This window comes from Arachis ipaensis, chromosome B6 (genome assembly GCF_059453495.1).
Source record: "Arachis ipaensis isolate K30076 ecotype BB chromosome B6, ASM5945349v1, whole genome shotgun sequence".
Taxonomy (NCBI): domain Eukaryota; kingdom Viridiplantae; phylum Streptophyta; class Magnoliopsida; order Fabales; family Fabaceae; genus Arachis; species Arachis ipaensis.
In genome coordinates, this window is record NC_142441.1 from 8,627,352 (window position 1) to 8,771,530 (window position 144,179).

At 34.4% G+C, this 144,179-nt stretch overlaps 14 protein-coding genes, 1 long non-coding RNA gene and 3 pseudogenes across 27 annotated transcripts; 6 read left to right on the forward strand and 12 right to left on the reverse strand.

The window, feature by feature from the left end:
- Positions 1 to 163: 163 nt before the first annotated feature.
- LOC148554545 (uncharacterized) lies at positions 164 to 3,985 on the reverse strand. Its single transcript, XM_088490366.1, has 3 exons — positions 3,948 to 3,985; positions 709 to 721; positions 164 to 631 (listed from the first exon to the last, which is right to left on the reverse strand). The coding sequence occupies exons 1-3, from the start codon at positions 3,983 to 3,985 to the stop codon at positions 164 to 166; spliced, it is 519 nt and encodes a 172-aa protein (XP_088346492.1).
- A 2,059-nt stretch (positions 3,986 to 6,044) lies between these two features.
- Positions 6,045 to 10,958, reverse strand: LOC107645639 (caffeoylshikimate esterase). The gene is made up of 7 exons (XM_016349717.3): positions 10,718 to 10,958; positions 10,524 to 10,614; positions 10,383 to 10,415; positions 7,956 to 8,102; positions 7,606 to 7,736; positions 6,895 to 7,032; positions 6,045 to 6,681 (listed from the first exon to the last, which is right to left on the reverse strand). The coding sequence occupies exons 1-7, from the start codon at positions 10,742 to 10,744 to the stop codon at positions 6,211 to 6,213; spliced, it is 1,038 nt and encodes a 345-aa protein (XP_016205203.1). The 5' UTR covers positions 10,745 to 10,958; the 3' UTR covers positions 6,045 to 6,210.
- Positions 10,959 to 14,389: 3,431 nt separating this feature from the next.
- On the reverse strand, positions 14,390 to 15,863 carry LOC148554546 (uncharacterized). The gene is made up of 2 exons (XR_015885807.1): positions 15,481 to 15,863; positions 14,390 to 15,013 (listed from the first exon to the last, which is right to left on the reverse strand). It is a non-coding gene; the product is annotated as an uncharacterized LOC148554546 (long non-coding RNA).
- A 496-nt stretch (positions 15,864 to 16,359) lies between these two features.
- LOC107645640 (U3 ribonucleoprotein (Utp) family protein) lies at positions 16,360 to 21,200 on the reverse strand. Its single transcript, XM_016349719.3, has 11 exons — positions 20,744 to 21,200; positions 20,307 to 20,469; positions 19,606 to 20,090; positions 19,305 to 19,526; positions 18,767 to 19,090; positions 18,199 to 18,552; positions 18,030 to 18,110; positions 17,833 to 17,910; positions 17,357 to 17,740; positions 16,957 to 17,088; positions 16,360 to 16,799 (listed from the first exon to the last, which is right to left on the reverse strand). The coding sequence occupies exons 1-11, from the start codon at positions 21,077 to 21,079 to the stop codon at positions 16,650 to 16,652; spliced, it is 2,709 nt and encodes a 902-aa protein (XP_016205205.1). The 5' UTR covers positions 21,080 to 21,200; the 3' UTR covers positions 16,360 to 16,649.
- Positions 21,201 to 25,462: 4,262 nt separating this feature from the next.
- U1A (spliceosomal protein U1A) lies at positions 25,463 to 28,556 on the reverse strand. The gene is made up of 5 exons (XM_016349720.3): positions 28,072 to 28,556; positions 27,799 to 27,971; positions 26,775 to 26,868; positions 26,348 to 26,436; positions 25,463 to 25,962 (listed from the first exon to the last, which is right to left on the reverse strand). Exons 1-5 carry the CDS (start codon positions 28,154 to 28,156, stop codon positions 25,678 to 25,680), a joined length of 726 nt encoding a protein of 241 aa, XP_016205206.1. The 5' UTR covers positions 28,157 to 28,556; the 3' UTR covers positions 25,463 to 25,677.
- Positions 28,557 to 30,259: 1,703 nt separating this feature from the next.
- Positions 30,260 to 30,802, forward strand: LOC107645642 (indole-3-acetic acid-induced protein ARG2). Its single transcript, XM_016349721.3, has one exon. The coding sequence runs from the start codon at positions 30,365 to 30,367 to the stop codon at positions 30,656 to 30,658; it is 294 nt and encodes a 97-aa protein (XP_016205207.1). The 5' UTR covers positions 30,260 to 30,364; the 3' UTR covers positions 30,659 to 30,802.
- A 4,082-nt stretch (positions 30,803 to 34,884) lies between these two features.
- Positions 34,885 to 37,077, reverse strand: LOC107645645 (uncharacterized). 3 transcript variants are annotated; one of them, XM_088489793.1, is made up of 2 exons: positions 36,410 to 37,077; positions 34,885 to 35,050 (listed from the first exon to the last, which is right to left on the reverse strand). In XM_088489793.1, the coding sequence occupies exons 1-2, from the start codon at positions 37,038 to 37,040 to the stop codon at positions 35,031 to 35,033; spliced, it is 651 nt and encodes a 216-aa protein (XP_088345919.1). In that variant the 5' UTR covers positions 37,041 to 37,077; the 3' UTR covers positions 34,885 to 35,030. The 3 variants fall into 3 exon arrangements, with proteins under 3 accessions (XP_088345919.1, XP_088345920.1, XP_016205209.1); XM_088489794.1 differs by lacking the exon at positions 34,885 to 35,050 and adding an exon at positions 35,809 to 35,913; XM_016349723.3 differs by lacking the exon at positions 34,885 to 35,050 and having other exon boundaries at positions 36,172 to 37,074.
- Positions 37,078 to 37,953: 876 nt separating this feature from the next.
- On the reverse strand, positions 37,954 to 42,584 carry SEC15B (exocyst complex component sec15B). 11 transcript variants are annotated; one of them, XR_015885802.1, is made up of 3 exons: positions 40,030 to 42,560; positions 38,959 to 39,127; positions 37,954 to 38,328 (listed from the first exon to the last, which is right to left on the reverse strand). XR_015885802.1 is itself a non-coding variant. In XM_088489790.1 (2 exons), the coding sequence occupies exon 1, from the start codon at positions 42,453 to 42,455 to the stop codon at positions 40,044 to 40,046; it is 2,412 nt and encodes an 803-aa protein (XP_088345916.1). In that variant the 5' UTR covers positions 42,456 to 42,560; the 3' UTR covers positions 37,954 to 38,328; positions 40,030 to 40,043. The 11 variants fall into 11 exon arrangements, 7 of the variants coding, with proteins under 7 accessions (XP_088345916.1, XP_088345915.1, XP_020959539.1 ...); XR_015885803.1 differs by having other exon boundaries at positions 40,026 to 42,560; XR_015885805.1 differs by having other exon boundaries at positions 38,954 to 39,127; positions 40,026 to 42,560.
- Positions 42,585 to 54,110: 11,526 nt separating this feature from the next.
- Positions 54,111 to 54,481, forward strand: LOC148554547 (uncharacterized). Its single transcript, XM_088489795.1, has 2 exons — positions 54,111 to 54,238; positions 54,340 to 54,481. The coding sequence occupies exons 1-2, from the start codon at positions 54,111 to 54,113 to the stop codon at positions 54,479 to 54,481; spliced, it is 270 nt and encodes an 89-aa protein (XP_088345921.1).
- Positions 54,482 to 56,152: 1,671 nt separating this feature from the next.
- On the reverse strand, positions 56,153 to 56,711 carry LOC148554548 (uncharacterized; annotated as a pseudogene).
- Positions 56,712 to 68,421: 11,710 nt separating this feature from the next.
- Positions 68,422 to 70,244, forward strand: LOC107645648 (large ribosomal subunit protein eL18). The gene is made up of 5 exons (XM_016349727.3): positions 68,422 to 68,553; positions 68,640 to 68,729; positions 68,804 to 68,932; positions 69,041 to 69,223; positions 69,859 to 70,244. Exons 1-5 carry the CDS (start codon positions 68,551 to 68,553, stop codon positions 70,015 to 70,017), a joined length of 564 nt encoding a protein of 187 aa, XP_016205213.1. The 5' UTR covers positions 68,422 to 68,550; the 3' UTR covers positions 70,018 to 70,244.
- A 52-nt stretch (positions 70,245 to 70,296) lies between these two features.
- LOC107645647 (alpha/beta-Hydrolases superfamily protein) lies at positions 70,297 to 72,591 on the reverse strand. Its single transcript, XM_016349725.3, has 3 exons — positions 71,962 to 72,591; positions 71,134 to 71,375; positions 70,297 to 70,816 (listed from the first exon to the last, which is right to left on the reverse strand). The coding sequence occupies exons 1-3, from the start codon at positions 72,424 to 72,426 to the stop codon at positions 70,570 to 70,572; spliced, it is 954 nt and encodes a 317-aa protein (XP_016205211.1). The 5' UTR covers positions 72,427 to 72,591; the 3' UTR covers positions 70,297 to 70,569.
- Positions 72,592 to 81,319: 8,728 nt separating this feature from the next.
- Positions 81,320 to 82,249, reverse strand: LOC148554549 (protein FAR-RED IMPAIRED RESPONSE 1-like; annotated as a pseudogene).
- Positions 82,250 to 90,795: 8,546 nt separating this feature from the next.
- Positions 90,796 to 92,289, forward strand: LOC107645649 (RING-H2 finger protein ATL5). The gene has a single exon (XM_016349728.3). It carries the CDS (start codon positions 91,052 to 91,054, stop codon positions 91,670 to 91,672), a length of 621 nt encoding a protein of 206 aa, XP_016205214.1. The 5' UTR covers positions 90,796 to 91,051; the 3' UTR covers positions 91,673 to 92,289.
- A 2,258-nt stretch (positions 92,290 to 94,547) lies between these two features.
- Positions 94,548 to 95,349, forward strand: LOC107647954 (uncharacterized). Its single transcript, XM_016351996.3, has one exon. It carries the CDS (start codon positions 94,640 to 94,642, stop codon positions 95,216 to 95,218), a length of 579 nt encoding a protein of 192 aa, XP_016207482.1. The 5' UTR covers positions 94,548 to 94,639; the 3' UTR covers positions 95,219 to 95,349.
- A 321-nt stretch (positions 95,350 to 95,670) lies between these two features.
- Positions 95,671 to 96,099, reverse strand: LOC148554550 (putative pectinesterase/pectinesterase inhibitor 7 pseudogene; annotated as a pseudogene).
- A 21,871-nt stretch (positions 96,100 to 117,970) lies between these two features.
- LOC107647955 (pectinesterase-like) lies at positions 117,971 to 119,813 on the forward strand. The gene is made up of 2 exons (XM_016351997.3): positions 117,971 to 118,984; positions 119,072 to 119,813. The coding sequence occupies exons 1-2, from the start codon at positions 118,030 to 118,032 to the stop codon at positions 119,758 to 119,760; spliced, it is 1,644 nt and encodes a 547-aa protein (XP_016207483.1). The 5' UTR covers positions 117,971 to 118,029; the 3' UTR covers positions 119,761 to 119,813.
- A 17,594-nt stretch (positions 119,814 to 137,407) lies between these two features.
- LOC107647957 (pectinesterase-like) lies at positions 137,408 to 139,951 on the reverse strand. Its single transcript, XM_016351998.3, has 2 exons — positions 138,907 to 139,951; positions 137,408 to 138,176 (listed from the first exon to the last, which is right to left on the reverse strand). The coding sequence occupies exons 1-2, from the start codon at positions 139,949 to 139,951 to the stop codon at positions 137,482 to 137,484; spliced, it is 1,740 nt and encodes a 579-aa protein (XP_016207484.2). The 3' UTR covers positions 137,408 to 137,481.
- Between the last annotated feature and the right edge of the window lie 4,228 nt (positions 139,952 to 144,179).

The following is a 144,179-nucleotide window of genomic DNA, read 5'->3' on the forward strand; positions in this document are numbered from 1 at the left end:
TTGACCTAACCTCGGTCAACATAAACAAAACTTAAGTTCGAAACAATACTAAATATTCATAAACTACTGTCAAGCCGACCACAACTCGGTCAACCAAAACAAAAAAGAGTTATCATTACAAACCAAAAGGACAAAACATGTCCAGAACAGAAATAAAAACAAATCAAGGAGGAGGAACGTTCTCGTCATGCTCCTCCACAGTTCCATCCACTACTAGCTTTTCGTCAATCACGATCTTAGTCACGTCGAGTCGGTCACAATCAAAATCAGAAGCTAACAACGCAATTTGGCTAACAACACGGTCGAAGCCAGAGGAGAACATCTCCATCCCATCTTTCTCCAACTCATGAATCCTTGAAGTTAGCTTCCCCTTAGAAATATCACTCTCTTTGACCTCAGCCTGCAACAGCCGAATTTGATCCCTCAAACGCGCCACCTCCTCTTCAGATTCCTTCATCGTAGCTGTAGCGTTGACAACAGCCTCATCTTTTTCTTTTGACGACTTCTCTAGCTCAGCGATCTTCACCTTGTATGACCTCTCCAGGTCTGAAATCTTATCCACGGTCGCCTGCTGCTCGGCTCCGATAAGCTCAATCGTACGACCGACACACATCAGACGAGAGGCGACAATCTACAAAATACATAATGAGTAAGAATAAAGCAGCAAAAGGGAACATAAAAGAAGAACCAAAATGAAAATAGAACAACCTGAACAAACTTTTCAAGCAGGGACGGATACATGGGGGGCAAGTAGAGGCCTGGGCCCCCCCAGCTTTTTTTTTAAAAAAAATAGTAGTATAAACTAAAAGGCCCAACTCAAATAAAATATAATGGTTTTTAAATTTTTTTAAACTCCTAAATAATAAACACTACGTGTGACCTTCTCTTTCTTTTATGCTTTTCCTTTTTGAAACGTTCGGTCTTCTCTTCCCTTGGAGTACGTTGCACGCCCTCACAGCCTGGCTTAGTGGCTTCGGTCTTCAGTCATAGGCTCATAGCAATTAGCAAAGGTATTCACTAATCACTACTCTACTCATTCTATTTTTTATTTTTTTATATAATTATATAAAATTATTAATTAATAAATCATATTTTTTTACTATAAAATAATATAATTTTATCTTTTTTGTGATCACATAAATTATAGATAAATAGCTTATTCATTGATAAGATTTATTCTCTTTTTTTATTTTTTATTTTTAGTGAAATTGATAATGACTTAGTAAAAAAATATTATTATTGATATTTAATTAATAAAAAATATTCAGACTTTGTTTATTCATTTTTTCAGGTAACAAAAAATTAGAACATTTTATGATGAGAAAGCAAAGTAAAATTGATGCAATTTTTAAGAGAAAAGTTACTGATGATGTTGGAGTTCAAACAAGTCAACCCTCTAATCTTGTTTCACAAGAAGTTCAAGTAAGTGAACTCTCTAATCTTACTCAAAATACACATCAACAAAAAGCCCAAGTTCCAAGATTAGAAAGAGATGTTGATATCTCTTTACTAGAAAGGGATCCAGGAAAGCGACGTCCAATTTGGCAGTATAATGTCAATGAACGTGATAAGATTCGTAGAGCATACATAATAGCTGGGCCATACCAACCAACAAATATTAGCTATCCAGCTTCTGGTAATAACAATCATCGTCGATATTTTCAATCTTCTTGGTTTAAAAAATTTCCAAGTTGGTTAGAATATTCACCAGAAAAAGATGCTGCTTATTGTTTGCCTTGCTACTTGTTTGGTAAACATTATGGTGCTTGCAATGATGGAAAAAATGCATTTTCAGAGTTAGGATTTAGTAATTGGAAGAAAGTAAACAATGGAGTGAATTGTGTATTTGTATGTCACGAGGGTTCTATTCCTAATTCTCCCCATAATTTATGTGTGAAATCTTGTGATGATTTAATGGCTCAATCTAAGCATATAGACAAAGTTCTTGATAGGCATAGTGATGAAACTATTGCAAATAACCGCTTAAGGTTGAAGACATCTATTGATGCTATTCGATGGCTTGCATTTCAAGCATGTGCATTTAGAGGCGATGATGAAAGTCCTGGATCTTTGAATAGGGGAAATTTTATTGAGTTAATTAAGCTTTTGGCTTCCTGTAATCAGAATGTTAATAATGTTGTTCTTGAAAATGCTCCTGGAAATGCTCAATATATATCTCCCGGTGTTCAAAAAGATATATTACATATCTTTGCTAGAAAAGTGCGTGCAACAATTCGAGAAGAAATTGGTGATTCTAAATTTTGTATAATTATTGATGAAGCAAGAGATGAGTCAAAGCGAGAACAAATGTCTGTGGTTTTGAGATTTGTAGACAAGCATGGTTGTGTTCAAGAAAGATTTTTTGATCTTATACATGTTTCTGATACGTGTTCTTTGACATTGAAAACAGAAATTTCATCAGTTCTTTCTCGTCATAATCTTGATGTTCAAAATCTTAGGGGACAAGGGTATGATGGAGCTAGTAATATGCGTGGTGAATGAAATGGATTGCAAGCTCTATTTTTGAAAGATTGCCCTTTTGCTTATTACATTCACTGTCTTGCTCATCGATTACAATTAGCACTTGTTTCTGCAGCTAAAGAAGTTTGCTATGTTCATCAATTCTTTTCAAAACTTACACTAATTGTGAATGTTGTGATTGTTTCTCCTAAACGTCATGATCAGTTAAGGGTTGCTCAAGCAAATAATGTTGCAAACTTAATTGCTGATGATCAACTTATGACAGGTAGTGGACTTAATCAAATTGGTACTTTGCAAAGAGCTGGAGATACTAGATGGGGGTCTCATTTGAATTCTGTACGTAGCTTGCTATGCATGTTTGATGCTACTTGTGAAGTTCTTGAAAAAAGCACTGAAGAAGGTAATTTCTCCACTTGTGGTGATGCTAGTGCTGCTTATGATGCTATCACATCCTTTGAATTTGTCTTTGTTTTGCATTTGATGAGAAATATTTTGGAAGTTAGTCATGATCTTTGCCAAGCTTTGCAACGAAAAAATCAAGACATATTGAATGCTCTAACTCTGGTTTCTACTACCAAGACTTTAATCCAACGAATGAGAGAATCAAGTTGGGAGGCTTTCATAAAAGAAGTTATATTGTTTTGTGAGAAACATGAAGTTGAAGTTCCTGATATGAATGCATTACATATTCCTAGAAGAGGCCGAACTCGCAAAATTGTTGACCAAATTTCAGTGGAGCATCATTACTGTGTTAATTTATTTCTGGCTGTAATTGATACACAGTTACAAGAGCTTAATGGAAGATTCAATGATAATATGGTGGAATTACTTACTTTAAGTTCAACTTTAGATCCCAGAGATAATTATAAGTTCTTCAGTGTCAACAAAGTATGTGAATTAGTAGAACGATTTTATCCAGGTGACTTCAGTGACCAAGAGAAATTTCACATTAGAATGCAAGCTCAACATTATGAACTTGATGTTCCTAATCATGTTGAGTTAACTAACTTGTGCACAATTTCGGAGTTATGTCAAGGATTAACGAAGACAGGAAAGTCTTTAACATATCCTTTGATTGATCGTTTGATTCGCTTGGTATTAACTCTCCCTGTTTCAACTGCTACAACTGAGAGATCTTTTTCAGCTATGAATATTGTGAAGAATAGACTCAGAAATAAAATGGAAGATGAATTTCTTGCTAATTGTCTTTTGATTTACATTGAGAAGAAGATTGCTGAAAGATTTGACACCGATTCTATTATCGATAAATTTTATGATATGAAGAATTGACGTGTACCACTTCGTTAGTAAAAGTATGCATATTTTGTTTGTACTTTAAATATATATTCTCTATCGGTATATTTTTGTAATGCATCTTACATTATAATTTATTTGCATATTTCTTTAATATTATATATGTTATTGTCCCCCCCCCCCCGATAACATTTCTGGATCCGTCCCTGTTTCCAAGTCCCTCCATACCAACCCGACGAGTCATGAGCATGTCACCAGGGTACTGAGACACTTTGTCAGAAAGCTCGGCAAAAGGTCGCTCCACAAGGAATGTGAACTAGTACCAGGGATGAAACCATAAAGCCTCTTCTGCCGATCAAATACCGGTTTACCGCTATCAACAGCCTCCTGACCGCCCTCCGATATAACCTCCAAAGAATTCTCAGTCTCATCTCTTTTCCTTTTGTGTGAAGAGGCTGGCTGAGCAGTAGATTGGGCAGCCTACCCACCCTCCTTCGGAGTCCCTGAACCGAGAAGGATCGAGATGGGGGACCCGTCCACCTGCAGACAACAAATATTAGAAAATACAACAACATCAACTCAATCAATAGCATACAAAACATTACCTATATATGTTTTCAAACCCTCCATATCACCCGAATCATGATAACGAAGAACCTCAGAGATAGACAAGCACTTCCCATCAGCAAAACTCTCTACCAAATAATCTAACAACCACTCCTCCTCCTCATTCTGCTCAACAGCCTCGAGAATCTGGCACAGCTCCGAACAACAATAATACAAGGAAAACCTTTCTATCAACTCATCGTCCAGATAGAAAGGATACTCAGCCTCTACCGACCGCACTTTTACAAACAAAGACTTGAAATTTTAAAAGAAGATTTATAAAGCAAAAAGAGGGAACGCCCAGGAAAACTACTCAAGCACACCCACAGCCCCTTCCCCCTTAGATTGAAATATAGAGAAAAACACAGCAAGAGAACAAGGAACAGAAAGGAAGCTCATCAAACACTGGAAAGCACGCAAAAACGCCCACGAGTTAGGATGTAATTGAGAAGGCGTGCAATTTAGCTGAGTCAGAATGTCGCACTCGAATGCAGAAAACGGAAACTTAACACGAAGCTCAATAAAACAAGGTGTATAAAAATAAAAGTATTGCCAATCTCCTCTCCTCTCGCAAACCCTATCCTCACCAGAACAAGGGAGAAGTTCAACCACCACACCCGAACCCTCTTTTACCAACCCCAAACCCCGAAGTTCACTCATTGAGTCAGCACTAACAAACGACGAGGAACGTGTCCTCACATCATCATGTACCCAGTAGTACAGATCATCCTTATTCTCCTCAACCGCTTTCTCTTTTTCTTTCTCCCTCGCCATTTCAAACAGGAAAACAGAAGAAAGGAGCAATGTTAAGCAAAAAAAAAGACAAACCTTTAAAAGTCATACTTGGAGTCAGCCGGTAGAAAAGAATTTGAAACAATAGAATGTAAGTCCCAAAACAGCAAAGAGATATTATTGCAAGCCCACTAACTTAGTAGGTAATTCAACTTATAACCACTCACATCGTGAAAAACCCAAACGGTAGGAAAACACATTTAACGCGGCACGTCTTGCAAGTAGTCAAAAAGAGAAGAAATATTCTAAATTTCCTTTAAAAATTTCTTCAAATCCTTGAAAGAGCCTAATATTAACAAAAAAGTATATTAAAAAAAAAAACACCTGTTTCATTAAAGCTCGGCTACCATTTCAATACAAAGCCAGCCGAACTTGGGGGCTATGACGTGTACCCCATAAACTCGGAGATAAGATTAGAACCGAAACTGATCATAAAGTCCGAAAACAAACAATCATATCTGAAGCAGCAACTTAACCGAAATCGTGCACAAGTCAAACACTACCTCCTAGTCGTTACCAACAGCAACGAAACTCACTATCTAAGCCATTAATATCGGAACAAACAGGCAGTAGATAGCCCTTCACTCATCTGTAAAACCAAACCCAATAGCCCAAGAAAACAGGTCACAAATACACTCTCGTTTCTACTTATTTATATTATTTTGAATACTCTTCTGACTTGAGCGTCGGAGTGCTTTTTGCAGGTGCTCCCGCCGCCGTGTTTCGCAACGCCAAGGTTAATCCCGAAGGCCATCTCCAAGGCGATGTACGGTTCACCCCCAAGACAAGCAGTCTCGCCTGGAGACATATACCTCGGCTGAAGCTGAACGGAACAATTATTATTATTATTATTATTATTACGCTTAATATATGAGATTTTCACCTTATTATGCTGTTGGGACTTGTAGTTAAGTCAAACATGAAACATTATGTTGTTAGGCACATACATAAGTTGTTTACACTCCCCATACAGCAGGAATAGCTAGCTACCTCAGCTTATTTACCCAATGTTATTAACATACAGATCACATATATTGAAAGGAAATTTTGATAAACAAGGTAGAACAAGGATTTAGTCTAAGTTGCAGAATGGTGCAGGGAATTGCGTCTTTTCAAGCCACAGAGATAGCTTCTCCTCCTCTTGATGTGTGTTTTATGGAGAACACTGCTAGTAGTAGTCGTCTTATTAGCGGTGGTGGCACAGGGTTGAAGAGTAGAATGGGACGATGCAAGATTATTGGTATTGTGTGTGTCTAACCACGTAATGATGTCATCAAAGACAATGTCGATGTTGTCATCAGGCTCACCAGAAGTCAAACCATGCCACATAGATGGGTAGAGTTTGATGGTCTTGTCTTTGCTACTTGCTCTCTCATACAATGCCCCACTCACATCAGGGTCTGTCACTGTGTCTGCTTCGCCATGCAACACAAAGAATGGCAGAGTCACTTTGTATAAACTCTCCTCAATACTCATGCTTGTTCTCAACATCTCTAGTGCTGTTTTCAGCCGAGGCCTCTCTTGGTATATCAGCTTGTTCTTCCTTATCTGCACCCACCTATCCCTTTAGATATATAGAAAATATCGGAGGCCATGAATTCAATACGTACGTGCAATTAACTTTATATGAAGTTAATAATTGATAGTCGTTAAATAATTTATTTGACAGATTTGACTAAATTATCATTTAACGACTTTCTAGTATTAACTTCACATGAAATTAACTGCACCTGAATCAACTGTGGACGAAGAATGTGTCACCCTTTCTCGTTTGGCAGGGTCTTTGAAGGCTGAGTTGATGACATCCTTAGTGGGGACGATCTTCCACTTTGGAATTATATCTTCTACTTTAGTCAGTATATTGATCACCACCTGGTGTGGTTTCACCTTCTCTGATATCTGCATTACTTATTTCTTTAACTACTTTCAATTTTCACACAATTACTCACCTACACATGTCTTACCTAGCCAAAACATCTTTAGATAAGTTGATTCCTATTATGTTAGGCAATTTAATAAAACGTCTCAATATTTAGACTTATTTTGTTTGAAGTGAAATAGAGAAAAAAAAAGGGATAAATTTTAAATTTTAACGTGCAATTTACAAAAAAAAAAAAATTAATTTCTCTTTTCTTTCCTCTATTTCTTTCTTATTTTACTCCAAACAAACAAAGTCTTAAATTATAAATATTTATAAAAAAAACATTTTCATACGAGCAGTTACTTTCAAACTAGCATAATTAATAAAAAAATGGACACAAAAAAGTCAATAAAAGAATAAATTTGACATAAGATATAAAAAGAAAATATTAAATAATTAGTATTTTTTATTTGTCTTAGTTAAATTTTTATTTTTCACTAAAATCATTAACTCCTTAATATTCTCCATACAAAAATACTATTTTATGCTAATAAATATTTTTATAGAAATAAAGAAAATAAGAAATATTATGGAGCAGCATACATTCATACCTTACACATGGGTGCAACAAGAACGGCACCGTCCCAAAAAGAATGGTGCTTCATATGCAAAAGTAGGGCAACAGCCCCTCCCATGGATTCCCCATACAAGAACCTGGGTTTTCCACGGTACTCTTCAAGCCCTGTCACCAGAGATAATGCATTCGCAAATGAATTAAACTATAAAATTTTTTTTGAAGTTATGATTGAGATTCGAATTCAAAATCTTTAAGTGAAGACAAATAAATTATGCTATTTGAATTATATCTCGTTGACAATGAATCAAACTAATTAACTGCATATGTAATTATTAATTTTATATATGGAATAAATAAAGTCAACGAGTTGGTTGAAGTCCATACCGGTGACTGAGCTGAAAAAGTCAAAGCAATCGTGAACAATATTATCAAATTTCTTGATGTAACAACGGGCACCTTGGGATTTTCCATGTCCTTCATAATCCACACCGTACACAGCGTACCTCGCACAAGCTAGCCTTACTCCACATTCTACACTCCAACCATATTCAATTCAACATCAAAATTAAAGTAGCGTAGGCAATTACTTTTGCAACCATGCTATTATATTAGGCAACTACTCAAATGAAGATGCTAAAAACATCTTTTTATGAAGATTCTTGTGTTAAAAGTGTACTTTGTTTGTTTAGCCACACTTTAAAAAAAATAACACTTTTGCAACACATCAAAATCAAACCATACATTTTATCATCTAATGGTAAAAAAGAAGTATCTTCATATGAAGACAATAGTAAAATCTTCATGGTAGTATCCACCATTATATTATATACATATTTAACAATAACATTAAAGATTGCACAATCATCAAAAGACGATTCACCTACTCGCAAGTTGCCGGCCATATTAGTTGTATTTGTCCACCTAATTAAAATCTCTCTTACTAATAGCTCTTGTTATTATTATTATTGACTCTCATGGTGGTTAGGTTTTGATTTTTAATTTCGGTCACTACTGGGTGGTTGGGTTTTTCGAAAGAGCTTTTACAGTTTCTATTCAATATAAATATATTAAAGGCTAATTTTATGGTATTTTTTGTTTGGTGTCTAATTTTTGTTTAAATTATTTTTTATAATAACTTTAAAGTATTTAAAATTTTTTAATCTTTATACTTTTAAATTTAAAATTAAATATGTAATTTATTTTAGTAATTAAACAATATTTTTTAGGTACCATAGCAAATACTTATATTAAAACCTCAAGAATTTTAGTTTAATAGTGAAGAAATTTTTCATAACTAAAACTTTACTTGTTACTCTACAAAAACCGGATGAATATTTATTTTCTTAAAACCTAAAATTACTTGATTTTTCAAAAAGGAGCTTTTCATAATTATATATCTTTAATGAGTAGAGACTAAGACACTTCAAGATGACTCTAAAGAAATTGATTGTTTCAAAATGAATTGGTACGGTCAAATGGTCAATACTAGATTACATACATAGACAAGACCACAAACCAAGTTCTGTGATTGAATACAGAAAAGAAAAGAAAAAAGTCTTAGGGACTAGCAGTGTATTTATCAATTAATTATCATCAGTATTTTTAATAATATAAAATGATATTTAATAATGTAAAATTATTTATTAATAATTAAATATTGACTAAATTTTAGTAAAAATACTAATTCTTTAAATTTTTTCAAAAAAAAAAAATTAGAAGACATCTCAACATTCAGCAGGATACTAGTGCAAATTAGGACAGAAGATCATATACATATTCAAAGTATTAAATGATTCTTTCTACAAATAATGTGACCACCGCCAACTCTACAAGTGATTTCATAACACCAATGCCTAGTAATATGGCTACAGCTAAAGTGGCGACAGTGCAATTAATGTTTTGATTGCAACAATTTTTGTGTGAATTAATATTGGTGGATCCACGCTTCTCAATTCTCATTTCTCAAAGTTATCTTCCTCCATTTTTTAAAATTTCTTTTATCCCATGGAAAGGCTTCTTTATAAATTTGAGTTAATTATGCTCACGCCAACGCTATAGCTATGTGCCACATGTTGCATATAAATCGTAACTATACCGTGGTTTAGTTGGTTCAACCGTAACATCACTTGGCAACGGTAGCTACACTAGATGGCACTATATAGTGTATCCAAACTTGGAAGGTAGCCTAACTAATTAAGTAGATGAGAGTCAAATTACTAATTTTAATAAACCCAAGTTAGGGGAACTAATTAAATTATTTTGAGAATATATGGCTATGTAGTTAATTATTTTTTATTATTTTGTTTTATGTTGGAGGTTCAACCACTGGCACCAGAAGGTGGAAATCTGATAGTGATACATGCATTAATCCTTATTAATATAGATAACTTTTTTATTTGTGAGTAAAAAAAAGACCATTTCTAAATTTATTAAAAATTAATTTTTTCAATTTTTTTTTCTCATTAGTGTTGTAAAATATGATCTCACATCTAACAATATTAATAGAAAAAAAATTAAAAAAACTATTTTTGTATTAATAAATATCAATTAAATATCAATATTGTAGATGTGAGAAGTACATAAAATTAATCTTAAACTAAAAAAATCATCAAAAAATAAAGAATTTATAAGATAAAAAACTCGTTAATGTGAGGCTTTAAGATTATAATCCTAAACCTTAATAAATATTATTTTCAGGATATATATATAGCATTAAAAAAAGAGGAAAAAATGGAGAGGAGAAAAGAGGTGAGTTAAAGTAGATGAGAGTTGAGAGTAGAAGAGTAATTGATGAAGAAGAACATTTATTACCTCTCATGAAGCGACTGCACTCCATGCCATACCCTGCAAATTAATGAAGAGGAGGAGGCAGAGTTAAATCAGTCACAACTCACACACATGATGCACCCACTAATTAATAACCAGAAATTAAAGAAAGTGAATGAATGATACCATGGCAAAGGAAGACAAGAGCCTTTGGAGAAGATAGAGGTAACCATTTGCATGTAAAAAGTTGCATTCCTCTTGAATTTCTCCAGTACTCCTGTTCGTTCCTACTTAATTATTAGTATATGAATATATATATATCACCATTTTTTTTTATCACTATCACTATAATAATATGAATTTACTTACTTACTTCTTACCTCTTGATATTCAAACTCTAAATCCATTAAACTAAATTATATTGTAGCTACAAGAGACCAAGGTGATGATGGATCTGAAAGTTAAGTTGATGAGTAGAAAAAGCATGCAGCAAAATCAGAGGAATAATGATGAAGATGGCATGAACGAGCTTAGCTTGAGAGAGAGACAGAGAGAGAAATATGTACAAGTGAAGTGAATAAGGAGAGCATGTTTCTTTCATATGTATATACGCTTACACACATGAATTTTGATGTAGGTCCCTTTCTTATATACATAGACGACGTTGAATTTACCAATTAATTTAGAATTTTTTTTATCAAAGATTTGTAGGCTGGAATCCGCAACCTCTTAGGTGATTTAATTTTAGGTAAGTACGGAAAGACTATGTCATTTGAGTTATAGCTTTTAAAATAATGTTTGGCAAACAATAATTTAAAATTATTTTATTTGATTTAATATTTATAATTATACAATTTTTTTATATTTGATATTATATATTTATTCTAATAATAATTAATAAATACAAATAAAAGAAAAAAAAAGAAATTATGACTACTTATAGTTTTTAAACAATGCCAAACATTTTTGTTATATTAAAAGTCCTTTTCTCCTCTTTTCTCATATATTAACAGAAATAGTAATAAACAATAACATAAAAAGCCAATTAAGTTGGTGCAAATTTAAGAAAAAATATTAAAAGGTCAATAGAATTTATTTTTTTAGTCAGTTGTTAGTTAATATTTAAAAATATGGGTTAAAAGTATTACTGAATTACTAGATTGATGATTAAAAGTACTGACAAAAAATAATATATTTTGTTGGTTTTTTAATTTTTTTTATTTTAAGTGTTTAAAAAATAGTCATTTTGTAAAGAAAATGATAAAGGACTAATATTTTTAGTAAGAACAAATAATAAAAAATTAATTAATATTAACTTAAAAATAAAATAAATAAAAATGTTAAGAGTAATTATCTAATATTTTTCTACGTCTCTGCCTCAAAGAGAGGGAGTTAATTTATTTTCTTGTTCTATCATTAACGCTCAAATTTAGGTGACTTAATTTGAAGGATGGAGCACCTACGCCTCCAACCCAATTAACCAAAGTATTCAACTATTCATAATGTAAAATAGAAACGTCCAGATATAAATGCCTTGATTGCATTGTATTTTAGTTCACACTGGTCTGGTCGGTGGTAACGTCTCCTCGTCATCACAATTCTCTAGTCCTAATTTCCAGTTTCAACATTTAATTTGCCGATACACATGCACATACATTAGCAATAATATTAATTGTCTTCTCTAGGATCAAATTATACATATATCGGAGATATATATGACATGATAAAGTTTCATTTTCGAAAAATAAATAATAATGAGCTTGATGAACTGTTTACTTTCCTTTGGATTTGGTACTCAATTCTAGTGACTTCTAGTAGTAGTTAGTTGCACAACATAATGGATTCGTAAATATGGTTCAGAAAAAGGATAGGTGTAAAATGGTGGTACGCATAATAAACACAGTGGTCTCTGCTCTGTACTACTCTGTAGACTGTAGGACGGATAGAGGTCACTTTTACTCTCGATAAAAACACATCAAATTTAGCCTACAAAATAACCTTTCTATAGAATTTTTTTTTTAATTTAGCATATTGAAAATTATGCTTATTGGAAAAAAAAAATACCTAAAAATAAATAGATGAAACATAATACTATTAAAGGTTGCCAGGCTGGGTTTACCTGCATGTAAACTTGAACAAAGCATTTGAGATTTATGCTAAGAAAACAAGTTCTCCACGAAATAAAACTTGAAAAGCATGAATAGTTTGGAAACTGCAAGCAAATTGGTCAAACCACACCGCCTTTGACGTATGCATCTTCTTCTCTTTAGGTGGTCCTGCTCCTTCTACCCACTTTTCTTGCATTGAGAGAATGATAACTATTAATTTTTGTAGGTCCTTATTGAATGTGGAAACCCCATAGTTGTCACTGTAGGTTTCTGTACTAGAAGCTCAAAGTGGCCGAAAATGGACAACCTTTTTCTCCTTTCTTGTCAAACCACCTTAACGCATTTGGTACAGGCATTATGATTTATGGGAGAAAAAAAAGCTACGGATTTCACATTTTCCGTTGTCTAGTTATATTATTACTTTCCCAATCTATCTTAACTCTCTTTGTTCTGGCAACGTAATCCTGTCAAAATAATCAGGAACACAACATTAAGTTACAAGATTAGAAAATTTGTTTCGTGAATGTGGCGTTAAAAGATACTTGTTAAATAAAAGAAACATTTTTAACGCATTCAGTATATTAAGATTTTGAGAAAGAGTAGTTAAACAAATTATTTTTGTAACCAAATTTAATCAAGTTTTTTTTTTCTTCTTAAGCATCTTTTCTATTTTTCTTCAACTAATTTTTATTGTATCAGAAAACTATTAGACTGACTAGACTAAAATAACTTTGTCATTGGTCATGTAACTCACCATAAAATTTTAACATGTTTAATTTGTTAGCAATTTTTTTTTTTTTTTTGACTCTATTGGCAATAAGAGTTTGACAAAATAAAAAGCCGAGTAAAATACTTCAGATTTTAGAAACTTCGATTCGTTGGTTTGACTTTGCTTTCTTTCTTAAATGAAGCTATAACCTACCCATCATCCAGCCCCATAATACTTGTTTGGATAGCAAATGTTTTTGTTGAATTAATCAACGAAGAACTAAATAAATATGTTTTCGTCGAGTCCAACTAAAAATCTATTTTTTAGCAACTACTTTCAACAAACTTTTTGTAATATTTTTTTATATTTATAGTTTCTCTTTTTTATCTTTTTCTTTCTTAATCCACCACCACCATATCTTACTACTATTAGAGATATAATCATTAATGTTATTTTCTATCAATTTAAAATTTTGGGATGAATAATTTCATGATATAATATCAAAATTCTATATCCAAAAGATCTTAAATTCAATCCTTAAAATACCCCAAAAATAAAAAAAAATTAGTATAAAACAAATAAAAAGTGAAAAGAAAGTTGATGCAAAAAACAAACAAATCCAAAAAAAACTCTTGCTTAAAGACATTATTAAAAATATTATTAATATTACCTTCTCCTATCAGTTTAAGTTTAAGTTTTTAAAAGGTTTAATTACTCTGCAGGTCCCTATAGTTTCATCGAATTTTCAATTAGGTCCCTATACTTTTTTTTTTTTCAATTGGGTCCCTATACATTATTTTTTTTTTCAATTTAGTCCTTGTTAACGTTAAACGTTAAAAAAATGTTAGTGAATTGTGAAATTACTTGTATACCCCTAAGGACCTAATTGAAAGGAAAAAAAATATAGGGACCTAATTGAAAATTTAGAGAAATTATAAATATTCAATGAAAGATATTCTTATAATCCCTATTTAATGATTCGACGACATAAAAAATATTCCTATAATCCCTTTTATTTTATCACTGTCATTTTTTTCTTATTTATATACAAATTATACCAAAAATATCTTCTCTTTATTTTTTTTACTTTCAAAATACCTTATCTTAAGAATATACTAGAATGATTTAGTTGAACTTCAACTATGCTTTATGTGTTGACGAATAGGGTTAATTTTCTCTTAATATAAAAGAAAGTAAGAAACCAGTGGTGTACTGGTGTCATGTTAGGGGAGCCCTTGCAAGACAATTTGATCTCTTGAAAAACAAACTGCAACTAACAAATAGCCTTCTGCCCTTACCTATTACAATGAAGAGCTAAGCTACCCAATGCTGCAACTGCACACTCACAATTGACAAGGATACATACAATTACAAACAGAGTTTATGCAACTTGTAGTTTCCATGATATACATACAACATGAATCATTCAGGTTCCATGAACATCGCTAAACACCTAAACCTATTCAACAGTGCCCTTCTATTTTCTCCTTGATCTGCTATATAATCTGGAAGGTGGTGAAGGGGAGAACTCAAATGGAAGTGGCGGAAGATCCATCTCCCCTTTCAAGATCCATCTCCCCTTTCAAACCCTGGAATTTTTTGCAAGCAAGCAAGCGCCAAGTTGATACAAAGGCTTGCTTGGTCCTTGTTGTAATGTTCCTTCAATTTCTCGTCCACTAGTTCTAAAATGTTACCCGCTTGAGCAAGATGCCTACACCAGCTGATCAAATTAGCTTTCTCAAGCTTCATGGGAGATGCCAGAACATGTAGCGGCCTTCTTCCCGACACAATCACAAGAATCAAAACCCCAAAACTATATATATCGGCCTTCTCCATTAAGAAGCCGCAGCCGCCATACTCTGGAGCATAAAACTCAATATGTGAGCAGATGACCAGAATCTATCCAAGGTGCCAAATAGGGGATGGCATATATTGCAATATCAATATGAAATGACATTATGTCTAATGGCTTTCGGCTTCCATTAGACCTTAAATATAAAACTTCTAATTTATAGCAAAATCCTAAATCATCCATGAGAATTGAACAGAAAAATCAAGAGGCATTGAAGCCTGCAGAAGCAGGACACCATTTATTGTTGGAAAAAAGCAAAATTTGCCCTGCTTGACAGTAAAAATTTCCCTCTTTTAACAAAATCCCTATATATAAATATCCATATTGTAAACCCTAAATAAACTATTATATCAAAATAATTCAGAAATCAATTCAACAAATCGATAATCAACCAATGCCATATTTTTAAACAAAATAAAATAAGCATAAACATGAAGTTTTAAAACTGAAAAAAGAGGCTTTTTTTTTTGTTACCTGTTTGCAGATAGTTCAAGTAGAAGGAGATGGAGCAGAGGCACAACGCGGGGATGGGAGGCCAGGCGCTACGAGGCTCGGCACGGTGCGGCGCGGCGACGTCAGGCGAGGGGCTTCACCGCGAGGGACGGCGACGGCTTGGATGGAGAAACGGCGAAGATCTCCGAACAGAACAAACCAGAGGAGACCAGCGCAGAGGGGAGGATGCGACGGACAGCAGACCACCAAGCGTCCGTTGCAGAGGAAGCCAGACACGGACGCGGACGACGGACGCAGGAGACGCAGGAGACGCAGCAGACGATCCTCGCGATCTTCAGAGAGCAACCTAGGGTTTGTTTTTCTTTGGGATGAAATGAAAGGGGTGTTTTTGGTATTTTGAAAAATTACATTTTTGTTCAGCTAGCTAATCCAATCAAATGACAAGAATATTCGTTTTTTATCAAGAATATTCTGTTATCTTAAACGTTATATTCACGGCAGGGACTTAATTGAAAAAAAAAATAATGTATAGGGACCCAATTGAAAAGAAAAAAAGTATAGGGACCTAATTGAAAATTCGGTGAAACTATAGGGACCTGCAGAGTAATTAAACCTTTTTAAAATGAATGAGATGAATAATTTCATGACAACGGCCACCCACTAGCCGCCTGTGATCACCCTCCAGCCACCACTGCCAGCCACTACCATCAGTCATCCTAAACACTAAATTCTAAATCCTAAATCTTATATTCTAATCTTAAACCTTAAATTCAAAATTCTAAATCCAAATCCTAAATTTTAAACCCTACATTAAATTCAAATAAAGGTTAAATATATCGAAAACATGATACCAGATCTGTCTAATTTAGTGCATAGCATAGCCTTAAAGTCGTTTGAAATTTAGATGGATAACAGATTCTTTACCAAAGCATACAGTGTCATACATAATTACAAATAAGTAAAATTCTCATTAAGCATTAGATTGAAAAAATTTCACTAAATAAATAATACACGAGATATTTCCCGCCCCACCTCCCCCTCTTATGTTTCTCTTTGTATAGGGCTCTTCCTTTTTTAACTCGGAAAATACATCACTACATTCATTGTATTGTACTCCTAGATACTGAAAAATTGAAATAATAAATTGAACAGGGAACGGAATCAAAACTCCCTGACGATTAAATTTTACACTAAACCGTTGTTTTCTTCATGGATCTGCCACCACTGCCTTTATTTTTCTTGGATCTATGCTTATCTCCACCCCGTTGCTCTGGTTTTCCATGTGGATTCACTTCCTCAAACTCTATTGGTTTTATGATAACACCTGGTCTCTTCACCACCTGCACATACAATAGTTGTTTCAATATAAGAGAGAGAAAGGAACACATAATGCATCTTACAGCTATTTTTCAAATAGTTCTCTGGTCATCACTTCAAAGAACAGCATGATACTACAGCAGTACAGCATTCGAGAAATTCAACAATGACAATACTTACTTCAGGCCGGGTAAGAGGTCCGATTGCAGTTGCCGGGTTAAATTCTGGTCCAATGGGGACACGCATGCTCTGTTCAAAAGCCTCTTTAGAAGTAAAAGGAAACGGCAATGCTTTTGTGTGGAGTTTCTCAGCCTGCCATATCCAAAAGGAAATATAAGATTGAAACCTCAATCATCATGATTGAATCATTGATGCCACACAATTGAAAACAATAAGCATAAACCTAGTCAGCACATAACCGGGAGCAAAATGCAAATGGTAGCTAGCTATAGGATTCAATCACTAAATCGTGAAACAGAAGGTCTGAAACTGGAGCGTGAAGTTCTACTGAAAGATAGAGCAACTATAACCAGAGAGCTCTGAGAAAAAAAATATATTACTGTACAATAGTGCCACTAACCTTCTTATTTATCTTTTCAGAGATTATCACATTTTTTAGCCGAGCATCCTTTCTCTTCTTAATAGCTTCTTCCCTCTTTTTCTGGGCATTTTCATGCTCTTTCAGCATCCAAGATGGTAAACCTTTCTTTTTCTGTACATGCGTCCATTGCCCCCAGCCAGGAAGTAATACAGGCTTTTCTGGCTCGGGATTTTCTTCATTGAGAATCTCCATCTTATACTTGTCAAACTCATCTTCTACATCATCCCCCGCAAAAGCTTGCCGAATGAGCTCTTCCTGAGAAGGAAGCTCATAAGATAGATTGGAACCAGCAGTCAGAATTCCGTCAACCATCTGTCCTGAACTATCTGTATCACTATCCTCTTCAGCTTCTTTTACAGTATCCTAGGAAACCAAAATAAATATACAAATAAATCAGGCTTTATCAACAATATTGCTATATGTCTAAACAAATGTAAATAGTTTATAATTCATACTTTTATATCTTGCCTAACAGGTCCTGCAGCAATTGCAGACTTCTTGCCATTTGTGCCGCCTTCATTTCTGTTTTTAGCCTGCTCATCATAAGTCCATCCGTACAGAATTCCAATAAATTATACATAATTTTTACATCATAAAAAGATACTAGAAATATCAATTTTCAAAACACAACATGATCCAAAAGCATTCAAACCTTTTTCCATGTATCTGATACAAATAAGGAAACTTCATATGTCGTTTTTGGCCCAGGATTTTTGACAATCTCATTAAAGTCCTGCAATAAAAAAATGCAACTAACGTATCAGATTTAATGATCAAGCAACAAAGTTTAGAATAGGTCCAAAAACTGGGAATTTCATCACCTTAAATACAGATTCCTGATGATTATCAGTGTCTTCTTGAATCAAGACTGAATCACTGTTCACATCTTTCTGCAAAATGTTACTTCCCCCAGTCTCTATATTGCCATTTTTGCTGGCCCTTATGTCATCCTCACTGTCACTGCTACCGTAATTGTAATCTGATTTCACCTTATTACCTGCATCAGAGATATGGGTTTTAGATGCTCCAAACACTCTTCTGCCACTGATAGAAGTGGTTTCTGGGTCTTCTGAGCCGACAGAGTTCTCCAGCTTATTCTTGGAATCCTTGTATTCTTGAATAGCAAGGTTGGCTTCTTCAACAACTGCCTCTTTTCTCTTCTCCAATCCACGCCTCTAAAGCAGAGGGGGAAAAAAAAAGATGATACAACAGATTAATAAGAAAACCTCCTAACTGACAAATTTAAAACATACACAAAACATAGATATATGCATCTTCCTCACAGTTGGATGTTTTAATACAATAAATAATTGAATAACTAGCATTTCATGAAAGGTTACATTACAAAATAATTCTTTGAAGAAAAATTAAGAACCAATGTATAATTACCATGAAAGGAAGAGAAAGCAACCCGGACTTGGGAGTTTCATTATCTTCCTCTATCACTTTCTTTGTCTTTTCTATTGCTTTTCTCAAAACCTTGGAAGCCATGTCCTGATCAGAACCAGAATCTCCAGCATCCTCATCACTGCTGTCATCACTGCTGCTGCTGCTGCTATCCTTCATAGAGTGCATTTTTCTTGTCAGTTCAGCATGCCTTTGAAGTTGTTCAGCTATGGCAGCACGAGTTCCTTCATCTTGGCTGTTCAAACCACGTGTTAAGATACGCTTAGCCCACCGGTTCTGGTTTTTGTGTTTGAGTGTCATACGCTCCTGTAGCAAGTTGGTAAATCGAGGATTAAAAAGTAACATAATGCAAAGATATATGCATCCTCCTCAAGTTGGATGTTTTAACGGAATAAATAATCAAAGAACCAGCAAGATGATATTAAAAAAGTTAATAGACACCAATTTTCCTCTTCTAATTGATCAATTGATAAACTATTTATTTAAAAAAAATGTTCTTTCTTGAGGGATGATGTTATACCTCAGCTCTCAGGCGCTCTTGTTTCATGGCAAATTCTTTAGCAGCTTCAGGGTCCATTTGAATCTTAGAAGCTTCGGTCTTCAATCTATCTTTCTTCAACAAACGATGATATGTTTTGGACTTGATCTTTTTGAGACGCTTTGCCTTCATTTCATGACGGAAAAGAAGGCTCCGCATTTTAGCAATACGGCTTTGCCTATCCTTTTCTTCTTCAACAGAGACCTGTAAAGCATCATAAGCTACATTTAACAATTGAAATGACATAAACCTAATACTTAGCCTATATCGACAACAAGATTACCATGTTCATCTCAAGAAGCCTAGAACCATCCTTTTTATGAGCTTCCATAACTTTGTCATCAGAAACTAGTGCAGCCATTTTCCTCTCAAATTCAGTTCTGGGTTCAAATTCAGAAGCTATTGCCCCTACAGTTGAAAACCCTAAATCTACATTCTCATCAAATAAAAGAGTTGGTGCTTCTCTATTTCTCTGAATAATTTGCTGCCACTTTGTGACCTCTTTCTTTGATATTTCATAAGCTACCTTCCTCTCCACCTTTGCTTGATCTGCCGTTCGAAGCGGTGCATGTATAGGCTTAGAATTGTTCTCAATTTGTTGTATTCTTTTCCTAAGTTTTCCAAAACCAGGATTATCCTGAAGAGGATTCAAAAGGTCATCGATGCTAATTTGTCCATCACCATCCACAACATCACGACTAGGATTATATTCAGACTCCGGATATAGCTCTGGTATAACATCATCTTTCATCTTCCTCTTCTTCTTGCCTGCATTTTGGACAAGACTCACAATCAAACTTCTGAAAAAGAAAATGCTAGACTTTGGATAAACAGCAGAGTGGTTCCCTACATGTGAATGCATCAAGCCTAAACAGTTCTTGGAGGAGAAAAGCTTCTAAGCTAAAGTCAAATGTCATTCCCATCTAATATGCCAGCACCAGACTTGTCTTTTAAAATAAAATAAATATAATACAATTTTCTTACCTTCAAAAGCCTCACTTGGCATACCAGTAATTCCTTGTAACATCCTTGTATGCCTTCCATCACCTTCCTCGCTAGAATCATCATCAGCAGCACCTCCAGTCCTTTTCAACCCATCATCATCATCATCATCCTCGTTATCATCATCAGATTGTATACTCTCATCCTAAGAATACAAATGAGCACGTAAATGACTATGAACCAGCACAAAGAGGATTAGTCCAATGATTAAATTCACCAATCTGTCAATCACCAAACCAATGAACTAACGATAACATCCTAAAAGCATTTCAACAGGATCATGACAAATCAATGTCAATGAACACATCCACAGAATCACAAAAAAAATGCATACAATGAGGTGCACAATTAACAGATTCAAAACTCGCAAACAATGAATCAGAAATAAAATAATTTCTCAGATTAATTTAATTATTTACCTCGGATTCATCAGAACGGTCAATAGGGAGCTGGAGGTTATCGACGGAACCAGGATCGTAGCGCTTGTTCTTCTTGGACTCCTCCTCGGCCCGTTGTTCCTCATACTCGTAAAAATCATGGGGGAGAAGATCGCGTTCTGCGGCGTCACCGTCAGCTGAATCGATATCTTGGTCGCTTTCAATGGGAACGGTAGGGTTTAAGCGCTCCAGCTGCTTCTGCAACGAGGAGGGCAAACGAGGGCCCGTCTTCTTCTTCTTCTTGGCATTCCTGCTGGGCTTGGAGTGGCCTCTGCGGTGGCTGGTTTCGTCCCTGTGCTTCCGCTTGGTTACCGGCATGGCTGCGCCTCCGTGAGGGGGTTTCTCAGGAATGGCGGTTACTTTGGAAGCAATGCTCTTCCTCACTCACACTACAACCCTACTTCGCTAACTAAATTGATTAAATCTCTCCATTAAATTAATTTTTTATATTTTTAAATTTATTTTTAATGCACTAAGTAGATTTATCGGTCATCTAGTTAAGTAATCAGCAAAAATAACTCTGATAGCGCGAATAATCATCTTAAAAAGATAAATTTAACAATAATTATATAAAATATTTTATATTATTAATACATTAAAATTTAACTGTTTTAATAAATGATAAAAGTTTATGTTTTCATTCAATTTTTTTTGAAAAACATTTGCATAATTATTTGAAAAATGTCTAAAAAGAACCTAGGTAAAAGTAAAATTTGATATCTTGACATTTTTTAATTTCAAAATTTTTTTGTCATTTGCATAATATAAATTGAAAAAATATATATAGTCTAAAATTTTCTATGTCGAAATAGAAAAATATTTCATTTTTCTAAATAAAGTATTATACTTTAATTTTAAAAACTTATTTTTTGCAATATATCTCATCATCATTCGTAGTAAATTTTGCTATATTAAAATTATATTTACCTCATCAATAATGTCTTTATTATTGCTAGCTTTCGAAATCTTCTTTTACAAATATAAATCTATTACAACTAAAATGTCAATATTCTATTATCAGCTTATCATCTACAGTTCATACTGTTAAGTGGGTTTTATTTACAGTTATGTAAGGTTTTTATATTTTTTATTTTACGGGAATATTATTGTCTATCTGTTTTTCCAAAACATGTCACATGTGAGCTTGGTTATTTTTTATACAATAAACCTTTTTTTGTGACTATTTATACAACAAACTTGATTATTTAATCAATAATTACAATTATATATTATTACTACCAAATTAATACACACTAAAAGTGACTTCAATTCACTATTTTATTTAGTCACCAAAAAAAAATCACTATTTTATTTATTAAATATAATAATAATACTAATAATAAGTGTGAGATTGAGTGATATAGTAAATACTATGTTTATCTTAATAAATATTCTTAAAGTATAAGTTTTAAAATAATATAATAAATAAATATTTGTTTACTAAAGCTTACATTATTTATTTCTCACATAAATATAATAAGAGAAAATTTTGTGCATACAAATTTAACCCATCAATTTTAGTACATGCATACTAAAAATGTCTAACTAACTTGATTTAAAATACATCAAATGATTTATGGGTTTCAAAAATATTTATTTACGTGTCTACTGTCTATCTACATGTGTTTTTTTATTATTATTCTTCTCAAAATTTTCTTGTATTTAAATATAACATACTAAATTTATGTGTATATAAGAATTACACATATAGTTTAATCAGTCTCTCTAACTGCTTACAGACATCAATTTAATTTTCATCAGGTCATAATTCATTGATCATTTTAATTCATGATGGATCCATCGTTATTATTTTGCTAATGCATATCGTTAAGTAATACGCTATTTCTTAATTATATAATAGTTCTGAATTAGTTGTTGCGTTTATCAAGATAATAACTTTCAGTTCAAGTCTCCATTGAATTATTCAAGTTCAGATTCTGTTGATACACACAGAAAAGAGCCACCTCTGGTGTTTTATACATAACAGTAACATAAGCAAACTTCGTTAAAATGTATGCAATTACTGGTTACTTTGGAGAGCACAATTTGAAAGTGACATGCTTCACTGTGTTTATCAAAAAGAAGAACATAACAGGGGTGATGCATATTTGCAAATTAATAAATCTACATAGCAAGAAAGAAAGAAAGAGAGCAATTACCTCAGACACTTATTAAGGGGTGAGAAACCCGTGTTGGAGAAGGGGAGCGCGTGCAAAGTGTTCATCAATGGCATTCGGAAGAATGTGTCAAGAGAATTTGCACGTGCCCTGCTTCTCCAACAAGGAGTTTCTCATCCATTAGAACTCGTTTAGTTTGAAGTGAGAAAAACAGTGAGAGAAGGGTGGGTATTTATAGGTGGTAATTTAGAGAAGCAATGAGTGAAGTGAGGTTGCTGAGTAGAGAGAAAAGAAAGGGAGTCTGGCAAAGCATGATGGCAAGTACACACAGAAATTCAAAGAAGGGATATCGAAGGAAACCCAAAATGAGTGATGTCTGCTTTAATATCATAAAAAAGCCAACAACTCCTTTGTTCATATTGAGGTTCTTCTCTCACTCTCACTCTCACTCTCACTTGAACACTTTGGCCACTTGTTTTTCCATTTGTACTAACTCCAATGGCAGCCTTTGGATCAACAATGATGGGTCCCACCATGCATATATACACATGTAAGTGGCTTGCATCTTTAATTTCCCTTTGCATAGAATTGGATGGTGCAAGCAGCAGGAGGAGAAGAATAATGTATGAGTGCACGTAGGCTTTGCGTGTTGGGCGCAAGTTTTTGAGTATGGCATGTGTTTGTGTTTGTGTTTGTGAGAGAGTGAGAGAGGTTCTCCCTAGGTAGATATCATTCCCTATATACAATAGGGTCTTTGCCCTTTTCCCCCAAAGTTTTTGGTGGTTTAACAGAGGCTACAACTGCAAGAATTTCAAACACTTAACCTGCAGAAGAAAAAGGGAAAGAAAAAAATATGGTAAAGCAATGAATATGGGGTGAATACTAACAGTGAAGGACACATAACTTCCACACCAGGCAAACTTGGTTTTCAGCAAACATAATCATTGTTGGATCAGGACATATTATTATTTTAATACTGTTAAATTATAAATATAAAAGTTGCGCCTTTTATCTATGTCTTGGTGAATTTTGTCCTATAATAACAACAACTTATTTATTTTCTGATATGTTTTATTCTCTAAACAAATTTGTATCTCTTAATATTTTTGTAGTTATTTGGCCTTAAATAATATTTCATAAGTTTGTGGTCAATATGTCTCTTGGGGTGTTAATCAAAGATTTTGATTCTTTGTAGAACCCACATTTAATTTAATGGATAATAATTATTGGTGATGGGTGACGACTATGTTCTGTTGATAGCAGATAATTATATTGCGGCAGAGAATGAGAAAAACCAGTGGCGTGGGAGAATAGGTTAAATATGGATTTAAGAGAGTGTCATACATACATTACATGGCTCACACGACACACTCATGTAAGCTTGGCCATCATTATTTGGATTTGGTGAATCGGTCACCCACTGCCATTGCCATACAAGTTGAAATAATGTGCTCAAAGCAAAGGCCAAAGGTTAAAAAAACAAAAGCCAAAAGTGAAAGAGTGCTTGCATGCCTAAAATTTGATAAGGGATACTTACGTGTGATGTCCATGTAAGGAAGGGTACTTTTAGTGTGATACAAAAGATGGATTGGAACTGTTACCACTTTGAAATGGCCATGCCTCTCTACCTCTATGTCTATCTTGTGGAAGAAGAACATAGATTCTGGCTGAGGTCATTATCAAATCTAAGGGACTTAAATATTGGCGTGTGCGTCCTGCATTTGGTATGCAGTGAAAGCTTTATTTGGTCACACACACACCCATTATTCAAAGGCTTTTTGAAACTCAATCATGCCTCCCAAACAGCTAAATTTCTACAGCAATTCATGTCTGTTTTTCCACTATGCTTCGGAGAAAGGAACAGCAATCAAACAAAAAAGGCTTCTCCCTTGTCCATTAAATTTGGGAACTCATTAAGTCTTCAATGCTAAAGTGAAAAAAACAAAAACAAGGTACTTACCATTGCCACATACATACACATACACTCTCTTTTTGACAAACATCACCCAGTTCTGTTTTTCCTTTCTGCTATTGAAGTATCGGTATTTGAAATAGAACACTCAGATTAACTAGCCCAATTAAAGTATTAAACCATTAGGAAATGTCTATTTAATAAAAGAATAAAAATATACGATTTTAAGTAACAAATATACGATTTTAAGTAGTGTGTCTACATTACCCTTGGCTCCAATACAATATCACAATTCACAATAAGTCTTTTTTAAACAGGAATGGCAAAAGTGCATTAAGGAATTCCATTTAGCCAAAACGAAACGTGAACAATTTAAACTCTCACAAATATTTCAATACAGGCTAGAATAGGAGCATTAGGGTAAGAGTATCAGATCATCAGCATGCTATTTACCAACTTTATTTTCATATATAATGCATATGCAAGCATGTTGTGTGTACCCTTGCTCAAAATCGTTATTTTTCCCACTGATATAGTGTTTATGCTAAAACTTGAGGAAGCTTTCAGGGAGGATCACCAAAATCCAAATGGTTGTTGACTTGGTCACTAAAGACGAGCCTTCATAAGATGGCACAAATACAAGACCAATAAAACTTCGACAAGGTGAAGTAATTTTGTAACTGTTAAATTTGAACCAGAAAGGGATGTATTGAATACGAAATTTTTTCAATGTAGAAGTCATCACCCTAACTACAATCATACAAGAAACATGGCTGCCTAGGGTAAACATCAATTATGCAGATACATAACGTATGAGATGAATTAACAATTCTACTTTGAAGATATAAGACGCCATTTTCACACCACAAGTTGAAGAAACCACTAATCTATTTCTTGGCATAAGTTATCAACATCGGGTTATGTGGTGTTATCTTGAAACCTTGTAGGGCCTGCATTGCTACAGTTGATTGCATCTCATCTCCATATTCCACAAATGCAATTCCTGGCTTCGCTTCCACCATCCTAACTTCCTTGAAACCAGGATATTGAAGAAAGAGCATTTGCAGCATCATGGGAGTTGTCTCATTGGGTAGATTTTGAATGAAGAGAATATTGTTTGGTGGGGCAGGAGCCTCAGGTACCATAGATTTTGCACCACCTGGATACGATACCTGGGATAGTAGCAATATTAGAAAAAAGAGTATAAAATAAAAGTAAAACCAACTAAGTAGACATGGTGATCAGGAACACAATGAAACACATTGTTCATGCTTCAGCATGTCATCTCTTCTGACTTTCAAGCAATGACAATAATCTCTTTCCTCCCACTTTAACCAACAATACATTTTCCAGGAAAACCAAAGAAGAAAATTTTCCTGATTCGGTTCAATTTTCTACAAAACATGACCAACCCATATTCTAGTCTTAGAAATCATGCAGCTAGTTTCACACCACGAATGAAATTGGTAAATTGAGGTGCAACTAGTCACTAGAAAACTAGTAGGTGTTTTACATGATCATTGACTAAAAAATAAACAAGAAAGTGAGGAAACTTACAGCAGGAGCTGCACCATAGGCACCAGCATATGCTGGATTTACGCCCATTCCAGCTAAACCAGGATCAACATGGTCCTTCCGTTTTTTGCCTGCATCATAATGTATCAGAGTCACTTTCATAAAAATTCCTTCCGCATCTAAATGCAACTCTTGACTGTGCATACACAAACTGCTATGGCCAAATTTTACACAAGCTTGTCAGCAAACGCTTTGATCCATCCCAGTTTCTCAGAAGTCAAAACTAGAGGAATCCAGTTCCTTGCTTATTTTTTAGGTTTCTTTTAAAAAAAAAGGTTCACTATTTTGTGAAATTTAATAACTACATTTAGATGCCTGAGTTTTAAATTTAGGTTTTTACGGCCATAAAGTTTTAAATTTACATTATATAATATCCATAAAACATAATAGAGAATTAGGAGTGTTGTACCTTTGTCATCATGCCTCTTCCGTTTTTCTCTCGGGACAAAGGTACCATCAGCTTTTGCTATTATATCTGATTTAGTCTTTGCATACTGTATTTTCTGCATACGTTGAAATATTTCAATTTCTTGCAGAAGAATAAGTTCTAAAACATTGACAGGAACAGAGTAAACTATAACATATCTAAATCAGCAGCAGAAACTAAGGAGGTGAAGTAAAAGAACATGCAAGTTGCTTGAACAAATTTGTTCCATTTTCCACAAAGAAAACAACAAAGCAATCTTTTTTCTTTTAATGCCATGTGTAATTTCGATAATATCCTTTTCTCAAGATAAATTCCAAGACAAACTGATACATGATCAGCAAATAGTTTTTTATGGCATTTGAGCGAGAGATTTGCTATATAACCACTAACAGAAATATATTCATCTGCTGCTAGATGAATCTAAAATCAGATTTGATTCATGAACTTTTCATTGAGGCTTGTTTAATAAAATTAATTGTGATAACATTCCCTTGTGACTGAAAGTGAATAGGATTTATCTACAAGGCCCCAAACCCTAGTGTTGGTGGTTTAGTTTAAGATGGCAAACCACTGACTAGACTCCTAGTAAATTATGATAGCTGAGATACCTTGAGAACAAATATTGATATATTGTACTCGGCCATTTCTTAGCATCAATTTTTCTCAGAGTCATGGATTATTTCTTTCTAAGATACAGGGCTAGTCCAATTAAAGCTCTTCCTAATTGGTTTAGGGAACTGCTTCTACTGATTAAATAACAAAACCGATAGCCAATATTGCCACTCATCACAAGGGATGAACAATGTAATGCAAATTGAATGAATAATCAAAAGTATTTCCAAAAGTGCTCTCAGAATTCCTAAGCACGCCAAACAGTAAAATCAAAAGTTCAGAAGCGAATCAAACGAAAATTACAGCTATGCACTCAATACAGGTAACAAACCGAAATATACCCAAAAAAGAAAAAAAAAAAAATCAAAGCTGAACTGAAGGAAGAAGCTGGTACCATTGGCTTATCGTAGAAGGGAAAACCTTGCATTTGTCTAAGAGCATTGGAAGCAGAATTAACATCCTCAAACACCACCCAAGCTTGACCCTTGTGCTTCAGAGTCTTGAACGCTAGCACTTCCAGTATCTTCCCGAACTGAGAGAAAACAGCATGCAACGACTTCTTCAACTCTGAAGGGAAAAAGAAAAAAGAAGGAAAATTGAAATTGAAATCGAACAGAGTGGAAATGCGTGAATGAGAAGTGCAAAAACAGAATAGAAGGTGAGGTACCATCAAGCTTAATCTTTTCGTTAAGGTTGTTGATGTAGATGGTCATGTTCTGAGGGATTTCAGCGATCGCATTGGGTTCAGACATTTTGTTTCACCTGCGATTTCGATTGTTTCCGATGGAAAAGAAAGTGAGGAGCGAAGATGGTAAAACCCTAAGGCTAGAGCCGCTGCCGGAGACGGTGCTCGAAGCCACCATGAATAGCCAACACAACAACCAAGCTGAGTAACAAAACCACTGGGCTTTTTCCCCTGGGTCATAATGGGCCTCCCTAACTGGAATTTTATTTTATTACGGTTTGTTGGGCCAATATGAGTCCAATTACGAACTCACTGAAACCCAACTTGGGATGCGTAACTATTATGAATTATAATTTGACTTTTGTATCACAGAGAATGCAAGCTCATAGCCTACTGATATGCAACTTGTGATGTCGAAGCGGTCAAATTGTTTGATTATTTTATACCTTTTATTATTCGATGATTCTAGATTTTCTGTATGCGGTTTTTATCATTTATTTTGATTTTGACGCGCAGAACTCGAAACTAATAAGTGCGTGTAAAACGGGTTTTGCTTCTAGTAACGATGAGCAGAGATGAGAATTATTGAGAAGGTTCTAAGAAGGTGTAAAGATGGATGGTGACAATTGTGAATTTTGCCGGTTATAAGTGGCTATTAGCTGGGTAGGCAGGCTTTCGGTGGTTCATGCACATGAATGTAATAGGAAAGCACGATTGCGATAGAAACGAATTGGGATGCAAGTGGATGACTTGACTACCTTATATACCTAGTAATTCACGGATGTTGCATTAGTATTAGTTGCATTGCACTGGAACTAATTGACAAGGCAAGTTGTGGGGCCCGGCCTTCTGTGGAACTAGAACTCAAATAGGAGTTCGTTTAGTAAAGTCTTTTTAAGAAGTACTATAATGTTTTTTTTATAAATTACACAGATTATGCCCTATTGCCCTTACGTTTATAAATTTTTATAAGATAAGATAAAGATGTTTTTAAAAATATTTAAAGTAAAGTGTTTTAAAAATAATTTGTGTTTGTCAAAATTAAAAAATTTAATATAATTTTATATATTAATTAATAAAAAAGATTTCATTCTTTTTTTAAAAGATGTTAAAATGATTTTTTTAATTTATAAAATATATATTTCTCTATCTTACAATTTAAAAAAAATTAATCTATTTTAAATTTTTTGTGTTAATTATTGTCAATTTTATTTATTTTAAAAAAAAAATTTACAAAAATATTTTTTAATAAAAATTTATTTTTTAATAAAATTTTATTTACTAAAATATCTTTTAACAAATTATTTTTTAGTGAATAAATTGTAATTTTTCCAAATATCCTTTAAAATATTTTTTAATAATTAAATTATTTTTTACTAAAATATTCTTCAATAATTTTTTAGCTACTAAATTATAATTTTACCAAAATTTTTTTTAACAACAATTTTTTTAATAATTTTTATTGTTAATCTCATGATATCAATACATATTATTAAACATGATTTTACAAGTTTAGTTTAACATTTTTTTATATTTTTCTATTAGTGTCACGGGAAAAAATTTTAATTTAATATTAAAATGATATGCATTGATATCACAATTTAATCACTAAAAAAATATCAAAAGGTGTTTTAGTAAAAAAATAATTTAATCATTACAAAACATTTTAAAATATAATTTAATTACTAAAAAATAATTTATTAAAATATATTTTAGTACATATAATTTAATCACAAAGATATTTTAAAAGATATTTTCTCTAATTAATATTTAAATTTAATTTTTATATTAATATTATTATAATATTTTAAACTTTGAAAAAAATTATTTTACTAAATATATTTTTTATTGTTTGTATTTATTAAAAATTATTTTTAATTTAATTTATTAAATATAGATACTATAATTTTTAAAATATTATTTTTTAAAAACTAATTTTTATAAATAATTTTTAAAAAAGTAGAAGTTTTATAAAACCAGTCTAAGAAAGGCAAGTCGGCAAGTGCATTTCATGGTCATTCACTGGTTCATTGACCTCAGACGACTTACCAGTTACCAGGTTCCAATTTTGACCAGGTCTAACCGTCTTATCATTGTTAATTTGACGCGCCTTATTCTCTTTCCTGGACCCTTCTCATTCTGAACCCTATATATTCACACTCCCTCTACGCCTCTACCCTCAAATATTCACAATACAGCTGCGGAGAGCTTCTTTTCTCTTTCTTCTTTATTCATTCAGAGATTATAAGCTTTCCTCGGTTACTTAGAATTTGAAATGGCACGCTCTTTCGCTAACTCCAAGGCTCTCTCATCCCTCCTTCAAAACCAAATCTCGAAGGCTCTCACCGCCTCCCGTGGCTACGCTGCGACGGCAACAGGAAGCGTAGCAGCAAGAAGGGGAGGAGGAGCATCCAGCGCCATCAGAAGCAAGAAGTCTTCTTCTTCAGGGGAAGAGAAGGGAGAGAAGGTTTCATGGGTGCCTGACCCTGTCACTGGCTACTACAAACCCGAGAACATCAAGGAGATCGACGTTGCCGAATTGCGTGCCTCCCTTCTCAACAAAAAATGATTCAACTAACTAACCAACTCGTCCTTCATGCCTGGCTTAATGATTCGCTGCTTCACATGAAAGCCATGCCTTTAATTTATTTGCACTTGTTTCTTTGTTCTATTGTTACAAAAATCTAATGGAATCAACTTCATTATATGAAAACCGCACTCTGTTCTCTTCTCTGCTTTCAATTCAATGCCATAGTTTTCTTTTTATCACATTAATTACATTAAGTTACGTTGGATCAAGCTCTTGAGAAATTTTGTAACATGAAAAAAGGAGAATTTAATTTCTTTTGAATTAATACAAATTATAAAGTCAACAGTGATATCACTTTAAAAATTTTATATGTTGATACTGTTACTAAATTTTCCAATTGACACTTGAAAGTATATGTATATAGCAAATCTAATTTCTATATATGACCCATGAATGGTGCTGGCTCCACTACCACCTTCTGCGGACATGATTGTCACACATGGCTATACTCGCGTGCTATGCTTTTAAGATAATTTTTTTTTTTTTTAACTATTCTACCGGTATTAAAATCAGCTACTAATATAAAATATATATTAAAATAAAATATATATTAAAAATAAATTAAATTATACATATATATAAATATATTAATAACTGATTTTTTAGTATACAAATAGTATTTTTTATATCTTTACTAATCATCCAACCATTAGTATAACTTTATTCTAATATACATTTTGAACTCACGCAAAGTGAATTACATGTCTAAATGTTTAAGCAACGTAGCAACAATGATAATCACGGTACTTGATTATTTAATTTGATTACACCATTTATGTGAAGCCAATAATTTTAAACGAGAATTTGATAGCAGTAGTATACGATTTTGTTTCTCTTTCTTTTACGTACGTGTGGAAAAAAAACAAAAAACAAAAAACACGAGAATGACAGAGGAAGAGTTTAAATGCAAATTGGAAACTACATACTCCTATTTTGTTGGTAAGTAATGCTTACTGAATTCATTTATTTTCTAATACACGCATGCATGATTTTTTTTTTTAATTAAAAAACATTTAAAAGACAAAGTGTGTGTGGCAAGTAAATCTTAATTAATTCAGAAGATATGTTGTGAAAAAGAATGAGTATTGGATTTTATAATAACAGCAAATGAGTATTGGAAGCAGTCTACTTTAATTGAATAAACCGCCCAAGCAAGAAACAAAACCCCATTATAATAGTCCCATGAGATTCCTTTTTCCAGCGCATGCATGTGGATAAAGTTCCACTTGTGACCTAAACATTCGACAAAATCTCTCATCTACTTCTGCATTTTTATTAATTAGTTACTTCAAATTATTGGACTATACATGAATAATATCATGACTTCAGAATTGTAATTAATAATTGAGAAATATATATATATATATATATATATATATATATATATATATATGATGGTATCGGTATATGTGGTATGCCATTGCTTGGTCCAACAGCAGATTAATCTGCCACCACATTTTTATAAGAAACTAACACTAATATTTACTATAATATCAATAAGTGAGTAGTTTAACTTTTGTGCTCAGTTGCTCACATTCTTTGTTTGCTTGGTTATATACACCGAATCGGACTATATAAAGAGTAGACCATATTATGATTTGATTCGTCATCTTGTGTGATTATTCCAATTCCAATATTCATCACTAGCGATAGCCTCAATAACAAATTTTGATGCAATCTAAGAATTAAATTACACACTTTAAACAATTTTTTGAATAGGGTGTATTGGTTTGGCAGGGTATAATAATTCATATGAGGTATGATACATAATCGGTAAATATTATTATTTTTTATTAGTAATAATTTATATATATATTTATAAGTATTTTAATTTGTACACAATAAACATATAATTTACATTTATATTTATCAAAATTTTATACATATAAATTAATATAGTTTGTATCTATATTTTTTAGAATTTACACACATAAATTAATAAAATTTATTTATTAAAACCAATTTAATGTTTATACTCGTCAAATAATAATAAAAAAATATAAAAAATTGTTGGTCTCAAAAATTTCTTTAATTGATATTTCAACCAACTAACGGGATTTGGAGATCAATTATACCACTTATGGAATTGGAAATTGATGAATGATGAGTCACCGTCATTCACCACCACCAGTGCTTAAATTTTCATATTATTATGTGGAAGCTAAGATCTAAAAATAATGTTACACCTAATTCAGATGAAAGGCTACCTGAAAAGTAGTTCTTTCCTAATAATTGAATTACAAACATATGTATAAGAGGGAAGCATGCGATGTTTACCATACAAAGGAGTGGACAATAAAGATCCCAGTGAGTGTGAGACTATTCAAATGTATGATGAAATAAGTCTGTTAAACTACTGTACATAAGCCGACAACGCCACTTCAATTATTATCATTTGGCGTATGAAATTCATCATGAAATATAGTATTGAGTAGAGTGACAAATAAATTTCTAAAAATTTATATTTTGGATAGATTATTTTAAAAAAAATATTAATAAAATTTTTTAAAATAATAGATATAAATATATTATTTTTAAATTAATCTCTATAATTAGAATAAAAATCTTAATTTAAACTAATTTTATTACTAACTTTTTGAAAAAAAATTAAACGGTCCGAAATATAAATCTTCGAAATTTATTCGTTGTTTTACTCTTGTATTATACGAAGAGTTTGAAGAAGCAAAATGCCAAAATAGTAAGTGAAACTTTCAACATTAACGGCTTTTATCCCAAGGGACTACTTTGTTAGATTTAAGTGTGAAACACGTTTGGATACATGTTCTCTCCTGATTTGAAGAAGGGAAACGAAGATTTTAACGTTCATTACATTGTAATATAAAAGTCAAAGGCCGCGCTACATTAGAAGAAAAGTCCTTTCCATGTGTCTAGAAAGAGCAGCCAAAAATTAAAGCCGGGAATTATGCTCTGCTTGGATCCTTCTTTCAACTCACAATCATGGCACCTTTCAAATATTTTATTCCTAAAATCAAAATCATATACATAATGGTATTCCTAATTTGGTCTAGCTAAAAATAGTGTTGATTCGCAATTGAGTTTAATTTTTTATAGATGACATAGTTAAATCTTTTATGATATTGAATTCAAAAACATTGTTTGTGTATAAATAAACAGTAGACACCTACTCAAATAAAGATGTTAAAAACATCTTCTTATGAAGAGTCTTGTGTTAAAAGTGTGCTTTATTTGTTTAGCCACACTTTAGAGAAAGATAATATTTTTGTAACATATCAAAATCAAACTCTTCAATTCATCATCTAATGGTAGAAAAGATACATCTTTACATAAAGATAATTGTAACATTTTTATAGTAGTATCCATCTAAACAGTATATACCTAATTAGCAAATAGTAATTCATTTTGCAATTGGCCTAAAGAAGTCTCATTGTCTAATCATCATATTGGAATCTTATTCGCGAGGCACCACGACCTCAAGAGTCAAGTCTTATGTTAGTAAGGTCAACTAATTTTCATTATTGGCGGCTCAAAGTCAAACAACATTCATGCCACGCAATAAACAGTAACACCATTCAAGCCTAATGCCCTAATCTAATAATGAAGTAACCATGAATTGCAAATGCATAATGAAAAGGGGCCATTCAGTAAGCCATTTAAGAATGAGACCGAACATCGACGATGCCATCTCCATTTCCGTCTAGATTCTAAAACTACACAAAACTCCTTTCTGCATAATTTGTGCGATTTTAATTTATGACTCTGTTTGATAAACACAGACATGATCATATTTAGCGGCAAACACCATAGTCACAAAAGTAATTAAGCTAACGGGCAAAAACAATAGAGAACATTTGTATTTCATTAATTTATAGGAAAAATTCAAAACGCAGTCTTCAATTGCGTTTTCAATTGGATCTGTACACTAATTTTATTTCTGAGTTTTCAATTGCACTATTTTAAATCTTATATTGAACTATAGACTTTAAATAAGTCCTTAAACTTATTTTCAGTATGAGTCAACAGTTGAGCTATTGATCTGGCATAGCCACTCTCACGGTGACATTATTAACGGCTAGGTGACATGAACATGTGATGACCATGCTCCAATTTAGTCTTTGTCTTTATGTATAAACCTTAAACACAGTTTAAATCCCATCTTCTTCTACTTCTGCATTTTTCTTCCATCTTTTTCGATTTCTTCTTCTTCTTCCAACACTGCTCCAATTTAGTCTCTGTCACGTACCACAACTTCTTTTCTTTCTAAAATCTCAGGTGTTGGCACTTCATGCTCCATGAACACATCCACAAGATCATTATTTTTCTTAGCAAAGAAACATATCTCTCTTAACTCCCCCATCATTGTTTAATCTTCTCAGTTCAACCTCCAGACTCCTACTTGAAACAAGTCACCAACATTTTTTTATCTTGTTGTATCCAAATTCTTTATGGTAATTCCTAATATAGAAAATTAAATCTCTAACATATCTTCATTAATATCATTCAAACAATTTTTGTTATCGGGAGAATAGACCATCATTCCTTTTTCATTTTTTTGAAAGCTTCCCCCGTGATGGAGCATGATGTTAAGTAGAATTTTCATCTTCATAGAAATAAAGGTCAAACAAATTAAATTAACTCAATGACCATCACTAAAACCAAAAGTCAACAGTTCACATATCATGTTTACGGCCAAAAAAAAAAAATCTGTTCCATTAACAAAAAATAAAGCATTCAAAACCCCCACCCTAATAAAACAACAATTGAAACTCTAAACCTTCAACAACGATGAAAACAACCCAATCACATACAAAAAGAAAACTAACTAAACCCATGAATTATATATATATGGTTAGTGAACAAAATTTTGCTGTATACTAACATCGCTAACATCCACAATGGTGTTTCCTCTTGTTCACACGAACTCAGTGAACTCAACGGCGACACTAGTAGTCTCCCAAAATTACTAAAATCGCAAATCACACCACCTTCGTCATTGTCAGAATAAGACGGAGACGAAGTGTTGAGTGTTGGAAAAAAGAAGGGAAAGAATTGTGAATGATCGAAACACGTGTCTCCAACATTTTTTTTCCTCATGCAACTAAAATGGTGACATTTTTGTCTCACTAGGTGCCAAAACCTTAAACGACGTCGTCCCTTACGTCTAGTGTGGTAGTAATTGTGCCACATTAGTACTCCGATTCACTGACTCATGCAGGAAATGGGTTTGGAGACTTGTACAGAGCCCGGAGTTCAATCTGAAGTCTCAAAATGGTGCAATTAAAAACCCAGGGATTAAATTAATATACAAACCTAATTTGAGATTATTCAAGAAATTAATTTTGATTTGAGAAATCTTTTAATTTTTTTTTATTTTTTATGGTATCCTAGACCTCAGCTAGTTCAACGGTCTAAAAATTAATTTATGGTGAATCTAAACTTCAATTAACCAACAAATTACTATATCTACATAATAGAATTTAAATCATAATACTTAAATGAAGAGAGAATTGGTTACACAACTAAACGAAGTGGGTTATTCTGTTTTTTGTTTTCATATGTGCCAAAGGCCCAATATGTTATGTTTTTGGCTAACAGTCTATATTTTGTGGGTTGCCACAAAAAAAAAAGAGAATAAAAATGCAAAACACTTTATCATACTTAAAGCAACAGAACCCTGACCAAAAAAAACGCACCGGAAAGATATAGTTCTGCATATTACGAATAAAAACTAAATGGAGGAAACTACATCACCATTGTTTTCCCGGGAATTGTTGCAATCGAATCCACATCCACACTGGGGGCATTGGAGAAAGTTGTTGACGGCAAAGTCGGCGGAGGCAATACCAACGGAGAATTGGAGTTCATCATCGTTACGAGTGACCTCAACGATGTTAAGCCACAAGAGTGCAACCTTGACACTCACACCCTTCAGCTTCGCCAACCTACCTTTCGAGATCACTCCCTTGATGGTGGATTTGTACTTGAGCTCGTAAGATTCAATGCTGAAGCTGCAAGTTCCATTCAAATACGCAGTGAACTGACCCGTCTTTGCGTCAAGCTCATACCCGGTTGCACCCTTGGGAAGAAGACCCACTGGAAAATCGTACTGTTCTAGAACATCGTATGCTGTTAGCTTCTGATCTTCTTGCTGGGATGCGAGTGAAACTGTGGCGTATAGAAGGACACATACGAGTGCAACTGAGGATTTCATTATCGCTTGCGTTTGATGACAATGGAAAACTTGTTTCCTTATAGGTTGAGGGCTGGACATGTTGAGATCAAGACACGACCATTGATCATAATAAATAAATGCAGAACATATATGTCCTATAACAAAATTTATGTGGCACTGCTTGAATTGCATTACTGTTTTCGACTTCATGCATGTTTTCGTTGCCACTTTGTTGATGAGGTCAATATCAATATTCTAATAATGCGTGCAACTCGCGTAGCACGTGGCAAGGTTCTTCAGAGTGGAGGAGTTCTACAAGATGACGAGGTGGAAGGAAAAATATTTGGATTATTATATTGAGTTTAATTTTCGTACTCAAAAAGAGTTTTTCATGAAAAAAAAAATATATATATATATATTGTCATATTATGAATAAATCTAATTAGATGATGTATAAAATATTTTACATTATCAATGCCTAAAAACATTGATCCCTAACATAGCGTTTGTTTTGAGGAGACTTAGTATTGTGTTTGTTAGTTCAGAGACTGGTACTAAAATTTCTGTCTCTATCTCTAAAATTTCAGTATTTCAGTACCTCCAAAAAATAGGGACACAGGGACTGAAATTTTTAGAGATGGAGACTAAAACTTTAATAATATTTTATACCTAAAATACTTTCATTTCAATTAATTAATTCCAATTTTACCCTTTGTGCAAATTAAATTAGAGTTTCATTCTTGTTTCAATTCCTGTCTCCTATTTTGCACCAAACAGAATACTGAGATTTATTTCAATCCCTGTCTCTTGGTCTCTGTCTCTAAGTCTCATTCTTTCCGTCTCTGTCTCTCCACCAAACGCTACCTAATAGACAGCTTTTTAATTTGTTTAAAATACTTTTTAAATACAATGTTAGTGTATAAATATATTAATATTTATTTATTTTTTGTATAGAATGGTGATGTAATGGACTCAACACATCTGATTGATTTACAAAGTATATAAAATCGTTTTACTTATAATTGACCTTTACTGGGATAAAATTTTGTTGCTGTATATCATTATGCAAGAAATAAGTAAAAGTGTAAAACAAACTATATAATGTAGATAATGGATGACTTGGTGTATAATTTTTTTCTTTGAACAACTAGTATTTAGAGCTCATTTTAGTCTTCTCATTCTCAACAATCACAAAACACAGACTGAGCGCAAACACGCACACACGCTTCAAGCACACTTGAGGCATTACCTCAGGTTACAGCATTCCCATTGAGAAACTGAGAAAGAGAGTTTATTTTCTTTTCTTTTCTTTTTTCGGGGGGTAGTTGAGAAACAAAGTCGATCGGCTATAAGTTAATCCAAATATATACGTAATTCTTCTGCCATGGATGAGAATCAAGGTTTTAGTTTCTATCAACCAACAGGACCTGTTTGTGCAAATATTACATGGCTCGTCATCCTTAGAGGTCAGGACACATCGAAGTGATTGGTGAGGCATCTACAAATGACAAGCAACTACGAGTTATCATCAATAAGACGCATGAGAGACACTGAAGAATGGATCTCATTATCAAACTCCTGATTTGATGCTAGGACTAGAACTCCTAGCAGAATATTATGAGATTTGGTTTCATAATATTCCACTTTATAACCAGCCATTATATATTATGTGAAAAAGAGAAACTATTATATTCTCCATGATATAGGAAATGGACAAATATTCCTAATAAATTAGGTTACACGGTTTTAAAATTTGAGAAAATCCAGCAGGAATTTGTCAATATTCAGTAGTTGTTATTTGACAAGTCAGAAATGAGATTAATCCTTCATCTACCTAGTTTATACGTCTATAATCTATTTTCTCTCTTCACATTACTTGGTCATGTGACTGCCCAAACCTTAGATAATCCATTCCCATTTAGTTGACATAATAGATACAAATAACAAATATAAGCATGTAACCAAGTAAAGATGCAGGCATATAAAGATATGTGAAATTACTATATTAGCCCACTTATCCTGGACTTCTGTTCACATCTAAGTTCTAGCCCATACCTGATATCTCCAATTAGCCCTTAAATTCTTTGATCATTAACAATTGGAATCCATATATAGAAACTCACCGCACCTTTCAAGTTTTAACCCATCCTCTTGTTTGGTTTCAATTTGAAGTAAGAAATTCGATTTGCATCACACCTCACAGTCGTATATTGGGGTCCCAATTTGCTAGGAATTGATTTCCTTCCAAAGCTCTGGAGCTTCAATGTTTTGATTTAGCTCACTGATCGATATAATAACTACATTATTAAACATTGTGAATTACAAGGGGAGCATCTTACAACTTGAAATTCTAAACCCTAATACCTATGTAAGGCCTTTTTTCCTATTGGATGCAGGGGTCTCATTATCCATGTTCCTGGTTTAGATATATGGCAATCATGGCAGCAGAATTCAAAAAGTAATCTCATCACAAGTTCACAACAAACGAAGGCTCAAACCAATGATTATGAATTTATGCTATATTCATACATCTGAGTTAACAGTCAAAGAATGCATTACAATCAAGATTGGCATCGAGTAACAAAGATATAAATGTCAAAGCAATGATCACGATATGTGCATTAATCTAAGGTCAGCAGGAACTTTAGGACTAAGATGCACCATGCAAGTATGTAAACATTAAAGAGATGAAAACAGAATGTGGTCCTTTTTTTTGGTAGCTCAGTAATAAATGAGGGCACGGGAGATGTATGGATAATGACAAGGTTCGCTGTTTATCATCCAATTTTTTCCCCTTATTCCCAACCACCTCATTCATATTCCTTTGGAGGCTGCCTCAGAGATTTACTAGCCTCTGGCAATTGGCAAGCCCATGAATCCTCAGCCAGGCCTTTCCAAATATAAAACAACGAATATGTTCCAATTTAGGTTTCACAAACCTACTGATGAAAGCCAAATTAAGAATTCAAAACAAATATGATAGTACTTATGAGTATTTTAGTCGAACACAAAAATTGAACATAGGGATCATACATTTCAGACAAATTCTTTGAAAATCTCAAAAGAAGTGGAGAAGATAAGCAGGCCTTAACCAAATAATTTTATGAATGAGTTGATAACAAATAATTCACAAAGTCAAAATGGGACTAAAGACAAAACCAGAAGATGAAACAAGGGGAAGGGGAAAGAGCTTACATACAGCTTTGAGCTTAATCAGCTAACATCCTTAAGCCTTTTTATCAATGTATCCAGAGATTTCTTCTTTGGATTCTGCCTGGCTCCACGACTACCAAAGGTTCCAAAGAGCCGATCAGAAGGATCCCTCAACTTCTCTGAAACAATCACTACTTTCCTATGGTCCAAAGTATTGTAACTCCTCTCCCTAATCACTGCATTCAAGAAGTTCTCTGGATGATTGCTTAATAGCAAATTAACCAATTGCCTTGACTCAGCAAGCGCCATCTTCAATTCATCAGCATCTCCATCGGCAAAAAGGGAGGCCTGATTATCAGCAAATTGTTCTAAAAGCCGGATGTCCACATCAAATCCAATAATAGCATTCACATTAAACCTCTTGACAGAGTCACTAACTAAAGCCCCAACAATCTTCTCTGATATGTGCGAAAGAACTTGCTGTAGAACTCTTTTGAGGACTTGAGTTGGCAGTATCTGTTGAGCAGTTGAAACCAAAATTTCCAAATAAATGATGACCTCATTTACATATTCATTTCCACTCTGTGGCGGCTCATCAGCCATCCAATTTACATTCTCAATAAGCAACATAAATCCATCAACCTTGGCTTTAAGTAGCCCAGAAAGGGTCTCTTCTGCAGCATCTCGAGCTTTCCTAAGTGGGAACTGCCTCCTGCTTCTCTCCACCATTCTCAATGGAATCCCTGAGAGCTGTGCAGCATGGCGAAAGAAGAAATCACATGCACGCTCGAATACAGTCATATTTGCTGCCATTTGCATTGCCTGGGGCACACCACTAACTGATGTATTAATAAGCTTTAACAAAGCTTCATCTAAGACCTCGGTCAAAAGCCTGTCTAAATATTTCTTAACGATTTCATAGAACTCAAGCTGCCCACCATAAGACATGAAACTCACAGAATCCTCAATGAAGGACCGCACAATGCGGCAACAATCAGGCACAGTTGTCGAAAATGGTGCAACATAAGGAAAAGCAGGTACAATATCCGACGTTTGTATTTGGAAAGAAAGCACATTCATGGAATACTCATACTCTTTCTTCATCAACATCTGCTCAAACTTATCAGCAGCAAGTGCCTCAGCAATCTGCTTCCGACAATCTGACAACAGAAGCTCGTGATATTTATCCCTGTGTTTGCTCAAAACATCTAGCAATGCATCAATCGGGTACCCATACCTCCGCAGAGTCACTCCCAAAAGGCTCACATAGTCCTTAATGAGCAAGAGATGATTGGCAGTCTGCATTCTGGAGAACTGATCCTCCAACACAGAACACATCTTGCTAACAGCAATATCCCACAAATTCTCAACCTCCATCTTCAATATCAAACCACCGCCAGTCCTCAAAACCCTATCCTCTACCACAAAGAAACCCGCAATCTGCGCAAAGAATGTCTGATGCGATTCAAGGAAAGGTGTCATCGAAGATACCTGAAAGTCCGAAGTCAACTGAAGCTTCCGATTCTCATAGTAATACTGCTTGAACCGCTCTTCCAACCCTAAAGTCTGGTGAATATGGTAAGCCCTGTACAAAGGAGTCAAATCAAAACCAACAATTCCACCTCCGTTTCCGTATCCATCCTCACCGATACCGCTACCAGCGGCAATTTCATCATCTTCCTCCTCCTCCAAAGCGTAAATGCAATCCCTAACGCTGAGCCTGCTCTGCTCCTCTGCCTGGCGCTGCTTGATCCTGAGATCTTCTTCTCTCTGCCTCGCTGCTGAAGCTTGGCCAATCGCCAGCTGTCCAAGGTTGCGACTCACCACTCGGATCTCAACCAGCCAGTCGCCGAACTCCTTACTCACCTTCCTCTCTATGTGCGACCGGATCTCCGGGATCTTTCTCTCTAGCATCCTCTTCAGCGTCGTTGACGGCGTCTTCTCCAAGTATTCCCTCTCGAGCGTGTCAACACACTTTAGCGCCATGTAGAAGTTGTCGCCGGCGAGGTGGCGGTTGGCGCGTGAGCACACCTCCATCAACTCCACGCATGTATGCACCGATTCAATTGCGAGGTTGACGTTCCGCGAGACGTTTCGTGTCTCGACGAAGGCGTCAAGCGATGAGAGTAGAGGACGCGCGACAGACTGGAGCTTAGAGTTGGAGTCAGAGAGGGAGGACTTAAGGTCGTCGACGTCGGAGAGAAGAGATCGGAGGTCATCGACAGCGAGGATGAAGTCCTGGTAGTGTGCCTTGCAGACCTCCTCGATCTCGGACTCTTTGGAGCGCGCAAACTGGCGGAGGTGGTGGAGGAGCGTCTCCGGCTTACCGGAGGCGAAGGCCTTGCGGATAAAGGGGCCGAGGTCCTCGTTGTTGCAGATGGCAGAGGAAAGGAGGAGTTGGTCGAGCTTGTCACCTGAGTCGTCGCCGTTCGCCGGAGCGACTTTCCGGCGAGGGGGCTTGGAGGAGTGCATCGCCTGGTTGTGCTTGTTAACGGAGCAAATGGAGCGAATTTAGGGATTATGGTGTGAGAAATTGAAAAACCGTTCACTCTTCCTCGAGAAACATTTGTTATAGTCTTTGCAACTTAATTTTTAAATGACAAATTCATTCTTGAAAAATGGTTATTTTGCAAATGGTTTTCGATAATTATTTCAATTAAATTTATTTTTAAAATATCTTAAATTAATTATATTATTATTTTTATTATTAAGTGACATCATAATATATATTTAATATTTTTAATTAAATATTAATATAATAAATTTATAAAATTAAATTAAATTAAAACTAATATTAAATTAAAGAATTTTTAATATTTCAAAATCTCACTTAATTTGAAGTCGATTTGATTTAATTATATAAATTTAATATGTTAACAATTAATTAGGATGATGGTAAATATATATGTGTTACTTAATACGCAAATTTTAATGCTATTAATAAAAAAAAGTGATAAAATGACTAATATAATTAATTTAAATTTTTAAATAATAAATTTAATTAAACAAATTTTTTAAAATCTAATTTATTTATTTATCTATTTTTATTATATAAAAAGTTAATATTTAAGTTTTTTTATGTTGTATTTAAGTCATATTTTTTCTTCTAATAATATTATATCAGCAATTTTATTTATTTGACAAACTTGAAAATCAATTGATCATCTTTTAATAAAAAAATTTTAAAAAATAAAAAAAAAAATATCTATTATTATTCAATTAAAACATAAAGTACTAATTAAATACAATAAATATACATTAAAAGTATCATAATAATAATTATAAAATTTTCAAGTTATAAATATTGAAATTCTACTATTTAAACATGTTAATACTATTACTATTACATTATTTGATCTACTTACGCATGCTATATAAAATTCAACTACTTTTTATTTCTTAAACTCTCATATTAATTAGCGAAAATTTCCTCAAGTAAGTTTAAATTTGTCACATTTTTTTACTAAATACATTCAAATATATCATAATTCTTTTACTAAATACATTCAAATATATCATAAGTATCAAATTAATTCATAGTTTTATATTTATATTTTTTGTCATTTTCATTATCATTCATTTTTCTATATTCAAGTAAGTTTAAATTTGACACATCTCTTTATTGGGTATATTCAAATATATCATAATTATAAAATAATTAATTTATATTTTTTGTGTTTCTCATTCTCATTCATTTTTTAATATATTTTTTAATTATTTGCAACCTAAAGAACACCACATAAGAAGACAAAATATGATAACTAAAGCAAATATAAAAATAGAAACAACAAATGAAGATGTAATTTTATACAACTCTAATATAAAAGGTTTATATATTTTTTTTAAAATAAATGAATTTAAATTTTAAAATAATAAATTATATTTTAATTTATATTATATTTTTATTGAATAATTATAAAGAATTATATACAAATTATTAAATAAATATTTTCTAAAATATTTTTAATATAAAACAATTTAAATTTGACATTAGTTTACATATTATCTAATCAATCTCTAAATAATATAATATTTATTAAAATACATTATAATTTGGACAAATCACCCATATAAACTAAACTGGGAAAAAATTTACGTGATTCAACCAAACCAATAATTATTACAAGGTTCAACCAAGAGGGCATTTTTATGTAATTCAAATTAGCCTAATTCGAATTACATTTTCAATGTAATTCGAATCATACTGATTCGAATTACCTACACACGCACACACCCACTAATTCGAATCAACCTGATTCGAATTACACCCAAAATAATTCGAACTAAGGTGATTCGAATTAGTGGGTATGTGTACATGTGTAGATAATTCGAATTACATTGAGATGAAGTTCGAATTAACCTGATTAGAATTATATAGATATGTATCTCTAATCGATTCATTAAACATTTTTGTATTTGGCTGATTTGTGTAATTTTGAGTTCCTATTAACTTATTTCAGTAATTTACTCTTATAATTTACTACACTACACATCATTGGAGTCTCATTCTAATTAAAAAAATAAGTGATTTTTCACAAATAAATTTGAGCACTTATCTTAAATTTTGGAGGGAATATAAGCAATTAAGATGAATATTGAATTTCAGTTTTAAAATGTATTATTACTTTATTAGTGAGGATGGAGATTTCCGATGGAAGAAAATGGTTTCATAAATTTATTTATTAGTAAAATTAATTTTTGCAATTTTTATTTTAATTAGATTAATTCTCAGGCTTTTTAACCCCAATCAAATTTATATATGTTTAATTTTATCCAAATTTCATTTTTTTTACTTATTTGTGCCATTTATTTGAATAAATTATGGCTATATTTTAAATTTATTGTAGAATTTTAATTCCACAAATTTAAAATATAATAAAATATGAAAAATTCTGGTAAATCAATTCGTTTATCTAAAGTATAGTTTTATAAAACTTCAATTTTTGAAAATGAAAGGTAAAAGATACAAAATAAAATAAAATAAAATAACTAATGAACCAAAAAAAATAAAAAATTACAAGTCATAAAATGATAAAAATATCTATTTTTTTTTTTCAAAATTCATAATACATGAGAAAAAATATAAGTAAGAATAAAATTTATTGATGTTAGAATTTTTAAATAAAAAATTAGAAAATCAATTTTACTAATGTATGAAATCTTAGAAAGCTAATTTTACCGTTTATTCGAAATAAAATGCTATACTTTGAATTGTATAACGCACAATTGCACATTTTTGTGTATATTCTAACTTCGTTATTTGGTAAAGGGATGCATATATGGTGGGGCGGTTGCACCAACTCCACCAATGTGAAAGTGTTATTATTTGTCAATTGTCATAATAATATATTTTGAGGGGGAAAAAAAAGCTGGATGTATAGAATGAATTTTCAAATCCTGATCCAAATTATTATATTTGTTTGTTGATATTTCGATCTAAATGTAGAGTCTAGACTTCTTTTGATGATGATGTTATTGTCTCTTCTAGGAAGCGAAGCTGTCTGTTGAAAGTATGATGAATGAGAAAAATTTTATTAAATTGAGATTAACAAATATCTGAATTTGATGAGATATTTATACAGTAAAAAAAATTGTTATTATTTTTTAACTTATCCACTTATAATGATAGATATTTACTTCTCCTTTTATTTAGAAATTGTTAAGATTTTTATATTTAAATTAGTGTATGTTCTTTTATTTAGGAATTGTTAAGATTTTTATATTTAAATTAGTGTATGTTTTCGTACACCGTACGAAATAATTAATAAAAATATATAAATTTTTTATTAAAAGAGATTAAACAAAAAATATATATAATAATTATTAGTATAAATATTTTATAAAGTTATAATTAAAATCAAAGTTTAATTATTTTTAATGTTAAAAATATAAAAAATAATTAGTATTTGTCTTAATTAATTTAGATTGATTGAGTGGTCATCTCACTCGTCTACCTAAGTAAGTATTAGAGTTTCGAATCCTGCTTTGTGTATGTAACAACTCATTGGCTACGACAGACTCTCAATAAATGGAGTTTCAATCCGTGGAGGATTAGTTCTCGACCTGTCGAGTTAGAAAATATAGTGAAAGAAAATAGTATTTGTCTTGAAAGTAAAACAATTCTCATTGATGATAGCAATATTTATGGAGATTTGCCTTTGTTGAAATTTAACCGTGACAGTTTTATTTATTGGTATCATACTCATTCAAGAAGTCAAACAATATGATCAACGTTATTATTGGTTAAAATTTTATATTTTATGACATGATTTTCAAGCTTTTAAAGTTATAAACTTATGTCATTACAAAAGCTATTAGATTAATTAATAATATTTTTTGGTAATATTACCAAAACACCGTAGTTGAGTATATTAATTTGTGTAAAAAGAAATTATAATAACTTTTGTTATTCAATATATAATTTATTCTATTGAAAAATAAATTATTATTTCTAGATTGGAATATATTTTTTTCTCCATTTTTATATCATTTTATTTGACAATAATTACCATTAAAGAAAAATGAATAACTATACTATTTTATAATATGATATACAAAATAAGTTTTTATTTCAAAATTAATTATGGTTAGTGAAAAAAAATTTAAAATATTTTCTTACATAAATTTAAATTTAAATTTAAATTCAAAATTGATTAACTCACCTTTTTAAAAATTTTAATAATAAAAACAAAATTAGTTAGCTGCAAAATATTCGGTATTTAATAATTTCAATAATTTAAATTTTAATTACTAAAAATTGAGTTAGAAATTAATTATAACTTAATAATCGATAATACATATATATATATATATATATTAGTACACAAATAATAATATCTAATATATCATTTAATTTTTTTAACAGAGCTAATGTATAATTTATTCGCCAATGAGTAATAGCTCAAATGGCATAGTCTCTCCATACTCAATTAAGAGGTTGCGGGTTCGAGTCTCCTATCTTTGGTAAAAAAAAATGTATAATTTATTGAGAATTGGTTTATTGTCTAAATTTTTTTATAAACTTTGTAATATATGAAAATAGTTATTTAAAAAATTATTCATAATTTTTTATTATGTAATTAACTTAATTAATAACCTTTGTTATTGTTTTTCTACCAAAAAAAATCATGTTTATATTATTTTATATTTTTTAATACTAATAAATATATATGTATTTGTACTATTATATTATTGTCATAGATAATTACTTAAGTTACTTATTTTGTATGTTAAATAATATAAATGATATTTTATATATTAAATTCATCAATTTATCCATATTAAGAGGAAAAAAATTATGCAATAGATCATATGTTATAAAGATTAATTAATTTACATATAAATTATCTTTAGAAAAATAAAGAGATAATTTATCACATATAATAATCCTTGATATATGTAGTATCATGTATATATTAGGAGGATCTATTTTAATTATGTGAGTGATTATTATTATTCACTTTTTCAATAAGATAGTAAATAATATTTAAAATTAAAAGAAAAGATAATTAGAATTTTTTTAGTTTGATTATAAAATCTATTGTAAGTATACCTAACTTTATATATACTAAATATAATCATAGTTAATAGTATAGTATTTATTACAGTAATGACTCAAAATATTAAGTTAAGTGAGTAAGATCAATCTAGGTCTATTGTTAGGATCCTAGTAATAGATACTCGTGTGGGCACGGCGGTAGATCCCTTTTCCCGTCCTTCGCTCCCGTTTAAAAAAAAAATCCCCTGTTCGCTCTCCATCTTCGTCGCAAGTCCCCTATTTAATTATCCCCTTAGCGAATGCGGATACTCACGATTATTTATGAATATTCTTTGAAAATTTTTGAAAAAAATAACAAAAAAATTATAATATAATAATAATAATAAATAATCAATTCAATATAATTTAACACAACTCATAATATATTCATTATAAAAAATAACATTTATAAAAAATATAAAAACATCTTCCAACATAATAACATAATATAATATTTTAGAGCGAAACTGAGCAACATAATGGCGAACTTAATAAGCAGAGAAAGTGAGTTAGAAGAAGAGTATATACAAAATCAAGGCTAAGGATAAGTCTAAAAAAAAAAAAGAGTTTAAATTGGAGACAGAAATTAGAATTACCAAATTTAAGAAATATATATATATATATATTAGGATAATTCAGTAATTTATATTCACGTGTATTTAATGGGTTCCTTGAAGAGGGTATCTATGTCTCATCCCAGTCTATTTCACGTGGACAGGTCTTTACCTATAAAAGTTTTACTGATTCCCATTTAGTCTCAGATTGGCTAGTCTTTTTTATCATTCTAATTGCTAGCATTAGTTGGTTCGTGACGTGAAACTACTCTAGCCACTTAGTAAATTCCTAGATAACCAAAGTTCAAGCTATATCATTCTCATAAAATAGTAACACCCTTAAAAACTATTAATTAAAATACATAAAAATATATAAAAAACAAAATCATAGAAAATTTTGGCAAAATAAAGAAATTACAAAAATTATAACGGAAGTACAAAAAAAAAGAGAAAAAGAAAGTATAATTTATATATATAAAATAATAGGAAAAAAATTAGGCAAAAAACATAAATAAGTCAATGGGAGAATAATTTTACACAAATCAGCCAAAGCAAAATCTGATTCATCAATCAACCAAATTACGTTTATATGTAGTTCGAACCTACCTGCTTCGAACTTAGATTGCATGTAATTCGAATCACATAGATTCGAATTACTCACTGACACTCAAAGCAACATAATTCGAATTCAGCTGATTCGAATTAGGCAGCAATATGTAATTCGAATCAAGTTGATTTGAACTAACTACTTCCATGCATGCCATTCAACGTAATTCGAAGTGGATTAATTCAAACTACACCTGAATATTTTTTTATAAATTTTTTTAATAAATTTATTTAAATTATACCACAAAAAAATATTTTATTCTATACAAAATAATTTAAAAAATGGCTTAAAAGATGTTAGGAGTACTATAAAAATTTGTAATGTCCTAATGACTTAGGATATTAAAGAAATACTCTACATAGTCAACAATAATTTAAAAATTAAAATAAATATAGTTATAACCAATATTTACCTAAATTACTAGAATATTACAAACTTTTATATTACTCCTAATATTTTTTAAGCCATTTTTTTAAAATTGTTTTGCATAGAAAATGGCTTAAAATGCCATTTATTCTATGCAAAATAATTTAAAAAAAATTGGCTTAAAAAATGTTAGGAGTACTATAAAATTTGTAATGTTCTAATGACTTAGGACATTAAAGAAATACTCTACATAGTCAATAATAATTTAAAAATTAAAATAAATATAGTTATAACCCGTATTTACCTAAAATACTAGAATATTACAAACTTTTATGGAAAAGTCTATGGGGCCAGCAATTTTATTAAATTTTGGCCAGCATGTAACCAGCAGATAAATGTGAGTCATTGGATGAAATCTCACACCAATCTCACACCATTAAATCATCATTGATGGCTACCAATCACAAAAATTGCTGGCCCCCTAGCATTGCTCAACTTTTATAGTACTTCTAACATTTTTTAAGCCATTTTTTTAAAAATTATTTTGCATAGAAAATGGCTTAAAATGGCTTAAAATTCCCTTTATTCTATGCAAAATAATTTTTAAAAAAATGGCTTAAAAAATGTTAGGAGTACTATAAAAGTTTGTAATGTCCTAATGACTTAGGACATTAAAGAAATACTCTACATAGTCAATAATAATTTAAAGAGTAAACTACCATTTCTACCCATAAAAGTTGAAAACGCTGACATATTTACCCATAGAAAATAGAAATTACCATTTGTACCCATAAAAAATGGTTTTTACAAGCAAAATTATCCAAACCCTAAAAAATTAAATAAAATTCCTAAACTACCCTTCTCTCTACCACTACCATTATCATCTCCTCTCCTTCCCCCCTCTCCTCTCTCTCTCAATGTTCTCATCTTTTCTCCACCACCACTGCCACCACCACCACTAACCCATCCTCTCTCTCTCCTTCCATTTTTTGAGCTCGTCGCCGCCGCCATAATTCATCAACTCTGCCAACTCCTTCCTCTTTCTCTTTCTTTCGCTTTCCTTCTGTGCTTTACTTTTCTCTCTCTCTTCTGCTTCTTTGAATTCTCAACCCAGAAAAAAGGCTTCACCATCATCAACAACAACAGAACCATCTTCAGATTCCTTGCCACCACACTCTCTCTTACCTGCAAAATCTCTTCGAGTTGACTCAAAATCCGTTTATCCCTCCTCCTGGTGTATCCCAAACCCTAACCACAATTCCCAACTCCAATATTAGAATCGACGATCTCAGGAGATTAGGGTTTCCAATTGAAACTGCCGCTACTACTACTACTACTAATATAAGCAATAACAGCAACACTATAGTTGATGCTTTTGTTATGCAACAGGAGCTGAAGCTAAAGTTCAGGTCTTTGCCTAAGGAGGTTGAAGATTGAGTTATGAAAAGGAGCGAGAAAAAAATAAAAAACAGGAAACTCAAAGTGGTGAAGGGCATGGATGAGTTGGGCCACGGCCCGCCACCTCCATCGTCGCCATCACCGTCGGCAACGAGTACCTCACCACCACCGTTGACACGGGTACGGCGGCGCTGGTGCTGACGGAGCGTTTGAGTGGCTGCGCGAAGTGAGGATCGTCGATGGGGCCTATGGAGGCGCACTTGCGTTTGAGGGTGGAGTTCCGGTGGTTCTTAATGGCATTGTCAGTTTTGTCGGAAAGGAGTCGGGCTATGGTGGCCCACTTGTTGCCGAACCGAGTGTGAGCTCTGATTATGGTATCGTCCTCTTCGGGGGTGAAGGCCCGATGCTCCACGGGTGGGGAGAGCTGGTTGCACCATCGAAGCCTGCAAGACTTGCCCTAGCGGAACATTGAGAGAGAGAGAGAGGAGGAGGATGAGGAGATGATAGTTGTAGTGGTGGAGAGAAAGGTGGTTTAGGAATTTTATTTAATTTTTTAGGGTTTGGATAATTTTGCTTGTAAAAACCATTTTTTATGGATACAAATGGTAATTTTGTTTTTTATGGATAGATATATCAGCGTTTTCAACTTTTATGAGTAGAAATGGTAGTTTACTCTTCAATAAATAATTCTTGTCTACATGCCATGGTGATCCGACTCCAATTTTTACAAACTTTGAGTTTAATGTTACAACTAACATAAATCGATGACTTTTAAAATTAGTATCTATAAAAAAAGTTAAGAAAGTCATTTTTACAGAAATTAATTTGGTTATGGAGAGAATGATGGCGATAACTTTGAATATGGATGCATGATGAGTTTTCCATCAATGTGGACCTGGGTTATTCAGAGACCTGCAAAATGCAGGTAACGTTTTGCAGTGGCAATAAAAAATAAAAATCTGTGGACCTGCAACAGGCTGCAATTGGACTGGGCAACGAAACCATGGTGCGAAACGTGGCCTGCATGCTAAGAGGGGCAGTGTTGACCAACATAGGGCTAAGCAAAACGTAGGTTGCGTTTGTTAGCCCTGCACAGCCAAACGTTGATTGTGTTTTGCAGCGTTCCTAGCTGCATGCGCGCCACGTGTTGGAGAAGGCTGTTGCGGGGGTGTTTAAAATACAAAACTCAGAGGGGAGAGTTACTGAAGAGTAAGTGTTATGTGAGAGAGTTACTGAAGAGTGAAGAGTGTTGTTGTGTAAGGAAGGTTGTGGGAGGAAGAAGAAGAGTGAAAAGCATAGCTTCATTTGGTTATTAAATAAAAAATAGTTCAAAATTTTACTAAACCTGAAGATCACATTATTAAGTACTTGGATCATCCTCAATAGGTAAATTTTTTTTATTTTATTTTATGATAAATAAATATATTTATTTAGATTTTGTTTATTTATCTTTTAACAAACAATATAATTATTATTTTTCGTTATTAATATTAATAATACTATTATTATTATTATTAGCCAGTATTATGATGTTTAAGTCTGATGCAAAAAAATTGTTAGTATGAGAAGTATAATAATAAAAGACTGTGTAGGATAATAATAATAAATTATTAATATTTTTTGTTAATAAAAAAATAATACTGTTTAATAAGAATAATGTTTATCGTTATGATTTTGTAATGAAAAATAAATAATATTTAATTATTTTTAGTTACCGTTATTGTTATTATTATTATTTTTATTCTTCTTCTTCTTCTTCTTATTATTATTATTATTATTATTATTATTATTATTATTATTATTATTATTATTATTATAAAATATTATATAATATTTATAATTAATTTTTAATAATAAAAAATAAATAAATATTTTTATAATATTTTATAATTATTTTTTAAGATAATAATAGTAATAATATTATTTAGTTACCGTTTATTATTATTATTATTATTATTATTATTATTATTATTATTATTATTATTATTTTTGAATAATGAATAATGAATTATTTATTTATTATTTTTTTATAATTTATTATTATTTTTTAAGATAATAATGGTAATAATATCGTTTAGTTACCGTTTTTTTATTATTATTATTATTATTATTATTATTATTATTATTATTATAGAACTGTATAATATTTATTATTATGTTGTGATAATAAATGGTAAATAAATATTGTTTAGTTGCCGTTTTGATATTATTATTATTATTATTATTATTAACCAATATTATTTAGAATTTAATAATTATCATTTTTTTTGCAGGCTAACAGGAATTTGTTGTCTAGAAAATTTGATCCGTCCGATACTTTTAACGAGGTAGCTGCAGCGGCACTAGAGTTTATTGGGTTTTAACACGTTTCGCGAGTAGGCAAAATGAGAGGTCATTCTGCACTACTGAGTAAGTTGGTGGAACGCTGACGGCCGGAGACTCACACATTTCATCTTCCGGTCGGTGAAGTCACGGTGACGTTGGAAGATGTGGCCTATATTCTTGGTCTCCCGATTAATGGGGAGGCCGTTACGGGTAGATCAGACAGCAGTCACCAGTTTTTGGTGGAGAACTGCATTGCGTGTTTTGGTCAGGAGCCCGGTCCGCAAGATCACGTGTTGGGAAAGCTTAATATTGCATGGGTCCGGCGGTGCAGAGATAGCGAGCTGTGTGATACTCAGGAGTCGGTTGAGCGATACATCCGGGCGCACATTTTCTGCGTGCTCGGAACAATTGTGTTTACGGATAAGTCGACCACTTCATTGAACTCGAAGTTTCTACCGCTACTTCGGGATTTCCACCTTATCTCATCGTACAGTTGGGGGGCAGCCAGTCTGGCACACCTGTACAGATCGTTGTGTCGTGCATCATGATACAAATGTAAAGAGATGGATGGCCCACTGACACTGTTTTTTGTTTGAGCGTGGGAGCGTATGCCGCTCCTGGCACTTATACCCCGCGATCAGCTCGGCGATGTTGGTATTCCACTTGCGCGACGGTATTGATTTTTATTGTTATTGTTGTTGTTGTTGTTGTTGTTACTACTACTACTATTATTTTTATTAGTTATTATTATTATTATTGTAATTATTTTTATTATTATTATTAATTTGTTATTCTATTATTATGTTTTTTGTTAGGTAGAGTCATTGGCACTGACATACAAGATATATACGGAGGCCTATTGCGCATTTTAGGCGAGGACTCGACGACATGGGACTTGACATCTGACGATGTAAGTTGTAACCAGTAATATCCAATATTTTTATTCAGAAGAATAATTTTTCTAATCGGCCTCTTCGTAACTAATGTGCAGTTCATATGGCGGCCGTATATGGGAGTGGGGGTTCCTGATGTCCTCGACACCCATTTGGTTATCTGCTCCACCCAGTCGCCACTAGTGTCATTCGAGTGCATAGAATGGCACCCAGCAGACCGAGTTAGATGATAGTTCGGGATGCAACAGCTTCCACCAGGCCTTGCATTCGACCTTGGTCGTGATCATTGCAAGCGGTTGACAGGAGCACAAAACCATGATTGGGGACAGATTTACAGTCAATGGGTTAACAGGTGGAGCTCTGACCGCTATAACGCGTTGCAGATAGGCGAAGAGATTGTTGACTTTCATCCTCTCCCAGTGTACTACGAGTGGTACACACAACAATATGGAGTTCACCTGCGACTGTCAGATAGAGTTCCAGGTGAAGAGGTCGGCGCCGATGAACCACAATAGCAACAGGAAGAACCAGCTGGCCATCAGCCTCAAGTCCCACCTCATGAGCAGCAGTTTCAGGTATGTTTATTAATTACCAGTTGTATTATTATTAATGTTTAGGATTATGAATTTAATTATTTATCAGTAATTACTATTAATTGTAATTAGTTGTTAATCAGGTTCCGGCTTATTAGCACCACTATCAGTCCCGGTATATGCCCAGCAGTAGCCTACATATCAGCAGCAGGCACCATATATACCAGAACCACAACCAACTCAGGCACCATATATACCGAAACCACAGCTAAGTCAGGCACCTGAGCCCTACATACCACCTCTGGTAATTCCAGCCGCCGGTCACTTTAGTCCGTTGGGTGGATCTAACACTATCAGCTTCTCTCAGGTCTTGAGAGATTTAGATTATCTATTTCCGACGGTACCACAGGAAGGGCCTGCTACATCTCAGCAGTCTGCGGGTCGTCGCGCCACTTCAGGTCATGCCAGTGACTTCGACTTTGATCAGTCGATGGGTCATGTAGATTCGTCCGATCTTTCCGCACCACCACGATCTCAGTTGTTTGATTTGAATGAGTATCCGTAGCAGGAAGAGGGGGATTTGGGATACGACTTGCAGCACTGGTATGACCTTGGTGGAGCGAGTGGTTCAGGGATAAGTGGTTCCAGTTTGTATGACACCGGTGGTGCGAGCATGACAGATTTCGGTGCAAGCAGTGGGTTGGATGTCGGTGTGTCTCAGGGTCATTCATATAACTTACGGACACAGACTGCGCCTCCGGACAAATACACCCCATCCTTGTATTCGAAGAAGGCACCGAGGAAGTAGTCTGTTGTAGTTGATCTTGTATTCTATGTTGTATTCAGATTTGTATTCAGTGTCGTACCGAGTATTTAGATGATTCTGTTCAGTATTATTATTATGACATATTTAACCTTGTTCTCATATAACTCTGTTTAAGATTATCATGTTTCACTTTTGGAACGAAATGTTTATTTATTAAAAAGATACATAACAAAGTTAAATACTCCATTTATTATAAATTGTTAACTAAGTTAAAATAAATGACGAGGTTACATAAAAAGTAACATATAATTGTGAAGTACGTCATAACAAAGTTACATTGAAAAGCTTAATAACTAATGACCTCCAGCGGAGCTTGGACCTGCGCGCTGAAGACATCGGCTGCGGCTATGTCCCTCGCGTCCACATATAGTGCACTTGCGAGGACCACGCATATCCCGCGAATCCATCTCATTTAAGTAGTGGGTTGACTTTGGTCTTCCTTTCGTCGCGCGCCTCAATGTCCAGTTGGCAATCACCTTTGCTCCTTCATATCTATCCCATGTAGATGGGTCACCCAGAGGAACAAACTCGCCTATGTACACCTTGCAAATTTCAGACATCTTGTACACGTCGTGCACGTACACCTGCCAATCAAGACGCTGGTTGGCGCAACATGCAAGAACGTGGCGACATGGGAGTCGCTCGACCTAGAAATGGCCACAGTCGCAGTGTCGTTGCGCAAGGTTAACAGTGTAAATGGTACCATCTTGCATTTCGCGAACCTCAAACATCTCGTTGCGCCTGTCGAACCGGTTGACCACAATGTTTTCTGCACATTGGAAGCTTTCTTCAACTCTCTTCCTTGTAAATTGTGAATATGTGAATCCGTTGCGGAGACGCTCATGAGCCTCGGTACTCTTCCGAGTAAACAACTCATTCAGTCGATAGAAAGTTGACCGGACAAGGGCAGTCACAGAAAGGTTGCGTGCACCCTTCAGGACAGAATTTATGCACTCTACCAAGTTTGTCGTCATATGTCCCCAATGATGACCACCATCAAATGCCAACACCCATCTCTCAACACCAATCTCATCGCACCATTGAGTATATGCCTCACCCCGCTCTTTAAGCCTTTGGTAGTTTTTGTTGTACTCTTGCTCCGTCCTAGAATAGCTTGTAGAACAGACCATTTAATCATAAGCAGATGCCACAAATTTACTATGAATAGAACCATAACAGCGAGTTGAAATACCTGTGTTCACCACAAGTTTATGCAAATATGGAGCCTTGAACCTCCTTAAGAAGTTGGACCCGATGTGCCTAATGCAGTACATGTGCCACGCCCTTGGTGGTGACCATGCACCGTTACTGCGAGCTATTGCAGTGTCGATGGAGGTATGGCGGTTAGAAATAATACCCACACCATCAATGGTACAACATATCTCCACAAATCGGTTAGGAAAAACAACCATGCGTCTGCTGTCTCGCCATCGACAATCGCAAATGCAATAGGCACAATGTTTTGATTCCATCTTGTGCAACCGCTACCAGAAGTGCACCTTTATATTTTCAGTACAGGTGCGTGCCATCAACCTGCACTAGTGGCTTGCAGTGTCTGAATGCTACAATACACGGATAGAAGCTCCAAAAAACGCGGTGCAGAACTCTTACACCCTGAATCTCCTCACTCTCACGGTAAACGGGGAGTGTTTTAATTTGAACACGAGACCTTGGCATCTTCACTGTCATTGCTTTCAACCATACTGGAAGAGTCTGGTAAGAAACTTCCCAATCACCGAAAACTTTTGCGACAGCTTTCTGCTTTGCCAACCAAGCCTTCCGGTAACTCACAGCGTAGTTGAACCTGCCTTGGACTTCTGCAATAACAGACTTCACCTTTATCGAGGGGTCTGCTTCGACCAACGGCCTAATGGCATCTGCAATTGTGTTCGAGTCCAACTTGGCATGATCTTGTGAAATCATGCCCACGGTGCACGTGTGCTTGCCATTGTATATCCTGATCTCCCAACAAACTTTTTTTCGAATCAAGCTAGCTCGGATAAGCCAGTCGCACCCTGCACCATACCCCTTGCATTTCGCATAGAATGTCTGTGGCTCAGACTCATACACAGTGTAATCAACTCTTCTAGAGATGGTGTAGCTTTTGATTGCAGATATCACTGACTCTCTCGAACCAAATTTCATTTCGACCCTAAACTCGCCATCTTCCGCCGCAGCGTTGCCTTCACCTACGACATGCGCACCACCATCAGTCAGACAAGGAAAATAAAATAAGCACTATAGAAAACTTGAGTTAATAATCATAACATATCCGTATTTGCATACTCAGGAAATTCCGGGGCATGCATGGCTTCAAGATCTAATGTCCGCATAAAAGACGGAACACCAAACGGGTGCTGGCTTACAATCGTATTTGCTTAATTTTGCACCGCCAGATTGCTTGCCAAGTCTCCGTCATCATTTTCGTCATCGACTTCATAGTTTGCTTCGAATTCCTCTTCACTGTCATTATTATCTTCTTCCCAATCTATATCCTCGAGCTCATCAACATTGACCTCCTCCCCGACCGCGCCCAACTCTGACTGCTGTTCGAACTCAACGTACAACTCTATCATCGGCACATGAAATCGGGTTTGTTGATAAATACATAACATATGCTGCATACTGGCATCGTCAGTGATGGGCATCATTTGAAACTGTATCAACCCACCAAATACTTGTACAGGATTCCTGTATAAAATGTTACTCACCCTTTTCGAAATGTGGCTTTGAATGTTATTACAAAGTCCATTTTGCAACTCTACAAAACTCATGGTACATGGAATAGCAAATAACAACAGACATTCACAAACAAAAGTTACTCTCTCATGTGTGTTTGGTATAACCTCACCGTTATAATATACTCGCAAATTTGCAATATTTTTCATAACTGCAACCTCACCTAATCCGATTTTTTGACACACCTGACTGCCAAAAAAATTCAGAACTACAACATATGTGTAAGAAAAAAGAATACAATGAGTAGAAATGGAGTAAGGCAAGCTGAATGAGAGTGTTGCTTCGTATTTATAGGCCAGACTCGTGTTTAAAACATATTTTTTTAAACAAAACGCAACATGCGTTTTTAGTTTCTCAACAAAAAAGGCTGACAGCCCATAAAACACAACCTGCGTTTATGGAAAAAGCTGACACAAACCACATCAAAACGTAGCTTACGATTGGCTTTAAAGGAAATTTAAAAAAAATTTAAAAAGTTTTGAAAAAACAAAACGCATGCTGCGTTTGTCTTTTTCTCTCAATAAAATAAAATAAAATAAATAAAAACAATGCTAAACGTTACCTACGTTTTGAATAAGTTCCATAGCAGTGGAAATATTGGTCATGCATCCATTTCATTAGACAACACCAATGACAAATCCATAATGAAAAAAAAGAGCCTCATTTTTAGTATGCACCCACAATGTATCCTAAAAAATGATACAATGATCGTAAAATTTTTTCAATACTATTAGAACTTATATAGTAGGAATGTGTTCTAAGCTCTATATAGCTTTTTTAAGGTGGGAGAATCCTCAAATGTTTTAATCACATCCATATCTACCTCATTTCGAATATTCTGGATGTGAATTCTATGACTTAGGTGGAGCCTATTAATCTTTTTTCAGTTGTTTAAAAAGTTTATATCTAAAGTCCTTATTCATAGGCTTCAAAGTACAAAGAATAAACTAGTAAGTTTCAACCAGAGTACTTTGATAAAGGATAGATTAATTTCTCACAATATTCTTATTTCTCACGAGTACAGCATTATTTTACAACAAAATGGTAGAGCTTAGAAGTAAAAGTGGCGATTAAATTAGAAATGACCAAAGCTTATGATATAGAGTTCGTTTGGCTGAGTTTCTAAGAAAAAATCTTTTTTTTAGTTATCTTTTTTTAAAGATCTTATGGAAAAGTAAAAGTAATTTTATGTTTGGGTATCTCATGCAAAAATATCTTTTATCTATCAATTATGTTTGGGTGTAACAATATAAAAGTACTTTTTTGTTTATTTATTACATGAAAAACATATTTTTTTAAGGAAAAAAGATCTTTTAAAAAAAAGATATAAATTACAACTTCTCAAAAAATATATTTTTTTTAATTTTTTTAGTGCTTTTACTTTTACTATTAGAAATTTGTCAAACACACTAAAAAATAAAAAAGATCTTTTTTATCAAAATAATGGCGCCCAAACAAACACATAGTTGAATAGAATTTTCTCCGATTTATGCTAGGCAAATCGGGGTTTGATGATACTTTGGTTTTTTAAGACGGGTGGATGAAATTAGTGAGAGTTGAGTTGTGGAGTAGTACATTGATGATGAGTTGATAACGGAATGAGAATATGAAATTGAGAATTGATGATGGTTATGATGAGTTTGGGACCAGAATGTTGACAAGGATTATATATTACTGATATGCTGAAATTTGGTAAGTCGGCATAGGGGCTGTGGCAGTCTCCTACTCACATAAAATACATTGGTTTGGAAAGTCGCTATGCGCCTCAGGCAAGGACGGTGGTAAATCCTGTTTGTCGAGGTACGGCATCGGCGTAGGGACCGTGGCAATCTCCCGCCTATGTTTAGATGTGAGGGCTGTGGTAGTCTCCCACTCACATAACCTTCTCTGCCGCAAGAGTAAACTCGAGCATTATAACCTGAAAGAGTGTGTCGGACACTATATCCACGGGGCGCAGAAATAAGTGGGCTAGACATTATACACCAGGAAGCGCCAAGAAAAAGTGAGTAGGGCACTATATTCCTGGGCGTGACAAAAACGCTACATCCGAAAGGATGTGTCGGGTTGGCAGTTGAACCGGCAAGTGATATCACGAGTTAATAGGATAGACATTCATCATATGAATCTTCTATGTACTTGTTTGTTTTTCTTAACTTTTGTTATGCCTAAATGAATCACATGTCTACTTACTATTTGATTTACTTGCTGTATATGTATATCACTTGTACTTTACTTGTTTGCATTACCTGTGTTTTCTGTTGGAATTGAGGAGATTTGGTAGGCGGTGGCAATGGAATCGCATGGAGGATAGGTTGGTGAAGGCTGTGGGACAGCAGTGACTAGTTTAGTTAGATATCCCTTAAGTTAGATTACCCTGTTTATGGTTTAATTCATACATTTCGTTAAGCTTGAATATCATTATATCGATGTGAAGTTCTAGAATTGTCTTTGGCTTCCCATAACCTTATATCTTATTTATTGGGCACTGTTACCATACTGAGAACCTCCGGTTCTCATATCATACGTTGTTGTTGTTTTCAGATGCAAGTCGCAATCCACCTCGGTGAATTTGCAGATGGTGACAGAGCGGATGATGGATCACATTTTAGTCTTTTATTTATTTAGTTGTAGATTTCTCTCACTTTTGATTTTTTGTATATTTTGTTGTTTTAGAGGCTTTTGCGTTAAACTTAGAGAGATAGGAAGTAAGCCTTTTATAAAATTCTGTTGTATCTTTTGACTAGTCAGCCTAAACTTTGCGGGCTGCGGCTAGTTCCCCTTTCAGATAATGCACACACACACACACACACACACAACTTGTTTATCTATTAGCTACTACCTTGTATCTTGGAGCTTTATGCAAGGTTGTATATATTATGTTCTGTTCTTGTCGTGCCTACGCGTTTAAGTTATCATGTGTGAACGTTTTACATTTGTAATTTCACATGGAGCTTTATGGAAGGTTGTATATATTATGTTCTGTTCTTGTCGTGCCTACGCGTTTTAGTTATCATGTGTGAACATTTTGTGTTTGTAATTCCACTTTATGCGATTTTGAGCTTTCATTCATTCATCAAGCTTTTAGTATTATTACTTTTTTCTATATATATATATATATATATATATATTATTGTATGGGTTTTAGAACGGTCGTAACACTTTATTATCCTTTGCTTTATGGCTAAAGGTAAAGCTTAGGGTGATATGGTGTTACATATATTATCTTAGTTTAATATATACATTTAATGAAATATTATTTGAACCTTTTATTTATATTTTTTATTTTTTAAAAATTTCTTTATGGATATGGTCTAAGAGTGTGAAGGACACATATTATAAACTGAATGTCACGGCCTTGGACACACTCCAACACTACCGTGCCGGCACTCGGACTTACTCGAAGCACGTCTCGAATTACCTCTGCTCGGTTCGTCTTTGTCTCCATGATATGGTTTAAACATACTCATATGGAAGACTGGGTGGATCTTCATAGAGGGAGGAAGTTGTACTTTGTAAGCAACCTCCCCATCACGTCCAATGATCTCAAATGGCCCTTCGTATTTGCGGATTAAGCCCTTATGAACTTTGCGAAAGACTTTGAATTGTTGTGGAAGAAGTTTAATCATTACCTTGTCTCCCACTTGGTAGCTTGCATGCCTCCTCTTCTTATCTACTCATTTCTTCATCCCCTTTGCAGCTTTATCGAGGTAAGAACGAGTGACATTTGCTTGTTCTTCGCATGACTTAATCATATGATAAGCTCCAGGGCTCTTCCCTGAGTAAGAGAAAGAAAGAGAGTGAGGTGTAAACGGCTGTTATCCAATCACAATCTCGAACGGACTCTTCCTTGTAGACTCACTCCTTTGCAGATTGTATGAGAACTGAGCAATGTCTAGAAGTTTTGTCCAATCCTTCTGATTAGCGCTTACAAAATGCCTCAAGTAACACTCGAGTAAGGCATTCACTCTCTCAGTCTGCCCATCGATTTGAGGATGGAAGCTTGTTGAAAAATGAAGCTCTGACGTAAGGAGTTTGAACAGCTCTGTCCATAGTCGTCTTGTGAAGCGTGGATCTCGATCAAAAATGATGCTCTTAGGTAATCTCCAATACTTCACCACATTCTTGAAGAATAGTCGTGCTACTTCCTCTGCAGTGCAGTCCGTAGGGGCAGGTATAAAGGTAGCATACTTCGAAATTCGATCCACTACCCTAAGAATAGATCCAAACCCCTCGGACTTTGGTAAGGTAGAGATGAAATCTAGAAAGACACTTTTCCACGGTCGCTATGATGGATGCAGATGTTCCAACAACCCACTTGGTGTCTTATTTTCAACCTTATCTTGTTGGCACACAAGACAAGTCTTCACATAGCTCTCCACTTCATCTCTCATTTGAGGCCAATAATAAGAAGATTCAATAAGTGCCAAGGTCCTTCGCTGACCTTAGTGACCAGCCCACTTGGTGTCGTGGCATTCTCTTACTAATTTTATTCTTAGATTTTTCCATTTAGGGATGTATAGTCTTTTTCCTTTAGTATAGAGAAGGTCGTCTTCGAGTCAAAATCTTTTGGTCTTACCTTCTCTAACCAAATCCACCAACTTCTTGGCTAATAGATCATGATGCAACCCTTCTTTGATAATATGCACAATATCTCCTTCGACCATAGAAATGGCTGGCAACTCAGTCTTACGGCTCAGCGCATCTGCTACCACATTAGTCTTGCCTGACTTGTATTCAAATTCAAAATCAAACTCAACTAAGAAATCTTGCCACCTAACTTGTTTGAGGCTTAACTTCTTCTGAGTTTGGAAGTAGCTTGTAGCTACATTGTCTATCTTGACGATGAAGTGTGAACTAAGCAAGTAGTGACGCCAAGTTCTCAGACAATGCACTACCGCGGTCATCTCCTTCTCTTGGACAATGTATCGCCTCTCTGTATCATTCAACTTGCGACTCTCAAAGGCAATAGCATATCCTTCTTGAATCAGAACCCCTCAAATAGTGTAGTCAGAAGCATCCGTGTGGACTTCAAATACCTTTGAGTAGTCTGGCAGTGCCAGTACTGGTCTTTCTGTGATAGCATCCTTCAACTCATCGAAGGTCTTTTGACACTCCTTTGACCATTCCCAGGAGTGATTTTTCTTGAGAAGATTAGTTAATGGTGCAGTCTTGGCGGAGTATCCCTTGATAAACCTCCGATAGTAATTAGCCAACCCAAGGAATGACCTCAATTCAAATATCTTATTTGGCAGCTCTCATTCTTTGATAGCCTCCACCTTTCCTTGATCCATGCAAATAGTTCTATCTTTAATGATGTGTCATAAGAAATGGACTTCGTCCCTTGCAAAGAAATACTTTTCCTTATTCACATATAGGTTATTCTCTCGCAAGATCTTAAACACGGTTCGTAAGTATTCTATATGTTCCTCCAAAGTATTGCTATAGACAACAATATCATCCAAGTAGACCACTACAAACCGATCAAGGTAAGGTCGAAAGATCTCATTCATCAAGGTACAGAAGGTTGCAGCAGCATTAGTCAAGCCAAAAGGCATCACCAATCACTCATACGATCCATACCTCATGACACACGTAGTCTTAGGATCATCACCATCGACAATCCTCACTTGGTGATAACCTCAAATCCAGCTTTGAGAACCACTTGGCTCTACCAAGTTGATTAAACAAATTGGCTATCAAAGGAATAGGATATTTGTTCTTGATGGTTACCTTGTTAAGTGCTCGATAGTCGATGCATAGTCTCAGCGAAACATCATGCTTCTTTTGGAACAAGACTGGTGTGCCATAAGGTGCCTTTGATGGACGGATGAACCCAGCATCTAGCAAATCTTTGAGTTACTTCTTCAACTCCTCAAGTTTTGGCAGTGCCATCCTATTAGGTCCTGAGGCAGGCAACTTTACTCCTGACTCAAATTCAATCTTGTGGTCCATCTTTCTCTCAGGTGGTAGTTGTTTTGACAACTTGAGAGGCATCATATTCTTATTTTTTTCAAGGACATCCTTAATTTTGGGAGGAACGTCTTCTCTTTCAGATGTTGACTCCTCTTGTAATAGAGCCAAATATGTAGTCTCTCCCTTCTTGAACCCTTTCTTGAGTTGCATCACAGAGAGCATTGGTGGTCCTCTAGCTTTAGAGACTGTAGGGACTATGCATGGAGATCCTTTCTCCATGACACATACTATGTCGTAGTCATAGTTGTAAAAATCGAACCGGTGATCGAACCGGTCAGGTTACTGGTCCACTGGTTTATTGGTTCAACTGATAAACCGCTGGTTGAACTGGTAAAATCGGTTTTACGTAAATAAAAAATATAAAATACTAAAAATAGTCATAAACTTAATAAATTCAAAATACATATCTTTAGTTATTCACCAACATTTTAAAAACAACCAAGTTTCAAAGTCTAAATATAATTGATATAAAGATAAACATGAAATTAGTTAGTACTAGTACATTAGTATCTTAATTAAACACAATAAGGATAACAATTCATAAACTAAATCCAAAGAGTGATTTCGAAGTCGGCAAGTTGCAAAAGTATAAAACAATAGCAATCCTAAATTCCCTAATTCCTATTCCCTATTCAACAAGACAGCAACTTTAAAGGCTTAAATAGTTAAATTCACAGCAATCTTAAATAATTACATTATTCACAGCAATCTTAAATATTCACAGCACATGCATATTTATAACAGAACAACATTAGATTTACATTATTCATATTCAACAAGCATATTCAACACCTCGGTTTCAAGCATTAGTCAACAAGCATATTCATCCCAGAACAAATCAACAAAACAACAAATTTTCACGTTTTCAACAAGCATATTCAACACAGAACAAATCAACAAAACAACATAATTCATATTTCATAGATTCAAGCTTTCAACAAGCATATTCATCCCATAAATTTTAAGTTTCAACACATAATAGAATAACATAGGAGAAGTGCAGTTTAAGGTTGTTGGAGAACAGAGGAGAAGTGCAGAACAACATTATTCATAAGTCATAACACTGTAACAGCAAGAAGTGCAGAACAGACTACAGAGGAGAACTGGAGCTAACCTGTTTGACAGAGCAGAAGAGCGAGGCAACGGCGAGGTCGACGGCACAGCAACGGCGAGGGCGACGGTGCGGCAACGGTGACGGCAATGAGAGACATCTGCGGGTCTGTCCTGTTCCTACTTCCTTAGTTCCTTCAGACTTCGGAGTTCAGACCGGCAGTGAGACGAAGAAGACGACGGCGGGCGGCTGGCGGCAGTGGCTGGGTGAGTGACACTGTGACAGAGTGAGGTGAGGTGGTGGCGGAGAGGGTTAGCCGTTAAGGGATTAGGGTTGGGGGGAAAAGTGGAAAGTGGAAGCTAGGCCTGGGAGTGGGGTTTGGGGGGTACCGTGCGTATACGACGAGACTTTTCTTTTTTTTTTTTTATAAACCAAAACGACGTCGTTTTGGAAAATGAATAAAAAAAAAGAGCTTCCGAACCGGTCGGTTAACCAGAAACTGTCGGTTTTCCAGTTTTCATCAAAACTGGCCGGTTCAACCCGATTCTCAACGGTTCTCTTCCTTATCCGATCATATCACTCAACCGGACCAATTAGGGGTCTGGTTCACCAATTTTCCGGTCGAACCGGTCGGTCCAGTCCGGTTTTTACAACTATGGTCATAGTATGACATAGGTATTATATTTGCCTTCCTTTGCAAATCAAGCCCGATGACTATTTTGAAATCGTCCATGGGTACGGTACTACTGAGAAATCCACAAGACCCTTCCAAGAACCAATAGTCATCTCAACCCTTTTTGCTATTCCCTTAAGGGGTTCACCCTTGGTATTCACGGGTTTGAACCAGCCATTCTTTTCGGTGATCTTCAACCCAAGCCTTTTTGCTTCATTAGGTGTGATGAAGTTGTATGTAGCACCAGTGTCGATCATAGCCGGGTTTTTCATTGATAAAGACTTTTACATATATCAAACCTTTCTTTTCTGCGGTTTTTGCCTCTTTGCCTTTCACAGCATTCATGAGTTGGATAGATCCAACACACATATTTACTTGAGTTTGGGCCTCTCGTTCCTCGGCGATAGATGCCAGAGTCCCTAACTCGGGACAATCCTTCATTTAGTGTGGTCCCTTGCACACGAAGCATTCTCCTTTTGGCATAAAAGTCTTCTTCTTTTTCTCGTACTCTTTCTTTGAAGAGTATTTTCCTTCTTTCTTGGTTGAGAAACTCTTCCACTTGTCTCCCCCACCTTTAGTAGAACTAGGTTTGGAGGAAGACTTGGGTTTAGAGTCTCCCCTATGATACTCAGTGAGTGATTCGGCTACCACGATGGCCTCATCGACATCCTTAACATTCATTCTTTGTAGTTCTTGCTTTGCCCAAGGTTGGAGTCCTTCAATGAAGAAGAACAATGCATCCTCTGATGATAAGTTGGGGATTTGAAGCATAAGAGTTGTGAACTCCTTTACATAGTCGCTAATTGTACTCTTGTGCTTCAACTCCCTCAACTTTTTTCTTACTTCATAGACCACATTCTCAGGGAAGAATTGTCTTTTTAACTCTCTTTTGAAATCTTTCCATGTGGATATGTTGTAAGTATCCTTTTTCATATCTACGCATTTTCTCCTCCACCACAAAGTAGCATTATCAGAAAGGTAGAGAGCTGCAGTGTGTACCTTGATTGCTTCTTCGACCACCCCTTCTCCTTCAAAAAGTACCTCTCCATTTGCCATAGGAAGTTCTCCACCTCTCGAACATCTCTCACGCCCTTGAACTCCTTTGGCATTGGGAGATCAATCTTTGTCGTCTCCCTAATAATGGTTGGTCGAGATTTTACTTCCTCGAACCAAACTCGAACTTCCTCAAATAGTTTCAAGGAATTCTCAAGCTTCTCTTAGATTTGGAGCATGCTTTCTTTGAAAGCATCTAGTTCTCCTAACACGTGAGTCTCGAGAGTCTCCTTGTCATGTTCTATCCTTTGGAAGCGCTCATCCATAGAGGATAGAACATTCTCCAACATAGAAACTCTTTATTCTAAAAAGTTAGAGTTCTTACATTTAGGCTCACTTGAATAGCGCACCTTCTTGCTTCCCCATTGAGAAGGAATAGTATCCCTTCCCCTTTGAGACTCAACATGCTCAATGGTTACACTAGAAGCCATACCCACAAACCACTTGTGCTCCCTCTCGAACCTTTCTCTAATGCCAAATTGTCACAGCCTTAGACACACTCCAACGCTACCGTGCGGCACTTGGACTTACTCAACCTCTTGAGTTAAGACCAAGTCAGCCTAACCCTCAGTATTTAACAAGAAAGCTAAGAATACAAGAGAACACAAGAGAAAAGAAGTTTTGGTGCAAAGAACACTTTATTACTCAAGTGTTTATTACAAATGACTCACACATGACTCACACACCAACTCTAACTCTCACGTCCTATTTATAGTCATCCACCTCCTTAATGGATGGTTATGATTAAATCTAATTAACAGTCCAGATTAATCATCCAGAACTTTCATTACAAATATCTATCCTATCACAACTTTCTATATATTTCTAGATTATTCCATACTACTTCTCATACTTCTATATACATCCATACTCTTTTAGATTACTCTATGACCTTATAGAGTCTTCTAAATCTGGGACCTTCTAAGACATTCTAGAACATTCCGGAATCATCTAAAGCATTCTCAAACACTCTAGAAAACTATACAAATACCATTAAATCTAACATTCTAAAATTTACCGTGACATGAAGTATTAGTTGTTTATAAAATATATATATATATATATATATATATATATATATATATATATTCTTATAAACACTGAGATATTTATTTATTATACTATACTTTTTTTTAATTTAAATATTTTGTGAATTTTTTAATTTATACTATTGTTTAGCAATTGTATAAATGACAAAAAATATAAATTTATTTTATACAAGTTAAATATGTACGTAAAATATTTATTTTTAAAACTTTTCAGGTATAAATACAACAAATATTTGATTTTTTGTGCATTGCACTCATACACACCCTAATATATTTACAATTTTAACTACTATTAAAATATTACCAATAAAATAGTAAATGATAATAAATGGTAATACAATAATTTATTTGAAAAAAATAATTTAATTTTAAATTTCAAGCTTCTAATTTTAAAGAATTTGAATGGTAAAATTCAGCTTTTTAAAATATAAAAAGTTTCTAATATTTTTGAAAAAAAATAATTGTGTTTGATAAAATAATTTTTAAACTTTAAAAATACTATATTATACATAAATATAAGAATTAAATATAAAATTAATTAATTTATAAAATTATATTAGACTTTTTAATTTTAATAAACACAAATTATTTTTAAAAAATTATACTTTAAATGTTTTTTAAATTTTTTATTTTTTGAAAATTATAAATACAAGTGCAATAGTGCATAATCTTTTTTTAATTTATGAAAAATAAAATAAAAAATTTGTATTTGTAAAAATTCCAGATACATCTTAAAAAAGTATTACTCAAAATCAAGCGTTAGGAGAGTGAGATGTAAAATTTGACAAAGGAGTAAAAGGACCATAACATTTAAATAAAAAGAAGAAAGAATTAGAAAGATTGATTTTTGATGTGCCCCTCTAAGAAATGAATCGGGTCAACGGGTCGGGTTTTGAATATTTGACGGAACAAGGGCAGATAAAAACATGAACCCTAAGCAAAAGCAAAACCCTAGCTCCATTCCCTCAGCAGCAAGCAGCTCCATCCACCATGGTATGTCCAACATTGCTTCTCAACGGTTCCACACCCTACTCTCTGTAGATTTAACCTCAACTCTCTGAATTTTTGTTTCGTTTCAGGGCATCGATTTGAAAGCAGGAGGTAAGTCGAAGAAGACCAAGCGTACAGCCCCCAAATCCAATGATATCTACCTCAAGCTCCTCGTCAAGGTACCTTTCTTCATCATCATCACTTGCACATTCCTCTGTTGTTTACGTTATTCAAATTTTGGCCCTATTTCCAGCTATACCGTTTCCTTGTTCGGAGGACTGGTAGTAACTTCAACGCCGTCATCCTCAAGCGTCTTTTCATGAGCAAAGTCAACAAGCCACCGCTATCTCTCTCCCGCTTGATCCGTTACATGAAGGGAAAGGTAGCTTTTCTATGCCCCTTTCTTTATTTCAATTCATTTGAACTGTATAACTATAACCTGAGATGTTAGTTTAAAGAAGCTTTTGTTTTTGTTTGTTGGATGGATTAGGAGGATAAGATAGCTGTAGTTGTTGGAGCTGTGACAGATGATATTAGGGTGTATGAAGTGCCTGCATTGAAGGTAACTGCCCTGAGATTCACTGAAACTGCCAGAGCTCGGATTGAGAAGGCTGGTGGCGAGTGTCTTACCTTTGATCAGCTTGCTCTTAGAGCTCCTCTTGGCCAGAACACAGTATGGATTTTAATTCAGCTCTTGTCTCTACTTAACTATATTGTGTGCTCTTCTCTTCTGTCTTTGAGATTTCATATTACGAATGCTTTACCCTTGTAATGACCAATTAGTTACTCGTTATGGTTATCGTCTTAGCGGATGTCCCCATTGCTATTCCAACACTCAATATCAATTTGATGATTGGTGATATTTGGAGTCCAGAGTTTCTTGTACTTGGCACATAATTTGCTTGATCCCTGAACGATCTTTACATTTTCACCCCCTCAAACCACTGTATTTTCTATTTATATAATAACGTATTATTTGTCTCCAGCAACTTTCATCCCAGTTAATTAAGATCCACTATGACAGTTGCTATTAGGGCCCTACTCTGTGTTCTGCATTTCTGCTAGGATAGCTTTAGAGGGAACAGAAAATATAACTAGCACTTCTGTTCTACTGTTTTGCTAGGTGCATTGTTAGGGTTTCAAAATAAAAGGAAATTATGATTTAAAACTTGTTTTTTTTCTTTTGAAAATATTTAGCTTTTATTTAAGTAATGATTTCTTTTCAAATCAACTAGTTCTCTACGGAGGAAGGAAAAATGTTAGCAGAGTATAAAAAATAATGAAATTATATTTGGGATATTGTTTCAGGTTCTTCTTAGAGGCCCTAAGAATGCCCGCGAGGCTGTCAAGCACTTTGGACCAGCACCTGGTGTGCCCCATAGTCACACCAAGCCCTACGTTCGTGCAAAGGGACGGAAATTTGAGCGTGCTAGAGGAAGAAGGAATAGCAGAGGCTTCAGAGTTTGAGTTCTGGAGCTCAAAGATGAAGGATTTTCCGTTTTATCATGTGACCGTTCTGTATTGTTTTCCTTCTTTTTGTGTCGTTAAAACAGTTGATTTTAGTTCAGTTTTTCTTCCCTCAAAGGGGAAAAGGGATTGGAACTCGCTCAACAATTTTGGTTTATCACTACTGTTCTAATGAACTCTATGAAAGGATTAATGAGTAGATTTTCTTCATTTGTTCATGATCGTTACCTTTGCTTGTCTAATTGATTATTTTTTAACTTGTTTTGAACATGAATTGTATTTTAACGTAAAAACATGTCTATTTGCCGCACTCAAAAGCTATTCAGTTTCCTGAATTACTTAGAACAGAAGGCATAAATACACGTAATTGCCAAAAGAACCCCACCTAGAAATCATTACAGATCCAGGTCATGTGGGAATGACTCAATGCTCGAACTGGGTGCGGATGGTTTTTAACGCGTAATCTTATTCTTTTATACGTAACCTAAGTTGAGGTAGCGAAATCCTTGGAGCCAAAATACTGAAAATAGAATGTACGAAGGATAATGGAGATTAAAATTTCTTTATGAAGTCGTGTATATGGGCGCTGATCTCGTCTGGCCTTTCCTGATTTATAAAGTGAGCTACTCCTTCCATTACAACCAGTTCTTGCAGGAATGGCACCTCTTTCTTGAATCCACCATCATGTATATATTCCTTAACACCCGGAGTGTTATAGGTAACATCCAGGTCTCCCACAATGAACTTCACTGGAACTTTGATCTGTACTCCAGTCCACGGTGCTGTCAGCTCCCAGGTTCTGTACACAATAAACAAATTTTACTTGATCATTGATGCATTTGTAGGTCTGGTTCAACTAATTCTAGAATCTAGAGTAACAAGAAAAGTAATATGATTATGAAAATTGAAAACACATATATCCATAAAACAACATTCGTTCTGTCACAGTTAACGGAAGGAATATGAGAATATAATAAGGAAGGAGTGGATGCAGACCAACAGACTCAACAGGTAGTAGAATTGACTTGGTACTATTGCATGAATGAAAATTTTAACTCCAGGCAGCTACAATATACGTATATTAATGTTTAACAGTGAGAGTTAGAAGAAGCTTACAGGTCAATAGCTCGATAGTAATTTAGCCCGCCTGTGAAGCCTTTCTGGTCAAATTTGCTAGCATAATAATTGATATCTTCTTCAGTCAGCCATGAAGGTAAAGCAACCCGAAGATTAGGTGAACCGCCAAATCCGATCTCCTTGGGCACACAAGGCGGGCGTGGATCGCGCGACACAAGAAATGTTTTTATTATTCTTGAAGTACCAGCTCGGGCAAACTCTTCTTCGGCCTCCCCAGGTTTCTGCGGCACACCAAATACAACATATTAACCTGTATACGGATGCATGGAACTAGCAATTTTTACCATAAGACATAAAAGTGTATTTAAACTTGTGGTCAATTTTGAATTCGATTCGACAGGTACTTATTCATGAACATCAGGAACTTAATTGTGAAGGTTGCATTAAGAAGCCTACATTATTGTTTGGAACTCAAAACAGGAAAACGATGGAAGAAAAAGTTGAGTCAAAGAAGAACTAACACGCACAAGGGACAATATTTTGGCAGTAATTAGAACATTTAGTTAGCATAGTACAAGGTACCAAATTAAGTATTTAGTCCCCAACATCTTTTGAGCACAAATAACCAATATGTCATTTCTTTCTGAACTTAGACTGATTATTAAAGCAAATACGAACCGTATATTAGACTATTACAGACGTTGCTGTGAAATTAAGGTAAGAACTAAGAACTCAAACAAGGTTGAAGCATTATACATATATTAAAAAACTAATTCACCTAAGCAGAACGTGCATAAGTAGTCGCAAACATGAACGAATGCAATTAAAGGACAAATTTAGAGGATTAAATTCGGGTAGAAAATTGACCTGGAACCTGCAGATGTAGTAATCATCGCCAAGCATAGCCCTCAAGCTCTGAAGGGGCTTCCACTTAGGGTTTCTGGGTCGGAAAACGACGCTCATGTTGACCAAGGCCTTGATCCGATCGGGCCTGAACAAGCAGAAGTACCAAGCCATGGCGGCTCCCCAGTCGTGGCCGACGAGGAAGACCTGGTCGATGCGGAGGGCGTCGAGGAGTCCGACGAGGTCACCGACGATGTGGAGGGCGGAGTAGGAGGAGGGGGAAGGAGGGGCGTCGGTGTCGCCGTAGCCGCGGAGGTCGGGGGCGATGCAGCGGTAGCCTTGGGCGGAGAGGGAGAGGAGCTGGTGGCGCCATGAGTACCAGAGCTCAGGGAAGCCATGGAGGAAGAGGACGGCGGGGCCTGAACCTATGGATACCACGTGCATTTTAATACCGTTGGTGTTGACCCACGTGTGTTCTATCTTCTCCATGTTTGAGAATTCTAGCAAGATGATGCAGAGCGAAGATGATGCACCGTTTAGTGTTTATCGCTTTTGCCCTGCCCTCTCCTTTCTTCAATACAATACAAAGATTGCTCGGTCAAAACCATTGACTCTCTACTCATTTTTTTATTTGAGAGTAAATACTAAATAGTCATTAGACGAATTTCAACATTTGTTTTTTTTATAAAATAACTCCCAAAAAATATATTTTATTTGAGACAGTTTGGTCAATAATTTATTCTTTTAGTCAATTATTAAATTGCAATAAAATTATTAATCTACTATTTTCTCAACATTATTACTATTATCACTCCTATTCGCTCCAATCTTTTTCTCCATCTCATTCTTCTATCATCACCCATGTCCACCACCCAATCTCACACTACATTATTAATGTCGTCATTCTCACTTTACCTTTTTTTGTTTTATTCTATCTCTCTATTCATTATTCTATTTTACTGTCCTCACCTACTAATACCAGTATCAGAAAAGATAAAAACACTAAAAAAAACTAAAAAACATGGGAAAGTTTTTAGTGGAAAAAGTATTCTCCAAACCTTGATGAACCAAGTAGAAAGATGTTGATTCAAGGGCCAGGATGGCTTTCGTACAGCAGTTCTCCCCAATTCCATATTTAACCCAAACTTTAATAAATTTGCAGAGCGGTTCAGTGTTGTTTGGTTCGATTTGATTTTTAAGAACCGATTTATCTATTTTTTGGACGAATTGGGTCAATATTTTTTTGCTTATCATGGTACTTAGAACCTGGGCTACCCTCTTCAAAAAAAAAAACCTGTAATACAAAATCCAAATCCCCAAAAAGCACCCATAAGTACCACGCACGTTCTAATGGTCACCGTACTCGGTGACTCAGTGCAGCGATGAAAAGGAGACGACATTGGAAGGGTATTCGGCGCAACGGCGGCAACTTAGGGAGAGCTCCGTATACTCAGCGACAAACCTCGTCGAGGTTGGGAGATTGAATTAAGGTGCCTGAGGGTCTTTAACAGTGGCGACGACGACACCTAGTTAGCGTTGCAGATCTTGGATGGAGAAGAAAATGGGTCTGATATGAGAGATAGAAAACAGAACACAACCACTCCTAAGACACAGCGACATGATGAAGATGCCATCTCGCAAAATGGTGTTGGCAAGAAGAAGTTCGTAATGGTCGTTGGTAATAGATAGTGGCAATGGAGGTGGAAACAAAAATACAAGACTGGCGTGGAGGAGGGAATTTTTTTTTTTGGGTCGATAGGAGGAAAATTGTTTGGCGATAGAAAAGTTGTTGGTTTCGGGTCCGATGTCGCAATAGGCCTGGACTCTTGTCGAAAAAAAAAAAAGGCCGAATGCTATTCTATTACCTTAATAATGCTACCCCAATGCTCCTGTAGAACTGGTCAAGTAGCACTTCTACAAAGTACCCAAAAAAAAAAGTAGCACTTCTACATGGACATGTATCTGAAAAACCTTGATGCAGATGCAAAATGTTGTGCTATTCTATCGCAAGTGATTTCAAGATTAACCTTAATTTGGGAGTTGGTGTATGAGAAACATTTGTTTGTTCTTATTAAGCCATTTTAATTACAGCATAATGAATGCAGAGAATTAATAATGGAGAAATTCACTGAAGTAAAGTAGTACTAGTCAGTATAATGTAAGAAGAAGGTTGCAGATGGAGTTCAGTTTGGTTAGCAAGCTGGGACGCATTTTAGAGCGTAGCAGCAGCCATAAACATTACACGCAGACAACACCCCTGCCGTAGGTGGTTAATAGTAAGTGTGTGAAAAAACATAGTCTATTGTAAACAAAAAGCGATACAGCATTATCCACAAAATACAATAAACTTGGTCTATTGCCAGGAATTAGTACATCAAGTAACGGAATTCTCAAAAAGTGATACACAAAGATAATCTACAAAATACAAGTCTGGTTAACAACATAAAGATAGCATGATTCAGGAGCATGCAGCATCGTTGCTCCATTGGACCTACAGTACTGTGACTGGCTCAGTTGACATGACCTCGAAGATTCCCACACCTCCAGGCTCGAATTTGCACAGGCTAGCAAAGTCTGCCCAGCCTCCGGAGATGACCCCGAAGCTACCGTCTCGCTTGCCACTAAATCTGGTGTAGGTGACCTCGACCTCAATGTGTCCGTGTGATAGGAAGAGTGTGTGTCTCTGACCAGTGAAATGGCTCAGATGAGGGACATTTAGCTGATTGTAGCATAGCAGCAGATCATTAACAGAGAAAAAATTTATTGATGAAGACACGTACAAGAAAATGAATTGGTGCCTTACCAACAGGTGAGAGTGTAAGACGCGGTTAGTGAGGTCCATGACAAAGAATGGCCATTTGGTTTTGTGTGTTTCAGCTATCGCTTTCGCCTTGTGTGAGGAAGGATTATTGATACAGCGGGCACGCCGGTAAGTACCTTTCGCTTCGTACGGCGGTTCCTTGGACGGTCAGGGCTGGTATGTGTTTTCGCGGCCACCGAAGTCAAAGATACGTACTTGAAATTCATAGTTGCCCTTGTGCTTGAAAAGAAGAATTGAGTCTAGACTAATTTGGTACGTCCGGTAGAACTCTAGCCAACTACGAGTCAATGTGATGCTACCATTTTGCTGTTGTTTCCAGAAGCACCGATGGCCGATACCCCTGCCGTCAGGGACTACCAGGGTTATGTAGGGGGTCTGGCTTGGGAGTTTGTCTGGACCGATCAAGAGGGCCTGCGAAAGAACTGGCAAGTGTTGGCCAACACATTGATCATTCAGGAAGTAATAACATTGGGTGTCTTGTGATGTACGTGTCAGCGGAGGTGGCTTACCAGTTTGAAGCATGCGGGCCTTATTATTAGCTTCAGAAAATGCAATGGCCGGTGTTGCTGTTTTCGTTGAACGTCTGTTGCAGGTCGCTTCCCCTTATTCCTGGATGAAGACATGTTCACCTATTACAGAACAAATAACAGCCTTGAGAGTCATAATGTGGATGGAGTGAAATAGTATATTAAACAATAACACATAATAGTGGGGCTCCGCTATTGAATTTTCAAATAGTTACACATTGTCACGGCACGCGACCAAAAATTGAAGGAACCGAAAATATCGTTAGGGTTTAGGGTTTCATCTGAGAAGGGAAAAAATTGGAAGCGAACAACAGAAACATGTGCAAAAGCTTTGAAATGTAAATCAAGGGGTTCCAGAGTGAGTCATTTTTTTACTATTGCAACTCAGTGGCTCTACCGAGAATCGCGAAGTAAAGCAAACAGGCAGGCTAGCCATGGGACTAAGGAATGATAAAAACCGTCAGGATTGCATGTTAGATGAAACATGCAGAGAAGGTAGCTGGCGCAAGATAGTGGAGGCAAGGCAAGGGTTCAGCAAACAATGCACCCCTGTAAAGGAACACCACCAACGAGATTGGATAAGGGTTTTCCCTACCGTCGAAGCAAAGGCCCCATATGACGAGAATGACGATGCAAGGAAACATAGTAATAAATTTTTTTTTGCAGGAAAAAATATGCAACATGTACCGACGGACTCGGTTGTTGATGATATCAGTTTCACACAATCAGATTGCGGGATTCCGTGAAGCAACCAACAGACGGTCTAAATCGAATCGCAGTAAGGGATTTGGGATGACTTACCTGGATTGTGTTGGTTGTTGTTTCTGGACTTAGGAAACTTTGTGTGAGAGTCTCCCGGAAGAGGTGTTGGTGGTTGGATGCAAAATGACGAAGGGGTAAGGGTGTTATGGGTTCGAATGAAGGCCGCAAGTATTTTTCAGCCGGTGTAATAGAGGAAAACCTCAAGCGTGTCCTTCATCTAATTTTTATTCGGAGGTATGCGGACTTGAATAACCAGTATAAGGTAAACATTTATGTCTCCTCACTGACCTGTGTTGACTAGTATCGCCCTTGTTTGTAGGAGGGATTGGTGGTGGCGGCTCTGTTGAAGGTGAACGCCACGATAGATGCGCTGGACAGGAACATTGTGAGACTGCTTGAGGTATATATATGGTGCGGTTTTTTTTTTACAATCACACTTACTAACCGGCAAGTGCACCGGGTCGTACCAAGTAATACCTTACGTGAGTAAGGGTCGATCCCACGAGGATTGATGGATTAAGCAACAATAGCATTTGATAGGATTAGTTAGACAAACAGAAAATAGTGTTGAGATGCAATATAAAAGACATTAAACAATATAAAAAAATATTAAAGATAGGCAGATAAATAAGTTGGGAATAAAATATTGAGAAGATAGTTAAGATTTCAGAGTTATCCATTTTTCCGGATTAATTTTTCTTACTAACTATTTTAATCATGTAGGATTTAATTTATGACAAACTATATGTGACTAGACCCTAATTCCTTAGACCTTCCTAGTCTCCTCTAAAATTCATCAACAGCCAATTCCTTGGTCAATTAATTCCAATTAGAGGGTGATAATCAAATTCCAGTTTATATGCCCCAAAAACTCTAATTACCCAAAAATAAAAGGATTATATGTCACGTATCCCGTTAAGTCCAAATAATTAAAATTTAGGAGAATATGTTTTCAAGCTGTTGTTCAAGTAAAGAGCTTTTCCAAGTTTTACAGGAACTCAAATAGAAAGAGGGTCATACTTCCGTTCCACCCAAATTCATAAAATAAAGAACGAAAACAATTCTTAAATTATAAATCCATACATAAATTAAAATAAAAAAAGCAATAAAATCAATCCATAGAAATAGACAGAGCTCCTAACTTTAACAAAGGAGGATTAGTTGCTCATGGAATGTAGAATGTAAATTTGTATAGAATTCCCTAATGGAATCCCCCTAATGGTCTCTCTACAAAGGAAGGAAAGTTTTTCTCTTTTTATAACTAATCCTAATAAATTTAAAATCTAATATTTAAAATAATATCTTTTCCTAATTTTAGATTTGAATTTAAATTTGAATTAATTAACAAATCTTCAGTTGATGGGTGGGGACCACTTGTTCTGTCCATTCTGCAGCTTCCAATCTGTGTTTTCTGGGCTGAAAATTGAGTTAAAATAGCCCAGAAATCGCCCCCAGCATTTTTCTGCATTTTCTGCACGTGGCGCATGTGACGTGTCCGCGTCGTCCACGCATTCGCATCATTTGTGCAGATTCCAGTCCACGCGATCGCGTCAGGCACGCGATCGCGTCATTGCGATTTTCTCCATTCCGCGCGGTCGCGTGAGCCATGCGTCTGCGTCGGTATTCGCTGGTCATCTCCTTGGCTTCTTCTCTTTCTCTGCAGAAACTCCATCAAATTCCGCCAAATGCTACCTAAAATAAACAGTATTGTACAAAACTCAAAATAGCATCCATAGTGGCTAAAATATAATTAATTCTTAATTAAATTCAACAATTTAGATGCAAATTCACTAGGAAAAGATAGATAAGATGCTCACGCATCAATATGATCTTCGTCCATCTGCATGCATACTCCATTTGCCCTTAGATTGGCCATCCCCCACTTCGGTTTAACCCAGATCTGTCTTTGCTTTCCCAGTTTCTCGAGAAAGAGCACTCTCAGGTGGACGTATTAACTGATGGCCTTAGGAAAGCACTCGGCCAGGTTGACGAATGCCTTAACAAGTACGTCAGGACGGGAGTGGAGCCTGGGACGAGGACCGTCGGTGCCGGGTCCCAGGTCACCGCAGCCATGCTGGAAAGAAACGCTCAAAGGATGGGAGAACGGAGCACAGCGACAGATATCGACATCGTCGACCTAACTGCGGGACCTCGCGAGGGACACACGGCAAGACCCGGTAGCGAGGGTGGAGCTAACATCAATCCTAGCATGACGGAACACTAGGCGGACAACACCATCATGTTCGGGTCGATGCTCCATAATGATCTTTGCATGGCGCCTGGAGTGTCGCGTCAGACGAATCTCGCATGGACCGCACATGCCACGCAGTAAACATGTCCCATTCCACCCCCAACACATTCGGTAACGCAGCGCTTGTAAGTGAAGCTGGACAGCCCTATAGGCGGAGTGTTGTATTACCTGATCAACCACTTGTGCACTCGCGTAAATTATTTTTTTCACTCATTTTCTGTGTGCTCCGACATGACAGGACACGATGGACTCCAATGTCCGAAGCGGTGCAAACATCATAGGAAGCGGCTCGGCTTTTTCGCCAAAGTTCATCAAAAGAGGGGAACTCCCCGACGACATGAGAACACCTCCGAAAATGCGGAGAAACCCAAGACAGCAGAACAGCCAACACACTCCATCACCTGGAGCAGTGACCTTCCCACCGGTAAGGCTTATATTGTCAGGATTAATGTATCATTTATGTCGTACTCAAAGTACAACGGAATTCCAAACACGACGTAAATTTATTTATTCTACCTACAGTTCATACGTGTCGGCGTCAAGATAACCCGCCAGATGGGTTTTCCGTTGGAGGCGGCCCAGATGATAGCCTACATCTTCGGCGAGTGTATGAACCCTGACGAGAAACTGTTTCGTCGCGGAAATCGCCAACTGGATGGAGAGTCGTTTTCCTCGCTCCTGGCTGGGAATGAACCATCAGCCTACATCCTGGAGCTGCTTGTGCTCAGGACCACATGGACACAATCGCAGCTGCAACGGTGTTCAGTCTGGTCCCTTCCGCTGATATTTTCGGTAACGTCTCCAAACTATGTCTATCTCGTTTCCTCTTGTTATTCGCTGCGGTTACGACCGCTATATGACTGGACCCTCTCACACATGACAGGAATTTGCTCTGACCGAGGACATCGATGATGCCACGCTGATGGACTACTTTCGTGGGACATGGCTACCAAGGCCGAACGGCCTGAGATATGTAAGCATTGTTGTGGCGCATACTGCGCAGAAAACCAAAAATAAAAAAATAAATAAAATTGTGCAATACCAAAAAACCAACCAACATGCTCCTTATCATTCCTGTTGTCGCTCATCCCTTACCAGAAACGCTAATGCTTGACTCCGTGCCAGATCTATGTCCAGATGAAGGATGTCATCGAGGACATGAAGGAGACTCACTATTACCTGATGGCCGTGGAGGTCTCCACTCACCGGATGTGGATATTCGACAGCTTTCCAACATAGGACACTGTTATGGGAAGAAAGTTTGCGGTTAAGTCAGTTGTACGTAATGATATTCTATTGGTCCCATAATGCCCGGAATTCGTTGTGTTTGCATCTCTATTCAGAGGGTTGTATTTTGTTTTTTTTTCTTATTGTCGGAATAGTTTTGCACTTGTGGGCCTGTTAGGCTTAGTCCAAATCACGTATAATAATAATAAAAAAAACGAAAACAAAAAAACGGTGCCTCCCTTCGGTCGGATTAGAACTAGTTTTTTTTTTTTTTTTCACATGGCACAACACCCATACCACGTATTTTTGCCCAGTAAAAAGCAAACAACAGAAACTCACCGTTAACTCTTCTCCCATCTCATCTGCTACCGTTTTGCAGGCCAGGGATCTGGACAAGATCTTGACTACCATGTTCCCAAACATCGACGTCTTAGGAAGGAACCCACCGCTGTTTGAGTGGAATCCGGACTTCGTCCTGGGGATCACCAACGAGAACAACTGGTACGAATTATTGTATTACGTCAACCATATATATGTGTTCTCCAGTTTTGACAGGTATTCACCAATTTCTGTTTCCGGGAGTGGCCGCTGAAAAAAAGTTACAAGGACAAGCTGTGGATGATGCTGTGGTTTCAAATGGAGCAGATGTTCACACCCAACCCGGTCCTGCAGAGGAAGGTATTCAACACAACTTTTTCCACGCTGTATGCATGTTAGAACGATTCCCGTTGTATAAAGATCTCTTAATGGACACATCCATATATGCCTTTAATTTATCATGTTGCAGAGTATCGAGCAACTGTCTAACATGATACAAATTGACACTGCGTTGGCTATTGTAAACGAGCATTTCAATGAGCTCCGTGATGAGATAAGGCAGCGGGTAAAGGTGGACTGGAATAGCTGGAGAGTGATAGCCGCCGTGCTGCCATGACACTGTTGATACTGTGAGCTTTATTTTGATCATGCTGGGCTTTTCATGCCCCCTTTTATTGGCGACCAGGGTGGGCCGTCACTTTGAAGTGGTACCTACGCATCCTTGTGCATGACTCCACTTCGACATTATAGCTACCCGACCCGCCATTTTAAAAATTTATGTCATTAGGTTTAACTGATTGAATATATTTTGTTGCATGCGTATCCACCGTTGCATGCCATGAACCACCGCTTTTTTTGTAAAATACTTGACACCGTGCACTGCATGTTAAATTAGCATGGATTAAATTTTATTTTCTTTTCCATCTATAATTCAATGGAGTCTGCAAGTACACTATCTTTATTATCATTCCCACGACAAATCCCCTTGTGGATTATTTTTTTTCCCCTAACTGATGGATAGTGCCATACTCTTAGTACCAGGAAAGCATGGACATTCGACGAAACACAGTTTCAAAGTTATAGGAAATTTCGTCTCGAACTCGAACATCCCTAAGCCATTTAGCTCTCCAACGTAATGAAAACTTTCATTTGGCAACAATGTCTTGTTATAATTCCTTGCGTCCCACCCGCTAACCACATGACTCGGTTTACATTAACATGTTTTAATTTAATTATTCAAACACAACCGCAACTATTGTTACAACACAGACCAACACATTTAGGAGGCACATCCTCACAAGCTGCATTACATACTCCATCATTTTAAACAAGCAATCATACCAGAAATAAAGCGTAACTCACATAACCTATGAATACGCCCCTTCCGGATATCACATCAACTCGTAGAACGCGTAGCAGCCAGCCATATTCAATCCAACACGATGCGTAACCTCCAGCAAGGATAGTTCAGCCAACTCACTCAAATTCGTAATAGTCCTCACCTCCTTCTCCTGCTTCCATGCTATCGTAAGCCGCGCCAGCCTCAAAACTATCGATGTTTTCCCATATACTTGATTGTTGACACTTGCGGAAATTGTGCCCGCCCTTTCCACGCAATCGACACCTCTGAACACGGCAAAATTTATCCCGGGAGGAGACAACTCTTCGACCGCACCCTTTGTACCTTGTCCGCAACGGGTCCCGAACAGACACCCTGCTGACCTCCTCAGCAACACCCAGCCTTTGGCGATGTTTGTCTCGCAGGGATTGGCACTCCTTTACCAACCTTGTTTTCACGTCCACGTAGTCCTCGAAGATCCGTCAAGACAAGCTCACCAGCTCCCTGCAATCATCCAGCATCGCTGCATGCATGCTCATGTATGTCGCGTCTGGGATCTCCCCAACACGTACTCCGTCGCTGGGTGCACGCGGCTGCTTTGCCCTCTTTGTCCACCAATCAAGTATTAGGCTTTTGGGGATAGCCATCATGTTCAAATAAACTAGAACCCCAACCATGTGGACACAAGGAAGCTCGAACGACTCCATTCACTGACAAGAACAGCTGAATTTGTCGTCTTCCTCGGCCCACGACACGGCCCATGATCTCTGCTTGCAGTACATTGCAACCTTGAACAAAACACAAGCGCTCGTACTCTTGTTGGACACAACTCTCACATTGCTGGCTAGCATCAGCACCTCCCGAAACAGTTCGAAAACCTCTCTTGTATAAACCGTCGCAGCGAATTGCTCAATGGCTTCGAGTTTCGTTTTTACAACAGGCTCGCCGTACGCAGACTTGTAGTCTGCCACTAGTTTTCTTCTCCTCATGAATTTCAGATAGAGTTGGAAGTGCTCCACAAACTCCCTCAGATTGTACCCATTGTGTATAAATTTCCCAAGCTTCATATTCAAAGCTTCGCACCTCGATGTATTCTTCAGTCCTGCAAAAAATTTCCCCCGGATATGCGCATTAGACCATGAATGCTTCTTTTCATACATGTCCGCTATCCACATATGATCCTTCAACCCGTGCTCTGCCACGCTATCCGTCCATATTCTCTCAAATTCGTCAACCTCTAGATCTCCCATCAAGCATAGACAGAATTTCCTAAGAAAACCCGGCCGTCCAACTCTAGCAGTGGCGTTCCTTAACAAATGCCAGCTACACAAACTGTGATGTGCACCAGAGAAAACTGTACTAACCGCATTCTTCATGGTGAAGTCCCCGTCCGTGATGACAGATTTCGGCTGTTTTCCTTTCATTGCCTCAAGAAATGACCGCAACAACCACACATAGCTTCCTTCGCTCTCGTTGCACAAGATGGCGCAGCCGAACACCACCGTCCTCATATGATGGTCCACCCCTGAGAATATTACCAAAGGGCACTTGTATTTGTTATGACCGTACGTTGCATCAAAACCCAGGACATCCCCGAACACGCTGTAGTCATAACGACTTGTACCATCGCACCAGAAGAGATTTTCTAGCCTCTTGTCAATATCCAGCAAGTACCTCCAGAACATCCCAGAATCAGTGGTCCTTAAAGTTCCTAAGAACTTCAACGCGGCCTCAGCATCTGTCACGCTAGCCCGCCTTTGCTTCTCTATCGCATTATATATAATCCTTTATCTCGAACCCAACAGTCTCGAATCCCCCTGACTGATTGGCAAAGGCGCGGAAAATTGTCGGCACCCGCAACCCAGATTTTCTCATGGAATTGATTTGGTGCAAATCACCTTCCTTGACTGCTCTGTGTGACCGCGACAGACCCTAAACCTCGCATCCAGCATGGGATGATTATGGTTATCGCAGAATTGTTCAACAAACCATTGCCCGCTGGCATCATCAACGTGGGCCTTAATCCGGGCTTCACACCCGCACCGCGTGATTGGTCGAGGATCCATCTTCCTGTCTTCCCGCTGCATGTGTTTTCCGTCTCGCTCTCCTTCCCCCGAGCACACAAATATCTGCCAAATGATTTCGCCCTCCGCCCCCTGCTTTGTTCTGCGACCCACCTTGGACCTCCTGACCGAGAATCCCTTGCTGCGACCGTATTCGTTGTAGTAGTCATAAGCTGCCTGTAGGCTTGTGAACTCCGTCGTAAGGACGTCCTTGACTGTCAGGGAAGAAAATTCAATTGCACCGAAGGACCCTATCCCGTCAACAATCCTCACTGCTGCTCTGCATCTATGTCTGCATCTGTGGTGGACGAATACATCGCTTCTACTTCCTCTACCGGCACGGTTTTGTCGCTCATCCCATCATCCGCATTCTGCAACGAACAATATGCGGCATGTGTGACAACAGGCGGTGGGCCACATTAACATAAACCGGTGGACAAAAATTCATAAAATGAGCAACAAACACACCTGCGATGCATGTACTCGGTCAAAATTATATGAAAACTCATAGTTTCGCTCCACAAATCCATTCGACTGTCACAGTTCAAAAATCGCAGTAAGCAAGCAGAACATCAGCGTTATCAATCATAACTACGAATACATAGCTATAATCCCAGACATTCTAAAATAATCCCGTAACATGCAGAGTCCAACTAAAACTCATTCAACTGTAATTCGGGACAGAATTTAAAAAGTAACAAATCTAATTCAGCTATGTGTCGTTCTAAACGGCAACCTCAAAACATCAAAGGGTTATAACTGTTGGGGACACGGGAGGCACGACCCCCAATTGAAATATATTTCTGCGCATACCTCCCCCGACATTATCGGACGGTAAATAACTCAATGACACAGAGAAAGCGTACCTATGAATCTCGTTGTCGTGTGTGGTCAATTCCCTTCCCTTAGTGTGAACCTCAAGACGGCCAGATCTCGATCTGTGCTTCCGCGCCGTTAAATCCTGCGTTCTCCTCCACCGTGGACCATCATCTCCGTGCAGGTCGACCAAACGAAGCTTCACACTGACCCCAACACAGCTTTCACCTACCTATTAATGGAGTTTTGGGCTTTGATTTAGTACCGGATTCTCGTCTCCTCCCCCTCTTTTTCTTTTTTTTTTTTTGAATTTCATCCCTAACCTTTACTTTTGCTTATTTGTGAACCGACCCCAATCTTTTCCGATAATTGATTTCATTACCTAGTCCATCAAGGTCTTGAATATACTTTCCCACCGAAGAAACGTCCAAAAAACATAAAAGCAGAAAATAGTACTACGAAAGAGAAGATTAAAAAAGAGAACAAAACATCACATAACTTGAAAGAGCGAATAGTGGATCAACCATGACACTAGTGCAACAAAGGCAGCGATGTTCAGGGAGATAAGAGACGGCAGAGATTGAGACGCGATGAATCGTGGATGGTGGATCTTGGGATGGCAATGGATAGAGTAGGATTTGGAGCCAACTCTAATCCTATCCGCGGGTTGATATTTTTATATAAACTCAACCCTACTCTACCCCCTAACCCTACCCATTCTTAACCGGCGAGTACTCGACCCTACCCGCAGGTTACAAAAAAGATGCAAGATTATTATATAACTTGATGATAATTTAAAATAGAATTGACTTTTATGTAAAAGAAAAAGTATTAAATGATCAATTAATGATCTTCTTTTAGTGGCTAAGGATCTTTTGTATTTAGTGAGAGGTCTTTCGTTCAATGGACTTGTTTGGGTGACCTTCTAAGAAAAGATCTTTTTTCGAGTTATCTTTTTTTAAAAGATTTTATGAAAAAGTAAAAGTAATTTTATGTTTGGGTATCTCATGTAAAAAATATATTTTTATCTATCAATTATATTTGGGTATAACAATATAAAAGTATTTTTTTGTTTATTTATTATATGAAAAACATCTTTTTTTTAAGAAAAAAAGATCTTTTAAAAAAAGATGTAAATTACAACTTCTCAAAAAAGATGTTTTGTTTTTTAATTTTTCTAGTGCTTTTATTTTTACTAGTAAAAATTTGCTAAACACGTTAAAAAATAAAAAAAAAGATATTTTTAGATTAAAATTTTTTTTTATCAAACACAATATTCACTTGAAACAAATTTTTATATAAGTATATAACATTAACATATACGTGTATAGGGTGCGGGTTGGTCGAGTAGAGTTGAGGCTCAACACACACCCTACCCAATCGAATGGAGTCGAGTTGGGTATCCGCGAGTAGAGTGCATGTTGCCACCCCTAACTCCAAGCTTAGTGAATTGCGAACAACAAAGCTCCAAATGCGGGGAATCATGAACAGCAAAGCTCTAGGCATACGAAATTGTGGACGGCAAAACTCCAAGCACAGAGAATAGTAGACATCAAATGTCCAGGTGTGATTAATCGTGAAAGGCAGAACAAGAGCGTGAGACACTATGAATGGTGAATGAGAGAGTAATTTAGAGTTTGTGGAGTGTGATTGGATGGGAGTGATGGAGAAAGTAAACTACGGATAGATAATGATAATAAGATAGAAGTAAATTAGTAATTTTATAGAATAAGATAAAGATAAATTAGTACTTTTATAAAAAATTTAACTGTTAGACTGGATAAATAATCTATCAACCAAACATTTGGATCATTTTATCGAATAAAATATATTTTTTAGAGATTATTTTGTTAAAAATAAATGTTAAAAAATCGTTTTGTCAAAAATTAAATCTTTTAAATACCAAAATAATTATTTATTCTTTATTTTAACATAGGTGAACACTCACATTTAACTTTGTTCATATAAAATTAATTGTTAAAAATTATTGATCTTAGATTATTTAATATATTTATTTAAATTATTATTTAATAATTTTCAGTTATCAACTTCACACAAAAATAATTACATATAAATTTACTCCTTTAATATCTCTTTTAGAAAATGAATGGTGCCGCTTTGTGGTCATTATTCATTGCCATTTTCTTAGAGTGATAGGTCTTTAAAATGATAAAATAACATGTCATGAATTTTGCCATAGATTTATGAATCTTTTAACAAAATACTAAATAAATTCTAAGAAAGATTGAAATACAGGAGAAATTGTGGCCAATATTTTAATTTTTCAGAAATTTATATAAATTATGTATTTTAATTTTTTTAAAACTTATTTACCATTATTTTTTTGTAAATCTATATAACACATTTTTTAAAAAAAATTGCTTGATATGTTAATTTTTTTATGAAAACTTATAAATTTATCGTAAAATATTTTTAAGACCTATTTATTATTTTTTTTCCTCTTTGGCTAACAATATTATCACTTGTTTTCTTCAATTGTATATGTATATTGGTTAATTAATACAAATAGTTAAGTGTAATATTTGTGAATTAATAAATTATATATTTTTTGTTTACTGCTGGTATATATATATATATATATATATATATAACTTATTTCAAGTTGTAAAGATATTTTAGTTTTAACTTTTAACTGACTACTCCTTTTTTTTATAATACCTATTTTATAGGCTTATTCTTTTACTGTCATTTTTTTAAATTGCAAATGCGATATTATTCTGTTTATTTTTTAAAATATCAGAAGGAATTTAGTTAAGTGGAAACAGAATTTGTGTTAGTTTAATTGTGGGTGGGCCGGTGGAGAGAGAATTTTGCTGTTCTGAGAGCGAAGCTAATTGATTAGCTTTCCTTCTAGAAACAAAAATACGAATAATTTTTCCTTCCGATCTTTTTCTTTTAGGATTGATAAATTCTGTAATCACTAATCAGATACTTATGTAGTTTTGTTGGGTTAATTACTCTGATTCCAAATGCGTTACTTTCGGCTCAGGCCATTGTGATTCGTTACCGTAATTTACTTAACTAGTTGCAACTTGCAAGTGATTATCTTTCTTTTTTTGGTCAAGGATTTTTTTTTTTCACATGTATTTTTTAACGTGGGTTAGTTTATATACAAAGCGAGATTCGAATTTCTGATATTTATTTAAACAAACAAATAAACTAATTACTTAATCAACTCAAGTTGGTTGGTGAATAACTATCTAATTCTTTATATTTCGGCTTCCTCTTTTGGGATTCTTTTGGTTCCATTTTTGGGTTGAAACTATTTATTTGGTTCAAAGCCTATGATTCAATTATTTGGGTCAGCCCATTTACTTTTTCGATATTGTCCTTAAAGATGTTACCCAAATATAGGCCTGTAGCACTATTGCAGTTGTAGCCGATCACAATGAACACAAGCGGGCTGTGGTCGAGGCTTTGGCATAGTGACAATTCATCACATTTCGATATGACATTTGGTTGAGACCATATAATAGATAGAAATCCTTAAAAATCTTTAATGTATAAATGTGTAATGTGCGAAATTTATGATATAGTGTCTAAAAATGTGACTGACCAATTTATCTGACCCAAAAGAAAAAAGAAGAATACTAGAGGACTAGCAAAATTTGTAATTTGTACTTATTAATTAATCATTATTAATATTTTTAATAGTGTGAAATTACATTTAATAATGTAAAATTATTTTTTTTTCTTTTAATGGTTAAGTGCTGATTAAATTTTAATAAAAATACTGACTTTTTAGACTTTTTCAAAAAAAAAAAAAAAAGCTCAGCTCTCTTCTTTTGATTTATAGTTTGTCAATCATTATTTTCTATTTTTTTTTCGTGAAAAACTTATTAAAAAAAATATTTTATTCTTTTTAAACCAGTTTATTTAGGCGTCATTTTTTAGCATGTCATAGTAAAAACGCTAACCTAAAATGCGTCTTGAGATAGAAAAACATCTAAGGGTGTGTCACGGCTTCCATAGTATGTAGAACCGAGAAAGATGAAAACGCTTTTTCAAATTGAAAAGATATCCATATTTGATATGTATAAGGTCAATTTTATGGTGTCTATGACTTGGTGCTTAAATTTTGTCTAACTTTCTTTTTGTATAGTAAATTTTGAATTTTTAAAAATTATTTATTTTTATATCTTTTAAATTAAATATTAATTTTTAACTCTTTTTAATAAATAAACATCATATTTTAGGGATCATAGCATTCACCATATTTTTTTTACTTGTGTTGGTAAGGTTATTAGCATAGGAAGAGTATATTTGAAGATAATAATCCACCTATCCCAATAGGCCAATAGCACCAAGGGAGCAGGAGTAAAAGTTTAGTTGGTGCAAGAATAATGAGTCACATCATTGGGCTCTCTGATAAACATGCCGTATTATTTGATTAATTTGGAGAATCTGAATCCAACATCGTGCTACTATATGATATTTGTTCCCATGCTTTTCCTTTGCTTTATGCACTTTCTCATCCATTTCCATTATGTATACATTGCTAAATTCAATAAAAATAAATTCCAATAACAAAAACAAATAACGAATTTCAGTGTGTGATATTAGGAATGCATTGTATTGTAGGATGATAACCTGCATCATAGGTTCCCACAATTAGATGCTTATTATTTTTTCTTATATAGCTAGGTACCTCTACCTGAGCACGTAGTTCTTGGCTTGTTATAATTTGGAACTATACTTTTGTTTCGATTTCTAACTACTTACTTTTCACTCTTCAAGATAAATGTTTGTCTTCATGCATTAGGTCTTAGGATGCACCCTCTCAATGTTCCCTACTCCTCCATTATTTATTTGTCAACTCACTTTCAGGCTCTCATAATTATTTATTTTGGTTTTTAAATTATTATTATCAGCAATAAGGGTAGAACAGGAGTTGGTTTAATGAAGATACAATAATTCCAGTTGTTGTCCATAACATATTTCTTAGTATAGTCCAATTGGATTAATGATTTGATGGACATTAGCAATTTGTACAGATATGAAAACCACTATGTGCATTTGTGACACCACTACTTCATGCTTCAATACTTGGGTATATAAAGCTGTCTTTCTCAATATACATGTTTTGAATTATATTTTAAACTTCAAAATAAATAATTGTCTTTGTTCTTAAATCACATATTTTCAAGAATATATAGCAATCTATCATGGATGCTTAGGATGGAGTTTGTGGGGTAGCATTGGTAGTTGATTATGACTTCTAAAAGAATGTTTGAATTCATTAATGCGGCTGCCTAATTTATTGTGCTTTCCAAAAGTAACATAATAATCAAATTGCATTGCTTCCATCCTAATCTTGTTTCACTAGCAAATGCAAGTTGTGTTGTTTGAAAAATCTTTTCTATTCTTTTTATTTATTTTTTATATTTTTCCCACTCACAATAATCCTTGATTTCTCGTATCTTTTTAGTAGCTAATGGGAGAAACCTAAGGTTTATCCAAAGGACAGTAAATAATTAATTTAAATGTGAACACTTTCTTAGCTTTCACATACATTTAACATTTATTTAATTTATACTGTACCCTCTTGTTTCTTAGTGTGCAACTTGCATTTGTATGGCTATTGGCCAGTATTAGTACTAGTTTGCCGCAAAAGAACCAACTAAATTAAATAATATTCAACGGAAAATTAGTGGGAAGAAAACAATGTCAATTGGTTCATTTTTGGATTTAATATTCAACGAGTGGCTACTCTTATTAAAGTGGATTAGTGGCATATCAGCCTAATAATCACACAATCTAATTTTTTTTCCAGGTTATTTAATTTTAGGCGAATAAGACATTCACGATCGTTGATGTTTCTTTCTAAAGTTTGGTTAATCTATCAGTTGGTGGTCGTGGATGCATATATATGTAGATTGCGATGTGTTTGAGATGCCAAAGGCTTAAAGTTTGGTTCATTATCTTTGTTGCATTAACTTTAAATATGAATTTTAAAAAGGTGCTCAAAAAGAGATAGTGAATACTTTATTCGTTTGATTGCTCTTTTCATTACAAGATTGACGAATAAAGGTGCTTCTTGGAATTGAATCCTTTCGCTTCCTGCTTTTCATAATTCCATCTCATGAATTGGGCATTTTGCGATGCAATATTATTTTAAATAATCTCCTATTGTATATTTCAATATTCTTCAATAATAAAAAAAAAATACTTGTTATAATTATAAGTCCATATACTGTACTCCTAATGCATGCTTAGTATGCTATTTAGGCGAAATTTTTACACAAAAAAGAAGGGGGAAATGGTAGTAGTAGTAGTAGAAGTTGGCCCAAGTATCTAACCATAAAACTTAAATAAAACGTTCTAATTTCTGTTATCTAGATTATAAATAAATTATCCAAATTCTTTACGGCATAAAGACCAAATAAGATGTAACAACTTTTCTCATGAAAATGATTACATTTATGATTGATACTTGTGCTATATCTGTGTTTATCTTTTATGTGAGGGAAATAAAATTTCGACGTTTTATATAGTGAGCAGCAAGTATTGTTAGGACACGCATGGAGAGATTCCTCCATAATTACAAGTCCTTTTCGATTTTTCTTTGTCCAGATGCCAAAAGAAAGAATCATCCATTAAATACACGATCACGTGGAAATGAAAAGAAATTCAAAGATGGGTAGCAATCAAGTAGCAACAGTGATGGCCAAAAAAAAAAAAAACGAAAAATTTACAAAATTGCATTAGAAATTAAAAGTGTGCGCCAGATAAGCATTCCAAGATAAAAAAAAGAAAAGAAATGAACATAATGACAATGTTATCTAAAATTAATTACAAGATGTTATTTGATTCTAAGTAACAATAATAATCCTTATACAGTACCCTCATAATTATAGTACTATATATATATAAAAAAAGATATGAAGATGATATGATCCAAACACAAACCACTATAACCGACATCTCATCCACCCATTGTTTCAACTTTCAACATAACAACTCTCTCTCATGGCATTGGACCCAGATATTGAAGAAAAGTATGTTCACAACAGCAAGGTCATGCTAGGATCTGCAATTCTTCTCGTTATACTCATCCTCGTAATCATCCTATATCGTTCTTATGCTCACTTCTGCGCACGCCGCCGCCGCCATCTCTTCCCTCACACTCTTCCAGCTTCTTCCACTTCCGCCACCGCCCCTGTTTTCAACGACCGACTGGATCCAACCATTCTCAAGTCCCTACCGACCTTTACTTTCTCCTCCGCCGTGCACCGCCCCCTGCAAGACTGCGCCGTCTGCCTTTCGGAGTTCGAAGACGGAGACAAGGGCCGTGTGCTGCCGAATTGCAGCCACGCGTTCCACTGCCAATGCATCGACGCGTGGTTCGCATCTCACTCCAACTGCCCTCTCTGCCGGTCACCGGTTAAACGGGTTACCACGCCGGTTGAAGCGTGCTCGATTCCGGTTTCAGTTGAATTAGCGGTTGAATTGGAAGCTGGTGGTTGCTCGTCGCTTCCTCCGCCGGTGATGTGCCCTAGGAAGCCGTTGAATGTGGTGGTGGAGATTCCGGAAGAGGAGAGAGGGTTGGATCATCGGATTCTTTCGCTGAAGAAGTTTTGCAGCGTGTAGGTGACTACACCGCACTTTCGGTGTGGACTACGGACTACTGTGAGGAGCTTTGTAATGCAATTTCACCAAGATTCATGATGACATGGCAGTTGATACGGAAACAAATGAATTGTTTTCGTTTTCATTTAAAGTACGGATGTTTTTACTGTAGAATGTTGAGTCTGATCTGAATCATGTGGTGCCTCAACCATTTAGCGCTCGTGGTTGCTACTTGCGTTAGTTGGACACGTCTCTCTTAACAGCGTTCACTCTAGTTGTATAGAATTTCAGGACTCTTGCCACCTAAGGAAGGTGCTTCATCATTTAAATATACATATTTCTTGATAAAAGTCTACTTTTTCTGCTATCTTATCTTACTCGATTATATAAAGTGTAATTGCTTAGGTTGATATATTTGAATTGAAGCGAATCCCAAGGATGAACATCACAACAACAGTCACAATATATATCTCTTGTGCAGTGTTATTATTTCATTTGATGCGAGAAAACAGGGGAAAAACAGGGGAACGGCTGGTACAATATATCTGAATGGTTCAATTTAATTTTACTATGTACATATTTTAGACAATTTCTTGGTTGTTTTTAGAAAAAATAAATATTTTTATTCTGTTCCTAAATAGCACAACAACATCAAGAATCTGGAATTCTCCAAAGTGGTCTAAACAATAACTACGAAGAAAAGGAGAATCGTCCAAGGGGATGAGCTTCAGCATTGCTAGTTTAACGTTAGTTTTATTTTATGATTTGGGTTGTGAGATTTAGGATCTAAGGTGTTAAGGTTTAAAATTTAAAATTTAGAATTTTATTTTATTAATATTTTTATAATTTAAATTAAAAATAATAATGAGTCATAATTCTTATGTGGAACCAAATTATTTTATAAAATAAAACACTAATTTACTCTTAAAGTACTTGTCAATTTCTCCAATATGTTAGAGTGATTTTGATGGAAGTGAAAATATTCAGCTGTGTCAAACTAGGCTGATGCCATATAATGAATCCGTTAATCCAATGAGTTACGGGTTCGAGTCTCCTATCTTTTCAAATTTTTAGCTAATGAGTAATAGCTCAAATGACATAGTCTCTCCATACTCAATTAAGAGGTTGTGGGTTCGAGTCTCCTATCTTTGGTAAAAAAAAAAAAAACATCATTTTTTCATTAAAATTGTAATGTTTTTTTTTTTTATGAAGTGGCCGAATAAAAATTTGAACGCAGCTAAAAGTTACAATGCTAAATTTTTACAAAAGATAAATATATTAGCACAACCATGTCAGCCGAAAGAAATAGCCTAACTAAATGGGCCTCACAGTTTCTGTGTATAATGGACGTTAATAACAGTAGCCTGAAAACCCATTATAACATAGGCCTGATTAAGTCCAATTTGAGCAAAGTTCAACCAAAAAAGGAAAACAAGAAAATGCTTACAGGAATTTTTTTCGGTGGAGAAAGTATATTATGGACCTTAAAGGAAACTCAAATAATAAAAAACACATGGGTTGGTTTACAAATAAAAGAGAGTAACGGTTGGAGAAAGTTTGAGAAAAATTTAGAATTTGGGAAGAGCTTTCGATTCTAGAAAGAGCGTTGAGAAAAGCACTTAACCATGGTAGTAACAACAATAATGGTGAAGCTGAACCTTGTTCAGTTAATAATAAGGATCATCAAAAATTCTGTGATCTTCAACAAAAGATTTTTTGCCAGAAGCAAGAGGTTAAGGAGTTAAAGGAAAAATCTTGGTGGAACAAAGGTTTCGATGGCTTTGTTTTGTTGCTTGTTAGGTTTGTTTTCACTGTGTTAGCAAGGATTAAAGTTGTGTTTGAAATTGGACATTGTGTTCCATATTTGTCTCGTAGTTTATCAGCATCAGCCAGTTTTTTTCTTGGACCAAAATCCCAATAGTGAAAATTATGCTATTCATGTTTTTAGACCGTTCAAAAGTTTGAAGCTTGATGGGAATGGTGATTTGGGGTGTGGTGGTTTTTTTTAATCTAATTGTAAGTTACTGAAAGGTGTTGGATTCTCTGTCTGTGATCCTATTCTTGCTGGAGAGTGGAGAGAAGCATTGAGGAGAATTTTTGGTTGGATTTCACCATTGGCACATAACATGATTAGGTGGCAGAATGAGAGGAGCTTTGAGGAGATGAACATGATGATTCCAAAGACCAATAGTAATGTGGTGTTGTTGCAGACTGTTTTTTGAAAGCAAAGAGAAGACAGAAGCTGCCTTAATTGAAAAGATGAAGTTCTAGTGAGAATGGATAATGTTATTAGATAGGAGTAATTGAATTTGAAACCTTGTCTTTTTTTTTTTTTGGGTCATGGGAACCTTGTCTATGGAATAAGGGTTTCTATAAGGTGTGTTTAAGTGGGTTGTAGGTTTGGCCCATGTAGCAAAGTTAAAAAAAATATATAAACCAATTTCTCAAAAAAAAAAACAAAAATCAATTCTTCCAAAAAAAAAAAAACTGGTACGTACAAAGTTGATCCAATTGAACCATGTTGGGATCGGTCCGCAAAATACATTTAATTTTGTGACAAATCTAGCATTTTCAACAAGTTCAATATAACACACGTCCAAAAAAAAAAAAAAAAACAAGTTCAATATAACAACCATCTAAACCATTTATTTGACATCTTGTTGTATGGTCTTTTAAGGATCTGGTTATTTTTTTGCTACCAAAGACATTCCCATGCTTACAAGGTCAAAACTCAGAAGAAGTAAAATAAGAAGCGCATATTACCGGGGGAAAAAAAAAATGAAGCGCAGAACGCAATAAGTGGATCATTATTTTCGGTAAACCTGACAGCAAAGGGTATTGAAGGGACATAATGAAAGCAAGGCCGCAGAGTAAAGTATAAAACTTGAGAGCTGCATGTAAATTTTTCGTGGTTGGCATATTCACGTAGAGAGGCAGGTAGCTACACAGTGAGAAGAAAAAAAAGAAAAGAAAGATAAATAAATAAAGATGGCACGCGCCATGAAAATCTTCTCATTGATGGCAATCTGCGTGATGATGGTGGCACAGCAAGTTGCGGCAGTCGAGGAGGCAGCCGGGGCACCAAGCCATGGACCCCAGGGACCAGAACTGATCAAGTTTCTTTGCTCGATGTCACCAAAAAAGGATCTGTGCCTGAAAGTGTTGTTCTCTGACCCATCAGAGTTAGCCGGCGCAGGCCTGACCGACTTGGCAGTGGTGGCACTGAGGGCGGCGTCCCTGGACGCCTCCAGCATGCTGGACGACGTTACCAGATTCATCGATGATCCAGACATGAGCCCAGCCATCCAGCAGGGTTTGTCTGACTGCAAGGAGAACGTCTTGGACGCCGGAATGCAGCTGGATGACGCCGTTGCTTCCTTGTTGCAGGGTGCTGACAGAGACGCACACACCTGGCTCCGCGCTGCTTATGCCGCCATTGACACCTGCGATGCTTCTATTCCCGGAGATGATGATATTCTCTCCGTTAAGAGCAGGCAGCTCCGTACCCTTGTCGACCTTGCCACCGCCATCACCAATTTCTTGCCAAATAAGAACCTCCAAAGCTAGACACGCGTTTCTTGCGCTTGTAAACGGCTCAGTTTTTCGGTTTATTGCGCCGTCACAAAAACTACTTATTATGGCTATCTTAATTAATCACATTTGAAATCTAAATCATGCCTTATGCTAAGGTATCCTTCATTCTTCCATTCCTTGACAACGAACTTTACGATTCTTGTTCATTTTTATAAACCATCACTTCGTACCATTATATGCCTTAACAAACAATTAAATATCAACAGAAATTATTGTCTTCAGTAATTTCATGCCAAACATCAAAAGGTTAAATGGTAAAATAAAAAGTAAAATAATATCAGCGTTCACATCTTCTTAGCAAAGCCCTTCAATTTAAATAAATGCAAAATGGGATGAGGGCTATAGTGTTTCAATTAGATCACGCTACTCTGTAATTAATGTCGAGAGATCTAAAATAAAGTGAATGTGGGTGTAGATCTAAAATTCTAAATAAAGGCATTGGTGTAGGCCACTCCAGTCTTGGGTAACCAATTATCTCCAAGCAAGAAATTCGAAACAGTAAAGTTAGCAGCATCCGTTGCGTTAATCACATGGTAATCCTGCCACGTCACCCTATTCGCAATACTGGACCCCACCCCACTGTTATTAAACTCAGCATAATACAAAGTGGTCAACGCAAAATCTCTGTCCCATGGACGCCACCCTGCACCGTCAACCACACCATCAATCATGGTTTGCACGTACACCGTTCTCGAATACTCCTTCCATGGCCTCCAGAGATACGTTGCCGCGGCGCCACTTCCCCAGCTCTGGAACACAACCTTGGCGTTCCCAAATATGAAATCTACGGTTTTTCCATAAAATTGTCTTAGAGAGTGGACATACACTGCCAGTCCAAAAGAGTGTCCACTCATAACTTATGAATACATATTATGAGATTAAATTGGATTTTTTTTATATAAATAAATAAATTCAATATTTTATTTATTAATATATATAATTTAAAGAATATTTATTTTTAAGTGATATTACATATTTTATTTACAATATAAAAAGAAATAAATCACATTTTTTAAAATATTTTATTGATTATTTCTCATTTACCGTGTAAATAAAATATATATATACTACACTGTAAACAAGTTTATTTTATATAAGTTAAGTATGTCTATAAAAAATTTATTTTACATATATTTTAGACATAATACAAAAAAATAATTTTTTGTATGTTATACAAATATATATACTAGTATTTTTACAATTTTAACTATTATTGAAATATTGTATATAAAAGAGTTTCACATATGTATATAATTACGTATCATTACGCCAACAAAAATAATTATTTTTAATAATTAATATGTGAATAATCATTTAAAGAAATAAGTATGATTGAATGATAGTGTAAAATAATTTACACTATTAATATATTAAAATTAAACTAAAAAATAAATGATAATACAATAATTTATTAAAAAAAGATAATTTAAGTTTAAATATCAAACCTCTAATTTTAGAGAATTTGAAAATATGAATAGTTTGATGGATTTTGGAAGGTTAATAAAAACCTCAAAAATCATTATCCTCTCAAAAATAAAACCAATTAAAACCTTTCTTTTTCCTTCAAAATCATCCGAAACCAAACTTGTAAACCTACTCTAAAGGATAATTTGTATTCCCACTTTATTCCTTTAATTTTTTGTTTAATTAATTTGTTAATTCTGTAAATTTTTTAATTTTACTAATCTTTACTGTTTAAAAATGTGTAATTTGATTTTTATAATAGCTAGATGAAATATCTATCTCAATTCGTTGTCCTCCTGATATTATTCTAAATTTAAAAATTGATGGTTAACTTTTAAAATGAAAGATAAAATTAAATAAATAACAAATAAATTTATGGGTAATTTACTTGTATAAATCATATTAACATCAAAATTACTATACTGTCCTAATTAAAAGTAAAATGGCTACAATTTTATCATTTAATTTTTAATATAAATCATGGACGTAAAATCATGGGAGATCTCATAATTTATGACAAAAATAGCATGAGCTTTGCATTAGAAAATCATGGAATTTTGATAGGTTTTGAGTGACGTACCCACGTAGTAATCTATAAAAAAATTTTCATGATTTACCATAGCTTTGTATAAAACTTGAGAAAGACCCAAAATTTATGCATGCATGGTTGCATAAAACTCTATAAAAGTCCATGATTAACTATTGAAAGAGAAGTGTGTATAAAATTGGTGTGAAGTGATCAGAAACAAAATTATATATTATACTTTGAAGTATGTAAATTAATAATTTTATGAAATAATTAACATGTAATATCATAGCAAAAATTGCTTCGGCCTAACCATTATTATCTAAAAAAACATGAATAATTTTTTGAATTAAAAAAAATTTAATTTGTTATTAAATTTTAAAATTACTGAACATCATTCAGTATATGTTCATATTTATTTTAGAATTATGAGTGTTCAACATTTTCTAATAAAAAAATAATTTTAAAATCTAATTAAGAGTCCAAAAAAATAAAAGAATAATTTTAAAATTTAATATTATATTTTTAATATTTTTTCTCAAGCAATTCTGATACTATATTATAAAATTATTTATTCCAAAAATTTAAATTAATAAAAAAAGATAATATTAATAGTTATATCTCTAATACCATCACTTAACTGTTACCGATTTATTTTGATGGTAATAAAGTGAGGGCTAGCAACAGTCTTGACGTGCTTATTTTTCATTTTGGTTCTTCGTTTCCATTTTACATTAAAAAAAAAAAACTAAGAAAGAACATGAAAACTTAGGAAACTGAAAGAAAGAAGTACGAACGGTTTTGCTAAAACAATAAACCACTGAACTATTTTCGATTTTGTTATATTATATGTCACTCGATTTATTTACGTGATGATAATAATTGTATTTGTATGTAATATAAATTCTTCCGCTGTATATCATATTGTAATTAATATATGATTTTATTGAAGAGTGGTCACGGTATTCTTGATAATAATTAAATTTTAAAAAAATATTAAAATATTAATATGATATATTTATAATTATTACAAATTATATAATGAACTTACCTATAGAAATTTATTATATTATTCATATATAATTAAATTGAAATAGAAAATATTTTACTTCTTAATTAACCCACATGTATTAAAAAATAGTATTTTATTTACTAGTTTCATCACTTTAGTCGATATAGTGAATATTATGTGTTAAAATCTTTGTTCACAAGTAGATTTTAATGACACTATAATTCATATTTATTTTGATATGACTTGCATTGGTATGTATTATCTTATGTTATGAATTTTGATGTACCTATTTAAAGTCGAGTAATATCAGCATGATTTATTATTTACAGCAGTAATGATATCTAAAACTGTATCTGAAATTCATTTATTAAGTGGTAACAACTATAAGGAATGGAAAGATAAGGTTCTCTTTTATTTAGAGTGTGCAAACCTTGACTATACTCTTCGTAGGGAAGAGTTTTTGGCACCTACTGATGTTAGTACTCGATTTGAGGTATGTAGCATTATACGAATGGTGGAAGAAATTCGATCCAACCGTTTAAGTATAATGTTCATTAAGTCTCATATCTCAACTAGTATCCGTAGTTCAATTTCTGATTGTGAAAATGTTAAGAATTACATGAAGACTATTGATGAACAGTTTGAGTCTTCTAGTAATGTACTTGCAAGCACTCTAATGACACAATTGTCATCCATGAGGTTTACTGGCATAAGAGGTGTGCATGAGCACATCATGAGATAGAGGGACATTGCAGCACAATTAAAAGCTTTAGAAGTTAAGATCTTTGACTCATTTCTGGTGCATCTTATTCTGAATTCTCTTCCTACTAATACGGGTCATTTAAGATTTCTTATAACATACATAAAAAAAATGATCTATTAGTGAATTACTGATAATGTGTGTACAAAAAGAAGGAATGCTAGTTCAAAAATTTGGTGAAAATGTACTGTTGGTGACAAATGAGGGTGGTAAAAAGCTAGCTTATAAGAAAAAAGGAAAGGATAAAGCATCCTATCCTATGAAAAAAGAAAAGACACATAAAAAAGGAATGTCCAAAATTTAATGATGGATTTAAGAAGAAAGGTATTAACCTTTGTGATCTTATTCTTTCAGTGTATTTTGAATTTAATTTTGTTGAAATATGTCATGACACTTGGTGGATTAATTCTTGTGCTAAAATTCATCATATTTCAAATACCATGTAAGGTTTCATTAGGAAAAAAAAACTGATAGAAAGTGAATTGAGTATTTATATAGACAATTGAATGCATTTATGTGTTGAGGCTGTTGAAACATTTAGATTTATATTAAATATTGGTTGTATGTTAGATTTAGAAAGAACTTTTTATATTCCAGATTTCTTTAAAAATTTGATTTCTTTATGGGCTAAGTACGATTTTGGTCCTTAAGGTAGGGCTGAAAATTTTTTTATCCCTAGCCTTTTTTTGCCTACAAAATAGTCCCTAAGGTTAACTTAGTTTTAAAATCGTCTGTTGGACTAAAATACCTTCCCCTTCTCCTTCCCCTTCCCCTTCTTCCCCCAAAATCAACCAGAAACAAAGCAAAAGCAGAAGCAACAATAAAACAATAACAACCAGAAGCAAAAGAACAACAACAACACCAGCAGCAACAATAATAAAATCAGAGACAAAATCAATGTAATCAGAAACATAAACAGAATCAGAATCAGAGTGAAACAGAAGCATAAATAGAAGCAAAAACACAAAGAAAGGCCCAATGTAATCAGAAGCAAAATCAATGTAATCAGAAGCATAAATAGAAGCAAAATCGGATGACTATTTGGTGATACATGGCAGCAAGAACAGCTCCAATGAAAGGCCCAACCCAGAAAATAATCCACTCCAATGAAGAAAAGGACATATGAAATTCAGAAAAAAATGAGTGAGAAAAAAAGCCAAAATCGAAGAAGACATACTTGATCATTCCATGCATGGTCTCTGTTAAAGATGATGGTAGCACTAAGGCTCCTAGCTGGGTTAATCCCAGTTCCAGTGATAGGAATGGTTGCCAAGTGGACCAAGAAGACAGCAAACCCGATCAGAAGCAGCGGCGATCGGCGAGGAGCAATGACGACCAGCGACCAAACGAGGAGGAGAAGCAGAAACGACGAGCGGCAAGCGGCGGACAATGTCCACTCTTGCGAATCTGCTGGCGTCGATGTCGAGGAGCAACGGCGATGACCGAACGACGAGGAGCAGCGGCGAGATCCAACGACGAACGATGTAGAGCAGCGGCGACGGATTCCCTTCCCCTTCCCTTCCCCACCTTCTCTTCCCCCTCTTCCCAGCCTCCCCGAGCGTGATTAACCCTTCCCCTGTTCCCAGCCTTTAACACGTTTTTCTTTTTTTTTCTTTTTTTTTTATATTTTTTTAATTAGGGATAATTTGGTAAAAAGAACGATTTTAAAATTAAGTTAAACCATAGGGACCATTTTATAGGCAAAAAAGGCCAGGAACGAAAAAAATTTTCAACTCCTACCTTAGGGACCAAAATCGTACTTAACCCTTTCTTTATCTAAGCTTGTAAAACAAGAATTATGTATAAATTTTTATGATGATGCTGTTGACATTATTAAAAATTCTAATATTATTAGACGTAGTACTTTAATTGGTGATTTATTCAAAGTTTATTCAGCTAATAATGTTCTATCAGGTTTAATGGTTATGCATAGTAATGTTATGAATGAAAAATCTTTCATATTGTGGCACTGTAGATTGGGACACATCTCCATTGGGAGAATGAAAAAATTAGTAAATGATGGTGTTCTTGAACCTCTAAACTTTACTGATTTTGATACTTGTGTAGATTGCATTAAGGGCAAGCAAACTAAAAAGTCTCAAAAAGTGCTAAAAAGAGTTCTGATATATTAAAAATAATTCACACTGACATATGTTGTCCTGATATGTCCTCAAGTGGTCATAAATACTTCATCTCCTTTATTGATGATTATTCATGATATATGTATCTCTATATGCTTCATAATAAATATGAGGTATTAGAAACTTTTAAAATTTATAAAATTAAAGTAGAGAAACAATGTGAAAAATAAATTGAGATTGTGAGATCAGATAAAGGTGGAGAATTCTATAGAAGATATACTGAAAGTGGACAAATATCTGATCCATTTGTAAAGTATCTTCAAAAGCATTGTATTGTGTGATATAATACACCATGTTTGGCACACCAGATTAAAATGGTATATCTGAAAGAAGAAATAGGATTTTGTTGGATGTAATGAGGAGTATGCTTACCAACTCTAATCTTCCTTTATCTTTGTGGAGTAAAGTCCTTAAGACAACTGCGTATACATTAAATAGAGTTCTAACTAAGGTAGTTGCTAAAATGCCATTTGAACTATGAAAAAGTTAGAAACCTAATTTGAATCATATAACATTTGAGATTATCCTCCTGAAGTTCGGGTTTATAATCCACAAGAAAGGAAGTTGGACCCAAGGACAATAAATGCCTATTTTATAGGTTATGCAGAAAAGTTTAAGGGTTACAAGTTTTATTGTCCTTCTCATTCAAGTAAAATAGTTGAATCTAGAAATATAAGATTTTTAGAGCATGATGTAAAAAGTGAGAGAAATTGTTCTCTTAGATTGTTGAGAATAATAATATTTGTCAAACATCTTCAGGTACAAGAATAATTGTTCAATACAATGCTCATTCAGATAGGGTTAATGTAGAACAACCTATTATTGATGTTCCATATCTTGAAGATAATATTCTAGTAGATTATATAGTGGAGGATCAAATTCTTCATAATGAAAATGTTGTTCAAGAATATATTGTTCAAGAACAACCTCAAGAAGTGGGAGAACTTATTATGCCACTACTTCTATAAAAAATTGATAATGCAACATTAAGAAGACCAACTAGAATAAGAAAACCTACAATTTCTAGTGACTATGTAGTATTTTTTGCTGAGTCTAACTATGATGTTTGTGTTAAAAAAGACCCAACGACATTTTCATAAGCAATAGAAAGTGGTAATTTCAATTTATGGTTAGATGCTATGAAGGATGAAATGAATTATATAGCGGATAACTAAGTCTGAAATATTATAAAATTGCCTAATGAAAAAAAGGTCATTGACTGTAAATGAATCTTTAAGATTAAGAAAGATTAATCAGATAATATTGAGCGCTATAAGGCTAGACTTGTTGCTAAATGGTTTACTCAAAGAAAAAGAGTTGACTACAGAAAATTTTTTTCTCCTGTTTTAAAGAAAGACTCTCTTTGCATTATTATGACATTGGTAGCATATTTTGATATGGAATTGTATTAAATGGATGTGAAAATAGTCTTCCTTAATGGAGATTTGGAAGAAAAGGTCTATATGAGATAATCGGAAGGATTTGTCTCAAGTGCTGATAAGGAGTTAGTTTATAAGTTTAAGAGAGCAATGTATAGTGTAACAACTGCCCCTCACCCGTTCTAAAAAAATTGATTTTTGAAATTTAAAAATCATAGAAGATAGGCTTAGAATTTTAAATTACGGATAGGAATCTAACAACCACCATTCTTTTGAATTTAAAAATAACCAACCACACCTACCACAAAAAGTATATAAATAGGGATACATCGATAGGTAGAAGATCACTCCTCTCAAACACTAATCCTCCCCCTTCTCCTCCTATAAAAATATTCTGTGTATGCAAACACAAGAGTCAACCTCATAGTCAATAAAGAAGCATTTTTTGTTACTCTTAAGTTTGGCATGCGTTATGCTCTACTTTATTATTATTTACCATCTATGTTGTTCTTATCATGTTATCATGGTTGTGTGTTTTATGGCATTGTTCTCCTTTTTCTTTCTTTTACACATGTACATCATATTTGTCATCAAAATTTTTTTCATACTCAAACCTATTATTGTTTAAACTTTTCTTTTTATCAAGAGTACATGCATATTTTCTGTATTTCGTGATGAATGTTATTCCTATAATTATTACTATTATCTTACAAGCCTTTTAAGCTAAGAGTATATGTCTTTTTATAAATTTTGTTCAATTATTTAATGTGCCTTATTTTCATTGTGTGCATTAAAAATATGATCCTTTAAATTATGCCATTATGTTATTCATATTCCTTTAGGTCGAGAGTACATGCCTTTTTATAAACTTTGTTCGATTATTTATTATGCCCTACTTTCATTATGTGGATTAATATGATCCTTTAATTTATACCATTATGTTGTTAATATCTGTTCGATTAGGGAGTACATGCATATCTTGTACCATTATCATCATTATGGTATTATTACTTTACATGTCTTTTTATTATTATATCTAGGGGTGGACATGGTTTAAATTTTTAAAAATTCAAACTGGATCCACTTCAGAACCAGTTTTGTGGTTCATGAAACCAAATCTAAAGTAGATTGAAGAGAGAAACCGATTTTAAATCGGTTTGAAAAAATAAAAACCAATTTTAAACTGATTTTAGAATTTAAATTTGGTTTTACTTACAAATCGGTTTTAAATCCGATTTTTTAATATCCAAATCTAAAATTCATTTTGTTTAATCCAGTTTTAAACCAGATTTTTTAACCAAAAATCTAGTTTTAAAACAGATTTTTTAACAAAAAATCCACTTTTAAAACCAGTTTTTATAACTTCAATTTTCAAACTATAATTTTTTTAAAAGTAAAATTAATACTAAAGTCATTTTAAAGTGTATAAGTTCATTACAACTAGAATTTGGTTCTTTATAAATCTAATGACAATAGTTAATATATATAACATTTAGTGATTCTCAAAATATCAAAAGGATACCACCAAAAAATCTCTCTAAAACAACAACCACAAAATATCAAAAGATGCCAAGTTGCCAATAAAATCATCAAACAACCACAACCTTTGAGAAAAATATATCTGCAAATAACAAAATATACCTTTGTCATTTTGAGACAAATCTTTGAATGAAAGTATTAAACCAAATGTGAATACTAAGTATATCTAGTTATCATCAAGATTATCAATTGACGCCGCCATAGAACAAGCACCATCATTAAAGGAAAATATAGCTGCCAAGAGAATCAAATTAATTATCAAGTCTATATTCAACAACTTTTAATTAGTAACTAATACCTAAATTCTAAAATAGAAAGATGACAATATAACATTACATTGCAGAAAAAAAATGTACTAATGTGTAGACGATAATAGTGAAGCTCTAGCGAGTCTTTAATTTACCGACAAAAACATATTTAAAATAACAAGATACTAATTTACAGACAGAATGTGCATTAGAAAATACACACATTCATATTTGAACTTATTGAACCAGAGTGGTATCATTAAATGGATGTACAACCTGTTCTTAAGCTATATTGCATACTAAGCTGCATATTAGATTGACCCTTTTTTTTGACAAATGAAAAGAGGCTTTTATGCACCTCATGATAAATGGTCTTTACAAAAATCTTTGACTACACCAAATTCAAAATTCTGATCATTATAATATCAATTCATAGGATTATAATATCAATTCATAGGTAGATTCTTAGTCTAAAAGATCATAATCAAGTTTATATACCATACAATCCACAATCCACGGGGCAACCATATAATCTTGCTAACTCCAGGATATGTCTTAAGTTGATTCTCTATTTGATTCTTACTCATATGAGAATTTATGTTCTTGTTCAAGAGACATTCTTCAGTGGTGGTAAGGCAAGTACCTGAAGCAAGAAAAGGTTGCTAAAGTTAAAAGAAGAACTTATAAATTTTGTAAGCTATATAGCTACAGAGTATTATATTTGTTACCTAGATTATTTTTTTATCAACAATAGATTTACCATTGTAATTATTTTTTAGTGAAAGTACATAAAGAGTATATAGTATATAAGGTGTAATAACTCAACAATGAGAAGAACTTATTTTTCTCCCTCTCTTAATCCCTTCTGGTTCATCAAACCATCAATATCACAGCTTGAACAACTTAGGGCATAAAATTTTCTTCATTTTTTTTTGATTTGATTCACAGTTTGCTGCTTTTCACGCTCACCGCACCATGAAGAAAATTTCATGTCCTAAACTGTTCAAGCTATAATGTTGATGGTTTGATGAACCAGAAGGGATTAAGAGATGGAGAAAAATAAGTTCTTCTCATTGTTGAAGAGAATGAAAAATTTTCTTCGAAAATATTTGTTGAGTTATTACACCTTATATACTATGTACTCTTTATGTACTTTCACTCAAAAATAATTACAATGGTGATTCACAACTTGATTGCTCTCCACGCTTAGGGCATGAAATTTCTTCAATATTCAAGCACAGTTCATTTGATCTATAGAAACGAAGTAGAAACACTTCTAAGTGTTTAGTCAGAAAAAATCTATAATAGATATGGTTTCTGCCTACATTATAGAATGAAAATATAACAATTTCTGCATTTGGGTAATTTCAATGTCAAATTCCACACAAAAAATTCGTTTAATTTTAAAACTTAATTCATGTTTAGTCAGAAAAGAAGTAGAAACACTTCTAAGTGTATTGTTCATGATCTATCAACAGATGTTTTTAACACAATAGAAAAAGAAAATTTTGACTATGTTCATTGATACATTGCGTGCAATTGGAAACTTACAGGAACAAAATGCACCAAACTTAAGTTTATCACAGTTTTACCGTCAAAAAGAAAAAGAGAGGAAAATCATACCTCTTAGGCCACACTATAGTGATAAACTAAAATAAGGGTTTCTAGGTAAGTTTATACTATTCTTTTGAAATGATGGCACAACAACTAAACATGGGCAGAGGCAAAATAAGAAGAAGGAGAAATGGGTGGTACTAACCTTATGAGGCTGTGACCCAGAGGCAAGAAACACGAGCAGAGGCAAATGAAAAGCAAAAGAACCAGAAGCCCACACCTGTGACGGCGAATCGGCAATGGTGAAGACGACGGCAGAGAAGACCAAAGGCAGAAGAAGAAAACAGAAGTGAGGCCCATTCAATGTTGAAGGAGACAACAGGGTGCCGGTGCCAGTTTTCTGCTCCGGTGTCGGCTGCGGTGGAGACTACGAAGAGGCGAAGGAGAGGAGGACTAGATTTCAGGATTTGTGCGAGTTAAGTGTGAACTGGTTCACCGAATCAGAGTTAGGGTTTTTTTTTTAGATTTGGATCTTAATTTGGATCTGGATCTGGATCTGGATCCGGATTTAAAGCTGTTTAAATGGATTGGATTAAAAACCAAACTATAAAATAAATTTAATTTGATTTGGATTTTTTTGTTTAAAACTGTTTTTTTTAATGGTTTGGTTTGGATTTGGTTTAAAATATAAATTTTGGATTTTTTTGCCCACCCCTAATTACATCTTCTTAAATGATCCTTTTCTTACGTATGTCTAAATAACATTGTCTGTAAATTGAACTGAGAGAATGATCCTTCGGTAAGGGAAGGTGACCCCAAAGATAAGATATCGATATGACCCCTTGGTAAGGGAGGGTGGTCGATCGAGATGATCCTTCGGTAAGAGAAGGTGATTGCCAAAACTTTCGGATGAAAACCTTCGGTAAGGGAAGTGGACTCCCATCTTTATATTGGTTTGAGCTCAATACCTTCCATAAAAGCTACAAGTTAAGAAAGAAAAAGTATAAAATAAAGTTTGATTGTGTTCTTATTTTCAAAGTGGATCCAGTAAGTTATGATTATGTTAATTTTTATAAGTTATTATCCTTTCCATTTGACTTGCCTATGCCAACATTACATGCTTTCCTTTTGTGTATATTATGTTTTACGTTTTACAAGAAAAGTTCATAATACATGCCATGCCATTAATTTTTAAAATTTTTATAAGTGGGCTGGGGATAGATATGGAGGTGTTATATAGCACTCCTACTGAGATCTTTTAAGTTCTCACTCCTCTTTCTTTCCCATACTATCTCCAGAGGAGCATGTCACAGTGGATAGAGACGACACAGTACCTCCTGAGGGTGACTTCTGAGTATGATCCCTCAAAGCACGCGTGGGTAGTTACGACCACTACTACTGTGCTTCAAACCATCTACTTAGGTCGAGATTTTGTAGGAGAAGACTTCCAACTGCTTGTCATAACCTTCCTAGATACAAATACTTCAGTACCCAAGAAACGGTCACCCGAGGTAGTCTACCTCAAATCAGATTCTGAGATAGAGGAAGAGGAGTCCAGCAGCCCTAGCCAGGAGAAGGACCCAATGGAGGAGGACCCGGAGAAGTTGACCTTTTTTTGGAAGTTCAAAGGTGGAATACGTACCCTATTCTCCCACTTCAGCACCCCGTTAGATCTTAGTTCACCCCACACAGCAGAACCGGATCTTCACCCAGCAAAAAAGTGTTGAAAGAGGATTGTTGGTACCTCCATTCATGGAAGACTGAAGGGTCCGACAAAAGATAGGATATGATATAAGGATGAAGGTTCTTTGACGAAATTAGTTAGGACACTTTGGGTCTTTCGTCACAGTTATTTTTAGGCGTTTCTTTTTTTATTGGAAACCGTACTCATTGAAATCTGGTTGTTATTTTATTTGCTCGAACTTGCTTGTGTGTGTTTAATTCCATCTTTTAAACCGCTTACTGATTTTTCCCAAAACTTCATGCATATTCTCCTTCTTTCTTACATAACGATTGAGTTAATTTGCTTCCCAAAAGAGTGACACCCTATCTAAAGGCCTTCAAGAATAGGATTTAGTTTAGGGTGTTACATATAGTCTTAAGTAGGCTTTTCGATAGTGGTATTTAAAGTTTCACGATGTGATTTCTTTATTTGGTTTCATTGAGAATATTTTTTATCAATGTATATACCACAAGGTTAGTGGGAGTAAGATCATATTTCTTATTTTATATGTGGATAACATTTTGCATTGCTTGCAACAAATGACTTAGAGTTGTTACATGACGTGAAACAATTTCTCTTTAGAAATTTTGATATGAAAGATATAGGTGACGCTTCTTATATCATTGGCATAAAGATTCATAGAGATAAACATAAATGAATTTTATGTTTATATCAGGAAACCTATATTAATAAAGTTCTTGAGAAATTTAAAATACAAAATTGTTCATCAAGTATTGCATACCTATTATGAAAGATGACAAATTCTATTTAGATTAATGTCCCAAAAATAAATTTAAAAAGAAATAGATACAAAATATTCCTTATGCTTTAGCTATTAGAACCCTAATGTATGCTTAAGTCTGTACAATATCTAACATTGCTTTTGTTGTTGGCCTAGTATATTAAGAAAATATCAAAGTAATCCAAGTATTATCCATTAAAGAGTTGTACAAAAGGTCTTAAGGTATCTTCAAGGGACCAAGAACTTCATACTTACGTATAGATGAACCGAAATTTAAAAATTGTTGGATACTCAGATTCAGACTTGGCGGGCAGTAACGGATCCAAAATTTTTAAGTAGTGGGTACAAACATATAATATATAAAAATAACAAAAAAATCTTATAAACATATCAAACCATATAAAAAAATAAAGGTTTAATTACTCTGTTGGTCCCTATAGTTTCATAAAATTTTCAATTAGGTCTCTATACTTTTTTTCTTTTTAATTGGGTCCCTACACCAATTTTTTTTCAATTAAGTCCCTCCTAGTAGTAATTGGCTTAGTTTTATAGGGACCCAACTAAAAAAAAAAAATTGGTAGAGGGACCTAAATAAAAGAAAAAAAAAGTGTAGGGACTCAATTAAAAAAAATTGGTGTAAGAATTCAATTAAAAGAAAAAAAAGTATAGGGACCTAATTAAAAGTTTTGCGAAACTACAGAGATCAGCAGAGTAATTAAACCAAAAATAAATAACACAAAAATATTATATATTAAATTATTTTTTATTTATTCATTATCAATGATAATATTGATAAGTAATAATGTAGTTATTAATTCACTATTTTATAAATTAAATATATAATAATAAATGAGATTAATCAAGATAATAAATATATTATTTTCTAATCAATAATAAAAGTAAAATATATATCTTTTATGAATTATGTATGATAAAAGGTATTTTAGAAAAAAAAATTATGCACCGAATCTCTTCCATCTTTATTATATATTTTATAAATTACTTAATAATTATTCAATTATTTAATAAAAAAATTAATTTCAAATAATAATAATAATAATAATAATAATAATATTATTATTATTATTATTATTATTATTATTATTATTATTAGTTACTTAGATAGATAAAAATATAAAATACGTTATTATTTTAATTAATTTTTATTTCAATTAGATTTGAGAACTAATTATCAAAATAAATATTTAGTACAAAATTCTTCAATTTACTAGTAAATATTAAAGTTAAGTAAAAAAAAATTTAAGGATATAAACTTCAATTAAATAAATTTATTAATTAAATAATATTATAATAATATTTTATTTTTTATTAAATTAATTTATTACTATGTTTTTATCTTATATTTTTAGATACAAATTAGAGTTTAATTTTAAAGTATTGATAATGTAAAATATTTTACACCATTCTATGATTATATTATTTGTTTGGATGATCATTCACACAAATGCAATCAATATAAAAAGTAGTTATTTTTATATGATGTGATCTTATATAATTAGATACACATGTAAAATTATTTTACACTAACAGTGTATCAAAATTTAATTATAAAAGTTAAAAAATATATACAAAATAAATATTTTGACATAAAATTTAATAGATTTTTTTAATGTGGGAGCAAATACAATTTTTCAATGGGACACATATATATTTGCACATATACTTTTTTACATATTTTCAAAATGTTAGTGGGGCAAGTACCCTCCACAATTCATAATATGACTCTGTCCCTGTTGGAAGGATGTGTGTCAATATCAGGATATATTTTTATGCTTGTTGATGGAGTAGTATTTTAGAAGAATATAAAACAATCACTTATAGTCACTTCTATTATGGAAATTGAGTTTATTGTTTGTTTTGTAACTACATCACAAGGTGTTTAGTTGAAAAATTTTATCTCTGAACTTAAGACTTAGGATTATAGATTGTATCTCTAGACTATTAAGAATATACTGTGACAATTTAACTGTGTATTTATGACTAAAAATAATAGAAGTAGTAGTCAAAGTAAGCACATCGACATTAAGTACTTAACCATTAAAAATAGAATTAGCTCTAATGAGGTACAAATAGAATATATTAGTACTGAATAGATAATAGTCGATCCTTTGACAAAAGGCATGCCACCAGGATTGTTTAACAATCATGTTACTAGTATGAGTTTATATTTTGTAACGTCGCTTATATGACTTATGTTGTAATATATGACATATTAAGATATGAAATTCTTATTATTATTTGTTTTTTATTTGGTTAGTATATATGCACATACATGATTGAAAATGACAAATAAAATTTAGTGAAGGACCTAGAATAAACATTGGGCTTAATTTTTTTTGGTGACAATATTGGACTTAATTATTCATACAGAAATACCACATAAATAGTTTATTTAATTAGAAGATGTTACATTGTAATACATGAAAGGTAATACTCGATTAATGAGGACCTACCGCTGTGATTCGTGTAATTTGTCTTGATTGTTTATGCATAGTATGTAATTACAGACTATATGTATTAAATATTGGACCAAGTGGAAGAATGTTAGAATTTATATTCTAAGTAGTCTAATTTATTAATATAAAAATTAGTTTGGGTGGTGATAAACTACAATTTTATGGTTTATCTTGTATTGAATTTAGTGGATTTTATCAACTTATCTTACATTTACTCATTGAAATAGCATGATTTTGTAAATTCTTTCTAAATTGTAATTAAGAGTGAAAATATGCTTTTTAGACTCTTAAAATGCTAGTTTTAATTCACTTTAATCCCATTCAATACTTTGATGTGTTTGTCAAGTGATTTCAAACTTATAAGGCAAGTATGGATTGAAGAAGTGAGAAAAAAAAGCATGCAAAAATAGATAATTCATGAAAAAATGGAGTTTGGAGTATTTTAGGATCATGCGTACATACAATCATGCATGTGTATGCACGTTTGTAAATTCGTGTAACCATGCGTACGCATGGTCAGACGTGTGTACGCACGATTGCAATCACGTGAGTTCATTTAATGCAACATATGGGTTGTGATTTTGACAATTCCAAAACTCAATTCAACTCATTTTTAAAATATTTGAAACCAAATTCAAAAAGGATCAAAGGGGAGAGCAATTAGAAGTAGAATAGAACCATGTTTTAGGTCATTTTTTAGAGAGAGAAGCTCTCTCTTCTCTCTGAGGATAGATTTAGTGATTTCTCTCTTAGATTTAGGTTTTAATTCTTATTTTAGTGAAATCTCTTTTACATTTTCTTGTTCTAACGTCTTAGTTCTCTTAGTTTCTTTTTTAGTTTCTCTATTTGGTTACTTCTGGTTTTATGAATTCTCTTGTTAATTTTAATTTTCATTAATGCAATTTGATGCATATATTTTCTTGATGTTTAATTGAGTTGTTATTAATTTCTTGCATTTGGTAGTTTTAGATTTTATATTTCTTACTATTTCACCATACTTTATTTTTATGCCTTCCAAGTGTTTGATAAAATGTCTTTTTTAGTTTTAGTGTAGTTTTTCACACTCTTGACTTGGAATTGAGAACTTAGGTGACACTGAGTCATTGATGTCCAATATTGATTGGTGATTTAGGATTGTTAGTCGATTTGGTTTCCACTAATGCTAGTCTTTCACTAAGCTAATTAGTGAATTGGATAGGACTTGTAGATTGAAATCAATTACGCCTATTTGACTTATCCTCAATATTAAGATTGAGTAAATGGGATTAACTCTTCCTAATTATTATGTTTGTGGTCAATGATTAGGATAGCAACATTGACTCTTATTCTTTGCCTATTTCACTAAGCTTTAGCATTTTGATTTCTTTAATCACCTTGGTTTTATTGCAATTGATATTTAGTTATTATTTGTTTTTTTAATTTCTAGCTATTTATATTTCTTATTTATTGCTATTTCACCTCATGCTTTTCATAACCAATAATACGCATACCTCACTGTATTTCTTTAAGAGACGACCCGAGGTATAATACTTTCGATTTTTACTGATTTACATTTGTGATAAACAAAATTAAACTACTATCAACGCGATTCTTTTGTAAAATTCTGAACCGATATTAATTCTCACATTAGGCGATATTGTAATTATTAATAAATTGGTTTAATTACTCTATTGGTCCCTATAGTTAGTTTGTTTTTCGATAAAAAAAATACGTTTGTTTATAATAAAATTTATAAAATTTTGGTCTCAATTCTAGTCATCATAACAAACATTTTAGATCTATCTCTTTTTGGTGGTTCAAAAATGTATTAGAAGTCCTAAATTTAGATTAAGAAAATATGACAATGACCGCTGGAGGTACATAAATTAATAATTTGTTGAAATAACTAACACATTATATATTGTCATATTCTGCGGATGAAGAGTGTTGATCTTGAGATTTAAAAAAAAACAAAGGCCAGTATAAGAAAAATAATTTTTATCAAAAGAGACACATCTAATAATATATATCTTACCAGTAGCAGAAAGATTATTATAACCTTTTGAGGTAGTAGCATATCCTATGAAACACATTTAAAATCTAATTTAGTTTGAGTGTATGGTACGAATAAAGAATAACATGCACCACCAAATATTTTCAAGAGTTGATAATCAAGTTTTATACCAAAAAGAATTTCATAGAGAGATTTTTTGTCTAAAGTAAAAGATGGAATTTTGTTCATCAAATAGGTAAAGGTAAATTATAAGCACAGTCTCATCTCAAAAAGTAATTGACATAAGGGTTGTAGAAAACATGGCTAAACTCATTTCTAGCAGTGTGATTCTGATTAAGTATATAGGAACAATAAAACTTATGAAAAATATCTTCCTGAACAAGAAATGTAAAAAATTAGTTTGAGGTGTACTCTCCTCTATTATCAGATTGAAGTTCTATGATCTATTGATCTTGTGACTGGTGAGTTTTTTCATATAGAGCTTATGATGCATAAAGACTTCAAACACTTGGTACCAAAAATGCAAATGTATCTAAAAAACGCATCAATAAAAGTACATAATAATGATAATATAACTCAAATTGAGATATTACTAAAGTAGAACCCCAAATATCAGAAAATACAAGTTGTAAAGGTAAATGATAAGTATTAATAGAAGGAGAGAATGACAATTTTTGTGCATTTTGGCATTTTTACAATTCTCACAAACATCAAAAGCATGAGTATCATTTTTATTATTAATAGAAATTTTACATTTAGACAAAACAAGAGATACGGTCATTGTGGAATCATGTCCTAATCTTTGAGGTTGCTTATTAAAAGAAGAGCAAGAAACAGTAAACGAACATGGTTGTAAGATGGAGGTTTTGGTATTAAGGACATCACCGTTGTAAAATTTATAAATTCCACCATGGTGATAACTTTGCATGAGAATTTCTCTAGTGTGCTGACATTTAATAAGACATATTAGGATGAAATTAAAAAAATACTGAGTTATCTTTTACAAATTTTGAAACACTTAGTTTTTGGTAATTTGTGGATAATGTATTAATTGTCAAAGTTTAAGGAATCTGTTAGAATCAAAAGATTATAAAAGAGAGACACTAGAATGAGAAGTTGGAAACTTGTACCATTGTCAATCTGAAAATGTAATTAGAGGCTGATATTCCCAATTATTTCTTGATGGTTTTGAGTTGTACTTGAATTGCTTGACCTTATATTTTGTTGATTCAACAAAGTAACCTTTAATTTTGTTTCAAATTTCAGTTATAATAAGAACATCTAACCATTTTAATTTATTTTTGAAGATGGAATGCATTGATGCAAGAAGCCTAGATTAGAGATTATAAAGATCCTGAAGCCATTGCTTATACTAAGTTGAATCAGAACCTGTAGAAGAAGCATGATTCGTGAGATATTTTATATATATTACAATCTTGATGATTATTCTTTGACTGTACTTGACTCATATCCTCAATACTTTTTACACGTAATGTTGGCACGTACCACGTCAATTGTGTACTGTGCTAGGGTAACGAGATCTTTACCCTTTGCACCACCAGGAATTGAGTTTAGAAAGTTGGAACACACTGAAGGGTCTTTGGTGTGCTTGCATATTACGTTTACTTCCACAACTCTGTTTGCTGCATAGGATAATGAGGATGCATCAAGTAAAAGGAAAATCAGCACAATGGAAGAGATCAAGGAAGGTCTACGATTAACATAGAAATTAACCATTGTTATTGGCTTCTTCAAAATTAATTATATTTCTTCTTCCGATTGCCTTAACAACCTTGCTCTTTGTTGGTTATATAACGAGCTTCATGACATATAGTTTTTTTCTTATTTTTAAAGACCAATAAGGACAGGATAATTTATTATTTTTGGCCATTTGAGTAACAGTTTAGTTATTTGTCTAATTCTTTTAATTTAGTAATTCAATAATATACTAAAAATATTAGAGGATTAACTGAATTTATTTTTAGTCAGTAGTTAGCTATCAATATTAAAAACTGAGGATTTAACTTGCTTTTTAAAAGAATGAATTTGGTTAACTTAATTGGGTTGACGTTAAATATTTGGTGAAAACTCAGGTGCAGTCGACTTCACACAAAGTTGATAACTGAGAGCCGTTAGATAATTTGACCGATTTGACTAAATTTTTATCTAACAACGTTGAGTTATCAAATTCACGTGAAAGTCGACTGTACCTGAGTTTCTACCTAAATATTTTGGGTATTTGATTGAACAGAAATAAAATTGGTTGTCACTCTTTAAAAATCCAAAAACTTCACTGTAAAATTTAATTTAATAAATCTTGATTTAAAATAATTTAGTCTAATTTAACAATTTAGTTTGTCTTGAGTTGGTTTAAGAAAAGAATCATAATCTTTGAAGCATGATTGATTGTCAAAGGTAATTGGAGCCAAAGGTAATGGTGAAGTTTATTCTAACAAAACAATTGATTTTGGATATTTTATTTTACTTTTGAATTTTTTTAGTGAGATTTTAAATCTTTTAATATGTGATTTCATATATTCATTCGAGCGTTAATGTGAGTTAAAAATAAATTTTTAAAAATTAACTAATATTTATTAATAAATAATTAATTTTTTAGTTGGATTTTTTTACATACTACTACATAATCAAATATCATGCCAAATATGATGAAATTAGTTAATATATATTAAAAATTATAAAGCTGAACCAAACGATTTTACTTAAATTAACTTGTCCAACTTTTTATTCCAAAAGCATGTAGATCTGGTTTATACAGTTATTGTAGGTGTCATAAATTAATTTTTACAGAACAATGAACATAGAGCATTTTGAATTCTCACGTGTTAAACCTGACTAATATTCTTCACAAGATTTATTTATTCCTAATGATTATTGCACGTCAACCGTGTTGGTCTCTTTAGCGCGAAATAGAAAAAGAAAAAAGTTTTTTTTAGAAGAAAAAAAAAAGTAAAGAGTAATAATAGTATTAGAGGTCAGCATATTTAATAATTTATAGTCATTATTAATATTTTTAATAATATAAAATTATATTTAATAATATAAAATTATATATTTTTTTTGATAGTTAAATATTAATTAAAATTTAATAAAAGTGCTGATTTTGAGATTTTTAGCCTATACATCCACAAAAATTTAATCCAAACTTTTTTAATATCTCTAAAACAAGTATTATAAATAAATATTATAACACACACTTAAAGTATGTTAATTGTTATCAGTTTTATTATTATATTGCATGAACTACTACCAGCAATTTAAGCGTTAAAATCTTTTATAAGTACCTCCAACTAGGAGTGGCAATGGGTAGGTTGGGGTAGGATTTGAACTCAACCCTAATTCTATCTGCATGTTGAGAAATACATTTTATAAAATTAAATGAAAAATATGTTTTATAAAATTAAATGAGTAAAATTTATAAATTTATAAATTTAGTTCAGTGGCCAAAAAATTTTTGCACATGCTTAAGTTATGGGGATACGGGTAGTGCAGGTAGGGTTGAGGTTCAACCCACATCCTACCCGCTCCGCAGGCTAACTCTACCCAATCGGGTTGGGTCGGGTTGGATACCCGCAAATAGAATCGATAATGCAGATAGAGTTGAGGCTCAACCCACATCCTACCCGCTCTGCAGGCCAACCCTACCCAACCAGATTGGGTCGGATTTGGTACCTGCAGCTAAAATTCATGCTGCCAGGCCTACCTCCAACCTCATGAAAAGTCCACCATCTTGTCTTCATCTCTTGTGTATTTAATCTAGTTCATATTCAGAGTAGCTAGCTCATCCACAACAATTATTAATGTGTTTGAAATACTTTTAAAACATTTGTTAAAAAAATTTAAAATTTTATTAATAATTATTCTAAAGAGACCAAATAACGTTTTTCTAACTTTTACAACTTTGAAAAAAAAAATCCTTGAATTTGCTTTTAATGCTAGTAATGCACTTATGCACATATATTAATAAAGATTATGCTAGGTATATACTAAAATCAGCTATCAAAATTAGTCACTAATATAAAATATATGTTAGAATATAAATACATATTGAAAATAAATTAAACCATACATATATTTATACACGAGAAAGTCTAGGGGCCAGCATTTTTATTATAATCTAACCAGTACTTAATTAGCAAAAGAAAGTGACACATCATTAAATATAATCTTACACTATTAAAAATATTAATGATAGCTAATTAATGACTATAAATTACAAAATCTTATATATAAATATATTGATAACTAATTTTAGTGTACAAATCTCATTTTTGCATTAATGATTCTAATGTTGGTAAACACGTGTAGGAATTTAACCGAAAAGGACGCTAACATTGTTCTGTTTGTCACAGGGTCTTTGAGTTCACACCAAATTATTCTCTTTTCTTTGTTGACAAGAGTACGTATGCAAAGCTGTGAAAACAACTAGTGAATTATTTGACTCTATTGGTTATCGATGATGATCTGTTAGATGATATGTGGATTTGTTTGTTTAGTTTTAGCTTGATGTTCTTTTACTCTGTTGGTTATTGTTTGATCTTTTGTATGTACTTTGCTCTAAGGATTCTGTGTTAAGCTATTTTAATTTTTTGTTTTTCTTTTTAATTATCTTTTCTTCAAGATCATATAACAACACTACACAATCATTTTCCAAAGCCTTTTCAAATGAATCCGTGTTAATTTCAATCTGTTTTCCTCATTTCCTTGTATTTTGTTCATGTTTCTTTCTGTCTAGTGTTTGCTTGGGACCAACCCCACCAGCGTTGACAGAACCTTAAATTCATATCCATTTGTTATTGGATAAGCTAATAAGTCATGCACTACCAAACAACTAATTAATTAATTAATTCTTAATAGCAATCCTAAACAACTAGTATAGTCCCGTGAATAATAATAATATTTGCATATATACATGAACGGACCGAAAATTCCAATGCATGTTCATTTTAAACACTTAATCAAATATTTATTCGGTTGTAGATATTGTCAACGTTTCATGACAGCCACGACGCCGGCATCTACTTAATTAGGCAAACACACCTACTAATCATTGTAATTAATGACTAATAAGACAAACTCATCGCATGTATAGCTCCCTATATAAGGAACCCAACTATAGCCCATGAATCTCACCCCAAATATCCATATCCACGCTCACATAATTCGAATTATATTCTTCTAGCATTTTCCTTGCTTCCAATTATACCAATGGAATTATCATTATTCAAGAATAATAATAACACCTTGTACCCTCTTATTAGAATTTATGTTTTCCTATTTCAGCTTTCTTTGTTTGCATCCTTGTCCATAGCAGCATATAACAATGGAGCTTATGTTCCAACAGAAACGGTTTGCAACTCCACCATGTACCCTTCTTACTGCAAATCAGTGCTTGCTAATCAACACGGCAATATCTATGACTATTGCCGCGTTTCAGTTAGAAAGTCTTTATCCCAATCTAGAAAGTTCTTGAACGCCGTCAACTCTTATCTTCAACAAGGTGGAAATTCTTACTCTCAAACCACAATCCGCGCTCTCCAAGATTGCAAATTCCTCGCCGAACTCAACTTGGAGTTCTTGTCAAACACCCTTGACACGGTTCAAAAAGCCGGTGATGTTCTTCACACCGGTGAAGCTGATGATTATCACACAGTGCTCAGTGCTGTTTTGACAAACCAACAAACATGTTTGGGTGGATTGCAAACCACGGCTTCTGATCAGAGAGTCAAAGATGAACTTTCCTCTCTGCTCTCAGAGGATACAAAGCTTAACAGCGTCTCTCTTGCTATGTTCGTTGATGCTTGGATTCCTCAGGAGCAAACTACATCGTGGGAAGAACAAAGTCACGGCCAGCGTGGCAGAAAACTACTAAGCTTGGAAGACATGGAAGACGTTTCTGTGAAAGATATTGTGGTTGTTAGTAAGGATGGAAGTGGAAACTTCACCACTATCAATGAAGCTATAAAGGCTGCACCCAATAACTCTGTTGCTACCGACGGCTATTTCGTAGTCTTCATCACCGAGGGTGTGTATGAAGAGTACGTATCTATAGACAAGAAGAAGAAGTACTTGATGCTGATTGGAGATGGAATCAATCGGACAGTTATCACTGGTGATCACAATGTTGTTGATGGTTTCACAACATTCAACTCAGCAACATTTGGTACGTAAGATTATTTAAGATTATATATCATAATGGAATATAATACAGTTAGTTACTTGGTAATTAAGAATTATATGGGTTTTGCAGCTGTGGTGGCGGAAGGATTTGTTGCGGTCAACATAACATTCCGCAACAGTGCGGGACCAAGCAAGCACCAAGCAGTGGCAGTGAGAAATGGAGCAGATTTGTCCACCTTCTATGGCTGCAGCTTTGAAGGTTACCAAGACACTCTGTACACACATTCCATGAGGCAATTCTACCGTGAATGCGATATTTACGGCACAGTTGATTTTATATTTGGAAATGCAGCGGTTGTTTTACAAAACTGCAACTTATATCCCCGCCTTCCAATGAGTGGACAATTCAATGCCATCACGGCTCAAGGCCGAACCGATCCGAACCAAAACACTGGCATTTCCATACAGAACGCAACCATTAAAGCCGCTGACGATTTGGCTCCGGTGGTTGGTAGTGTGTCAACCTACCTTGGGAGGCCGTGGAAGGAGTACTCAAGGACAATTTATATTCAGAGTTTTATGGATAGTTTGATAGCTCCAGTTGGGTGGAGTAATTGGAATGGAGATTTTGCACTGAGCACTTTGTACTATGCTGAGTACAATAACATGGGACCTGGTTCAAGCACTGCTAATAGAGTGAATTGGCCTGGCTATCATATTATCAATGATATTGATGCAGCTAATTTTACTGTCTCCAAATTCTTGGATGGGGATGCTTGGTTGCCTCCCACTAACGTTCCATTTCAGACATCATTGTAAGATATATATGCTGCAGCTTAACCTTATTTGTATATTATGATCATCATAGTGGCCATGTTTATTTGTTTCTGTTGATTAATTATTGTAATTGAATTTTAATTTAATCAGGCTTTTGCTGCGTTCCTATTGTAACATTATTATAAACCTTTTTTCCCTTAAATAAATTCTTAAATTCTTAATCCTCTGTTACAATATATACCTGCCTCACAAATCTATGTTAAACTCTCTTAGTACCAACTACTGTAGACTCAAAACTCAAAATCTAAGACTACATACTGCTTAGCAGAAAGATCTTGTCACTGCAATCAACTTTTGATTTAGAAGTTATTACAATGGCTAGCTACTTATTTACAAGGTGTTTATTTCAATACGATAATAAATTCATACAGATCGATACAGTAAAATTGTAGACAAATTAAAATATGACATGTGAATTATATTTTTCACGTCAATAATTAATTTTTTTAAATATATATTATATTAATATTTTTACTAAACAATTTTTATATTTCAAAAAAAATAAAAAATATTTTTTATTTAATATTATAAAAAGATTTAAATATATTTTTTTATATTGAACAAAAACTATCCTAATCATTTTAATTTAGCCAAAATTTAATTAGCTTTAGTTTTGTAATTTTAAATATGAATTAATTTAAAAATCAAAACCAAAATACATTTTATTATTCATATACACTAAAAGATGGCTTCATTTCTCGTGAATCCTAATCTAATCTCTCTTACTCTCATTCATACCAAAAAGAAAAATATATCTAAAAAATTGTTCTTCATCATTGTATACCAGTCTATCAATAAAGAGCAACATCACCCCTAATCCCCTATCCGAACAGCAACAGTCTATCCTCACCCTCTCCCTTCCTCGTAGCCGCGCTCTTTCTTTCTCTCCGTCGGTCTTCACGCAGTAGCAACATGCACCAGCAGCCGTCTTGTCGTTCTTCGTTGTTCTCCTCTCCATCGGAACCAAAAATAAACTGCAACTGATGCCCGTTTTGCTCACCTGGAGGCAACAATTGATAACCTACGGCAACTCAAGAACACAAACATTTCAGCTCTTGGTGGTAAATCCTCAGAACCAGAATCATACACAAAAATTGGTAGTCCTATTCGTAGCATCCATGTTGAGTTTCCAAAGTTTGATGGTTTTAATATTCTTCATTGGTTATTTCATACGGAGCAACTTTTGAGTTCTACCAAACCCCCCAAGATTAGAAGGTAAACTTGACATCCATATATTTTGAAAAAGAGGTGGTCCCTTGATTCTAAATGATGTACAAGACATACCCATTTTATTCTTGGCAATTATTGGCTAGAGCTATTGAATCACAGTTCGGTCCCTCACCATATGCTATTTTGAATTGTTTTATTGGTGGATTAAAACTGGAAATTCGAAGAGAGGTAATAGCACAAGCCCCAGATAATTTGATTCGTGCCAATTTCCTCGCCAAATTGTATGAAGATAAAGCTGAGACCAAACCAAGAAACAACAATTGGTCAAACAAAAATTATACCCAATCTCAATACATAACTCCCACCACTCAATCAAACACTACTCATCTCACAAACCTCCCTCCTTTATTAAATTCACCAATTGCTAAGACACCCGCCATTAAAGAAAGGAAAAGTATGAGGAGCCAATGTATGTTTTATACAATGTGTACAATGGGGTTAAATTGAAATTAGAATTAAATTAGAGGCAATTAATTAATTTTGAGTAGTTTCCAATTTAAAATTTGAATCAAATCATGATTCCCCGTTAGTTATGGCAATTAATTAATTTTGAGTAGTTTCCCATTTAAAATTTGAATCAAATTAGGATTATCTCCCTCAATACGGTGTAAACTTTTCTCTCACTCTCTCCTCGAAGCAAAAGCCGGTACAGTGCTGCCACGGTTACCAGTCGCCATTGGACATCGCGCCGACACTCTTCCGACTGGCACCGTCGTCCGCACAGGCTACCGTACGTAGGGAGGACGCGCATATTGTGTGAGTGAGCTCGCAGTACCGCAGCAACTCGGACGTCCAGCGCCTTCATCACAGCCGGTTTGTGCCTTCTTCCTGTCGCTGGATGTTCACTTTCTCTGTGAACGTGGATGGTTATTCTTGAGTGCTTAGTTATAGACGATGATTGCTGGTTATGATTTATACACGTTCACATTGGATGTTCGTTTTTGTAAGATTTTGGATGTTCACTTTCTCAGTTTTCGTGGATGTTTATTATTCGAGTAATTCAACAAGACCCAGGCAGCAGCGCTGGGATGATACGAGCGCGGGGTTTGGGACCGCAACTCACGTCGGCAACGCTAACAGTTGCAAGTCACGGATGTTCAGCCGCGTGAGGAGTGACGGAGGTTCTTCCGGCGAGGGCGTTGGCGCGAGGAGGCGGAGCGCGACAGTTCCGGTCGGCAGGAACGGAGGCAACACGTCGCGCAAAAACAGAGCGGTAGGACACAGGTTGCTGCGCACACGGCGGGGCAGCGGAGAAAGGAGGGTTTTTCTGCGGAACAAACAATGGGATTTTTTGGAAGGTAGGTAATGGTGGGTAATGAAGGGTTAATGTGAAAGAATTTGGGATAAATTAGGGGTAGATATCACAAAAAAAAACTAGAAATTAGGGATAATGATATTTAATTTACATTATTAATACATATTGGCTAAATAAACAGCCCATTGTATATATTGTATAGATACCTTATTGTCTCCCTAGCGGGACTCTTAAAGAAATCTTACCATTAAGAAGATGTCCCCAGAAAAAGTACAAAGACGTAGGGAGAATGGTCTTTGTTTCACATGTGATGAGAAATATAACTTCAGCCATAAATGCCCGAATAAACAACTTTTACTCTTGCAAATTAAGGATGAAGCTGATGAAGAAGTGCGACTGGCAGAGACTATTATAACTGAAGTTGCTGCTTTACCCATTGATTCCTTAACGAAAAATGTACAACATCCTGAAGCGTACCAGTCTTACCTCTCTATGAATGCGTTACATGGGAGTATAGGAGAGAAAATGAGTAAGTTTAAAGGAACAATACATGGCATAAAGATACATATACTACTTGATAGTGGGAGTTCAGATTGCTTTATGCCCCCACGAATTGCACAATTTCTTAAGTTACCAAGTTGGCATCAACCTACATACCAAGTGATGGTGGGTAATGGTCATACCATAACTACAGAGGGCTTCATAGCTAATGTGCCAGTGAAAATTCAAGAGAATGATCTTAATATTCATGTATTCTTACTACATGTGGCTTCATTTGATTTGGTGCTAGGTGTTTCTTGGCTCAAGCAATTAGGAACACATGCAGCAAATTATATTCATATGTTATTTCATTACTATGACTAAGGGAAGTTGGTTACTTTGAGAGGGTTGCAAACTTTCGAACCAATAACTACACAACTGCATCATTTCAGGAGCCTATGCATGACAAATGCAATTGAAGAAATGTATACATTGGAAGTTGCTACAATTGTTGAAGACCCAAAACTTCTAAATTTTCTAGAGGATATGGAACCAGAGATGCAATCATTGTTGCAATCTTATAACTCTGTATTTACAAAGCCAACCGGGCTTCCCCCAGAGAGAGCATTCAATCACCGCATCCCATTGATTGATGGTTCGAAATCTGTCAAATCTAGACCATACAGACAATCGCATAGCCAGAAAACATAGATAGAGATTATGGTAAAAAAATGCTGCAAGAAGGGGTCATACAGCCTAATAATAGCCCTTTTGCATCATCAATTATTTTAGTAAAGAAAAAGGATGGGACATGACGATTCTGTATAGATTACAGAGCTTTGAATGCAATCACAATGAAAGATAAGTTCCTTATGTCAACAGTTGATGAACTCCTTGATGAACTCCATGCTTCTAAATATTTTTCAAAGTTGGATTTAAGATCTAGGTACCATTAGATTTTAGTGCAACCAGAAGAGAGATACAAAATAGCTTTCAAGACTCACCAAGGATTATATGAATGGTTGGTAATACCATTTGGGTTAACAAACGTGCCAGCAACCTTCCAAGCACTAATGAACTCAGTCTTTGAACAAGTTCTATGAAAATTTGTGTTAGTTTTTTTTTTATTATGATATATTAGTTTATAGCCCAACATGGACAACTCACTTATGGCACTTAGAAATTGTGCTATAATTACTTAAAGAAAACCAATTGTTTGACAAGTTGTGAAAATGCTCTTTTGGTATGGAGAGTATTGATTACCTTGAACACGTCGTATCTGGTAATGGCATAGCCATGAATCGGAATAAAGTTCAAATAGTGATGGAATGGCCAGTTCCTAACAATTTGAAGCAGTCGCGAGCCTTCCTCGGACTTACAAGATATTATAGAAGATTCATTTAGCAGTATACATCTTTGACAGCTCCATTGACAGATTTATTGAAGAAAGACAATTTTAATTGGTCCAATGCAGCACAAAAAACTTTTGACAGGTTGAAGAAAGCATTGTCCCAAGGGCCAGTGTTAGCATTACCAGATTTTTCACAGTCTTTTGCATTGGAAATTGATGCTTCTTGACTTGGTACAGGGGCTTTTCTAAGTCAAGCGGGTCACCCAATTGCGTATTTTTCAAAAAAAACTGTCTCCTCACATTCAGAAACGAGGTGCTTATGTTTGAGAATTATTTGCAGTTACAGAGGCACTAGCAAAGTTTAGACATTACCTAATAGGACATAAATTCACAATTAAAAACAGACCAACAAAGTTTGAAGCATTTATTAGACCAGTCACTCCAAATGCCGAAACAAACAAGCTTGGTTAGATAAATTCTTGGGCTATGATTTCAAAATAGAGTATAAGACAGAAAAGGACAATATCCCTGCAGATGCATTGTCTCGAACTTGTTACATGCATGGAGCCAACCAATGTGCCAGCTCCTTGAGGAGATTAAGAAGGCTCAAACTACAGAACAACAATTACAAAGAATTATTATGGGAAATGAAGATGCAAGGGACATGTCAGTGAGAGGAGGTATGGTATACAAGGGTGATAGATTGGTAGTTCCTACAAAACCTAAATTGATTCAGCAAATTTTATATGAATTTCATTCATTTCCGATTGGGGGTCACGCGGGTATTAAGAAGACAGCAGCTCAAATTGCTAGGAGCTTTTATTGGGATCATATGATGCAAGATATTAAGAAATTTATAACAAATTGTCATATTTGTCAAAAGGTTAAGTCACTAAACACATCTCTTGCTGGCTTATTGCAATCATTGCCAATACTAGAGAGGGTGTGGGAAGATATAAGCTTGGACTTCATCACAGGTCTGCCGAATTCTTCAAGCTATACAGTAATCCTTGTGGTAGTTGATAGACTATCAAAGTATACTCACTTTATCCCTACGAGAGACGATTTTAATACGAAACAAGTGGCTGGATTTTTCTTTAATCAGGTGGTGAAGTTACATGGCATGTTCTGAATGATGGTTTCCGACAGAGACAAAATTTTTACCAACAATCTGTGGCAGCAATTGTTCAATTTACAAGGGACAACTTTATCAATATCTTCTGGATATCACCCACAATCTGATGGACAAACGAAAGCTGCCAACAAAATCTTAGAGATGTTCCTCAAATGTTATACATATGAGAACCCTAAGCACTGGTCCAAAGCTTTTGCTTGGGTTGAGTTGTGGTATAATTTTATTTACCAAACAAGTGCAAACACGTCGCCATTTGAAGCGGTTTATGGAAGAAAAGCTCCGACTACTACCAAATATGCTTTGGAGGCAATTGATCTGCCACAAGTACAAAAGATGCTATTAGACAGAAACCACATTCTGCAATAATTGAAAATAAACTTGGACAAAGCTCAAAATGGTATGAAAAATTGGCAGATAAACAGAAACAGATAAGAAGTTTGCAGAAGGAGAGTTTGTCTTAGTTAAGCTTCAACCTTATAAATAACACTCGGTGTAGTTGAGGAAAAATAAAAATTGAGCCTAAGGTATTTTGTACCATTTCAGATTTTCAAAAGAGTTGGCAAAGTTGCTTACAAAGTGGAACTACCACCAGGATCTAAGGTAGCGTTTGAAAGAGTGACAAAAACTGAAATAAGTATCAGTATTATGTTTGGTGTAAAGTGGGAGACAGAGACTAAAATAAGAATGAAGATCTAATTTAATTTGTACAAAGAGTAAAGTTGGAATTATAAATTAAAATTTCAGCTTTCGTCTCCAAAAATTTCAGTCCCCTGTCTCTTTACTTTTTAGAGGTACTGAAATACTAAAATTTTTGAGCTAGAAACTGAAATTTTAGTACCAGTCTTTGAACTAACAAACATGATACTAAGTCTCCGTTTCTTAGTCTCTGTCTCAGTATCTCTGTCTCAGTATCTCAAAAGAAATACTACCTAAGATACATCTAATTTTTCATGTTTCCATGTTGAAGAAATTTCAGGAAAATCATTCAGCCTAATATATTCCTTTACCAATTCTCTCCAAAACACAAGGACTCTTACTGTAGCCAATTGCTATATTAGTTAAGAGAATTGTTGAAAATGGTTCAAATGAGGTTATACAATTACTAATTCAATTGGAGAACTATGATTTGTTGTAATATTATAATACCAAAGACTATTGGAGTCATTTCACCCATGGACATAGGTGAAGAAAAAGAGAAATGGACTAAAAATTTAGATTACGTGGCAAAAAGTGATGAAAATGAGAAGAATGCAAAGAGCTACAGAAAAAAGAGGGTCAATTCTCAATTGAGAGATTATGTGATTGAAAATCTTTTTTTTTTAAAAGGAAAAGCTCAACACAATATGTAGAGCAAGTGAAACAACAAACAGAAATAACCACCAGTCAAAAGAAGAAAGCTACGCAAAGAACACTAATTAATATCCCTTGTCATCTTCGGCATTGCCATCAACAACAGAAGGTATCCACACCTAACCACTCCTTATAGTTCATGAAGGACTGATGGATGATATCTTCAACCCTTTTTTCTTTATTCTGAAAAATCATTCTATTCCTTTTTTGCCAAATGTTCCAGATAATTGAACAGAAACATACCATCCACCTCTTGCGCCCCTACTTACTAGTTGATAGCTCAGTCCAACTTTGAAAATGTTCCTTTTGCGTCCCTGGGGATGACCATTGTCTTCCGACAAATGACAGTCATGCACCCCAAACCTGCCAAGAAAAATCACAACCAAGAAACAAGTGGTGATCATATTCAACACCTTGGTTACATAACACACATACAACATCTTCCTGATTAACCACTCCCAACCGACTTAGCCTCTCATTTCTATTGACCCTTCCAGTCAATACAAACCAAACAAACAATTCAACTCTTGGTGGGACTAGACCTTTCCAAACTGACTTAGTAAAGCTGTAACTCGCTATCTCCTCCAGCATCATTTTCACTTACAACACCTGCATAAAAGAGTTAGTAGAAAATACACCTTGTTTATCAAATTTTTACACAACTGTATCCTCTCTGTCATGTGCAAGTTTGACCAGTCTTAAAGTTTCATGCAACTGATTCACTAAGTCCAACTCCTATTGGAAAAGCTCTCGCCTCCATTGAAATTTCCATCTCAACTCTAACCCGTCCCAGAACCCACAATACCCTATAACGGATCCTCTTTGATTTGAAACTGAGAAAAGTCTCGAAAATAGGTCTTTCAAAGAACTGCCACGTAGCCATACATCCTCCCAGAACCGAGTCCCTCTCCCATCACCAATCTCCATAGACAACCCATTAATCATTTTCTGTCTTAGTTGTTGATCCTTGAACTGTATATGGCATATATTCTTCCATCCCCTCCCCCCTCCCCCCCGAGCAGGTAGCACCTGGGATAACAGCATCACATTGGCATTCAAATTGTTACTAGAGCACACCACCTTGTTCCATAAGGGGCAATCCTCCTTCGAAAAATGCCACCACCACTTAAAAAGAAGGGCTGTGTTATGCACCATAGCATCACCGACACCTAACCTACCAAACTTTTTGGGAGCCTGCACCACCTCTCACCTAACCATAGCCATACCATTCCTACCATTCTCCTTACTCCATAGAAATATTCTCTGTAAGGAAATTAGTTTCTCTGCAATAGCCTTTGACATTTTATACAAACTCAAATAATAGACAGGGAGGCTGTTCAATACAGATTTAATAAGTACCAGCTTACCGGTTTTATTGAGAACCTTGGCTTTCCATAGGCTCAACTTCTCCTCCACTTTTTCTATAATGGGCTTCCAAGTCTTCACCAACCTTGGATTCGCTCCTAGCGGGATCCCTAAGTATTTCACCAGAAGAGAGGCTACCTTACAACCTAGTACTCTACACGTACGATGTACCTACTGATCATCACAGTTAATATGAATCAAGCTAGACTTATCAAAATTAATACTCATCCCCAACATTAGCTCAAAATAATGAAATATCCTCCTGTAATTCTTAATGGTCTCGTCTCTACTTTCTGATCATCCATCACAGGAGGCAGCTACTGTAGCTACGTGGAGGAAGAAGCAGAAGATAGAGCTGATGGAGCTGTCAAGGATCAAGGATTCATCAAGGGTCAGAAACCCTTCTTGGGGACCAAGTCAAGATGGACGGCTCAGATTGATGAAGCTTGATGAGAAGGGATGAGAGAGAGGTAATTGCATGTTGGTTTTAGCTTTCGGTTCCCTCTCTTCTCTCTCTGTTCGAACCAGTTTGTTATTGAAGAAGAAGAAGTTGGCTCAATTCAACCGTTTCAACCTTGGAGGCTTCCCCTTCTATAATAAGGGTGAACATCCAAGGCTTGAAGCAAAGAGAAAAAGAGTGAAAAGCACAGAGTTCTCATAGCTACCCAAGCTAACAGAAGTTCTTCTCCTTCAATGGGTTTCATGTTGTATTTTTCTATTTAGTTTTGTCTATATTGAGTCTCATGGTGAAAAAGGCAAACTGTGTGAGGTTTGTAAGAAAAAGCCAGTGAGCGAAAAAAGGTAAAGGGTACAAAATTAAAAGAAAAAGTCATAGATGTCCTAGAGGTCCTTTGTACATTTGTGTTGTGTTTCATGATTTTGTGGGAATTTCCTTGCAAGTTGGGTTAGCACTTAGCAGTTGAAAGCTTGGCAGGTGACCAAGTCAAGTTCAGGATTGGGGATAAATTCTGTACTTATTCCGGATAGGAAGGGTAGTTCCTAGGGAGAATTGGTGTTTGTAATCTGTATGATTATAGTGAAATTCCGTCATAGTTGTGATGGATACTAGATGTAGGCTGCATTGCACTTAGCAGCTGAACCAGGATATTTCTTGGTGTGATTCTCTCTCTCTTCTACTCCATTTCTATTTCTGCTGCATAGGAGACAAAACTGAAAAATATCTCTTGTCTGGTTACGAGATAAAAAGAAAATGTCTCTTGGCTAGGTACGAGACAAAAAGCAAGAATATCTCCTCAAAGCGATCTGAAAGGCAGCAAGTGTTACTAAGCAAAAAAGGGGCTAAGATTTAACCCCCCTTCTCTTAGCCACTGATAACCATCATCGTCGTATCCATCATCGTCATTATGCACTGGTAAATTTCTGTCAACAAAAGCATCCATACCCAGCCTAGACTTCCCAGGTTCTTCATCATCTTCACAATTATGTTCATCAAAATCATCGTTTCCTTTTTCTGTATTGTCTTTTATGCCCGCAACTCCTTGTAGCCCATCAACCCCTCTACCATGAATTTCTAATCTGCCTCCTCCCGCCTCCACCGCACATATCCTTCTTCGAGACTCATTATGCCCGCCAGCCTGTGCCAGTACCAGTTCATCACAAGGGGAGAGAGGTTTGTCTTCTATGTGGCACACATGTGTCGTATCCATAGACGCGTTACCCTAGCCCACTCGTCCTCCTCCTCTCCGGTTAGCTCATTCCCCGTTCATGTAGCCACCGACCCCCATCTTGTGATCTGGCTAATGCACAGCTTGTGGAACAGCCGCTGTTAATCGTTCTTCACCATGGCAGTTTCGTGCTGCTCCAACCCTTGAACCCGTAGCCCCCAACTCCTGAAGATCCCTAAGCGCAAAGGCTTCCTTGACTGCTAAACCATAACCTTGCTAGAGTAGTTTCCCTTGACCCACTGGCTTGAAGACCGACTCGATGCACCGTGCGATCCAAAGCATGCCCATGATGAACATTCGCTTCTCTAATGTTGTTTGTTTCTTTGGACCTTGGGACTTCAAGGCCCACCAAGTCATTCCAGCTCCTATTTCCGTTGAAGGGCTCCCTTGTATGTTCCATTGCATTAAGACTTATTTCCCCCCTTCCCGACCCATCAAATTTACAACCATAATCTCAAGCGATAGTCAACTCAGAATCCACTTTATTATTCATATCATATCCCACAAAATCTGCCATGCCTTCAATAGCACCATTATCAGATTGATAAGTTACCAATTTCATTTGATTGTGTCTTAAATTTTCATAACTCCACTCATTTAGAATTGTTTCTTACCAATCTATCCTCATCTTCAACCTCCTCTCTCAGCACCTCGATAACCACTTCTGCTGCTTGATCTGCATGCCAGTCGAAGTTGTTGGCCTTGGCGACGTTATAGCTACATCATCACAGACCTTTGTAGATATATTCCTTTGGATTTCATAGCTTCCCTGGCCATCCGTCGTCATTTTCACCTTATCATTCCCACCATATGTTTCACATCCTACCTCTTTTACCAAAATATCAAAGCCACTAGTGCCTATTGTGATATGGACCCGTTCATTGATCACATCCATCACCAAGGTATTAATTTGCACACGGCCGGCACTAAATGAGATGCACGATTCTGTCACGTTATCACAGCCAACCATCTCGCCCCATTGAGTTTCTATTGACCAAAAAGTATCCACAGACCATGCATGTAATGGAACCCCAAAGCATTCTAGTCACACCCTTCGAGTTTCACTTCTCTCCGACTCGTCTCACCTCCATACACTATGGAACAACTGCAGTAGGCTATTCATTTTGAAGGTGTAAGCCTCTTCTGCATTCAAAAGACTGTCAAAGGTCAACAGTGCTTTATATGCACCCATTTTGCGCACCTGAATAACTTGGAAAAAATTCTTTGCAACCGATTCCTTCAGCGATTTGAAGTTAATAGCTCTCGTCGTTCCCCCAACTAGGCTTTTCTGTAGCCAGTCCAGGTTTTCTTTCACCACCTTTACTTCCACATTCTTCGTCCACCCATTACCATGTAGATCTTGAACTGTTTTATCCTTCGTCAAATCCTTGTTGGCGGTAGCTGTGATTTTCTAGGTCTCTCCTATTTCTTCTGGCATTTGACGATCCATAGTAATTTGAGTGTCACCTCGTGGAGGACTCCTGTTCGTGTCTTTTACCTCAGACATTCTTATGTATTTAGCTTTTCTCACAAAGGTAACATTGCCTCTCAATCTTATATGATTCATCTCAACTATAGCCTTTAAGGCCCCTCCTTTCGTGGTGTATCGTATAAACACAAAGATGTATATACCACCATTCTTTTGTTTCTTCGATAAGTATATGTTATTTATGCGTCCAGTCCAACTAAACAGTTGAAACAGCTCTCTCCTTAATATGTCTACTGGGAGATTATTTACGAAAATTGAAAAGGACTCGTTCTCCAAATGTCAATACTCATTTCGGTTCCAAACATCGATCCTCATTTCAGTTTCAAACACTAAGATTCTTGACCTGGCGTAACGTTCTACCCCTCGCTGTGCTTCCCACCTACCCTCTCCCTCTCTCTCTCCCGGGAATGGATCCTCTCCATTTTTTTTAATAATTGAGAGAGTAAAGTGTGATCTCTCACCATTAGTTTTATAAGTGGGACCAAGAATAAATATGAGAGAGAGAACAATAGAGGGTTAAAGATCACACTTTACACTCTCAATTTTTTTTAACAATTGAGAGGATCCATTCCCCTCTCTCCCTCTCCCTCTCCCTCTCTATATGTGATTGAAAACTATAAGATAAAGAAAGACAAATGTTAACACCATGACTGATATGATTCTTAATTCTTAATTTTAGGAATGTTTCTTCTTCTTTCTTTCTAGTAATAATACTAATTTCTTTATTAATGTTAAGTGTGGCTTAGAATTCGATAGTGCTTTTGTTTTTGTTTTTTTTTTTTTTTGGATCATAAACTTTTGGTTATATCTATTTCTTTTTCTTTGGATGCTGCGTAGATAAATACAAATAATAGAAAAATTTTGCGCTAAATTTTATTATTCTAGTTAAGGGAAGTAAAATTGAATGTATGCACGAGAAGAGAAGTATACAGTATGATTGCAGCTTATTACTATTGTTATTATTATTAGCAACAATTAATTAATTCCTTCAAATAGAATTAAATTGTTGATTGTTGATGCTAATTAAATAATAAAAAAGTATAGGGAGGTAAGTGTCTATTAGCCAAGAATTGAACAACTTAAATAATAGTGATTAATTTTAAATTATTTTTTTAAATTTAAAATTTGATTAAGTCACATTAATGACATTTTTGAATCAGAACTTACCCTAATTTATTTTCACTTTCACTCACCATTCACCACACAAAACCACAAATCTTAATTCCTCTTCCAAATGCTCCACGCTGCCGCGGTTTCGTCCTCACGCTGCTAGCGTTGCCGTAGCACCGTCCTCGCGCGCCATTGTCGGTTATCCTTGCATCTTTCTCCGCCACTTCATTTGTCGTTCGTGCAAGAAAGACAGCCACCATCGCTCTTCTACTTCACCCTTCTCGCGACTCCCCATCGCTCGCCCGACGCACCCTTGTCGCTCGCAACTCCCCATTGCTCGCCACTCGCACTCCACGACTCTCCATCCGTCGCGACGCAGCCACTACCGGGTCTCCATTCGCGACGCGCGATCAACTACTCCGATCCATGGAGACTTTTCCACTCGTCGCAACACGCCATCGCGAGTCCCCCACTGTCCACGCAACGCCGTCAAGACGCCGTCGCCGGCTACCCTACGGCTCTTCTCCTCCTCCTCCTATTTGGTTTTGAATGATTTTTTTAACTAGTTTTTTATGTTTTTTTTTCTACATTTCGGATGATTCTTTTTCCTATGTTTTGTATGTTTTTTTTTTCTTAGAATTTGAATGATTTTTTTTATTAATTTTGGATTATTCTTTTTTTTATATTTTGTATGTTTTTTTTTCTTAGAATTTGGATGATTCTTTACCTTATATTTTGGTGCTTTTGTTTTTTGAAATTTCGAATTTTTTTTAAAAGAAGAATTAGTGTTTGCGTAATAAATGGTAAAAAGTAAATTAGAGTAAGATGAAGTAATTAATAATCATTAATTTTATATCTTTAAAAAATATTTAAATAATAACTAATTAATGACAATTAATATTATTAATTAGTATAGAATATAATTCAAAAATATTTGTTAGTTTATTGTTTGGATAGACTCTTTTTAGTTCTCAAGCAGCATTAATAGAAAGAAGAAATTGCTGAATTGAGAAGGTGCTTGTTAACTGGGGGAAGCAGTTCTGAAAAAGGGGAATGGAAGGTGGAAGGCGAGAATAGGGTTCAAGCACTTAACAGTAATTATGCTATTATGGATGAAATGGAAGGAAGAAATAATGGAGAGAAAGATGCGATATGATGTGAGGTTATTAATTAGGTGAATATGAATATATGATATGGTGGCATAAATTAAGCCGTATGAAGCTCAACTTTTCCCTGGACATGTTTCACCATTTCGCATTTACACTTGGAATCCAATGAACTTCATCTCTACTCTCTCTCGTTGATTACCTACATGCAGCCAAACTTGTATCAATAATACTGGATCAAAAATTTATTTTTTTCGATAGTATTATTGATCGATTCTCTTTTTTAGTCGTAATTTATGTTAATTTATTTTTGTTTATTTTCGACAAAAGTCTTTTCATAAAATTTATTTGTATTTTTGTGGAATAAAATCTATCATATGTAATAAGTAGCTTTTTAATAGTAATACAAGTTAAAATTTTTAATTCAAAAAGTTTGTTTGGTAAAGTTATAAAATTAAAATTTTAATGATTTTTTTAATATTTATTAAAATAAAAAATTTAAATTTTTATTAATAATAATCTTAGCATGTATTTTTAAAAATTAAAATACATAATAACTAAATTTAAAATTAATTGATATTTTATTAAAATTAAATACTAAATAGAGTAAGAAAATTTTAAATAGAAACCAATTAATAATCTGATATTATTATGATTAATGAATTTAATGCTAGCTGACCAATAAAATATAATATTTTTAACAAATATTTCACTAATTTTAAATATTAAAAATTAAATTCTAAATCTTAATTTTTAAAATAAAATTTTAATAATATAAAAATAAGATATTAATCCAAAATATTAACTAATATTGATAAACAATATTAATTTTTGATTTTTTTAAAGATACTAAAGAATCAATCGAATTATTATTTTTGGTCACCACTTCGTTAACAATATTTAAAAATATAAGTTAAAAATATATTATAAAAAATATTATAAAACTAGTAAAATTTATTATTTTTGACTATTTTTTTAACCATATATTAACTTAATTTCTTTAATTTAGTAATCTAACAACATACTTTTAACCCATATTTTACATCAGATCTTGTCAACTCAGCCACTCAGGCCGCCGTCACCAGCCTTACCATTCATTCCTTAGACCAATTCCGCAGTCAATCTGTTTCTTAATCTTAATAAAGTCGGTAATACGTTTTTAGAATTAAAATTGTATCTTGACAAGTGCGGGCAAAAAAGAAGATAAATAAAAAAAAAAGTCCTATGTAAAAAAAAAAATTAAGATTGATTAATATTAGTTAATACTTTGTATTAATACTTTATTTTTATATCAATAAAATTTAAAATTTAATTTTTATATTTAAAATTAAATATTAATAAAAATAATAAATTTTATTGGTGATATAATATTTTAAAAATATATATATTTAAATTATTTTTCACTAAAAACTAAATTGATCTAATACAATATCTGTTATTGAAAATATTCACCTAAAGATGGAATTTAGAATAAATACATAAAGGGAAAGTATAAGGAGCCAATGGAATATTTATATAATGTGTACAATGAAAGTTTAGAGAGTATTAAAAATATAATCATTAGTGTTACTTTTTCTCATTGTAACTCAATAGTCCATTGTGTCCCATTGTACACATTGTACAAATAGTCCATTATCTCCCTAGTGGGATCCATACATAAAACGAACCGCTAATATAAAAGCAACGCATCTAGCATATGTACGTGATTACCATAATTTACTAACTTAAATAAAACAAGAGCTTAGCCGCAGTTATTATCCGTCGATTACGTTAGATAAACAAAAAAATAATTAGCCAAAATTTATTTTATTTAGTATTTATTAATTATTAGAAAAAAGAGTTTCTGTACCAAGCCTAAGAAGCTTAGGCTGCTACCTCCCTTTGACTATCATTATTTCCCCATTCACTGATTCTCTAACACCGTCGTCTTTCTAAGTTAAAAGCCCTTACTCCTCCAACACCTAAATTGTTGGCACTGCTGTCCGCCTAGAAGAGCTACAGTGTTGTCGCACAAGATAAGCACGCAGCCCGCGAAGTGTTCAAGTCAAGGATTTAGGGTTGCGTTTGTTTACAAAGATAGGACAGTGAGACATAGACATAGACACAAAATTATGTTTGACAGAAGAGACATGGACACAGTGTGTCCAGAAATACTGAATTAATGTATTTTGTGTCCATCCTGATAGAAAGGAAACGGAGACACTAACAAGGGATATAACTTATTTTTCATTTTTTTTATTATTTTTGTTAATTTTTCATAATTATATTTTTTTATTATTATATTTTTCATCTCAAATTTTTTAAATGAAAAAAAATGAAAATAAATTAAATTTTTATAATTTGTTCTAAATTATCACCAAACATAATACAAGAACACAAAATTTTGTGTTTCTGTTCATCAATGTCTTGTCCTATCCTATTCTCAGTGTCTTATCCTGTCTTGTTCTCAGAAACAAACGTAGCCTAGGCGATCAAAGAAAAACAAGACTTGAAAGAAAAGCCTTCTCCACAGCAAAGGCATCCATCCAAATAATAATTAATAAATACTAAATAAAATAAATTTAGACTATTTTTGATTAATTTATTATCAAATATTTTTAATTATTCATATACTTTTTATAATGTGAAAATACAAAAGAGAACCGTACCATGTATGCAAGATAGCAGGTGCCATAGTTCTAAAAATCGAATTGGACAAGCCGGATCAATCGGATTATTCAAAAATCGGTCGTATAGTCGATTCGGTTGATTTTTAAAATGGTTTGACAAAAAATTAATAAAAAAATCAACTGAACCAATAATTAACCATTGGAACTGGCCAATTTTTTTAAAAATTTTCTATTCAAGGCTAGACTCAAAACGTCGCCGTTTTAACATTATAGAGAACAATTAGGGAACCAAAAGCATATCAGCCAAAAACCAGCCAAAATGTGTTTGGGCTCCATGAAAAATCGGGTTTTGGTTTGTGCTCCGTGATCCCAGGAGCAGTTTTCAAACATATTATTCAAAAAGTGATTCTAATTAAACGGTTTTGTTTACTTTTTGGCTGATTACCTTTTGGTTCCATATACTTTTCCAACATTATATATATAGAAAAAAAAATTTCCTGAACATTAAGGAACCCTAACCGCTACTATACCACCATCTTACCCTTCTCTTTCTCTCTGAAAAGTGAAAACTCTAGAGACTGGAGTGAAGAATCCAGTTCCAAATCTCCTTGGAGCAGTACCCAGTCACTATCCACTCTTTATTGTCGAACTCTTCTCCTCGTCGGGAGGGTGCTGTCATCGCTCAACGTTACTTTTCTCCTCGCCCTATTCTCGTCGTCTGCTCGTGGTTGCTCGATTCTTGTCTCTGGCGACGTTCCTCTGTCACCAGATCTGCTCGGAGCCACTGTCGTCAAGCCTGCCTCCGCCCTCGTCATCAAGCCCGTCTCTGCTCGGAGCTCTTCTTCTGGCCATCGCGTCTCTCTCTTCAAGCTCTCTGTCTCTCTCTCTCACAGTTACTTACTCACTGTAGCAACCTTTACTTTCACATTCATCTTTCGACGGTTGTTTAACTCCATTACTCTTCTGACTTTGAGTGAATTTTTTTGGTTATGAGTTAATTTTTTTAAAATAATATTCTTGATTGTTGATGGTATTTTGCTAATTTTTTGTTAATTTTTAATTTTATTGTCTGGTTGTAATGGATTTTACATTTTGAATTTGTCTTCTGAACTTCTGGAGGTAATTATTGATTGTGTTTTGATATTACATGTGTTGTTGATTTTTTTTGTGACTCCATGTGTTGTTGATTTGTTGATATGACTAAAAATTATATAAATTCAGAAACTATTTTTATTAATGTGTTGTTAGTGTTGTTAACTATATTTAATTTGTGTAAATTTATATTTATGATGATTGCTAATTATAAATTTTTATTTTTAAAAATAAAATTTTTAATAATTTTATTTTATATTTAATTATATCGGTTGAACTTCCATTAAAGTTCGATTGAATCGTTAAATTAATCATTTTATCGATTTATTGACCAATTCGATTTTCGCAACCTAGCATATGCAACACAAGAACTTTTAAGAGAATAGTTAACTTTTTTTTCCCCTGATGATATAAATGTGTAGTAACCGAATATAATTATGTTGTAACTAGAACAATCCACTCAAGTAAGGGACACCAGTTTGAGGCAGCCAACTATCCCCACCCAAGAAGTTAGAGACGGTCCAATTAGTTGCATCAGCAGCGTTGTTTAAAACGTGATAACCAGGCCACGTCACTCTATTTGTGGTGTTTGAACCACCTCCACCGTTATTATACTCCGCATAATACAAAGTGCTCAATGCAAAGTCTCCACTCCATATACTCCAACCAGAAGGATCAATCAAACTATCCATCAAACATAACGTATAAACCGTGGTCGAATACTCCTTCCATGGCCTCCCAAGGTACGTTTTCACGCTTCCAACCACCGCGGCCAAATCACCGGCAGCTGTTATGGTGGAATTGTGTATGGAAGTGCCTGTGTTTTGGTTTGGATCGGTTCGACCTTGAGCAGTGATGGCATTGAATTGTCCACTCATGGGAAGACGGGGATACAAGTTGCAGCTTTGGAAAACCACTGCAGCGTTTCCAAATATGAAGTCAACTGTGCCATAAATATCGCATTCGCGGTAGAATTGCCTTAGAGAATGTGTGTACAACGTGTCTTGATAGGCTTCAAAGCTGCAGCTATAGAAAGTGGACAAATCTGCTCCATTTCTAACTGCAACTGCCTGGTGCTTGCTTGGCCCCGCAGTGTTGCGAAATGTTACGTTGACTGCTACAAACCCTTGTGCCACTACAGCTGTAAATTAAATTGCGTTAAAAATATAATTATTTATATTATTTTTTTAATTTAAATTTTTAAGGTAAATAATTTTATAATTTAGTATCAAAATTTTATATTTGAAAATTAAGAGATCAATTTTTAGTAATTTTTAAAAAAGTAAAAAATAATCTAAGACAAATAAAAAATATTAATAATATAATCATTTATATTATCAATTGAGTATTTGTACAATGTGTACAATGGGCTATTTATTTAGGAGGAATGTTAGGAGGCCAGCAACTTTTGTGACTTATAGTCATCAAATAGCCATCAATGATGGTTTGAATTGTATGAGATTGGTGTGAGATTTCATCCAATTGCTCACTTTTCTTTGCTGGTTACATGCTGGCTAGAATTTAACAAAGTTGCTGCCCCTAGACTTTTCCTTTATTTGGTCCAATATGAGTTAAAAAATGAACATCAAAGATAAAATACTACTAATTTCTCAAACACAATACACTCGTACTATCCCAAATAATAACCATCCGAATATCAGGGATAATAAATATCCTACTGAATCAAACATCTCTATATCCCATTATACATATTGTATTGTACATATTGTATAGATATTCCATTGACTTCCTATACTTCCTCTGTTTTTTTATCAATTTATAATTTTATGACAAAGTGTATTTAAAATGGATAAGAGAGCTCTTTAAATTTATGAAACAATTGAAGAGTGAATTGGGTTTCGCTAAATTACCAAATGTTGCTGAGTTGAATGTTGTAGAACCGTCCACGACATTGTGATCACCTGTGATAATTGTTCGGTTGATTCCTTCTCCAAGTATCATCAAGTACTTCTTGTTTTTGGCTATAGAAACATACTCTTGATACACACCCTCAGTGATGAAGATGAGGAAGTAGCCATTGCTACCATCGGTGTTATTCGGTGCTGCGCCAATGGCGTCGTTGATGGTCGTGAAGTTTCCACTTCCATCCTGGCTAACAACCACAATGTCACTCACCAGAACGTAATTTTCACTGTCGTCCACGCTCAGCAGTTTTCTACCGTGTCGTCCAATGGCAGAATCGTAAATTTCGCGTACTCTACTCGACATCTTCAATGGTAAATGGCCGTTACGAAACTCCAAGTGTCTTCCTTTGTGTTCTAACAAGGTTGAGATTTTCTTCTCAGGAACCCACCCCTCCTTGTAGAGGGCAAGGGAGACACTGAGAAGCTTCAAATAATCAGAGAGTGAGGACGAGATATCATCCTTAACTCTCTGATCAGAAGCAGTGGTTAGACTTATAACTTCATCTAAACAAGTTTGTTGATTAGTCAAGACAGCACTGAGGACGGTGTGTGCATCATCGGCTTGTGATGTTGGAAGAACATCGCTGGCTTTTTCAACGGTGTCAAGGGCGTTTGATAAGTATTCAAAGCTTAACTCAGTGAGAAACTTACAATCTTGGAGAGTGCTAATTGTGGGTTGAGATAAAGAAGATTTCTTTTCAAGATATGAATCAAGTGAGTTCAAGAACTTGCGGGACTGGGATAGGGATTTTCGAATGGAAATGCGGCCATAGTCGAAAACGGTGCCATTTTGATTAGCAAACACGTTTTCGCAGTAAGAAGGGTATAGAGTGGACTTGCATATGGTTTGTGGGGAAACTATGGGAACTGATTTCTGGTTAGCAGCTATGGATAATGTAGGGAAGATGGAAAGGACAATAAGGGAATTAACAAAGAGCAAAATAATAATGGACAAGTTTTTCAAAGCCATTACTATTGAATTTGGATTCATAAGCTAATTAAAGATGATAGCACACTGCTAGTGGTTGAGCCTCTTATATAGGCGAGCAAGGACTAACAATTTTTTCTTGTTATTGAACTCATTAGTGCAAGAATTCAATATTTGTAATAATACTATAATAACATATAATTTACAAATAAAGAAAAATGATATTTGTGCTACTTTTTCTGTACATATATATCTTTTATACACATTCTTTTTTATGGTATAAAAAATATTTTTAATTTTTTTTAATTTTCTATTGATAATTTTTAGTTAAAAAAATAACAAAAAGTGTAGAAGATAAATATACCCAGAAATAATACATATAAGTTACCCATCAACATATGTGCCTAACACTCTAAGAGAAACAGTTGGCTTTCTTCTTATAAAAAAATAAAAAAGAAGTTAAGAGAATAATTCAAGCAGTTTGGTTCTTTAATCTGGTTACAGTAAGTTATTTAACCGATAGAACATTACAAAACATGCCCAACTTGCCTTTCTCAATATTAACCCAACTACACTCCAAGTATTTTTTTATTTAAATCCAACCAAGTAGGCCAAATTCAGCAAAAACTATTTTTATTATATCTGCTTGTACATATGCACATTTTAATAAAGCTTCTTTGTCTTTGTATTCGCGTTCTTCCTTCTTTTTTTCGCTTTCTTCTTTCTTTATCTTCGCATTCCTTCTTCTTCTTTCTTTTTCTTCTTTGCCTTCCTCCTTCTTCTTTTTTGCGTGTTTTCTCTCACTCGTCATTTTTTTATTGTTGCTATGTTTTTTTCTTTAATTTTTCTCCTTTTAATTGAGGTTCATTTTGATCCAGAAATGAACCGAGTTCGGTTCAAATTTGATAAATACTTAACAATAGTATCAAGTGAACCTAACTCAATTCACAAATGAATTGAATTTGGTTCAGATTTGAACAAAAAGTAATTAATAAACATTCAATCAGCAAGAAAATCACATTTCAATTCATTTCTGCATGCAAATGAACTTAGTTAAACTAAGAAATGAACCAAATTTCTTAAGAAATAACAGATTTGGTAAATACTTAAAAGTAGAATCAAGTGAACCTAACTCAATTTCCAAATGAACCGAATTCAATTTAGATTTGAACAAAACGTGATAAACATTCAATCAGTAAGAAAAGCACATTTCAATTCATTTCTGCATGCAAATGAACTCAGTTAAACTAAGAGATGAACCAAATTTCTTAAGGAATAACAGATTTGGTGAATACTTAAAAGTAGAATCAAGTGAACCTAACTCAATTTCTAAATTAACCAAATTCGATTCAGATTTGAACAAAACGTGATAAACATTCAATCAGTAAGAAAAATACATTTCATTTTATTTCTGCATGCAAATGGACTCAATTAAACTAAGAGATGAACCGAATTTCTTAAGGAATAACAAATTTGGTGAATACTTAAAAGTAATATCAAGTGAACCTAACTTAATTCACAAATGAATCGAATTCAATTCAGATTTGAACAAACAGTTAAAAAATTATGTAAAAAATAAAAAAATTTAGTCAATACATATCATTAGTATAAAGTGAACTTCAATTAACACACAAATAAATCGAAATAAACTAAGAAATGAACCGAAATTATTTAATGATGGCAATAGAAAAAATCAGAACTAATAAAGATGCATGTTAGTAAAATGTTGATGTTATTGGCGGTGACAATAACAAAAAAGGAAAAGAAAAAGAAGAAGACGCAAGATTGGGAAAGAATGAGGAGGAGGAAGAGGAGGAGGAAAACTTGCGTGTGCGAATTTGAAAGAAGAAGAAGGAGAAGGAAGAGGATCGGAGGAGAAGAAAAAAAAAATAGAAAAGGAGAAGGAGAAGGAAAAGGAGAATGAGAAGAAGAATGAGACATATAATTTAAAAAATTGTTATAATAATTTAGTTAAACTTGATTAAGTATTTTACTTGGAGGTAGAATTTTATTAGTTAGTAAAATATTTTATTAGATATGTTTTAATTAGGCCGGTAGTTTAATTAATATTTGTTTGTAAGTTATGGTATTATTCTATATAACAGTCCAAAGATGACTGATACATTCTGTCCTGCTAAAATGAGTGCTTCAAATATGAAAATAGACACTTTCTCCTCAGCCCAAACTTTTACCAAAGGAAATAATTTAGTGAAAAAAAATTAAAAAGAAATGTCAATGGTCTGTACAATATAAAAATAGAATAAAAATTATACTTTATGATTTCTCATGTTGATGTTTAATATAGCTAGCCAGATGTAAAACACATCTATATATCTCATATGCAAATGGAAGCTAAGGTTGTGAATATATATATATATTGGAAAATTAAAGTCAACTAGCTAGATAGAATTTACATTCCCTTACTTGATGCATGTGGCATGGCCAACTTGAACGCAGTCAATGCCAACTATACTCTTCGATAACTGATCCATAGACCATACGTAAAAAATTGGAAAGTAGTTTACTACGAAGGTTCACATATTTTAATTGGATAAATGATTGATGATACGATCGAGTTTTTGTCAACTTTGGGGTTTCAATAGACGGATAATAAAGACAATGTAACCAAGTATGAGGGAATGTTGATTTCACAAAGATACAGCTTGTATCATTGTCATTCTAATATAAGTTTCTATCGTATGTATCTCATATGATCGAGTAACATGCATGTAATATTGGCCATGATAAGTAACAACAATTCAGTAATTAAAAAAAAAAAAACATTACAAATTCCTTATGAAATATACAATTTCCTTATGAATACATAGTACATTGCTCAATTACATCTAACAGGAATTTTATTGACGGCACTTTACAAACTGGTACACTTTGAAAGAGTCAAACCTATATATATAATTATGTAAAGTAAAAATCTAGAAAACTAATTATAGTATAAGTTAATTAAGTCAATTCTCTTTTATTTTTTATTTTATTTTATAATAGACCTGTTTTTTTAACTAGTTCGTTGGAATTGATTTCACCCCTAATTAATTCTTAACGAAACCGGTATATGAATTTTATTTTTAATATACTACTTAATTATTTTTTTTATTTTAAAAAAAAGTTAAATAAACCAAAGGCTTTAAAGTTTAAACCAACCAGCCGCTTGATACTAGAATACGCCGGTCTAGTTGTATGTTAGCATGTAACCATCAATTGCTTAAATTTTGGTGTAGGAGATTTTTTTTTTTTTTTTGGTATAAGTGTAGAAGAATTTCTTTGATATCTGATCTCTTTGAAAGTTGAACCGATCAAACCCGCATTTAATTTGAAAGCTAATTGGTCTCACAAGTTTATAATTAATTAATTATTAGTTACTTTGAGAGCAACTTAAAATTCTTACTCTTTCCATTCTTTTTCTCTTTTATAATTAAATAAGGGAAATGTTTGGTAACCAAAGAAAATCAGCCAAAAACAGCCATAACTTACCTTATTTAACATTTATTAATTGTTGCGATAATTAATTAATGTTAAATAATGTAAGTTCTGGTTTTTTTTTTTGTCTACCTAGCATTACCCTTAAATAAAGTTAATGCTACGATAGATATAAAAACTAAAATAAATATAAACCAAGGGTGAAGAATGAGTGACTGCAGGCGAAAGAGAGTAGGGTGGGGAAACACCGAGCAGGGTAGGTTTAGACTTTCTTCCAGATTAGAGAAGGACCCAAGAGTTTGGAATCGAGAGGAGTACGTTCGTCTAGAACGGGATTCATTCAGCATCTTTGTGGACAAATTATCGTGTGACATTTCTAAACGGGAGTTATTTGACCTGTTTTTTTGGACGGGGAGGATTAACGATATCTATCTTTCAAGGAAGATGAGGAATGAGATGGTTTACCTCTTCACGTTCATACGGTATACTACGAAAGGAGGAACTCTGAAAGTAATCGCAGAAATGAATCACATGCGACTAAGGGGGTCGGAGATCTTTGTAGGAGAGGCCAAATATAGGAGAGACGATTCTAAGGGACGGAGAGCTATAGCTGCGGTGGTGGCTGGGAGAAGGATCCAGCATCAGCAGCTGGGGGTCAATGCTGACGTAAGGGAGCGCGCAGGTGAAATTACGCCACCTGAGACCAGAGACCATGGGAAAGGACTGACATCTTTGGACACTTCAACACATACGCTCGAGGAGGGTCCGAGGTTGGTGGAGACGAAGGGGCTGGAGGTATCTGTAGCAAAGGATAATTTGGTCTGGCTGAATAGGAGTGTTGTTGGGAGCGCCATGA

Bases quoted from the DNA above. Each gene is read 5' to 3' on its own strand.
- LOC107645639 (XM_016349717.3), bottom strand. From the start codon at position 10,744: ATGGATTTAGAGTTTGAATATCAAGAG. The intron at 10,615-10,717 runs GTAAGAAGTAAG...AGGAACGAACAG, and splicing joins TAGAGTTTGAATATCAAGAG to GAGTACTGGAGAAATTCAAG. The intron at 10,416-10,523 runs GTATCATTCATT...ATTAATTTGCAG, and splicing joins TCTTGTCTTCCTTTGCCATG to GGTATGGCATGGAGTGCAGT.
- LOC107647955 (XM_016351997.3), top strand. From the start codon at position 118,030: ATGGAATTATCATTATTCAAGAATAATAATAACACCTTGTACCCTCTT. The intron at 118,985-119,071 runs GTACGTAAGATT...TGGGTTTTGCAG, and splicing joins ATTCAACTCAGCAACATTTG to CTGTGGTGGCGGAAGGATTT.
- LOC107647957 (XM_016351998.3), bottom strand. From the start codon at position 139,951: ATGAATCCAAATTCAATAGTAATGGCTTTGAAAAACTTGTCCATTATT. The intron at 138,177-138,906 runs GTAATTTAGCGA...TTTAATTTACAG, and splicing joins ATTCAACTCAGCAACATTTG to CTGTAGTGGCACAAGGGTTT.
- SEC15B (XM_088489790.1), bottom strand. From the start codon at position 42,455: ATGCACTCCTCCAAGCCCCCTCGCCGGAAAGTCGCTCCGGCGAACGGC.
- LOC107645648 (XM_016349727.3), top strand. The intron at 68,933-69,040 runs GTAGCTTTTCTA...TGGATGGATTAG, and splicing joins TCCGTTACATGAAGGGAAAG to GAGGATAAGATAGCTGTAGT. The intron at 69,224-69,858 runs GTATGGATTTTA...ATATTGTTTCAG, and splicing joins CTCCTCTTGGCCAGAACACA to GTTCTTCTTAGAGGCCCTAA.
- LOC107647954 (XM_016351996.3), top strand. From the start codon at position 94,640: ATGGCACGCGCCATGAAAATCTTCTCATTGATGGCAATCTGCGTGATG.
- LOC107645640 (XM_016349719.3), bottom strand. From the start codon at position 21,079: ATGCCGGTAACCAAGCGGAAGCACAGGGACGAAACCAGCCACCGCAGA. The intron at 20,470-20,743 runs GTAAATAATTAA...TTGTATTCTTAG, and splicing joins ACCGTTCTGATGAATCCGAG to GATGAGAGTATACAATCTGA. The intron at 17,089-17,356 runs GTTAGTGGCACT...TGGATATGGCAG, and splicing joins CTGAAAAGATAAATAAGAAG to GCTGAGAAACTCCACACAAA.
- LOC107645642 (XM_016349721.3), top strand. From the start codon at position 30,365: ATGGCACGCTCTTTCGCTAACTCCAAGGCTCTCTCATCCCTCCTTCAA.
- U1A (XM_016349720.3), bottom strand. From the start codon at position 28,156: ATGTCTGAACCCAATGCGATCGCTGAAATCCCTCAGAACATGACCATC. The intron at 27,972-28,071 runs GTACCTCACCTT...TTTTCCCTTCAG, and splicing joins CGAAAAGATTAAGCTTGATG to AGTTGAAGAAGTCGTTGCAT. The intron at 25,963-26,347 runs GTAAGTTTCCTC...CTACTATCCCAG, and splicing joins CCTATGGTGCAGCTCCTGCT to GTATCGTATCCAGGTGGTGC.
- LOC107645649 (XM_016349728.3), top strand. From the start codon at position 91,052: ATGGCATTGGACCCAGATATTGAAGAAAAGTATGTTCACAACAGCAAG.
- LOC107645645 (XM_016349723.3), bottom strand. From the start codon at position 37,040: ATGAAGTCGAAAACAGTAATGCAATTCAAGCAGTGCCACATAAATTTT.
- LOC148554545 (XM_088490366.1), bottom strand. From the start codon at position 3,985: ATGCTCATGACTCGTCGGGTTGGTATGGAGGGACTTGG.
- LOC148554547 (XM_088489795.1), top strand. From the start codon at position 54,111: ATGGAGTTCACCTGCGACTGTCAGATAGAGTTCCAGGTGAAGAGGTCG. The intron at 54,239-54,339 runs GTATGTTTATTA...GTTGTTAATCAG, and splicing joins CTCATGAGCAGCAGTTTCAG to GTTCCGGCTTATTAGCACCA.
- LOC107645647 (XM_016349725.3), bottom strand. From the start codon at position 72,426: ATGGAGAAGATAGAACACACGTGGGTCAACACCAACGGTATTAAAATG. The intron at 71,376-71,961 runs GTCAATTTTCTA...GGTGTGCCGCAG, and splicing joins ACTACATCTGCAGGTTCCAG to AAACCTGGGGAGGCCGAAGA. The intron at 70,817-71,133 runs GTAAGCTTCTTC...TATTGTGTACAG, and splicing joins TACTATCGAGCTATTGACCT to AACCTGGGAGCTGACAGCAC.